The sequence below is a fragment of the Anas platyrhynchos genome, chromosome 1, assembly GCF_047663525.1.
Source record: "Anas platyrhynchos isolate ZD024472 breed Pekin duck chromosome 1, IASCAAS_PekinDuck_T2T, whole genome shotgun sequence".
In the NCBI taxonomy this organism is placed as follows: Eukaryota; Metazoa; Chordata; class Aves; order Anseriformes; family Anatidae; genus Anas; species Anas platyrhynchos.
The window spans coordinates 4030136-4174314 of record NC_092587.1 but is presented as its reverse complement, the minus strand read 5'-3'; the positions used below and the strand labels follow the sequence as shown (position 1 = coordinate 4174314).

Sequence of the window (144179 nt, the reverse complement as noted above, 5' to 3'; positions counted from 1 at the left end):
TCAGGGAATTAACATTCCAAATTGTAAACAGTAGTATGGGAAAGCTTCTCCATTTGCCTTCGCCTTTTAGTCAAACTCTGCTAAGGGCTATGTAGGTTTCTGTTCGCTTTGCAGGCCAGTCATGCAGACAGTAGAGTTCCTATATCAGCAATCCTCTTATTTTTCCATGCTATTCAGACTGTCTTGTAGGATGGAGAGAGAAGGAGGGAGGCATATTTTGAGTGGTTGCAGTAAAACAAATAAATGACACTGCAATTTTTAAGCACCAGGGAATATTTGTCTTCTTTGGTTGATGTTTAACCCAAGAAAGAATCATAAAATCAATAAGGTTGGAAAAGACCTCCAAGATCATCTGGTCTCAACCATCCCCCGACCACCAATATTACCCACTAAATCATGTCCCTAATAACATAAGAATCTGATTGTAAGGTCAATGGAGACAATGGAAATGTCTCCCTATGCTTTTAGACTTGAGATATGCTTTAGCGACATTTACTCTACACACAGCCAGTGAAACCTTACTCCATTCCTAGACTGCTTTTTCTTTTTCCCTCACAAAGTTGTATTCAAAAAATAGTTCACACACCTGTTACAACAGTGTGCTGGAGTCCTGTGTGGTTTTTTTTTTTTTTCTTTTTTTTTTTCTTCATCTTTTTTTTTTCTTTTTCTTTTTCTTTCTTTAATTTTCTTGAGTCCAGAACAGAGGCAGAAAACCACAACTGGTGATACTACAAGGTAGGACCCCAAAGTCACAATATCTCTGAAAACACCCATGTACATTCATCAGCATACATGTCCTGAGGGCAGGTGTTACCCAAATTAGTTGGGGAGAACCCAAAAAAAGTTTACAGTCAGGGTTTTTAATTCATCTAGGAATGGAAACCCACCCCCACAGGTCCCCTTACAGACTGTAGGAACAGGAGCCTCCTATTTATCTCCTCTGAAGCTGTCTCCAGTCCCACAGGTGCCAAACAGTGACAGAAGTTCAATTACACCTGAATTCAGGGCTCTACTACGGTGATCTGGGATACTCACTGATCCTCTCTTTGAAGTGCTGCAGGACAGAAAATCAAATTCCTGGGAATCTGAATGAGCCTCAACCAAAGGAATTCAAACAAGCAGCTGCCACCCCTGAAAATTCAGCTAAGTTTGTCTTCACCATGGCACCTGCTGCTCCACTGAGAGGTCTGAGTGGGGATTATTGCTCACACAGACTTGGTTTCCTCACTCAAATCAGACCAGCTGATATCCAGTGATCTGTGGTCCTTCTCCACAGTATACAGAATAATTCATGGCTGTATTGTTCTTCATTGTAGTTTCTAGCTTTTGGTTGTCATTCAACAGCCTCTATTATTAGACAATTACATTTTCATTCTGTTATTAAATACACTTGTATTTAAAAAGCTTTTCATTTAATTTCCATGGAGTCTATAACTTGCTTTCAGAAAGGAAGAAGGACTTGAAGTATATTGTTCAACCTAAAGAAACATTTCTAAGATGTTTATAGCAGGTTACTAAGTACTTAGCAGCAATTTACATAACCAGTTTATTGCAACAACTTAACTGGTAGAGGATGAAAAAAAAAATAAAATAAAATCATTTTTATATAAGAATTGATTATTCTGAGGAAGTTTTCACAAAGGTAATCTTCAATAGTTTCTATTATTATTGTTATTGTTATTGTTGTTATTATTCATTGATTATTATTTATTGCATAAAATAAATAAATAAGTAAATAAAATACCCACAACCAAAAAAACTACATCTTTGATTATTCTTCAGAACTAGCCCTATGGGATATTTAGTGCAGCTGCCTCTTTTTCTAATTCCACTCTATAGGTAACGAAGACTTGGGGGTTTGCATCTCCTTCAGCACATTAGGACCACGATTCCTGTTTTTTTCTTCTGTAACAAAACCTCATATTGTATCCCGAGGAATATTAACAAAAAAGGAAGCTTATTGAATGGGAGAAAATAATGTTCTTGTAGTTCACCCATAAAGGCCATGTTACTGTAATTAGGAACTGGTACTATTACTTGTTTGAAATAAAAATGGTATTGAACTTTTCATAGAAACGTAACCATTTCCAGCCAGGAAGGTTATTTCAGTACTTTATACCCATTTCTAATATGTATAACTTAACTTCATTGTTTCACAACTAGAACACTGCAGACTGTTAATTAGCCTTTTGTAGAGGCAGCCTTTAGAGCAAGTGGGATCAATAGGATTTACAAAGACACAAGGTGATTTTTGGCCAGAAGGCTTCCCGGATATGCAATGACAAACCCTTGGGAAGTGCCTGGGAGATTTTTGACCCTGATGCTTTTGGGTTTCTGTATGTGTTTCCCTTCTGCAAATAAATTTTCTGCCTCATGTTGAGCCTGGCTAGCCCTTGGCTGTGAACCTTTGTTTCAGGGTTTGTTGTATAAACACTGGGAAATTAAGGCTACTCTGGGGCAAGATAAAAAGGAGAATATTACACCCATTAACTAGGCCTTTCTAAATTTCTGATTATTCCATGGAGCTGCACGTGGATTCAGCTGATTTCTCCTCTTAGCATAGTTGGGAAGACGAGTTTGTTGGTGGGAGCGCGGGGGTGGGAGTCGAAGGGTAGGAGAAGTTTAATAATCTTTTCCCAAATTTGTTTTCACTAGCCAGAGGATTTTGCAGATAGGAGATGATAAATCCCTAGCAACACAAGCCCCTGACAGATGGTGTTAAATGGTTTTGAGAATATTTCAAAATCTGCCCTACTTTTTATTCCCCAAATGTTGCTCCCTCTCTGCTTTATTCTTTATACAGAATTTTCCTACACCGTCTCCCACATTCTCATTTGAGTTATAATTTATGCTTCCTTATGCTCCAAACCAGAATCCAAATCACCCGTTTAAAAGGAGAAACAACCTGCTGAATTTTAAAGCCAGTTCTTTTCCTCCCTTTGGGATGGGTATCTAATCTGAAAGGAAGCAGTGTATATCTAGCTGATCTGAATTTACTCCCCATTCTCCAGGAAGGATTGTCTGGGTACAGCACCACATACAAACCGAGTGAGAACTTGCAACCAAACTCATTCTGCAGAGAAACCAGGCAATTCTCCTTTCACATGGGGTTTGGTGAGTAAATCTGCAGCTTGTTGCTGCCATAATGTTTGGGGCAAAACAATTTTGTGCAATGAAACAGAAATACAAGAGATTAAAGAAGAAAGGGTGGTGCTTAGAGGTGTTGGAAGTATCAGGTCAGCCCCTCAAGAGGAACTTTAATGGATTCTAGGTCCTGTAGATGACAATGCCAGATTTCTCCTTTTGTTTAGGCTCAGCTGTGTCATTAAGAGAAGTCCCAGAAGCAAAATGCACTTTCAAGGGAATAAGTCCACAACATCAGAAGACGAAGTTGCAGCAGAAAAAGAAAAGTGATATAATGTCTCACCAGTGTCAGGAAGGGAAGCTCCTGCTTCACACAACCAGATTTTTCTGTTCTCCTATCTTTGGCCACAGGCTAATGTTGCATGTATTTTGCATACTCAGCAGATGATGCTGAGAGCCAGGGCAAATCCCTGACCTGGCAGAAAATGAGCTTTCACCTCTATCCCTCCTTCCTAGAGGTAACCGACTGTTTTCCTCTGGTTCAGTAAGCTGAATGGGATCAAAGCAGTCTAATGAGCAACAGCACTGATACAAAGAAGGACAGGCAGAGCAAGAGGAGAGAGGGAGAGAAGAACTGACAGCGGAAAAGAAAAAACGAGAAGTGTGTAAAAGCCAGATATTCATGTAATCACATCCAACACATGAACATTTCTTTGCTCCTGATTTTAGTTTGTGGTTTGCTCTGCTGTATCTGGAAACCAGTTTGCTGGAACAGGGAAGCTGCACTTTTAGGACCTGCATTTCTCAATATGGATCTGGAGGAAACCAAGTTTGCAGGTCCTTTCTGTGGACTTCAGGTTGTAAGGATGTCAAGACACACTTAAGTCTAAAATAATTGCCCTTTAGGAGGAAGACGCTGAATATTTATGGGTTCCCAAAGAGAAAATGTTAAAGGGCTCAAAGCTGACAGGATTTTAATAGGATGCCTGGACTAGATCCCTGCCTGTTTTCTAGCAAATGACTGGGAATGCTTGCTAATAGGCAGGAATAAAAACATAAACTTGTTTTTTATGTATGGATTATTATTCAATATCTAATTAAGAGCTAGATTTGGTGAGCATTTTCTAGATAGACCATCCCTTGACCCCAACAGGGATATAGTTAATATCCCACTGGAAATACCCACACATTGATTGTATGGCAGCCAGGGCTGGAAGCCTGAATGAGAGCTGACCTGGGCTGTTGGTGCTTCTTTTGGGTTTAGGACGAGGGAAACCAGACTTCATCTAAAGAGCTGAAGAAGTCTGTCTAAAAACACGCCATATCTCCCAGGAGACAACCAAATCATCTTGCCCAGCTGGTGGCTGCTTTGTGGACATCCCTGACCAACTCCTCCGTGTTGATACACCTGCACTGCAATTCACGCCAGTCCTCTAAAATTGACTGCAAGTGCCCAGCCCCAAAGGCCTTCTGTTTCCAATGGGATGAAAGGGTTAGTCACTTGTGTGGCCTTGCAGCTTCATTCCCAATATCTTTGTCTGCACAGCAGTCGTAAAGATGATACCGGGGATGAATGTCTGCCTGGGTATTGTTGCCCATGCCAGCATATTTTGTGTATGTCCCATGCACAAAATGGCTATGGAGAGCAAAGAAAGCCCCATATGCATTAAGATATTGTTATGGAGAGCAAAGGCAGCTCTGTATGCATCGAGATAGAGTTATTTAGTTACCTAGGCAACAATAGAAAGGATTTAGGGTGACCACTGCGTTACAGTGATCATTTTATTCAAGGACCACAAGAACTCGGTAAAGAAGGAAAGGTTCATGGAGGCTGTGCTAGAAAGTGATTTTTCCTGGTTTCAATGAACAGGATTTTGTTGTAAGGGATGAGAAATAAAGAGAAATATCATGCTGAAAAGCAAGGGCATAAAAGAAACCAGTGTGATGTAATTTGTAACACAATATTAGAGTCAGTGAAAAGCCTTTTCTATAGTTCCCAGACACTTGCCTGGAACATCATTTGCAAAAAGCAGCAGTTTTCAAGTTGCCAACTGCCAAATATACATTTTGTTCTCACTCTGTGAGGAATGATATTCCTTCCAGACTTGTATATTTGGGAAAATTTTCTTTGAAAAATAGAAATAACAACAACAACAACAAATTCTGAATCGAGCTAGATTTGCCCACTCTAAAAATCACCCAACAAATGATAGGTCCCTGACTTCTGTAATCAAGACGTGATCAGAGAAGGAAAAGCCATTGCAGAAAATGAAATAATAGGAAACTCTTGAGGAAGAAAGATGTATTTTCTGATTCACTAGTTCTGGGGACATTTCATTTCTACTCTGACCCCTCTGGTGTTTTCCAGAGACAGAGAAACTGACTGAGTTGCTCTTGTTTTAAATTTCAATTTCAGATTCATTGCAAACATATAATGAAAATACTTAGATTCTAGAATTATTAAAAATCAGAAATAAAAATAAAAATGTATCCCCCATGTTCATGTTTACCTCCAAGAAAAATTTTAAAATAAGCTCAGGGAAAGTCCTATTGGAAGTTATAGTAACAGCTGTGCAAATATGGCCCTTTGTAGCTTTAGTATTAGTCTGGGCTCACAACCAACCTACTATAGTGAGATAATACTGCTACTGGTCTAACTCCATTTGTGTTAAAGGACATTGACTGTTCTTAGGACATTGAGTGTCAATGACTTTTATTTACAGAATCATGGGGTTTAAGGCAAGTTTGAAAATATTACCCAGAGCAGTCTAGAGTGAGTCAGCCAGGTCTTTGAAAATAATTGTGTTTCCATTTATGGAAAAGAAGAAGACAACCTCAATTAGATTGTACTAAACCAAATGGAGAATTGCAATGAAAGTTATAGCAGAAATGGAGCCATGGGTATGTTTTCCTTGGCAATTAAAGGACAGTTCCTATCCACTCAAGCAGTGACGTTTCAGAGCAGTCCTCAACTGTTTTAAAGAAGGAAGTGTTATGGAAGTATTATAATGTTATAATACTGTTATGGAAGGATTATGTTTCCTGAGATAAATTGTCCTCCTATATTTTCCATCTCCTACTTCCAAGGCACAGCATGTCCCAGCCAGCCCCACGTGTAGACACAGGCATCACTGCAAAGAGATGCCTCAGTCCTCCCTCCCATTGCTGCATGAAGGTTAGTCTGTTCCTGTATAGAGTTCTCTGCCTGCCTGGGTATAAATAAATCCCAATGTTAATTTTGTATGTAAGCTCAAATATGTAATTACAAGAAGGAGAATACAGAAAGGATCTGTGGAGTGACATTCTCACTGTGTGAAAGCAGAGTCAATGCAAAGATCTTTGGGACACCATGAGAAAGTAATTTCACCTCTGCCTTGCAGTTCCTGCAGAACTGCCTATTACAACTGCAGGGTCGCATCCATCCCTTGAACCAGGTGCTCCACTGGGTCAGGCAGTGCTGTATTAGACCCTCTTGTCTCGCAGACCAGCTGCCAGGTAAATGGCAATTCTGATGCGGTAGAAAAAGGGCAGAAGAAGCTCAAGAATGTCATTGCCCTACGACACAGCTGTGTTTCTGAGAAAACAAACTGTGAGGATGTACAGTGCTGAGGGGAGGGAGAGGGGGAAAAAAATTGTTTACAAGAGCTTGGTGAGTCACATCATTTGAGTGTGCACATCATAAGTGCTCAGAGATAGACATATCTGAGCACTTATGCAAATGCCAGACATCGTGTTTGAACAAAAGGTTACTCGGTAACATAACCTGGAGCTTTTATTGCTAATGAAGCATTAACTTCCACTTCAATATGGGACTGTGAGAAATATAGTTGTCTTTTTTTTTTTTTTTTTTAATAGTTCAACATATGATTGATTGAATGATATAAAAATAACAATATTCTGTATCTCCCCTTATCTGAGACAGAGGATTTGGTTTCTCTGATTCTTGTTTTTGTTTTCTAACCTGGAATTTCTAATTGGCAGTAAACAAATCCCTCAAAATATATATTGATTTTTGTTTCTTTCTTTTCATTGTGAGATGAGACAGATAGAAAACAGCAATAATGTGAGATGTGGATTGTACTGAGTAAAAATGTTACCTAGCCCATCTCACAAAAGTGCAGAAGCTAGGACACTGGCAATGTTAGGTCTGTTTCTTGCACAGATGAGAATATTGCTTTCAAAGTGGCAGACTGAAAAGTGTATATGAGACAAAGATGGTTGGTTTCCAGAGGGCTTTCCACCGAAAGTCACTACTTCATCTCAAACTACGGTCCATGAGATCATCCTTCGTATCCTGAAGCTGTTATGCAAAATCAAATTAAACACCACAATTTGGACATTTATCAGTTTTATCACACATGAACCATGGGGAATTTACAGTTGACAGAGATCTGTGGTGGCTTAAAGGTTTGGGAGCCACTGGTGCAGGTAATGCAACCACCTCATCCAGGGCCTCCTCCTAAGACCCTGTGAGCCTGTCAGAAGGTACTGATTTGAAAGTTTTTGTTTGTTTGGTTGTTTTTTTCTTTTTGTCAGAGGTGGAAAAAAGAAATAACAAAAGCTGTCTCTATACAGATGTGACTTTTAAGTGTCTGAGCTTCAGTTTCTGACCATTGTTATTCCTCCAGAGATAGGTAGACAAGTCTTCTTGGTGGCCTCCTGCTGCAGGAGGAGAGCATATCCTAACCAAACACCCCAGGGTAACATCACTGCTTGAAAAGAGCTCTGATTGCTGAGATGCAGGGTTCTCAGGGAAAATATGTTGTCTTCAGCACCTTTTCACTGAAGATGAATATTTTTGTAGAAGAAAAAAAAAATGAAGCAATAGTTTTAAAGGGTAGATATTAACCACAAAATCTTTTGAGGTGGTAACAATGGACGGAGAAGGGAAAAGAAATGAGTTAGACCTAGCAGTCAGCTACTCATGTCAGGAGAGCTGATGAGATGTGGAGTATGATCATTTTATTTACTCCTGATCTAGACAAAAACTTGTGACATTTTTCAAATTCCAGCACAAAAGGAAGAGTTGGACTTTCATTTTAGGCAATACTTTCTCTCACCTGGAAAAATTAATACTAAATAACAAAGAATCATGCCATAAAACAGCGGGAAAACAAGATTACCTAATAAAAGATAGCTCTAAATATCATGCTAGTTTCCTAGAAGAACTTTAGCTTTTGCAAGAGTTTACTAAACAAAGGAGTTCTGGTCTTCTTTTGGAGAAGGGTACCAGTTTAATTCTGTTGCTGAGGCAGAAATGTTCATTTATACAGTGATGGGTGAAAACTGAAATCTCTCTGATTTAAAGGTCATTCTCACACTCATAATGTAAGAAAACTCACAAAGGTGAAAGGGAAACTACCAACATTACAGTAATGGTTTCCAGCTTCCTTTGAAATCACACAGAAACTGTCAGTTTCTGCATGAGATCAAGCAGGAAGGGCAAAGAAGCAGCCACATTAAATGTTTTAAATGGCCAAAACCCTACAAGAAGGCTGTATTTTAGGTGTCAGTGTGTGAAAGACACCAAGTCTGAGCAACTCCAGGACCCAGCATCAAGTAAGTGCAGGGATGTTGTATCACCTGCTCCTTGTCATGATACCCAGGTGGGACAGCATGGAAACCAGAGTGAGGACTGCAAATTTAGGGAAGGTCTGGGGTAAAAGAAGCTGATGGCATGTGCTTCAGGGTGATGAAGAGCAAAAGATATTTCCACTTTTGTCTATGGGCAAGTATATCCAAGTCTGGGGTCTGTTAGGAAGAAAGGGCTGATCTCTCAGCATAAGAAGTGTTTGGCTTTTAATTAAATAGGTGCTTTTTGTCTAGGTATGAGGGCGAGTTTTTCTCACAGTACATGTACAAGACACCCATTCTCCTTCTCAGATAATAAATCCTGCAGTCCTTGGAAGTAACCTATTTCTCTCCTAAAGTAAAGGGCAACCGAGTGACTACACACATGTAGATGTCCAAGTATGTGGCCAAAGTTGGATGGGCCCCAGCCCTAGGAGGTTAGATATAGCTAATGAAAAGGGTTTTTTTTGCCATGCCCACCCTGGGAAACCTGACAGAAATGCTGAGGTGATGACAGTACAGAGAATTTGGGGCCAGGAATGGCGTTTCCATGGTGCAGGAACAAAAATAGTAATTTGAACTGGAGATAAGTGCTATAAACCCTTCAAAAAGAGCCTGAATGAATATAAGAGCCTAAAAACTGCTCTGGAGAACCAGGCCAGCTCCATCAGTTGAGTGTTATGTCCCCAAGGAGGGAATGTGTGAGGTTATTCAGGGATAACACATAGCCCTGGCCACCTCCAGGTCGATATTCCCCTTATACCTCTGAGCATGCAGTTGAAAGAGGGTGTTAGTGGTTTCACCCATGGTGGATCTGTGGCCCATGAAAGAGTCCAGTTCTCTTTTGAATCTGCTCATCCCTCCTGCCTTCACAGCCAGCCCACTGTGGAAGCGAGCTCCAGCAGTTACTACAGCACTAAAGCACTTTTATCTCCTAATAATCTCACCGTGCAACCCCCAGTTATAGTAGTGCAGAACTGGCAAATGAAACTCCTGCATTGACCTCATCCCCCACTTTGATGATTTTGTGACTAACTAAAGACCTACTACTTTTCAAGGCTTTTACAGATTCTTTTTTGCTAGGCATTTAATGCTTACTTTGTGTGTATGTCTTTGCCTAGGGGCAGTTTTCCACAAAGAACTTTTTTCCTGAAGGTAAACATTGTGATCTTCCTCAAATCCTCAAGAACTCAAGTGTTTGCTTTGATAGCCCATGTAGAGATGTTAGACTCTGGCTCTTCTTTAAGAGCAATAATAATGGTATTGCCGTGAAAGTCCTCAAGGGAAAATTTTAGCACTTGATAAAGACTACAGCTGGTATTTATCTTCTCAGCTAAATAGAAGAAACTTGAAAATATTCAAGTAGAGATAGACCTGGGCTGGTAATTTCCCAGACTCCATTAGCAGAAATCCATGGCTTCGATCTGAGTAAAAGTACTTTGCTTTTTGATAGAAAAGTTAGACTTCCTTCAGATTTTTTTATGTCTTATTAAATATATATATATATATATATGTATGTATGTGAAGAATATGCATAGATCGTTCCTCACATAGTTCTGTATCAAGGTAACACCTTTACATGCAATGGAGTTACTCTTGATTACTGTTGAGAAGCGGAGCAATTTTGTTCACTTTGATCTTTCGAAATGATGTGTTTGATGTTGGGAGACATCATTTCTCTAGATGTGATTTATGTCTTGATGACAGTTGTAAAAGTTATAGTAAATATTAACTTTTTGTTATCAGTTAGAGCCAGGCTGTGTAATGGCAACCTACAAAGAAACAAAGAAAAGTAAACATCTTGTGCTATTAAAGCAGACACAGCTATTTGGAAAAAAAAAAAAAAAGTCACTCAAACCATGAGAAAATTATTTCAGAATGTGATTGTTGGCCACCAAAAGCAAGTGCTAAGTACCCAAGCACCTGGCACTGAGTACCTGGCATGGTAGCCAGAAGGACGATAAAACTAGAAAAAAGCAAGCCTTGAAATTCAGCCTTGAGTCTATTACATCCCAGACACCACAAGATTCTTCAATGCAAGAATGAAGAGCTTGTGTGGGAGGGGAGATGAGGAGTCCTATCTGCTCTTCAGACAGATGCAAAAGCTGAGGAGCATAAAAATAACACTGCAAGTGTCTCTTTTGGTAAGCAGTGCCACTTGTAAAGGACAAACAGCAGTGCTGCTTCCTGAGAGAAGCAGAGAGCCAGGTGTGAGCCTGCACCTTGTGAATTCTTAAAATTATCCTCATCAAGGCTGTTCTTTACTTCTGGTTTATTTCACATTTTTCTTATGCCAAGTTGTTGGAAAGAACTGTTAAGGAGTGGCCAGAAGTAAATAGAGTGGGCAGGGCTGCCAAGTCATTCCAAGCAGGTGAATCTGATCAATCCATCTCATGAGAAATTATTCTTGTGCTATAGGCTGGGGGACTCTGCTGTCTCATTTCCACTGATAGGAGCCAGCGGGTCTCCACTGCTCAGGATTTAGCTTCAGCTGAGCCTGAGCCCCCGGAACATGACATGTAAAGCTGTGTGACCGAGTTATTCTATGATACATTTCACCAACATCTTTTTTCTATTCAACTTTGATGTACTCAGGCTTCCTGGTAGCACCAGGCTATTTCTTCTTGTCTTCTCTGGCCAGCAGAGATGAAGATGGTCACCAGCAGAACAGTTCAGTTCAGTGTACCAAAATGCCATGTCATCATTTATTTTTTTCCACCTGGCAGTCTAACTCAAATTCCGGTCTATGTTCTGCCCTGTTTATGTCAGAGATTTAGTAAAGAGAAACTGGAAAGTAGTGAGATTTCCCCCACAATGATTCTCTAGAGTGCAGAGGGTTGGCCTATCCATCTATGGATGCTCCAAATTCAGTGATATTGGTCATGGATCTGGTCGAATTCTGTATAAAGGCTATCAGTGTGAGTGTGAAATCCTTTACTGTGAACCATGCTTCAGGCAAGCAATGCATAATGCCACAATAATAGCAATTTAATTTTATTATTTAATATTATTAAATAATAATAATAATAATAACACACATTATAATTATAAGGACAATTATTTATCATGCAACTCAGTAATTAGAAACTTTTTGTGTCTCTGCATAGACGAGGAGTCACTGAGAACAAGAAGACACTGCAGTCACTAAGAAATAATGTTGAGGCAATGGGATCTGTGGGACTCTGTGCCTTGCAGCATTAGGCTGTTTACATAGGCAGAAGCCGCAGTTAGAGAAAACATAGTTAGATCAAAATTTAGCCCATTCTGACAAATAGTGTCATGCTGGAACTTTTTTGTTTGTTTCTTTTATCAGGAACTTCAGTATAATCTATCTGTTACCTCCTCTTGTTATGAGTGGTGGTGCACCATGGGCATTGTCAAAGGCTCCATTTGGTCTTATGACCTACAGCACCTATAGCAAGTGTTAACCAGAAGAGTGCATTCTGATTTGAGGATTTTACAAGGCATTACAAACACATCCCTCCACAACAAAGGGAATCTGTTATGCACAGAAGTCCAATTACAAATCCTTTTAGCTCAGAAGAAATCAATCCCTAATGTTTCTATGCCTTTAATTTACACATAACCATGCAGACACACATCTTACAACTGTTTGTATTTTGATTTAGCTTTGTCCATCTTAATACACAGATGCATGTAATACATGGATTCATGCATGTGTGTCACACAGGGTCATGAAGTCATCTGTATTTTAGACTTGTAGAGACATACAGATGTATGATACATATATATTGTAGATATATGTAAGATATATATATATATATATATATATATATATATATATTTCTGTATGTACATGATTTGTAGGCAGTCCTGTAGGAATTAGGGCTTGATTCCTCTGCTTCATAATCTGATGTTGTTGATTGCCTTGGAGTTTATTTAGAAAGGAGAGACTAAGGAAATATTCAAGCACCTTTAGCAGTTTCCCAGATTTTATGCTTGTCCAACAACCCAATTTGTAGGAAGGTTTGACAGCCTTCCTACTGGAAGCACCAGAGGATGGGAACTCTTGATCATTGGGTGCAAAGCCACTGGGTGTTGACACCTAGGGAGGTTTCACTGGGTCTTGGCTTAGCCTGTCATTTCTGAGCTAGCCGAATTAAAGACAAGAGAAAATGCAAGTTGAGCACAGTAGAGGAGATATGCTTTCATGATGTTCTTTCTTCCAAAAGTTGAACGTTATGGAGACTTCTCTAAAAGAATTGTTAATAAGATTTGTTTTCTTCATGAAGTTTCTCTCTCACATAAAGGAGAATAGTTTCTCATTTGACACTATGAGAGGTTGTGTGAGGTTGACACAATAATGTTCTGCAAGCGTAGCTAGACGTGACATATCCACTTGAAGACATTATGTCAGAAAAGACACTGAAGAGTTTCTTTGCCTTAATAACTGGTTGAAAAACTTCTGCTGACACAAGCTTCTCATTCAAGTGACTCTTCTAATGTGACACCCATGGTAGCTAAATTATAGGGGCAATAAGGTCCATGACTCTTCTGAAACACATGTCCAAAAGCTGAGTTTCATCTTCTGATTTAAATAAGCCATTAGTCACCATGCAAAGTTCACTGCGGCCTAGACAGATCAAACTTCAACTTTTTGATATAATTGTAAAGCTAAAGCCAATTAAACTCAGGGAATGTAATACATGGGAAAGTTAAGGAGCAGAACTACACCACTACTGTGACACCAGACAATTTTATCATGCAGAAAACCACTCAGAAATGTGTTCTATGACATTAAAGTAAGAAAAGAATCTTAAATCTTTTGAATATAAAATAGAAATCTCACAAGGAACAGTCTCCCAAATCTACAATAATTTCACTGTCCATGGGCACTCAAGATTTGATGTACCAGAAGAACCTTATTCTTTTAAGCAGTGAATTTTAGTTGGGGTTTCGTGGGTTTATTCTGGTGTCTTGAGAATATATAAGTATCCTTCAAAGTTGATTAAGAAAAGCAAATCTAATTTTAGGTCACCAGAATTTGTCTTAGACAGGGCTCTTCAAGAGGAAAGTTACAGGAGACAATAAATTGGAGATAAAGAAAATAATAAAAAAAGAAAATCTCTGTAAATTAGACAATATATCCTGGTACTACACTGAATTTTCTCTGAGTTCAGCATTAACAAACCTACCCAATTCTGATCAGATCATAAGTTTTGGACATATTCATATACAAGAAAGAAGCAAACAGTCCTAGGGAAACATTAAAGGTCTGACCTAGAGCACAGTGAAGTAAATGGAGTTGGCATCCATCACAGCAAAGAGAGCTAATGGGGGAGTCAGTGGAAGTTGCCTGAAGCTGAGAATTTAACATGTTTTTGATAAGTTGTGTTTGTGGGTCCTTCCCAGAAGTGTAACCACACTACCCTGGTTCTTGATGAGCAACTTCCTCACAGTTTTATCAAAAAAGCTGTGCAAGAGCTCTACACAAGGAATTTGACCTCAAACACCTACAGCAGCCTCTGAAGTAGTCAAGAAATAGCCAGATTTTGAGGACTTCTATATCCATCAATTTATGCAGAGGACCTTGTAGAAATGTAAATACCTACAGTAAACTTGGAGAGAGGACATTACCATGGTGGTAATTACTTTCCTGACTTACAACAGGGAATGTTTGGTGATCATGTTTATTCTGTGTGCTGTATGTTTCAAGATCCAGAGAGGCTGGCACCAGGACCATGCCCCAGTGAAGTGTAGGAATGGAAGTTAATGATTCAAGTGTTTTCTTTCTCTCAGGTTACCATTAACAGACCCAAGTAAAGTTCACCAAAATTTAACCACTGGACCTCAGAAGGAAATATGTAACTACTACATCAGCCTTAAATAAGTGTTTAGATGTTTTTCTTGTCCTTCTTGACTTAATGATATTAGTCTCATAATTGATACTAATATTCTTACCCACCTGCCACAATGTCCAAAAGATATAAGCAGTAACACATCTCAGAAACTTGTTATCTGGAACAACTAACACTAAAATTGCATATGTCATCCTACCTTATGTGTGCCTCCTACAGTCCCCCAGCTGGTCTAATTAACACAGATTTGATACAGAAACATCAGCTCTGAAGATTTGATCTTCTTCTGCCTAGGGTAAAGGTAATGGCACCCTAAAAGAAAGACACTAGCTGCCTTGCTAGACTCAGGAAATTATTTACACTCTGACAGAAGGCAAATCCCATGTGTGTGTTACATAGATCAAAATCTGGACTCAACTTAACTCACCAAATAATTTTAAATCTACTGAAAATGAAAGGAGGATGTCTTTTTTCCCTACAGAGTTGACCTTACATGTTGCTATCCTCATGTTCAACCCAGTTAAAATGTTCCAAGGAGCAATGTTTTCCACTGACATGGGAATGTAAGAAAAATTGCTCCAATTGATAACTGGTTTTGATCTCAAGTGAGGAGACATATCCATACAGGCCTTATCCAAGCCATTTCTGGAACTGATGACAATGAAACCACCACAACAGAAGCACTAAGACCAGTGGTACGTGCCCACAGAGGACTCTGGGTAGCTCAGAGGACTACTGTGACCCCAAGTTTTCTTTGATACTGTTTCCCAAACTAGGAGATTTATCACAATGCCATTCTAACAATTGCAGGACTTGTATCATACCCTTGATTTGCAGTAAATGGATAATTTACTCTGATGATCATAAAATATTAAGTCAGAGGAGCAGTAGAGACCTCAAGATTTAATCCAATTCCACACCTTCTTTGCAACACAAAGTGAAATGTCTCATCTCACATTCATTCAGCAATGAGCTAAACCAAAACCCATTTCTGACAGATGTTTGTCTAAAGTAAAAGCTGTAGTGACACATCCCACACCCTCTCAGTTTTTCATAATATCTCACTTACTTAACCTTCCCATCATTAAAGTAGTAGTTTCCCTCTTCCTTCCTTTATGTGAACCACCTACCATGCCTCCTACCAGATTATTTATTTATTTATTTGTTTGTTTATTTATTTATGTCGTAACTCTGCTTAGATTTCTTTTCTTCCAGTTGAACATCCTTTTCTGAACTAATCACTTCCTCCAGTTTTTCCTCCTGGGCTATGTTTTCTAGATACCTGCTGGGCGCTTCTGTAGCTGGTTCACATCTTTCCTGAAATCAGATCACCCAAACTTGACAGAACACTCCAGATGACACCACAGGGAAGGAGAAGCACAGTGTCTGACACTCTGATTTGCCACAGTTAAATTAAAATCTTTAAATGTGACATTGTGTATTCAGGTGCATCACTGACCTGTGATGCTCAGGAGTGCTCTGAATGCCTTGTAAGCCTGTTGAATGTCTGAATGTCTGTAAGCCCATTGTGATCACCTTCATCCCTGAAATAATAATCCATTCTGTTCACCCACAGGGAACTTTAAAGCACTCTGCAGCAGCTAGGCAGAGTGGGAGCCCTTAGAGCATCTGGGGCTTGGAGCTGTGTTTTTCACTCATTTCAAAGAACTCCCATGAATACTATAGGACTGATAATTCTGGATTTTCTAAAACTAACATTTCTTACAAATTCAATGACTCTGGCTGCTGTGTTTCACCTAATTCTTTTCCATCCAGCAGTTACAACACTTCACTGCTGTAATCCATTGATCTTTATTTTATTATTATTATTTTTTTGTCTCATTCTTCCTAAAACAAAAGACATGTTCTGTTAATCACTTGTTGATTATGTAATCACTATTTGATATCAGAGCAATGCTGTCCTCTCTCTGTTTTTGAATGTGCTGCATTATACATTCCACCTGTTTCCAAATTCTTGTAGCTTAAATAATTATTCAGGGAGGAAACAGGGGTAGTAACCAGAGTAACTATAGTAACTACACTACTCTGATGTAGCGGACAAATGTCTTTGAATAATCCTCTGTAGAAACAAACAAAAAAAATCAAAGTGATAACAATTGCATCTGGTCTTTTCAGCTAGTAAACAAAAACAGCTTATTAAACAATAAAATAGTAATAAGTTAAAAAGGAATTAAACTACAGAGAAAAGATTTGTAAAATAAGTAAGCCTGTGTATTTATCATCCAGATGCAGCAAGGTTTTGGAAAGAGATGTTAATGGGAAGATTTTTCTGCAGGCTCAGTGAAACCCACTTCAGGAAAAAGTAGAAAACCTCCAATATTAGCATAATTTGATATTTTCTTCATACTTTGTGATGATTCTATTTTATGGTTAAATTCTTAGTATTCTTTTTTATTTTTTTTTTTTTGTTATTACTTTTTTATCCTTTACTGCTGTTACTGCTTGGTGCAGTAGAAAATATATCCATAAAGTCGGGAAGCTTTTTACATCAAGCAATACTAGAAAGCAGAGAGACAGCAAACCAAGAAATTCAATAGTCTAGACCCTATAGAGATGCTAAATGCAGTCTCTATTTTGCAGAGATTTATTACCTAGTCCAAGTGAATATACCTTTTTTTCTCTCAATTCAAAAGATACAAGTAGTGCTTACATTGGCTTGCTGAACCACCCTCTCCACTGACGTACAAGTTTCTTGTCAGGGATGACAGTTTACTCAACTGAACCTCTTGACTTCAAAGAGGAATATAAATATTCAATGGGAGAATGATCTCCAATGTTCAGCACTGAAATGGGAAAAATGGACTAACTGTTTTGGCAAATCCTGGAAACCATCAGTTTGTTCAAATTCCCTCCTCAGCCCCATTCAGGCTGGAAGTTATTAGCCATGGCACTTGTCATTATGTTGACTGAGTTCCCTGACTTTTGTTGGCATTCACATAATTAGTTATCTGCTGTTTCCAACTATCTACAGACGATGTAAATGCCTCTTTTATTGGGTATGTGTGTCTTGTAAAAGATGCACCATCAGCTGTTTCAGTTATTGTTTTTTGTCCTATATCACACTAAGATCACTTCCTCACAGGTTACATAAAGCCAGCAAGGGGTAAGAGACCAGGTCAGACTAAGTTTAACCCATGAGAAAACAGTTTTTTCAGTGATATGGATCATGGTTTTGTGGAGGAATCCTAGCTTTGCTTTGGGTTTCTCAGCAACACTTCAAAAACAAAGGGCAGCATCCCCAGGCAGGATTTTCAGGGTGCTGTGCCAAGGTTCAGCAGTGCTTGAGGAAGCCAGATTTTGCTGAAAAGAGAAATTGATCAGAGAGACATGAAAGGATGCTGCCAAGAGAAGGGACTGCATCTCTGTCAGCATTAATTTACACCGCCTGTGCTGAACTTGAACATTTTCTTGAAATTACACCTTATCTTTCTAGTAAATAAAATGGAACAGAGCCAATTTCTGTCCCTCGGGGCAAATGGCATGGCACTTGATCTCTCTTCTCCTGCTCCCCAGACAGGTTGTCCTCTTCTATGTCCTCTTCTGTGCCTGATAGACACAGCACTGGGAAGGTGATGGATGCTGGGCCAATGCTTGCAATCATATTCTTATCCTAAGACATTGTTTATACAACACCATACTCTTGTCATCTCCCTTTTCCCCTTGGATTTTCTGTGCAAACCCTAAGGTCCAGCTGAGGTCTTTCCTCTGACCTCTGCTGTTACAAAACAGACAGTTTATTCTCCCCAGTGGTAAGGACGATTCAACATTATTCTCAGCAGTAGCAGGACTGTGTATCCTGAACAAAACAAAGAAAAGCTACTCAGCTTTTCTGAGCTCTATTTAAAATAATGAGCCTGGCCCAAAGTTAAAGAGTGATTGTGCAGTAGCTTCCTTCATCCCAGACATCGCTGCTGTCTCTGGGCCAGCTCCAACAGGGATGGCTGAGTGCCAGGTACATGGAAAAATGGATATTAGCATTGCTTTATAATGAGATTTTTCTTTCATAATGAAAATTAGAGGATATTTCGCAGCTCTTGTCCAAAATATTTTGGGTGAGATCTGATCTCTGAGGTCCAGGTGGGAAACTAAACTGAAGTCAGCCTAATCCACTCCGTCTTGTTGTCCTAATTGAACAAAGTTTGCTGTGTATGACCAAACGCTTTTGCATACTGTTTGCAGGGATGAGAATGAATGGAAACAGCATGGAGCTGTTTCCATTTCTATTTCTTGTCGCTGAGGTCAGAATCAGGATCAGACCCTAACCAACCTGACCTCATCTTTATGATGGGGCGATGAGTGATGCCATAATACCTTAACTGCAGCTATAAACCGCCCATGGAAGCAGGCAGCCTGTCATTTTCTGGAAAGAACCGACAGAAGTTGCATTTTAATACCTGATTTTACACCATTGCTCCTTGTTTAATCAGATCTATACAGATCAGGCTGATCATACTGGCAAGAAAAAAATATTTAAAAAAAATAAAAAGCAACCCTGAACAAACACTCTTGTTGAAGAGAACTGAGCGTTTGGCAGATTATGTAATGTTGCAGTAAGTAACTGCATAGCTTAATGTTATGGTTTCCATGGAAACCATCAAAATGAAAGGTAAAGGAGTTCAGCGTTCTTGGCTCCGAGGAGCAAATCTCTTTGCTGAGATGTGCTCTTGGGGGAGCAGGGATTTTCTCTGTCTCACCTGGCTTTGCAAGGAAGGGAACCTTTTGGAAGCTGCAGAGGAGGTGCTGGCCTGCAAGGTGTGAGTGTTGTTCCCTGGCCGGGCTGCACAGGCACCTTGCATACGAATAGAGCCACATGAATTTTACACGTGACACCACCAGCAAGCAACCCCAGTCATACTCACATGGACTCTCAGTGTGACAGCGGGACGTTTGTTTTCCAGGGAAACTTTTTGCTAATAGAAAAACATCCACTCTCAACTCATGCAGGACAATAAAAAAGAAAAAAAAAAAAAAAGAAAAAGAAAAAGAAAAACAACAAAGCCAGCAAGGGTCACTGCAGAAGGAAAAGGTTTCTGACAATTTCTTATAGTTTTGTGAAAAATTACAGGCACTTCTGTTCTTTTGCTGTGGCTCAGCCCTGCAAAGCTCAATGGTGTTAATGCAAAGACTCCTGCTGATCTTGGAGAGTTGTGGATCTAGTGCCTTACATCCTAGGGTGTGATAGTGCAGGTCTGTGATTATATTTAATGCAAGATAGAGGCAGGTTTGAGAATGGGCTTAGGCAAGTCAAACTCATTTGCCCTCCCATAGCTTTGTCTCAAATGCTGAGATGGGCGGCCAGGCATATGGAGAGGCTGCAACACAATGATCTAACCCCTCAGTGTGGGCAAGAAGAAGGGCATCTGAGGTCCACTTCACCTCTCTCCCTCCAGAGAGCTACAGGACGTGACCTTATAGCATGACCAAAGTCTTTACAGTAGAGGCAATGGACAGGTATGGTTTTCAGAGCATGCTTGGACCTGTATTTAATTGACAATATAAATCATAGAATCACAGAATTATTAAGGTGGGAGAAGACCTCCAAGATCATCTGGTCCAACCATCATCCTACTACCCATGTCACCCACTAAACCATGTCCCTAAGCACCAGGTCATACACCTTCAGCAGGTCCATCTCTTCATTCCTATACTAGGAACAACATCACACACCCTAAGAACCATCCATTATTGTTCCAGCAACTACTGTCGGGATTGTACCAGAAGTAAGGAATAACTTTATTTCAAAAAGTTGATGCAAACAATACAAAAGCAAAGTGAGGGGAGCAACCCATAAGCAAAACTAATGAGGTTTTGTTAACAAGGAAAACAGCTCTTACCTTGTTTCTAAAGAAAACTGATTGTCATGATTACACCACACGGCTGTGCTTGGCCTTGACACAGCTAAACTTCGTGGTGGTGTTGAGTCTAGTGGTCTACAATGGTTTTCAAGTATTTCTGAAATCAAGACACTCAGATTTCAGGTCAAGATATATATCTGGTTTTAGAGATGCAAAGAAAAGCTCTAAAACATGTCATGGGTGAAACCAGAAAGCAAATAAAAGTGGTGTGAAACATTTCCCTTCTCTTTATACTCATATAATTTTGTCAGTCTCCTTATTTTTCTTGCCTTGACTCAGTGTTTTCATTTATCTGAGTTGGCAGTTTCAAACCAACAATCATCAGCAATGATAACAAAAAGGCTGAGTTTGAAATCTGCAGTCAAGACTCTTTTTTTGTGGATTTTTAAAAGATAGAGAAAATAATAATAATAAAAACAACATGGGAGAATCCAAATTAAATTACTAAACACATATATAAAGAGGTTTAAAATCTTTAAAACACTGAATGTCAGCACAGAGGTGCCTGCAGCACTAATGCTGGCCATTGCTTGTGAGCCTGGCCACAATACCTGGTGGAAGGTAGCTGAAATTTTTCTGTGATACAACTCTGGGACAGAAAATGCTGGTTAAGCAATTTTTCTTTTCTTTTTGCATTCTTCCTTTAACTGTTATGAAGCATCCAGTTCCTTTTTAGTTCACTGCTTTGATATATGTCTCTTCTTCAGCATGGGAATTAGGTGCCTGAAATCCTTTTCGTATCTGGGCTGCAAATTAATACACTTACAGTTACTATTTTAAAAGCCTAAGAAAGCAAAGTTGAAGCAGATGTGCAAGTATTTTGATCCTAATTTTCATAATCTACCCACCAACTTGCTTCAGTGTGAGTGTGATGACTGAGAAGTGCAAACATTTCATTTTGACACAGGTTTTCCTGCTCGGGGACAGTCTCAGAGATGTTCTTGCTCTGCAGCCACATCTTCCCGCATCATTCAGTGTTACTGCACTCTTGGCTTCTCTTCTGCTGCCAGTCCCATTCCTGTTATTCTGCTAAAGAAATGAAGGTATAAAATGCACAAGGGCTGTGGTTATATGATGACCTGAAATGTCAGAGAGCTGAGCATCCCTTGAAACTCTCAGCAAAGCAACCAGCCATGGCCACACGGTGTTATACTGAAACAAAGAGCAGCAGTAGTGAGCAGAGATGAACCAAATCCTACCAGGCCCTAGTAATTTCCCTCCCTGCAGCCTGCAGTCCCTAAAACTCACTTTTTGAACTTTTACCTTATGCACTAAGGCTGAATGCTGCCTGAACCCACAGCTGGGATATGGATCAGGCCTTGCTTTCACACACACACACACCAATAGTTTAAATTTAGTTTAAATCCACAAAAGTTTAAATTCCAAAATCCCCAAATTTACTTTAAATCCCAAAATTTAGTTTAAATCCACAGAAAGATTTAAGTCCCTAGGAGGAACCTGCACATATTCCAAAGGGGAGCTTCACCAGGATTTGTGATCTCTAGAGAGTTGTTCTTAAGCAGATAGCTTTCTGTGGTAATGTGCAAAACAATTTATTGAGATAATGATGGGATCCCCAAGGGACATCTCAGTTTTCTGCATGTTGAATCCCATCAGTCCTTCAGCAGGTACTTCTAGGTCTGCATTGCCTTGTAGAGGAGACCATCCCTTTATGGAGGACCACCTACAAGAAAAACACTTTCTTTGCACTTCTTTGAGTCCCCCTTGCTTGTAGAATTTATTCTGTTTTAAAAGCAGGTGTCCTTTAGAAGAAAAAATCTTTTATATCAGCAACTGTTCCTGCTTCCTCGTATGCAAGGTCAGCTGCATCGTTCTAATTGCCAAGTGCCGCTCTGCTTGAGCATAAGTGTGTTGGGGGGTTATTTTTATCACCTCATGTGTGGTTAATCGAACTTCCTCTTCCATTCCTGGTAAAACCAGCAAGTGTGGTGCTGGAAGTCAGCAGCACAACTATTTCTAGGGGCTGGGCACTGACACCCACACATCTGTGTATTGAGAACAGAAACTGCTTTCCTATTTGCATAGACGAAAACCAAGTTAACGGGAAAAGTACATCTGACATAAACCTAATGACTTTCTGTACCCATAGCAGTGCACTTTGGAGCCAACCCAAAATGAGTACCCAAAATGGGCACCCAAAATGAATCTGCCTAGAGAGCAGGATGGGTGTCAGTCAGAGATTGCCACCCGCTGGTGCTGCTGAGCAATGCCAATGCTAATGGCTTCCTGCAAACCTTGCAAGGCTGAAGCCTTCTTCAGAGCAAACTGACAGATCCCAGAGTGGGCCCAAGAGAGCAGAAATGTCCATTTCTTCTCCTAGCTTGTACCTATGCTGTGGTGCAAGTCTTTGTTGCAGGTGGATGTGGATGCCATAACTATTTATGGGTTCAAAAAGCAGCAGAAAAAAAATGTGGAAGAAAAAGGCATTGAGGGCTGTTAAATATAAAGGTGTTTACTCTGGCTTGCAATACCCTGAGCAGCAAATTGTTGGAGGAAAAAGAGTTCTCATGGAGTTTGTATCTATGAAACACTACAAAGGATTGTGCCTCGCTATTGAATCACAGAATAATTTAGGTTGGAAGAGACCTCCAAGATCACCTAGTCCAACCCATGACCTAACACTAACAAGTCCTCCACTAAACCATATCAGTAAGCTTTTGGTAGAGACAGACTGCTGAGTCAGTACAGCTTTTGGGCTGCTCTGGTAAAATCTGCCTTTTGTTATCCTGCTTCCCTTCTGGAACAGCTTTGAGATCCTCAGAGAGTGCAAAATGTCCCAGGGATAAGACGCACCTGTGTGCTGAAAGGACCAACATCTTAACCTATGTGTGCTCCTCTGCTCACTCCTGATCCCAGCTCCCTCAGCCGCTCCTCACAGGACTTGTGCTCAGGCCCTTCACCAGCTTCATAGTCCTCCTCTGAGCATGTTCCAGGGCCTCGATGTTCTTCTTGTAGTGAGGGGCCCAAAACTGAACACAGCACTCAAGGTGTGGCCTGACACTGCTGGTCCTCCTCACTTCATCAGCTAAGAATGGAATGAAGATAATGGCACTAACACAACCCCAAGGCCCTCGGAGACCTTTGTGAGATGAGACACACCTCCAAAGAGGTGCCATTTTATCTGGTCTCTCCCAACTCCAAAGATTTCATTTTAGGAAGTACCATACAGAGGCCACAGACACGAACTGTGGAGGTGAGGGTGTTTCTGTGCTTACCTAGTCTTGCTTCACCCACCAACTTGATTGTATTGATGGGAGCTGCTTATCGATGGGAGGTGTTGTTTTCCACGAAAACTTCAAAAACATGATGGATGCTTTGCCGGGGAAAATTAGATCTTATGTTCACACAATCCCCCGTGGAATACATGCTCCTGTTGTGAAACATTTGCTGCCAGATATTAATGTTGGAGACATCTTCTGTCAGTGGCTTTATTAAACAGCATGGGGAGAATTTTGCATCCAGCATCTACCTTAATATCGATGTGTTCATATGAACAGATGTCTTTGTGCTTCCTGCGCAATGTGTTATCAGATTAGAGATTTTACAGCAGCAGTTTTAATTAGAAGTGTATTATTTGTCACTACAAAAAACCTCTTTCAGAGGTGTAAATCCCCTCTAGGTTGGGATTCTGACCTGTCCCTCCACAGTGCCTTTTACTGTAAGTAAGAGACTTCTGTCTGTTTTGCTCCCCAGAAATGCATTTACTTTTATTTTCAAGATGGCACTGGGCTTTTGGTCCAATCTCAGCTTGCCCAAGGTCAGGAAAAATAAAAATAAAATCATCATATAGCAGAGCAAGGAATTCAGTTCTGTAACCCTAGGGGCTAGGAGAGATGGGAAGATAGCGAGATGGTTCTATTCCTTGTGGGGACAGCCTAGAGGAATATTTGTATCCCATAAGAGGAAATCTTGTTTTTTGAGGGTTAAAAAGCTCCTTTGTGTGTGAAGAGGAGAACAGCCTGCTGTCCTTCAGTCAGGGAGGCATTCTCCCACACGTTCACCACAAGAACCTTTTTGTGCCAACCCATAAGGACCGGGAGCAAGATCCAGTGAGGTGGCTGAGACCTCTAAGCCCAACAAATGTTCTCAGAGTCACCTCAGACATCCTGATAATGGTGGGCTGTCTGTAAGGCACAGACCCAGCTCCCACCTACTCATACTGTGACTGAAGTGGGAAGGGAAATAGTTCTCAGTTCTTCATTAACCAGAGATCAAGACTTCAAAACTTCCTGTTGAAAGCCAATAAAGAGAGCAGTGGCCAAGTTTAATATACTCACAGTAGCTGAAAACAGTCTTGTAGCTAGATGGGATTTTCTCAGGGCTGGTACCTGGATTTCACCAGCCAACATTATGACCTACGACTCTTCACAGTCTGGAGTGGACTCAGATATTTTAATAACAGAAATATTCTGGCAATCATAATGGTCATAACATCTCGGCTAAGAACAATTGCTTAACTCACACTCAGCCCTGCAGGAGCACATGGAGCTGCTTTGGATTGAAGTCCCTGTGCTGTGCTCATGCAGACCTGCTCTGGAGGTCTTCTGGATGTCGGACAGTGCTTCTGGTACCTTCATCAAGGTGCGGACAAAAGAAATATCTTTGTGTGGGTTCAGGTGAGCCGGAGGAGAACTTGTGGCGGAGCACCTCGTCTGATCCTGGGCTGAGCTGGCTTTGGAAGCACATCTGCTGCATTTGTGTGGCTCTGCTTTGAGATAATGAATCTGATGGACTAAGGTGGTCTGAGAAAACCCATCTCTGTTCTTAAGATATAGTTTATAGTTTATTTATACAACATATCTCTTGCTTGGATTATCACCTCAACCTATACTTCCTTTCCACATTGGAAAATTTCCAAAGCCTACTCTCTTTTTTGTTTCTTGAAGTGCTAGGATGTGGTACTCACTTTGGTTGAGTCCGTAGAATAATGCTCTCTCATCTCAAAGAATATCTAAGACTTGCTGATTTTTCCTTTATTTTCTTTGTCATACAAGATCATTTCTCATTCTACTCCACACCTGTAGCAACCCTGGTAGCTCCCTTACAAATGCACTGACACATTATAAGTAACTTGGAAAGAAAGCTCAGTCCTCTTATGTTTTCAGAAAAGGTTTGTTTTATTTATTTATTTTTTTGACTAATATTTAGAATGCATTCACATTTCCAAAGGCTTTGCAATTATAGATGAGTTCACAGATGCCAGAAAAACATTGGCTGTTTCAACTTCTTTCTGTCTTCTATTCTTCATTAAAAGGCTAGGACAGCATGTAGTGACCAGCATCATTTCCTGTCATCCTGAAACTAGAGCAAAACAGTACTTAGTGCATAATAGTTTCTCTCCTGGCCAGGCGTTGAGTGTCCTTTCACAAGTGTTGAATGGCTTCACCTCTCACCAAAGTCATGGCAAGGTGAAGATGCTCAGCCCCTTTGCTGGATCAGCTCCCTGGTTTCCAAGGCAACTGTTCTTCATCGAGATTTAATGAGAACATGAGGAGATCCACGAGGCCCTTTGAACAAGCAGGGGAATGGAGAGCTTACAGAAATGACTGCGCTTTTTAGGGGAAAAGGACAGGCGGCTGGAGTTAACGGACAATAAATTATTTGACATTTTAATGGGTTAACATGATATTGCAGAAAATGACCTGAATAAAATGGCTCAATTCCCATGGAGAAAAATAAAATAAATATAATAGAAAGAGGAACCATAAAAGGCTGAAATGTAGGTTTATTCAAACTGCCTGAATGGAAGTGAAAAGAAGCAAGTTACATCTCTTGTTACAGCCTCTTAACAGCAGTTGGTCTCAAAATGAACTGGAAAAAAAATGTGTCTGTGATAACCTGACATAGAAAAGCTGGTTGGGTAAGCTCCATAAAACACAGCCTTTATATCAATGCAACAAATAAGGAGCTATTTGCAGGAGATATTACAGCACAGGCAACAGGTACTTCCTGTTCTAACCTCAAGCAGCATCACCTGTTATGAGAAAATTGGAATTGTTGCTTGTACCTTAAGTGTTTCAGATCATGTCGATGCTATGCTACACTTTTTTGCACTCTAGAATTTTCAAGATTTACTGTAACATGGATAGACTTACCTTTTCACAGTAAAAAATCTATTGTAAAGGTAAAGAGCTACCTATCCTATGTGGTTGAGTAGAGTTAAGCAAATACAGACTTCTAAATATACAAAAAACACTGATAATTTAGGACTTTTCTCTTTGTAATTTAAATTAAAAAAAAAAAAAAAAGAAAATAGGTTACTTTGAGGTCTGAGCCTTTTCAATTTAGTATTAGCAAACCTCTCATTTGAAGTCAACCTTGAATTGAAATAGATCTGTCCATTGAGTCTCAAAGGGTTTGAGCAAGAAGTTTGCAAACTTCTTTTGGGGGGAAGAATGGGGTACATATTGGTCAAATTCAGGAGAAAAAATAAAACAGAAGAAGAGTAATTTTTTTTATGAATTAAAGAGAGAGATTTCAAGTCAAAACATTTTGTGTGTCTGTTGGGGTGTTTATAACACCTCTAACTCTTTTAAATGAAGTACTGACAATTTCAGACTTCTTTTTTTTATTGCTTTTATTTTTTTATTACTGAAAAGGGAGATCATTTGTTTTTGAAAATGCTGAAATGAAATGCTCTAACTGGTGCTTTGGCTTGTGAAAGAAATAAAGAAAAAAAAGTAAGGATTTTTTGACACAAATATGTTCATTTATTCCACCAAAAGTCACAAAAGATTTCAACCCTATCATCACCCTCCACTACCCCAGAATTACATTTCAGTAAATGAAGCATTCATTCATCTCTAAAATAAAGGCAAGAGCTTTGACCATGTTTCCAAAAGACATGAGACCATTGTAAGGTCAAAAACAGAGCCTGTCTGCCTAGAGTGATACAGAACCACATGCCACAGTGACCACTGCTAACTTTGTAGGGAAAGGCAAATCTGTGTAACTTTGAAGCCAACAGCAGACTTATCCACCTAGGACTCTTGTCCAAGAACCACCACGTAGGTTGAAGTCCCAGGTACTGTCAGGGGAAATAAGAGCCTGGAGAGTAAAGACAGAGAAGAATAAACAACTTTTCTACTGCTTTGGATCACTCTAGCACAGATTAGCCCAGGTGGGATGTCACCCTCTCTACATCATAATCAGAGAAGGACAGAGACCCCATATACCTGGAGGCTGATCCAGGTGTCAGTGCTCTGTCTTTCAGTTTGAAGGTCAGGTTTTATCACCTTGTTTTTAATCTGATTTTTCATCTATTTGTGTAGAAGGGCCCTTGTTTGGAGTTCCAAAAAGAGTGTTCTGCTTTAATGCAGTGGTTGTAGGGAGAGAAGTGATGGAACACTAATGTCTTCTAATGCAACATTGAAGGTCGCAATTTGAGCATCTATGAAATGTTTTGGCTTTGTCAGCAGTTTTTGCTCATGCACCTTTATGGGTGACTTTAAAACCGTGTCTCCAGCCATAAAGTTCTCCCAGTCTTTAATCATATCGACTGTTTTCTTGAATGTTATAGCCAAGATCACTTGACTAATTCAGCTTACAAAGTACTACTGGGAAAGACTATTTATGATAGTCCCAGCAAGGACAACCAAATTAGCTGTAACAAGCAGCCAGCCTGAAGAAGAAATAAAACAAGGGAGTGAGATAATTTGGAACAAAATGTAAAAGAAGCACAAATCATTTAATAAAGGTTTTCCCTGGAGGAAACTTTCCAAGCAGCTGAACATCAGGACATCTGAAGGGATTAAGGTCAATTGTGTTTAGACTCAATATGCATGTTTTATTTTTTTTTTAAATGATAATCGTTTGTCAAACTTTATGGGCCAGATTCTTTCTTCAGTTTAACTGATATTAGAATTTAACTCATTAAAATAAAATTTTGTCTTTAATAGACAGAAAGGTGGAGAGAGAGTTTCAAGGAAACTGAAACATTTTCCAAAGTGGAATGGTAATGTCTAGGGGCTGAGAAATGAAGAAGAGTATAACTACAAAGCAGAATAGACTAGATTTGTTTTACCACAAAGTATGGAAAAAAAAAAATGCACAAAATTCTTTAGCTGTGTTAGATAGCTCTTTTACATATAAGCTTAGGATCACACACTTAGTATTCTTCTAATTGCATTCATAAATCTACATACAATCAGTGTGGGAATCCAAAAGATGCAAAGCAATGGGATCAAATATTGTCCTCATTCTCAGAATACAACAGCCTTTTCCTCCCCTGCTTCATACTTCAGATTAAAACCTTATGGTCACATCTAAGTTCAAAAAGAGGTGTCCTCCACTTTCCATCAGACTTTTGCTCCCCGTCTGCAATGGAAAGGGAACATCTGATGACAAAGCCCACCCACAGCTGTAGACCTCTGTAGATCTGTTTGCATGTCCACTGATAGCCCAATGCCATGAAGAATATGAAACTTCTCAGAGAGTAGATAGGTCTTAGGTCTATGCTGCTGCTGGTGAGGTTGTCTCAACCCCTTAGCCAATTACCTCTATGTACTGGGGTCATGTTCATGCACACATACATAGGCCACACACATAGACCACTAGAAACTTGAGAAGTATATGGGATGGATGTAGGGATAGACTGTACCCCACAACTCCTGACAGAAGGGTCAGGACATGGAGAATGTAACCCAGCCTTCCCAGCAGTGACCCCTCCTTGAATGAGTAAAAACATTCAACAAAGAAGCCCTCATGTCCAAGGTTTTCAGCAGACAGAAGAAGGGCTGTGAAATGCTGAATGAACATACCAAGGTTTAGCAGTGACTCATCTGATGCAAATTTATCCTTTTTTTCTGGGCTATCAGGAATGATTGCAATTTGTTCAAGAAAGCTTAGTTGACCATAAGTCACATGGCTGTTCATTGACTTCTCCCGTCTCCTCTTGGAGTTGCATAGCTGAAGTGGCATTGGAGGTGAGTTTTTGATGATGATAAGAAGGACAAACTCCTCTCTGGCAATCTGGAGAAGGGAAGAGTTTGCAGGGAAGAAGGGAAGCAAACAGTGTCGATACAAAAGCAGATCCTCCTGTTATCCTCTTTCCCACTGCCTTGTTGAACATATTCTGTTTGTGTTTTCTGTTTGAGGCCAATTTTTATTTCATGTCACAAAGACATGTTTCTTGGAGAGAGCATGAATCCTTTGAACGTTTAATTAGTGATGAGGGGGGTACTCTCTCCTTTTCCCTCTGCCCACAGATCCTCAATTCACATCTGGGTGTGCCAGCTTCCCCTGCACTTTTGGGGAATAAAGATGCCCTTGAGACTGTGAAATGAAAGCAAAGCAATCTATGCAGCCTCAGATCTGAACCCACACCAAGTTGCTGAGAAACTGCAGTTTAGCTATGCTGATTTATTTTATTATTTTTTTTTAATTGACAAAGCCCTCCATCCTTTGATCTTTGAAGGGCATGTTTATCCAACATTGTTCTTTGCAGCTATACTGCTTCTGGTTACAAATTGTGAGAGTCATGTTCTGTTTCAATGAAACAATAGGATTTAATTATTAGCAGTCTTCAAAGACAAGCGCAGGGCTCACAGTCTTCTCTGATTACAAGGTCAGAACAGCAGATCAGTAGCTGAGAAGCAACAGAGTTGAACAATCTTGTTTACATTATTCTAGGGAAAAAATGTGTAGTTCTTAATTTTAAATTAATTTTTCTTCAAATTTTCTGTATTTGTATATTAAAAAAAAAAAAAAGCAATCAGCATATAAATCAGGAACTTGATTGGATTTCACTTGGATTTCAACCTTATTTAAGGTTGGTTGTCCTTATGAAATGCATGTATTATGTCTGAATGTTACATTCAGGAGTAGATGGATGTAATTCTATGGGTAGCTATTGTTAGGAGATCAAACAAAGTGATCAAAATTGCTCGTTCTGTGTTTAAAAGATGGAAAATCATTATCTATGTCTGTTAAGAACACAATAAATTCTGCTAGAAGAAGAAACTACTAAGACAATCTACTCAGAAGGATAACAGTACAAGATGATGGATAACAGTACAAGATGAGGCATAGAATTGTCACTCACTTGGGTGATGGATTCTCCATTACTGGGGTTTTTAAGAATAGTTAGACAAATAGCTTTCAAGAGTAGTTTTGGAAGAGACCTTGTTTCTGCTGTGAATGTGTGGACACAGATTTCTACAGCAAAACTGGACTCAAGATTGCCTAGCATAAAATGGTGTTACATGTCATCATAACCCAAGGAATATCAACTTCCACTACTAATAACTGTAGTTCCTAGTCAGTCATTTAGGCATATGTGTCACTTCAAGCTCAGCATATGTCCCAGTGAGACCATTCAATTAATGAAAAATCATCTTAGATACAAGTTCTCTGGAGAGGTCTGTGTTTTGTCTATGTCTATGTCTATGTCTGTTATACAGGTAGTCTTGACTAAAGGCTTAGCTTTTAGACAAATAAAGTGAGAAGAATCTAACACAACCTACAAATTGGTGAGCTTTTTCAACTCATTCTTACGCCTAACTTTTCACAGATAATCTGCTGATTCTCTTTCATTTCTTTTTCTCTTATCTCTTAGAGAAATGAGAGTTGGAGACAACAAATGAAGAGCATAGAATACAGTATAATACCCAAACAAAAGAACTAGAACAACAAAAGACCTTTATCTGAAAAATGGGGCTATTTTAAATCAATATTTCATTTGAATTGGAGCCATCTCTATGTAGTTATAGCTTTGATATTGAGCGACAAGTGGAAATTCCTTTAGCCATCCTGTTGCAGTAATAACACAGAGTGAGGAGACTTTAGATGATGATGGTTTATCATCCTCACAAGGCTCAGCAAGGATTTTGGCCCCTGGTTTTGAGACCTCATTCTAACCTGAATTTCGCTACTGTGTAGTACACAATGTTTCTCCTCAAAAGAAAAATGAAGAACAAGGCCAGACAAACACACATAAATGTGTGCTTTTTCCCTGGTGCAGAGCATAATACAACTAAGGGCCATAGTTTCATTGGAAAAACAAAACAAAACAATACAAAAAAAAAAAAAAAAAAAAAAAAAAGCAGACCTATGCAAATCATTTCAAAGGAGTTGCACCAAGAGCAAACATCACTCTCTGGGACTGGTGCCACCTGCCAAGGTATAAAGATCATCAAGCATCAGACAGCAGAAAGAGATAAAGCTTTGGAGCATACACAGTCAATTCAAGTGCTGGCCTTTCCAAGCTTGACTTCCCATGCGTCTACTGATGTACATGCATTTCTTCTGCACAGTGATAGAGAGATCTTGATCTACAACATTTTTGGCTTCCAGCTGAGAGCAATAGGAATTTGTAAGACTTGCTGCACATCACAGAGAGGTGTTTAGGGCAGGAAAGGTGAGTTGTGCTGATGCTGAAGGTCTCTGAAGTCAAGTAAGATGCTTCCTTATCTTTACTGGGGGCAGTATTTTGCTGGTGCTGGAATTGATGCATTGCCAGGTTTTCGGGCTGATAAGTGATTAGCAATTAGATTATTTCTAGATCATTATACTAGGCATAGGTATCTAATTTCCACTGAAATTTTCACCTTTTCCCACTTCCTTTTACACCTTTAGAAATCCTTGGACATGTTTAAAGATCCCACATAGCATACTGGTTTGTTCTGAAATTAGTCCCACTGACCTAGTGGACTAGAGGAAATTATGTTAAAGGAAATCAGGTAATTAAGACCCCAGTCTACTGAGGATTATTTACTCATTAGCTGTCCAAAGCCTAATGCAGCATTTAACATCATATTCCCTATGTCAGTTTGAGTAAACTATGCCAGAGATTTTATTTTAACATACCAACACTGTTCATGTATTCTGGCACGCCCAGGCTCCATATTTTTGTTACAGGAGGTGAACTCCCCAAATCAGAATTCATGGCTTTGGGCTGAAATTGTGTGACAAAAAGCAGGATAAAACTTTCAGATAAGCAAAATCCCCAATCATATTTGTTTCTGTGAAATCACAGCTGGACAATGTCTAGGTTTTGCTTGGTCAGGCTTTCTCTTTTCGTATGTTTTGTCTTAGTAGATTCCTGTGATATAAGACAGCCTCATTCCACACAGCATCTCTCATAATCCCAGTCCCCAAAGACATTATCGTATTAAAGATTACAGCAATAGGCAGCGTGAATATTTCATACAAATTCAGTCATTTTCCCACAATGGATTCTGACACATTTTGTTTTTGATGGGATTGCTCTGTGTTTGTAAGGATGCAAAATCTCATACAGTGAATGATTACTCTTAGTGGATTTGACCAGGATGCAGAATTATCACCACAAGTTTATTGATATGACCTTGGGTAGTTTGTTTGACTCCGTTTTTTCTTTTAAGCACAGAAATTCCCAAATATCATTGATTTCAGTGTCCCAAAGCCACAAAATAAATAAATAAATAAATAAATAAATAAATAAATCTGACTTTTGGTGGATGGATTACTCTATTTTAATTTTAAATGCTTACTTGAGAGTGTGGTTTCCTAAGATTCCTCTCTATTTCTGAAGAAAACAGCTATTTTCAGAGGGCAGAGCAAACTACTCGAGCTCGATCTTCTTGCTCTTTGGAGGTCTTTTTTACCCCAAACTTTTACCCTCAGTCTGGTGTACAAAATTAAAAGGAAATAAAATGGGTCTTTGTGCCTGGATTCATCTAGCCTATTTTTAGTTGTCTGCAATTAGGATGTATGAGAATCAGCTAGTCACCCTTGGCTCCCCTTATTGACAGTGAGGAGACTCTGGAAGGTAGCTCATCTGACCTTAGACACCTATACCAGACTCATTTTGGGCATCTGAAGGGAATTCAACTATATGGCAATTAACATTTTAATTAGAATCAGCCAAAGCAAATTTGTAGGCAAAATATATTGCTATACCTGAAAGTCTTCAGCCTGAGTGGGTATCGATACAAACATACAAAATTGCTTGTGCTAGACAGCGGGTAAAGTTACCAAGAAGCTAAAGTCAAAGCAATGAATGTAGTGGGGCAGAGAGCAGGAACGAGGCAGTGGGTGTATTTGCAGGCTAAAGAAAATTTCTTTAATTGTACTCACTTAAAAAATAATGAGAAGTGTGTCTGAGAAACACTCTCTTGCAGGCCTTTATTTTCAAAACCCAAATAATGATTTTCATATACATTTACAAGCTTCATTAGCTGGAACTACAGCATATTTTTAACACATTCTCATCTTCCCCCATCCCCAATATACTCTCCATCAGGAAACAAGGAAAGCAAACACATTTGAATAGCCTGTGTCAGCATTTTGATGAGAAGAATACAAGTGTAATTTCCCCGGAGAATGAAAAACACTGCAAAATTCACACAAACGATAGCAAACACCCTATAAAACTGAAGCAGGGAGAAGAAAGGACTATCCAGAGACAATCTGTTGGAGTGTAAACTCAGCCCAACAGGAGAAAATCTAAGACAATCTAAATGTGCCTAATTACAGTCAGTTGTATTATTATTATTGTTGTTGTTGTTGTTATTAATATTATTATTATTGTTATTATTATTATCATCATTGTTATTATTATGCCATTTAAAGAGTATGCACTCGTGATGCTGGACAGTTTACGTTATCCTAACACCATCTATTTATGGCAAAGCTTAGAGAAAGAGATGCGGTGCCAACGCTGAGTAAATGTTTGCTGCCCTCCTGTGTACGACTGCAAAAAGACACGTGCAACGATGCTAAAGCCCTGGATTTTCTGCTCAAGACTTTCGGCTCCTGGGGCTGTGGCTGGCTTGGAGTGCCTGCTATGTATTTACTCTGGATTTGAGTTGGTGAATCATCAGCGAGTTGATCCAGATTTCTGCTAATGGCTCTGGGCCCTTGTTCTCCCACCATCTGCTTGTTGTATCCATCGCTTGTCATATATTTAGATACCATTTGTTGCTCCATGTGTGCAGTGGGAAAAAGGGCTGCGGGTAGGAGGCTGTTCTTTGATCGTGCTCTACGAGAGCAGCCACAATGCTATGGGTTTGGGGCCAGCGCCGGCAGCCTCCAGGTTGGCCAGACAGTGCTGCATTGTGGCTCATTCCCTGTGTGTAATGCTTAGGGAATAGTTAGTAATTTCAAACAGGAGAGTGATACACCAAAGAAACCACCTGCCCAACGGAGTCTTGGTCTCTCCGTCACTGGAGATGCTTTTTAAAAACACCTTCAGGACATATTTTCAGGAACAGCTTAAATGGAGTTCATCCTCCCCAGGAGCAGAAGATTCACTGACTCACAACCCTATTACTCGAGGTTCTTCCATGATTTTATTTGCAACTTAGTTGAATGAAAACCAAGCATTTCCCATGTTATATTTTGACTGTGAATTATTACACAAAGTTACATGCTTACCTAAGCACAAATCAAAGGGTAGGGTTGGCATTTTTACAGTAATCATTCAGCATATTTGTCTTAGCACTGCTTGGCAGTGAAAAGATGACGGCATCCAGAAACACTATGCCAGGTAAAATGCCAAACATAACCTTATGCACACCTTTTAAACTTTATTTAATTTACAATCCATGTTCACTTTCTGTATTTTTTCATCACATTAGTTATTACATTTAAATGTCATTCTCAGTGGCTATGCAAGTTACATTTATTAAACATATCTGTTCTACATGAACATATCTGTCATATCTGTTCATGTGCTAAGGTAACATTAAAAACAAATTTCTTAATACATATACACAAAACCAAGCCAAACCAAACCAAACCAAACCAAACCAAAACAAAACAAAACAAAACAGCAACAATAATCAAAGTAGAAAAATATTGGAGCACACTAGCATAAAGTCATTATAAACTTTCCAGATAATAAATGAACTTTTCTGTATTGGTGTACTTGTAACACAATGCAAGCAAATTTCCTAAGTCTACATTTTCCATGCTTACATTCTGCCAAAATGAGAACGGAGAGTAAACACAAAAAATATGTTCCAGTATGGCATGCAAAGCAAATCTCTTCAGCCCTTGCTTTGTAGAGAACGTATCCTCCCCCTTTTGTTTACTGAACATGTGGAGAATTTATTTTATTCAAGCCAGCTCCTTTCTGCATGGTTTCAACTTTGGAAAGTGAGCAAATTTTGAACTCCTAGTTCACAAGTTCCTATATGGGGAGCATGAGCCCAAATCCTGTTCTCAACTGTGCCATCCTCCTTGGCTCCAGATTTCTGATTTCAGTAGGAAATCCAGTCATACAGGTGTAGTCAGGTGAAAAGAATAACCCAGTCCAAAGATTCAAAAGTCCCCAAGTTACCTTAACAAGGATGATTGTTAAACAATCACTGTATCTGGGGGCTGGTTTTTCCTGCTTGTTTCTGCATGGTTAAGCTCAATGTGAGTGCTTCACCACAAATGTACCTAAAATAAAAATAAAAATAGAGCCAAACCTGTATGTTCGTTTGTTTTTCCACTGGTTTCCAAAGCCCTGGGGCTGAGGGCTTTCTTTTTCAAAACAATCACTTGTATGGCAGAGCTCTGCAAAGCAGCAAAATCTGGCAGTTTGACCTGGGACTTTCCTTAGCCAAAAAAACACTCTCTGGAATTATCTCAGGACAGAGCAACATGATGTTTCACAACTGTTGTGCAGAGTTAAATAAACAGTCAGGGATCTGAACGACATTTCTCAGATTTCTAAGCTATAATGGCCCTGGCTGTTTTCACATCGGGGTTTTTATGAGTTGCTGGGTGGAGAACCCAGCTGACAAGGAGATGCTTCCAGCTCCATCACACTTCCTATTCAGCTACTTTGGCTGGGGGAGTTTGTGGGGCTGTGCTGGGGCAGAGTTATGCAGTTGACACTTTCTTGGCTGCGTGTCCCCGCAGAGGGAAATAAAAAGAGAGTAGGATTCTTATGCCAAGCCTGTCACATCGTACTGGCACCTCTGCAGAGGAGACACCGAGAGTGGCAGGGTGAACAGAGGGACCAAGGGAAGGCATGGTGATAAACTCTTCCTTCAAGACCTCCATGTCCATGCTGCAGGGTGAGGATGTGTTGTGAAAAAGCTTGGTGTGAAATATTCCCTGCCAGCTTCTCAGTTCCTCATCCCTCGATCCCAAAAGGCACAGTGTCACCATGGTGGGTTCAGGGTTTGCCTCCATCAGAGGAGCCCTTTGCCCAAGGGAACGGGCTTTAGAGAGCCTGAGGGGCTGGCCAACAAGGGAACAAACAGGAAAATCCCTACGGCTAATTTAAAGCTCCTTGGAAAATGTGTTCAGTGCGCAATTAAAGGACTAGAGGCTTCAGGGAAACTGAAGCCACAGTAACATTGTCACCATCCTGAGATTGTTCTCTGCAAGAGCAAGCCTGGAGTCCTAGAAGGCTTCTCCAAAGGACTGCCATGTCACCTGCACTCCCCTGAGGCCCAGTGCCCTTCTGCTATCAGTTTCTCCTCTTACCTTGTCACCCCCCAGACACCATGTGTGGCAGACCAGGGAGCTGGAATCTGCAAGGGTTGAAGAAGGGGGCCCAGCTTCTGCCTTCAGCCACAGCTCCATCTCCTTCTGTGCAGCCCAAAAGCTCTGCTCTGACTTGACAGCACTTCTTTGGTGCATCTGTGGTCACAAGAGTGGTCTCACATGCTTGTGGATGAGGTAACTGGAGGAACCTTTGGCTGCACAACTTTCAGCTCTCAAAATGATGCTCATCATGGTCCACCGTGGCACAGGTCTTAGTTTCAAGGTTAATAAGGTCTTAAATTAGATTTTATTTGCATGTTGGGCAACTGTCTCCATGTAAAAATCCCCTTCCTTCACTTCCTTGGAGAAGACTGAGCAATACTGCCCTGATGTGCAGCAGTTCACTGCTGGCTGCCAACCAGCCCTGTGAGCAGCATATCTTGGAAAAAGAAAATCAGCAGCAACTGCCAGCCCATGGACTGCCTTTGCTACAAGATGAACCCAGCTGGTAGTGTTGTTCCAGTCGAGCTTTTGTTTGCAGCATGGACAGAAAATGATCACAGCACAGGCGCACAAATAATGTAAATGAGCCCTTTGCTGTAGCAGCCATTGAGAGGCTGTGTGTCCTCAGAGGGCTCATTTTATTTTGGACTTGGAGTTGCCTGCAGGATGAAGGGACCTTTTTGGAGACAGTCAGCAGACAGGGAGGGGAAAGGGATGTGTCTGAGCTGCCATCTTCTCTTTATGGTCACAATTCTTCAAAAGCTGCTATTTCACAACCCTTTATCTGAATTCCCAATTCTTTGTTCTCTTATATGTCAGGGTCACAGCTCTGTTCCCACTGTTGCTGCCCACGTGGGGAATAACTTGGGATCTCCAGCCCTCATTTGGGAATCCTCATGGTGATATGTGCTCTGACAGGTGATGTCATTTGGCATAAATGCGGGTTAGTGCTGAAAAGGGCCAAGCCACCCCTTGCTGCCCCTCTTTCTGTTCCTTCCCTCATTCCATCACTGCACAAAGGCTTGGAAAATGGGAAAAGTGAGAATAAGAGAGGCGCGATTCCAGTGATTATCTGCCTGCAGCCACAGTGCACATGCAGAGATATGGATGTGATACCTTACCATTCCCTTTCTGGGTGATCTTGGGCAAGCTATGTCACTTTTTCAGACTTTCCCCCTCTCTTCTGTGGTCTCTTCATTGTACAGCCACAGAGATAGAGAGAAGTTTTCCCATGGATATTAAAATGCTGGGAGAAGAACAACTTCAGCACCCATCCCTCTTAAAGAAATCTGTGTCAGTCTGAGCAGGAAACATAAAAGAACATTTGGAGTGGTGGGAATAGTGGGAATAGTAAAAATTGAACTCGATCCCAACCATAGGGAGAACTCAAATTACAACCATGCGAGGTGCAAGCCATCCAGATGGATTTTCCGCTCGTGTCTACAAAAAAGAAATGCATCAGCAAAATTTTATTGGATGTTTCTCTCCGCTTTTACTAAGCTGTTTACATAACACTGCTCGCCATGCTTTATCCCTGCTTTGTGGAGTGCTTTCCCCGTGGCTTTTCCTCCGAGGCACCAGTGTTTCCATCCCTTTCTTCAGAGGCACTCAGCATCTTTGCACACAGCTGTAAATATCTTTCCAGCAGAAACCTGCCTGTGTTGAACAATGCAGCAGAGTGAGGCAGGCTTGAAACTTCCAATTTCTTTTTATGTGCTGCAGTGCTCAGATTGCAATTCCGCTTTGAGGGAACCTGTCCTTCTGTAGGACAACCGCTCTGTAGCGGGTATGCAGACCTGTACAAGGGAGGAATTCAAGCACTGCTTTTCTTATCTCAAGTACAATGAAACGTCAATGGGAAGTCTTAACTGGAAATATCAGCAAATGAACTCCAAGGAATAAAACGCTGTCTTCAGTGTGCCAGAGCATGCAATGGAAACCAGGGGGTTCATCAAGATGTTAGTACTGGTTAGTACTTAACCAGTACTTAACTGGTTAGTACTGGTTAGTACTTAAGCCCTGATTTCCATTTGTCATCAAATTTGGGATAACTGTGAATGGGAATGAGGGGAGTTGCATCAGGAATTTGTTAAGTGGCTCAACACTGTTGGCATAGCTACAGAAAGAAGGAAGTTAGTCGGACCTCAGAGGTATTAAATTCTTTTTCTATCCTGCCTACTCATGAAGGAAATGTTCCAGTTCTGTCTCCCTCTCTTGCATGTTCAGATGTCTCACTCTTTGCTTCTCTCTATTATCTTTGTTTTTGTTTGTTTGGTTGGTTTTGGTTTTGGTTGGTTGGTTTTGTGGGGTGTAATTTAGCACCCACTGTGTAAGGGACCTCAATCTTTTTCTTTTAAAAATGATTTTCAACTCAGACAAAGACACTCCTTAACCATTGGAAACCGTGTGGCGTTTCTCAGCAGGTAGAAGTTTACCACCTTGGTAGTGATGGAGCAAGGGATGAGCACCTCATGGAAGGAGGAAGAGGTAAAAGCAGGGATAAAAAGCCAGAACAAGCTCTAAAGAAATGGGTGATGGGCACAAGTGCTGGGGGGGAGGACACACTTCAGCAATGAACACAATGAACATGAGCCCAAAGATTCTGGCCCTGCATTCATCAGTGGCTGTTTTCCTTCTTTCTTTGCCCTATAAAAATAAAAATTAAAAAAAAAAAAAAATCAGTCCTCTCAACATGTTTTACTTCTAGTTCCCTTTAATTTTGATAGAGCTGGAAGAAGGTGTATGGGACTCTCTGACATCCACTGTTTGGATGTTTTTTTGTGTAGGCTGTAGCTGGAGGTAATTCAGACAGGGCCAGGGTCTGTAGATGGCCCAGTCACTTGGAAACAATTCTACACATATATTTTCTTAGGCTAGCTCCTGCCTTTTTTATCTCTACTCTGGGCTGAATGAGAGAAAAACAACAAAAAACAACCAAAAAACAGCTGAACAAGAGCCATAGGGGGGTGATATACACCATAACTGATGAAAAGCAATACCAGCATCTTCCCAACAAATGCTTTTTCCTACACACACAGCTCTTTCTTCCAGCAACCAGTTGCAAATAGGCTTTATTGCCCAATGGCCAGATCAAGTAGACATTTAACAGGCTTTAATTCTTCATCAAGCTTCAGATTTTCCACCCAGGAAATCTTCCGCCTTTTCACCCTCTCTCTTTTCTTTTCCTTTGTTAAAGGCAGGACATGACAGCCTGCAGGGTGATGTCTATTGTTATAAGTTGAAAGATCTAGCACACTCCGGAGTCTGAGAGCAGGAATGAATTATTAACATCCTTCCCCACTGTTCCTGGTAATGTATGCAACACTTGAAAAGGCTTTTCTTTTAGCTTAAAGAAGCATAGATATTAGTGGCTATTCAAAACAGCTTGACAGATGCTGTATTAATATTGCTTAGCCAGGGCTTGACGGAGGTGAACTTTGGATCTTCCTGGCTGAACGGGAGTAAGGATGTAGTCCGGGAACAGAGGCAGCAGCTTTACAGCAGCAACTAACCAGCTTGTCCCAAAAACCACAGTAATTTGGTTGAGGGGAGGAACACTACTCAGTTTTCAACCAGAAAGGCATGCCTTCTGCTGTCTATCTTTTTTTCATAAAACCAAAGAAGGTAACTTGTAAACAGTCGTCTTAGATAACTCTGTGGCCAAAAGGGGTTAGAAATACATCCCCAAAAGTGCTTTAAATGATTTTTCTGTAGTGCTTGCCTCATCCTCTGAGTGTACGGAGCATCACTGTCCCAGCCTTTCTCCTCCTTTGTGGCATTTCCCTGCATCATGTCCCCAGGTAGCTGCAGATGCTCTGCCCCAGCTGTGGAGTTGTCCCTTGTGGTGCTCCTCTGCAAACTGTCCCTGCCTGTGGAGATGCTGATTCTGGAGCCTGAGATGGAAATCCTTTCTGTTAGTAGTGGTGTGAAGGCTACCAAGCTCACATTCACAGAATCACAGAATCACAGAATTTCTAGGTTGGAAGAGACCTCAAGATCACCAAGTCCAACCTCTGACCTAACGCAAACAGTCCCCACTAAACCATATCCCTAAGCTCTACATTCGTATGCATTTTTCAGATAAAACTTTGGTGTCATTTTTAACAGGCTTCTCTGGACTTTTGCAAGGCTGCCACATCTCACTTGCTGGGGACAGAGATAACAGGATGGATCTTGGCCCTACTCCTTTCTGACCCCAGGCAGGTTTTACCTCTGCTCCACCTTCTCTCTGGCCTTGTGTCCAGGCATGGTCAGTGCCATACATAGCAGGAGGAATTGTCACACATTGGGATCAACAGTCACAGACCCCCAGTCCCAATCTTCAGACCAGCAGGAGAAGCTCTTAGAGCCAGTGGGACCACTTTGCACTATGGGTGAACTACATCCAACACACTAAGAACATCATCTGACTCATATTTTGTGATCATCACATGACAGCTTTCTCATATATATTTTTTTTAAAAAAAGGAAATTTAAAAGGTTGAGAAGGGATGGACAATATTTCTAATCTGTTCCTAGCTAAAGAAAGTGTCATGAGAGAAAAAAAATCCCATGGGTTCTTATTAGTTCCTGAGTTACTATGTAAACATGAAAAATAACAGAGTGGCAATCAGGATCCATTCAGGGATAATTATTCTGGTCGATGAAGTCTGATGCCTTATGATTATGTGTCATCAGCCTCCCACATGCACCCCAGCTTGCTGCCCAATCCTCTCTAAGCCTCGCGTCACAGAAGTTTTTTGCCCACCCTACTTTCAGTTTCCTCCTAAGTCACAACATCCTTGCCTTGATATCTCAACTACCTTCTCTGCATCCAGCTATGAATGTTTGTGGGTAAACTTCTGATGCTGCAATCCCAGCGTTAAGCTTCAGCTCACCTTGCTGGTGGGCTCAGATGTTAGCAGGGGAGGGTGGACAGCAGATCTGTGCCCAGGCCAGCAGGATGTGCTCTCAACCATATTTCCATCAGAAATCAGACAAATAACCAAAGGGAGTGGAATTCCTCTAATCCGTGCCTTTGCAAAAGACACTGCTAGCTGAGCTGCTGGGCCATAAGGTTTCATTCCTCAGATCTTCATCATTTCAGCTGGCTACCTGGTGGGAAAAAATTCTGCTCCCCAAGCTTTCCTTGTACATGGGAAACATTTAAACAGTTTGTCAAAAGAAGTGGCTGTGAGGAGGAAAGGAAGCAATAACAAGCTAGAAACAATTATTTTTTTTCCTGGGCAATTTTTCACGCTGAAAACCAAAGTGACTCAGCAAGGCTGGGCTCCTGCTCTCATTTCTGTACTTTCAAAAGCAGCCAGCTTCCACAGCATGGGCAGGAAAACCCTTTGCTAAAGCAGCTGAGTGTCAGCGTGCAGGTGATTTCACCTCGATTTCACCTTAAGTGTTGAATTTGTCAAGGTCCCATGAGGGCAATGCATCAGATTTCAGCTCCTGTGACAGTGGAAGGAGCATGATGCTGGACAGCTGAGCAGGGAATTTCTAGAAGGTTTTTTATTCCCACAGCTCCATACACCATAGTTTTGAAGTGCAATGCACTGACATCTCTCCCATGGCATGAATAATTTTTTATTAGTACTTTCTTTTGCCAGATGCATCCAGTGCACCTGGCTGGAGACACATGGGTCAGGGCAAGCCTTGGTGCCAGGCACAGGAGGTCACACAGGAGAGCAGTGAGGTTTCCCCAAAAAGCCAGGCAGCTGTTTGTGACTCATGCCCCATGCCTACAAAACACTTCCCATGCCTGCAGTTCATTACAGATTCCCTCAGCAGAAGAAAACGGAGCTCTCCTGGGCCAAACATGGCCAGACAGGGGATCCCAACCCAGTTATGCTTAAGCAGAGACAAAGTGACTCCTGTCCTCTTCAACGTCCACGAAACCCGTCTCCTTTGTGCTGAAGCAGAACAACACTAGGTGGCACTGACTTCATTACGTGGAAGAGCCCAAAGCCACAAAGCTGGACAGGGGCAGCCTGATAAACCCCACTTTGGGGAGTCTTCAGCCAGGGGTGGGGATTTCTCCACCCTGTGGACATTTGGATTCCCATTATCACAGTATAGTCACAGCAGTGCCAAGAGAAGCTAAGTAGACGGTAGACAGCACTGCCATAAGAAGTTACGAGCTTCCTCCTCTTTCTAAAGAGGACACAAAAAAAATGAAAAGAAATAAGATATTATGTATTTTAAACATGCTTGGCAAAGTCCCACAAATGCCCCTCCTACATCCTCTATGTCATTAAAGCTAATAACACACAAGTACTTTGTAAATCAATGCCTCGCCCTGGCTACAAAAGGAGTCAGGTTTCCTGAAGTCATAGAGTCACAGAATGATTAGGGTCGGAAGGGACCTCAAAGCCCATCTCATCCCACCCCCTGCCATGGCAGGGACACCTCCCACCAGCCCAGGCTGCCCCCAGCCCCATCCAGCCTGGCCTTGGGCACTGCCAGGGATGGGGCAGCCACAGCTCCTCTGGGCAGCCTGGGCCAGTGAAGAGTGAAGAATTTCTTCCTATTATCTAAACTAAATCTACCTTTTTTTTTTTTTTTTTTTAGTCTAAAGTCATCCCCCCCCCATCTTATAGCTACACCCCTTGACAAAGAGTCCTTCTCCAGCTTTCCTGTAGGCCCCCTTTAGGCACTGGGAGGTCTCCCCAGAGCCTTCTCTTCTCCAGGCTGAGCACCCCTCAGCCTGGCTCCATAGGAGAGATGCTCCATCCCCTTGATAATCTTTGTGGCTCTCCTCTGGACTTGCCCTAATCCTTTAGGGTTTTGCATCAGTAACTTTTGCATCAGTCTCCTAGATGCAACCTTCTTCCATAGCATCAGATGAAATGGTTGTGAAAGGGCACAGCCAGTGCCTGCTGCAGGTCAGGGTAAACCACTTGGTGGATGCCACTGCTTCAAGAGGACTCCTTCAGAGTGCAAAAGCATCACCTGCACTCCAGTGCTGTGGGTACAGACCGATTGTAATGAAGTTGCATGAAGCTGAATGAAGTCAAAGGAAAGGTCTACTTAATCAAGTCCTGTCACCAGAAATGAGTGGGATCCTGCTCCAGACAATCAAATCTAAGTGCCTGAATCTGGAGCTGAATATCTCCCAGACTGTAGAGACATCCTCACATACCTTAGGTAGTTAAGCTTGTTTTGTAGATAAGAGTGATGTAGTGATCTTCATGCAGATGCAACAAATTCCTTAGGTTATCTTATTGCTGGGGTCACTGTATTTAGGTAACTGGGTTGAGACAACACAGTCAGTGGTGACCAGCTGACAGTGCATAGGGCTACAAGTTAATTGCCTAAATGAAGTCATCTTGGGCATCTGAGATACCCTGAGTTACCCAACATGTCAGCATAGGGCTGGTAGATATAGTATAGGACCTACAAGAGACCAGTAGCCATCCAGACCAACAGCTGGAGACCAGATGGGATGTGTCTAAAATAGTACTGGCCTTGTGTGGCCTTTGTCCACACAAGGATGATGTTGAGTGGTTCTTTAGGCTCTGCTGGCTACCTGCACTAAATCTTGATGGACTGTAGTGGATGCTGAGCATCCATCAAACTGATAGGTTGTCACTGGTGCTCTAGATCACTTAAGTTGAACGCACAGTAGGGTACCAAAAAGATAGATAGGCATTGCCTTCTCTTGCCCTCGGTATTACATTTGTTTGCTTTGCCAGCCCAGGTGGTTTGATCTTATTTCAAGATATCTAAGGGGAAAAAAAAAAAAAAAAAAGAAAAAAAAAGAAAACAGTCATCCCTGAAGCAAGAGAACCTCCCTCTAAGACACAGACACATCTCAGTGCTGATGTGTGTTTTATGTCAAGCAGTAAAATTCTCATGTGTCACTGTTTACACATTAATGTGAAGTACAGGATTAGGCTATAAAATGAACGTGCTGATTTCAGTTCATTTGTCAACAGGGATAAATTACACCATATGTCAAGTAGTGGTAGAGACTCAGTGTAGAGCATTAATGGAACTATTTTTTAATAGCTAGGTACCACAGCCAAAAGAGAATAAACATTTGTTTCCTGATCGTAGTGCATGCTTCTCAAAAAGCAACAGCTGGAAATTAGCAGAATTAATAGCACTCAGAGTAAGAAATGTTAAAGGAAACCAAAGAGGCAAGATTCAGACTGAGATTTTAATGGTAATCTCAGCTAATTTTTTATTTTTATTTATATTTTTACTGTAGGAAATGCAATCCAGAACCAATCTAAGCTGGACTTGACATCAATCCTTCTCTGAGCTGGCCTTGAGCCACTGTCTCTTCTCCATAGCCATATATACACTCTAGACTAGTTCTGACACAGTTCTGATTAGGAGTGGATAAGTCCTTTTGAATACAAGAGTTTTCAACAACAGTGAGCTACAATGGGAAAAAATAAACATACTATTAAGAGAAGTGGGGTGTATTTACTAGGGTAAAATACTACCACAAATTTACTATGGATGGCCATAGGATAAAAGCATGTGCACTTATGGTTACTATGAATCAGGTTACAAGTGCTAATTTATTATTCACAGCCTCCAGCTCCTAATGGACAGAACCATGAGGCCAAATTCTCCCTTTACTGTGCACCATTGTGAATGTGACAATGCCTTCACAACTGAAAGTTTAGCACAGCTGACTTGGCTAGATTGTGGTCTCACCTTCATCAATACACAGGTCCAACATGTGGATCTGGCTCCAGCATCACTGACTTTCTGGTACAAAATTGTCCTTTTCCATCCTACTGAAACTTTAAGTCCACATCTCCAACTTATTTCCACTATCTGTTCACTGTCTAATGGCTATTTCATTTCTTCCTAGAAATCAGGGAATAATGCTGTGAACTTCAACTGTTAGGGGGTTCATCTACCCAAGTGAAAATGAAAATAATAAACTAAAGGATATAAAAGTGTATAAAAAGTGAAATAAAGTGTTCCTATTTGCTACTAGGAAAATCTGTCTTTAAAGGAAAGCAAATCACACATACTGTTAGTACATAATTAGAGAAAGAGTAAAGTTAGCATATATTTAAGAACATTAGGCAGCATTTAGAAAGAAAATGTTCTTTCGTTTTTTCTAGTCTGAAGATGTGACTTCAGATTTTGATGGTAGAATTTTTTGACTTATGAAGCACAGTGTATCAGATTTGTCATACAGCTTTCTCAACAAAGGTCTCATTACATGTGATGATCACTAATATTCCATAAAGTTGTTCATATTGTAATTAAATACATGTCAATGTCAGGGGAACAACAACTTTAAACTTATCACAGGCCTAACCTGAAGCCTATGGATCTCTAGTTCATACTTTTGCTTCTACTTATATAAGAAAACATGACAGTACACAAAGGAATTTAGCTATGCTGTCTTGCCATGATATCTGTATTGTTGTTGTTGTTATTTCTGTTATTATTATTGTTGTTATTATTATTTTCTGCAACAGTGAGTTTATGCAACAGAATTGAACAGATGGAGAAAAATCAAGGAGGTCATCTTAAGTTAAGACACAACTGTTATGGGAAACAAACTCTTCATGCCAATGCTCAAATCAGTTCCAGACTCAGTTTTGCACTCTGAACCTCTTTTATTTGGGGGAGCATCACTCAGCAACATTGAAAATACCACCATAGCCAGAGCAAAGATGATCTATGTGAGGATAAAAGGAGATGTCTTTCACTGAATGATGTTATAAAAAAATGGAATCTTCTACCTTGAAGATCACAGGTGGTGACTCAGATCATCAGCACCCCAACTGCAGACCCGGATCCTCCACAAGCCCCTTTTGTCTGAGGCTGGAGCTGCTATTCCTGTGCACACACTGCACCAAGTGATCCACATTCAACTCAAATAACAGCTGAAGCCAGGCAGCCCCTGGGGCCAGAAGTACTTCAGGTAAATCAAGTCCTGATGCTGCTTTCCTCTGCTCTTCTCTTTGTGTTCTCTCTGTAGCATCTTTAAGAATTCAAATGCTTCTATTTGACATGATCCTTTCATCTTTTAGTGGGTAAGGCCCTGCTATTACAATCCTCTGCATGTTGTATAATTATTGTAACAGCTCCCTTAGGGCTCAAGTCATTATAAATGTCATTTGATTAGCTTTTTGTCACTGGGTCTTTTAAAGAATAACTGAACCCTTCACACATAACATATGTTAATTTATTTCCGTAAACATCCAAGTGTCTCTGCTCAGCTTCACAGTGACTTGATAAGAGTTTGTTTCTTTTGCACATACTCCCTTCTAACTGACTAATGGTGACCAGATGGAAACCATGATCCCATGTCTGATCACATTTTTATTTATAATTTGGGCTTATCAGCGAATCCAACACACACATTTAACCTACACATCTTAATCAGCATTGGTTCTTCAGACATCTGTATATCATAAGGTTAACAGTTAACAATTAAAAATTCTCTAGGAAATTTTTCCTTTGGAGGACAAAGAAATTCTTCTTGCTCATTCTAAGCCACCTCAATGCCCTTTTGCAGGATGTTTGTTACATTTTCCATCAACTTCAGGAAGGCTCTAACTCCCTCAGCTGTGTCTATCAGCTCTGGTGGAGCCAGACCTGGAACATCTGTAAGTGAAGGATGTCCCATTCCCACACACAAGGCTTCCTTGTGGTGATCTTGCACTGGTCCCCAGGCTGTGGTTCCATCTGGGCTTGGTGACATGCTGACATGTCCAATGTGCTTGTACCTAACAGTTTGATATACTTCAGATGGGTCTGAGCTCAGGCTTCCAGACTCACAATGCACACACAAGGACAAGCAGAAGGAGTTTATCATTATAAGTTATATTATAAGTTATTATATAAGTTATCTTTAGCCAACTGTGGAGATTCTGCACTAGGAAAGAGGCCATAATCCAAATAACCAATAGTTTAGGGTAGTGATTTACCAAGCCATCTAGAACAGGATGTAATTTTATTACTATGAGATGCTTCTTTCACCACCCTGAAAAGAAATACCAACAGATCCCATCCTGCATTTCTGATTCCTAAAAACATCTGTGCAGAATTGTTTTTCACCAGATTCTTTTCCTCATGCGATTGACCTGTGGGAAACAATTGCCAGGTCTGGCTTCAGCAATTGCAGTCACTCAGTTTTATATAACATTTTATATTTGAACAGCTATTACTAAAGAACAATCTAGATTAGTTCTCTGATGGAAAATATTACTAATAAAAGAAACAGCACTAACATTCTCCAGTTGTCACTGCTCAGCTTTGCAGCCAACGTCCCACACCATAACTTTGTGATGATCGCAGTTTGGTAGAAAGATGATGCGAAACTAGCCAGATGTTTTGGAAGTCTTACCAAAGGTGAACAAGACTTCTCACAGCTCACAAGTGACTCAGTGATTTGGGGAGTCATAGAATCATTAAGGTTGGAAATGACCTTCAAGATCATCTGGTTCCCCCTACCACCAATGTCACCACCAAACCATGTCCCCAAGCACCACGTCCAACCTCTCCTTGAACACCCCCAGGGACGGTGACTCCACCACCTCCCTGGGCAACCTGTCCCAGTGCCTGACTGCTCTTCTGAGCAGAAATGTCTCCTCATTTCCAACCTGAACCTCCTCTGGCACAACTTGTGTCCATTCCCTCTGGTCCTATACCTAGTTATCTGTGAGAAGAGACTGACCCCCAGCTCCCTACACTTTTCTTTCAGGTAGTTGTAGAGAGCAATGAGGTCTCTGAGCTTCCTCTTCTCAGTAACTGTCCAGTCACTAAAAAGTTGGTATTTCCCTCACAAATGACCAAAATAAATATACTGCTTTGCTATGTCCCATGCTGACAATGCCAAAATGCCCAACATCACAAATACTTGTATCTCAGATGCATTTGACATCGGCTCCACTATGTAGATGCACACTGCATCAAAAAGGGGGAGATGCAACAGAGACTTACAAAATGGTCCGCGGTGAATTTTCTAGACCCCAAAGAGCTGAAGAACATAGTTCCTTTAGCTTTGCTCACCAACGCGGATAAGTGAGGTGGCAGTGGGGAGGGTTTTTGTGATCTGTTCAGCTACAGAACAAAAATTGTGGCTGTTTCCTGTAAAGGAACCATTTGCTGAGGCAAAATGTGATGATTCGTGCCCACTTCAAACATTGTGCACTCTGTCCTGCAGTTTTTGTTTCAGTGGCAACGGTAAGTCTAGCTGGAAATAATTTTTTCTGAAAGTGTCAATTTTATTCTCATTGACATATTTAGGAGCAAACCTTGTCTGTGTATTAGACGTCTCAACCAGTAACCACCCTGTGCTGTCTAAAGAAAACTTTGGGGGTAAAAACATTCCTTCCCTGTGTGTCCTGGGTCATGTAGCGCCCCAGTGATGGAAACAAGTACAAGGAATGACCTAAAAGAGGCCTTAGAAAGACAAGAAGACATGCAAAGCTATGCTTGTAGGAGTCAGTTAAATGGGTCAGGACATTTTCTCTGTCCCCATGCCCTTTGCCATAATCCGCCTGGTGTCTGAGTCAAGAAATACACACACAGACATACCAACACAAGTCTTGCGTCCTAGGTCAGCATGGAAAAGGTGCTTTCAGGACAGTGGATAGGTTTTTGAAGAGGTGGAGTTTAGGGACTCCACTGTTGTTAAAAGGATGCTTTTCTAGTCCATGTTCAGAAATAAATATGAAGAGTACCTGTGGAAAATGATTGTAGAATGAAACATATTTATTTATCAGCATAGAGCAATTGAACTTTACATACATTCATCAAAGAGTTGATTTTCACCCATGAACAAAAGAAAAAGAAATAATAAAAAAAAAGGACTGAACATTCATTATTCTTTCCTAGAGAGAGAGAGAGAGAGAGAGAGAGAGAAAGAAAGAAAGAAAGAAAGAAAGAAGCCAAAAAAAAAATAAAAAAGAAAAGGAAAAAGAAAAAGAAAAAAAAAAAGAAAAAAAGTTTAATTTTCAGCCAGTTGTTTTGGTCCTCTTGTCTATCTTTCTCCTCTGGAGCCGCAGGCCATGCTGTAAGAAAGGCTGATGCTCAGCCTCTGCTTTGCCCTGACCGAGGAGAGACCCCTGAAACCCTTGAGACAGAAAAACTTGCAAGTCTCTGTCTGCACGGAACAAAGAGCTGCATCTGGGTGTCACATTTTTCCACCTCAAACCAGTCTTTGGTGGGCCCAGCAGATAAAGCACTGCCGCAAGCTGTGATACAGCTCGTATGACAATTTGTTTCTTCCGAGGACTTGAACACAAGCGTTTGACACGTGTCTGGTTTTCTAACCACAGAGACGGTATCTTCTTCCTCTGGGCTCCATGGGGAGGCAGAGGCTGGAGGGTTTCTCACTCTTCCTTCACCTCCCCTGACTCATTCACCATCAGAGATTCGTGGGCAACAGGAAGATACATCAGAGTAGAAACCTCACCAGCAGTTAGCCTGTGGTCTCCCAGCCCAGCCCGTCTATTTCGTGGGGCTTTTTGTCCATGGGGCTCTGCAATTTTCCCAGGCACAGCTGCCCCAAGTCCCACTGAATCCACAGCTGGCCTCTAGCCACCAGTTCCCAACTTCCATCCCTTGCCTTCACCCCAGAGAAAGGAAATGCAGATCAGGGGAAGCTATTGGGGTCTGACAGGTGCTACTGAATCATCAAAAACAGGGTAAAAGAAAAACAATAAAAATATGTACGCGTACATCTATTTTTTTTTCTGACTTGCCACAGGAAATAGGCATCAAAAGGCTGTTCTGAGGCACCCAGAGTGAAAGGTGAAACAGAACTGCTCTCATAACCAACGTCCTGCGTGATTCATGATCTTTTGCTTTTCCTAGAAGGAAAATTGAACATTATGGTACCTGTTTATGAGGAAGCTAAAGAGGAACTACCCTGGTGGAGGGCTGATCAGAGGATTTCAAATCAGTGGGACACTCCATGATTCAGAGCCTCCTCGAGATCTGGGGAGATCCAAATCCATTGCTTGAGAGGTACAGGAGAGGAACTGGCCTGGTAGGCAAAATCAACATATAGGAAGAGGGTCAAGATGCCTTCCTGCCCCTGCAGTTAGACAGCAGCACAGCATCTCATCTCAAACTCTTCCATGGAAAGAAGCAGTAGCTTAAACTCCCCCTGGCTAGCAAAGCAGCCCAGAGCATTTATTGCCTGGGAGGTCTCACCAACCATTAAGCTGCTATGCCCAAATCAGCTATCACATAACCAGCTCCTGCAGACTCCTTGCAAAAAGATGTCAGATATTTAATTTGACCCAAGGGAGATATTTTAATTGCTCCCAGATATTTTCATTGTTCCCAAGGGGGTGTGCAGAATAAAAATGAGAAGTCATCATCATGGTAGGGATCCTGTCTCTGAACCCCAGACACAGGTCCTTCCAGACCTTTGCAGCCACCATCCCAGGTGGTTCAGATAAATGTGGGGTTAGGATGAGAAGTGGTGAGTAAGAGTGGATAGACGAAAGACAGAGGTACTCTGGCTGATGATCAGGAGCTTGCAAAGCAGAGAATGACAGGAGTACTCAGCGACTTGGGCAGCATTCAACAAAGAAACTCACTGAAAATAAGGAGAGAGAAAAATGTTAGGATGCTGCATTTCTGATTCCAAAATGACCCAGCGGGACTTCAAGCAGGCTGTTTCTTCTGAAAAGTGGAGCTAGCGGTGAGACTAACAAACAGGGGGTTAAACACAGGGGAAATAAAAGAAACCACTGAACCTGAGTTGGAACAAAACAATTCAGTCTGACTTAAAGTGACCTCCTTCCGGTTACTTTGTTAATTTCCAGAGAATACCCCTCGACATCTTCCTCCAAAATCTTCTCATTAGCACATTTTTATTTTCTTCTTTTCAGACACCAAGCCTAGAAAATAATGACTGCCCCAGCTCTGTCCATGCATTATCTCAGCTTGAGTTCCTGCTCCTCGCTGATGGGGAGGCAGGAGAGCAGCCGAGAGGTTGCACTTGCAACCAAGCCTCGGTTCTCAGAGAGCACAAGGGGGGAAACAGCCCCCCAGCACTTGCTTGGGTGGAGGGATGGGTGGTGGTGGTTCATGGTTTCATTTGGTGGGGCATAGGGCACAGCATCCTGCTCCTCAAGGCTGCACCACATCGCTACGAGCTGTGCGATGAGGAGATGCTTTGGAGGGTGTCAGGATGCTTCGGCGAAAGTAATGACTTTGGAAATTGATTGCTGAAATCAAAAAGAAACAAGGGACATTACAGCTTTGAGAGGTCCCTGGAAGACCTTTGTTCAGTAGTGACTCAGAGCTAAGTAATCCAGCAAAGGGCTACATACTTCAGGTCCTGGTTTCATCCTGGGTCCACCAGGCTTGTAAAAAAAAACTCTTACAAATACAGTTCAGCACGCATTCTTTTGCCAGGCCCCCACGTCTGAAATAACCACAGCAGAGCTATAACAGTAACAGCAGTCAACCTTAACAGAAAGCCAAACTCAGACAATGAGAAGTAATCACTAGCTATCAAGTTTTGGTTAAACAGTTCAGTGAGATTCCTGAGTCAGTGGCTTTTCAGATCTCCCAGGCGATAATCACGCTGTTGGTGGTGATGCTGGAAAAGAGATTAATTGCATTAGGCCATGCAGTCTTTCTCATCGTGGGATGCAGAGAATATGGAAAGGTTACTGGTATTCAAAGAAGCAACCAGATAAATTGGTGAAAGAATAATCCATGAAAGGATATTGAGTATAAGGCTACAGCTACAGGAAGTCTCCGAACAGCATGTGTTGCTCTGACCTAGTACTGGTTTGAGTTGAACTCTTGTTCTCATGCATCTTCTTGGAAGTGTTTATGGGCGTCTTAGCCCATACTTCTTGACAGGTAATACTGGACCTCTGTGATGAACCTTTCCATTTTCTGAAAGGTTTTGCAAAGGCTCTCATCTTGATTAGACGCTGCTACAGGGTGACACTCCAGTTGGTTTTTGTAGTTGTCAGATCGTGTTCATGGAGACATTCTGGATATGGCCTCAAGAATGAGACGATGGACAGCTGTTCCACAGGATTTACGTAGGCATGTGTTATAATCTTGAGATTATATACACATATTTAATACACAAGATTATTATATATAATCTTCTACGTTGTACCAGCCTGTGCAGACACCTTGAAACTGCAGGCAGGGATGGAAACATGGGTTACCACCAGAGCTGATGGTGCTAGAAACCCCTCACTACATCTTCAGCTACACATGGGGTTTAATGATGTCAAATAGTTCAGGTGCAAATTCAGTCCTAGCTGTGCTCTGAGAGAACCTTCTCCCACTTTTTGCTTAATGAATCCTAACTAGGATTAGGGTTAATTCTTAATCTGCCACTACTTTCTCTTTCTGAATTTTTAGATCATGACTACAATCACACTCTGATCTCCTATCAAGGTATCTAGCTTCCCACAAAGCAAGAATTTCTCTTCAATTTCAGATTGGTCATAAAGTCTTCTATGTTTCCAGCTTCTTTTGATAATAGCTGTTTTAAAACATCGCTCTCATACGCTTTGTCTTGATGTGGAGTTCTGTACTCCTTCCATTCCTGCTGCACACTTTCAGAGTTAACTTCCTCTGCCTGAGTTAGCTAAAAAAAACTTAAAAGCATAAAGCATTTTACAGCCAGCTGCTATCAGAAATAGCGCAACTTTCTGACTGTCTTCATTTTAGTGCCACGCTTAACGTGGTGATACAAAATGAGGCAGTGGCTCTCCTCTCTCCCTGATGTTCTGTTAGGGTTTATAACCAGGTTTGTCTCCCAGGCAGTATATTGCTACTTTTTATTAGTTCAGTTTACTCCTCATACCATGAAATGTTCATTAATCACTCCCAAGGAATGTGGCAGGGTCCTGCTTTCTTCAGGGTTTGAGTTTCAATTATTTTGCATTGTAGAACCAAGGTGCTTTCACACATGAGACATACTGTGCAGCAGAGTAGTGTGTTATCATACACTAGCTGTTCCTGAGCTTCTGTGTTTCTGTTTTTTACTTCGTGGCAGCTTGCCATGAGTGCAAAGCTCTTTGTTCCCTGTACTTAGGGGTAAGCTAACTGAAGCTACCCGATGTGTCATGCTCTTGCCTGGTGTTTTTCAGTAAATGTGATCTTGCCATGTCTCTGTGTTCATCCTAGGATACAAAGAATATTTTTCACCAAAATAATGGCTTCCATTGTTTGTGAAAAAATATATTCAGATCACTTGACATATTGATTGGCTCAATACTATTTTGAGAAATGATGTACACAACCTGATTTTTGTTCCTATCTACAATACACATGTATGTAAGATTGCCACAAAAACAATGTTTAAGCTGCCTGCCAGCCTTGTCAGTCAATAACTCAAAGCCTGAAACTTTCTAAAAAGTTTGCAAAGCTAAGGAGGAGAAGGTTTCATTCCTTAAAGCATTTTCCAGGTACTCAGTCCCTGCAAAATTAATGTTCACAAGGATTCACCTCCATCACATTGCCTCGGTGATTTGGGAAGCTTCCCTTTGGGGTGCTCAGCACAGGAATCTTAATAGAGCATCACTTTCAGGGGATGACACTCAGCCTTTTTTGAAATATTTTACTGTAAGGAACTTTTCACGAGTGCATAAAAGCCCATCAGCAGCTCCAAAGGGTTTCTGGAAGCCTTGTCCTAAGAGGACTGCTTGAATTTCCTTCTTCTTGGCTTGAATTTCTAAGGTTTGAACTCTGGTTCTCCAGATATGTTCAGCATGAATTACTTTGACTTCAAGTAAACATGTCTCTGACATTTCTTGGCTTATCTATTTCAAAGTCAATTTAAATATGACCTCAGTGTTGGCGATCATGTCTATTAAATGCTGCTATTTCCTCTTTAATGCCCACTTTTCTGAAACAGAAAAACACCCACAACATTAAGATCAAAAAGGAGAAACTCTTTCCTATCATCAGGAAGGAAACCTTATAAAGTTCAACATGCAAATCGGTAGTTTGCATGCTTAAACGGATTTTTCATGCACTGCCCCATTACACTGTTGTAAATGCACATTTTAACTAGTGTTAGGAATTTAAACTCAGAAATAACTGCTTACAAGCTAACAGCAAAGTTTTGCTAAGCTAGCCATAATTAAAACCTTTTTTTTTTCTGCAACATCCAAATGTGCAGACAGTCCTCTAATACCTTTTGTTTTCTATGGCGTTGTTTGGTCTGTGACTCAGATGCGTAATTTCCATTAAATACAATGTGGGCTGAAACCCTGCGTAGTCCACTGAAATGCACTGTGGTTCTCATCTACAGTAATCGCTCTTATTTGTGCCGTGCAAAAATATTTACAGCAAAAAAAGAAAAAAAAAGAAAAAAAAAGCTAGCTTTATAGGTGATGTAGGTCCATGTTCGGAGAAATCATAAAGTCACAGTAAAATAGGATTTCAAGAAGCCTCCTCCATGATCTGTCCTAGGGTATGATCAGCTCTACGTATTTCAGCTCTCTGTATTAGTTTGCTTAATTCCTCATTTAAAATGTTCACAACTTTTTGTACACATGTAAATTTGCCCGAGGTTCTTAAAACCCCCCATGATGGAGCCTCTGCAACACACCTGCATAAAGTTGTTCAGAGCTTCTCATTGCAGCTGATGAACCATTATCCCCAATATCTGTTCTAATTTCCCCTAGTTGTGATTTAATCCCATTATTGCCAGTCCTGTTCTTATAACAGAGCCAGCAAACACACAACACAGCAAACGCTCTTCGGAGTTTTAGGGTTATAATTGCCTAGAGTGTAAATCTTTTTTTTTTTTTTTACAAAAGAAATATTTATAATATAATAAGGCTCCACTTTTTCCCCATAAGTGCTTGTCATCAAATAGGGAATGGAAGGAGAAAGGGACACTTAAGAAGTGCCAGAACACTAAAAGAGAACAAGGTAGTTTACTATACCCTAGCCCATACTATTTTATTAATAGCTCCATCCTTCAAATACTTGAAAAAATTTATTCCAGTAAGCTTGTGGACATATAAATATTGGCAACATTCATTCACAGAAACATCTTTCTTCCTATTTAAAGATTATCAGATGTTCACGGGCTCTGGCCATGATTTATAAACCCAAACATCTGCAGCCTGAATTGGTCCTCACACTTCTGTAGAAATTCATGGTAAAGCAGCCTTTCCTTGAATTATTGCATAAAAATAGCAGAATATCTGCATTTATTCGAAAACCTGCATGAGTAATAGGTTACCAGAATGTGTCATTGTCTAGTGAATTTTAGAAATTGCATCATCACTTTTGTTTCAGCATATCATGTTGTCAAGCAATCTTTAGAAATTTCACATGTGAGATTTGCTTCAAACACCATTTCTCTTTAAGCAGTGCATTTCAGGATCCTGTCCAAGAAAACAGCATCCAATATGTTCAGGTGAAATTCAAAAGAATGTACACATAACTAGATATGTATACACTCATATACACACACACACATAAATTTTGCTGTTTGAAAGCCAGGTTAAACCATTAAAACTCTTTTTTTTTTTTTTTCTCCTCTCCATAATGGAAACGATGAGTCAATCATTAACCCAGTGCTTCGGCCTGAACGTCCCCTCCCCAAACCTGACATGATACCAGAGTAACCCCAGTGAATTATCTGGAATTACACCAGCATGAAAGTAGAGCAAATGAGAGAAGAGTAAGTCTCCGCTGTGCATGGAACTAAGAGGCTTATTTTAGTTTTATTTATTCCCAGGCTTTTCAGCTGGGAACATTATTTTTTTTAACTACATATGGTGCAACGTGAGGCTGCTATAAAAACTCCCCTATTCTTTTGAAAGTCAGGCTTCCTTCTGCTTTGTAGCATCCGTAACCCTTCACTGTCTCACAGAAAATGCATTCCTCAAAGACTTCTCACAAGGGTGATTGATTTGAGGTTGGTTTTCAACTTCATTGCATAATACGTCATGGGGAATATAAACAACATTGACCTAAACTTTTCACCTGAGGCACAAAACATCAAATAAATTAAAGTGAATGATTTTCACTTGCTGCAAGCATCCAAGATTGATTTTAAGGACTCATTAGGCCCATATCCTGCAGGATCTAGGAGTTATATCTATATGGCATATAGATATGCCATATATGGCATATAGATATAACTCAAAGCTTTTCTGGTGGGGCTGAGGAATATCTACTGGGTGGCTGTGTCGTCCATATCTAGCACCACATAGGGGTGATTCAGGGTGGAAAAGAATCATATAAATCTTTGCTGTGAACCTCTAGCACTCATATCATGTAGAATTTATTGGTGGCATGATGACTTTATCATATTTAAATCTACTGTCTATTCCCCATCACAGTCCATTAATGATCCCCATCAATCTCATCATCTCAACATATGTGGGCCAGCTGATACCAGTTGCAAAATCAAAGCAGAAAAAAAAAAAAAAAAAGCTGGGAGGTGACCTAAGCACATCCAGAACTGTAAGTCAGCTTAACTGGTGGATAAAAATCAAGCTTTGTGATTCATACATGTGGCAGTTGTGAAGCCAAAGGTTGGTGCTCCTTGGGAGCTCACTCCCAGGACAGGTGTCTGGCCTGAGCCAAGGAGATGGAGATGCTGGGACTGGCCAGCTGCAGCCCTTCTACCTCATTTCAGTTCAGACACTTACAGCAGACACAGGAAATTGCTACTTGCGAACACAAGCCAAAATATGCACTGATCTTTAGTTTCATTTTAGCCAAAAGGCACATGATTCTCATCAAAACTGTGATATCTGCAAGGCTGAAAAGATGAAGGCACCATTGCAGGAGACTGAGCTGGCAGGAGCCCTATAGTTCATCTCCTCCAAACATCTTTCACAAGGCAAGGTCAGCCCTACTCAACACCTTCTCAGTAAAAGTTTTGTATAAATTATTTTGAAAATAAAAATAAATATATGAGATTCTATTTATTCTCCATTAAAACTATTCCAACATATCACCAGTCCTATCATTATAAAGCTTTTTCAACATTCAATCTGACAATTCAAGATGAAAAGCTCAATACGTTTTCTCAGTCACAAATGCTACAGATGTTTCTCTGTAAACATGCTCACCAAAATATCATTTTTACTATCATTATTATTACCACATTGTTAGCATCATTTCACTCAGAGTGCAATCTACATATCTCAGGACAAAACCGAACCGAGACATCTGGTCAAACCATTGGTCAAAGCTGTCAATCTAACTACAGGCAAATCTGGGCTTCCTGGAATACCTTAAACAACTAAAGCAAGAGGAGACAGGGAGGCTACTGGCCCCATTTGAAAGATGGGGACTTCTTCCCTGAAGACCAATGATTCAGAGAGGTATTAGAAAGTACATCCAAATGTCTAACCCAGACAGTCCTGCAATTTCAGTCTGCATGTTCTCAGCAGACTTGGAGAAGAGATACTTTTATTTTATTTTATTTTATTTTATTTTATTTTATTTTATTTTATTTTATTTTATTTTATTTTATTTTATTTTATTTTATTTTATTTTATTTTATTTTTGTCATTATTATCGGCATATTTGAAAGCTGTTGGTGTACCCTGTTTGCTGCTTGCTTTTCTGGATCTCAACATCCCCAATTGCTTCCATCCATTGCCATAGCCACGTTATCTACACCCTGATGCTTGTTACCATCTTCTGATGTCCTCAAAAAACCTCAGAGCCCATCTGGCACACACTGATGCTGAAGAGATGACATCTAGGTGGTGAGGCCTTTCAATACAAGTTTCCCAGGCTGCACTCAAAAAGCAAACTCTCAATTTGCATGGACCCTGTGCTCAACGGGACTTGTCCATTACATCCAGTCTGGTTGTATTTTTACTGTTTAAACAACAGATGAAATTTCAGTTGAAAGTATGAAAGTATTTATTTAGTTTCCTCTTCAGTTCCTGTTCCTCTGGTTTTGTTCCTTTGCTATGGCTGTTTTGGTTTGTTTTGGTTTGTTTTAGTTTGGTTTGGTTTTTAATGTAACATCTCAGGATAATTCAGAAACTCACAGGAACCCAAGGGGACTGCAGTCACCAGGATTTATTTTCTGCAGCACCCCTGTAATAAGCACAAAGGATCAAGCTGTGTGCAGTGCTGTGTTTCAGATGTTGTTATATTTTCCTGCCTGTTTCTCTTCCCACCAGATACTCCCATTCCTGGAGCAGAGGTGGCAAAACAAATGGCCAGTCCTGTTCCTCTTCCTGTAAAATCTCTCTTCTGTACTGCTTTCAACTATTCTACGAAACTCTGTAGTGAAAGCCACTGGTCAGCTGTGGGAGGAGGTGGTAAAACCAGGAGTATTCACTTCTAAATTGTTTACAGTTCAGACACACAGGCCTAAACTTTGTCAGCATGAGGAAGCCACTATGATATTGTTGAAGGTGTGAAGTGAAATTCATAAAGCAAAGTATAAATCTTCAAATGGACACTCTTATTTTGATGCAGGTAAGTAATCTTGTAGAGCAAATTCAGAGAAACAATTTAAGGGCAAACTAAAACATATCAGCCTGTCAATGAAAGAAATGCATTTTCCCAGCAATTTGTATTGACAGGACTGTATTGAGATAATTAGCTTGGTAGTCAACAGCAATGCACATCTTTTAACCTTTCCATTGAGCTTCTCAGCTATGTTTCTTTCTCTCTTAAAAAATAGAAAAAGCAAAGCTGGGGAAAGATGTTAAATCTTGTATGACTCCAGCTAGCAGCTGGAAAATAGATTCATACTAAAAGTTCATACTTACAAAAAAACACCTTTCTCTAAAACAAACAAACCTTTTAAACTCTGCTTCTATTCCCATAACTTTTTTTTTTTTTTTTTTCTACCCTAAACCTAACCATTGCTCAAATATAAACATTACCTCTCTCTATAAACCTTGTGTTACTTATATCCTCAGGACATCAGGGCTACAGCAACTCTCTATTAAAAAGTCAGATGAATAATACATTACAAAGAATTTCTCTGTAAACATGTCTTTCATGTCTTGTGTTTACTTGTAAAAATAACATGAAAGAGAAAGCTTTGCTTTACAGCTCAAAAGAAAAGTGTAGAGAAGGATGACAGGGATGATCAAAAAGTGTGGAACAGCTACCTGAGGAGTAACAATTAAATAACCTCGGACTCATTTCCAGGCTGAAGAGGTGGCTGAGAGAGCATGAGAAAGGTTTATCACATTCTTGTCTCTCTTCAAAATGGTTTTCAGTTTTTTTGACATCAAACTGGCAGACGGCAAGGAGCATTCCCATAGTGGTTCTCCTGTCTCTGCATATGATGTAAAATGAAAGAGGGACAGGGAATAAGCTCAAAGGGTGGGCTGCTGCCTTCAGGATTCATGACACATCTTAAGGTATAAAATATTGGCCCTCAGGTTCCTGCTATGGAACATCATTCTAGCAGCCTCCTCAGCAGAATTATTTTTGTGACCTTGACCTGAAAACAAAATAATAAAGCATGCAGATAATAAAGACAATGCAGATAATGAATCTGTCTCAAGACCATGGGAAGACAAGACATGGCATGCAGAAGACCTAGGGCCAAGTGCAATGAAACGTGGACATAGCCTGGACCCATTCCCAGGTCACTTCTATTTATCAAACTTTATTCTTCTGTGTTTCTAGACACATTTGACTGAAAACACTGGCTGTGCAAACATTTCGGTGCTTCAAGAAAGGTCAGTGTGTTAGGATACGTGGAGTTTGAGCCTATTTATTTTTTGAAGGAAAACTGTCTGACTAAGGGATTCACACAACTAAAATGAAGTGAAATAAAATAAAATAAAATAAAATAAAATAAAATAAAATAAAATAAAATAAAATAAAATAAAATAAAATAAAATAAAATAAAATAAAACAAAATAAAATATATATAGCAGGAAAACAAAATAGGAAGAGGAAAAAAACAAATATTTACAGGCAGAGAACCCGATCCGTTGATGGAAACAAACACAATGACCAGGTATAGCTGTACTATTTAATGAGACAAAATGTGATAATGTTCATTCCAGTGAGGTTGCCTGAACATGGACTTCTAAATCAGGATAAGAAGAAAAAACAAAGGAGGACCAACAAGCAAAACACTGAGACACATACAAAGAAAAACTGGAGACAATGACAAGAAATAAAACTCCCAGTCACACCAGATGATGAGCTATCAAAGTACTTGTGCCACTTGTAAGAAGATCAACCTGGACTTTGCAACTGATAGGACTGTGAACCAGCAGGAGGAATGAAGGAGAGGTGTACCCAGACTGGGAAGGGTGCAGGAAAATGCAGAGCTCAGCTAACCCATGGAGGGGAGATACGCAGGGGGATGTGGGGCCAGCAGGAGGCATGAAGAGGAGCTAGGTAAAAAGGGAGTATTAAAAGGGACATGTTAAATAGGGATGGTCAGTACCCTTGTCTAGCTAAGCCCTGTGCCTGGTCCCCACATTTTGTCCTGACTCATGTTTTTTCAATAAAACTTTTCTCAACTCTCTGTGTATTAGCACTTTCTCTCCCTTGTATATGTGTTGCAAGATTGTGTGCCAGCTACTCGCAAGAGCTTTGTGTGTGTGTTTAAGTGAAACTGGTGCCAGCTACTGGAGTAAGGCAGCCCTGGTCTGTGGTGCCAGCTTCTGGACCGAGCACTGCATGGCTTCTGTGCCAGTCACTGATGAAACCTGTGTGTGTGTGAGTGTAACAGGTGCCAGCTTGGTGTCAGTCACAGAATTCCCTTGGGTCCCGTTGCTGTCCCCAGAAAGCAGAGCCCAGCACCTGCCTCTCCGCTCCCCTCGTGAGGGAGCTGCAGGCCGCCATGAGGCCTCCCCTCGGCCTGCTCTGCTCGGGGCTGAACACACCAAGGGACCTCAGCTGTTCCTCATACACCTTGCCCTCCAGACCCTGTATCATCTTTATAGCCCTCCTTTGGGCACTCTGTAATAGTTTTATGTCCTTCTTACACTGTGGTACCCAAAATCACACACGGTGCTCAAAGTGAGGCAGCACCAGCATGGAGCACAGCGGGGCAGTCACTCCCCTTGCCCAGCTGACCAAGCTGTGCCTGAGGCACCCCAGGGTGCAGTTGGCCCTCCTGGCACCCAGGGCACTCTGTTGACTTATATTGAACTTGGTGAAACCTCCAAAACCCAGAACCCTTTCTCATTCCCCAGTCTGTACACTTAGCCAGCAGGAGCGGTACTGGGCCAGAGCAGCCAGAGGAGGCAGCCATGTTCCTCACCTCGCTTAACACAATGGGCCTGCCTAGCTGATTTTTTTTTTCAGGACCAAGCACACTGTGCCCAGTGCCAAAAAGGGACCCATAACCTTGCAGCAGCGGGAAGAATTTATTCTACTAATTAGATCAGTGTTTCTTTTCTCATTGTGGTCCTACTCTGCCAGCCTCTTGGCCTAGAGGGCACCTCTGGGATTTACTGCAGTGCTGCACATTACTGAAGTCACTATCTTTGCTTTCTTCCAGTTATACAAGGCAATACTTTCCCTGGAGGACATGCTCAGAGCCATGTCTCAACCTCGCTTCACATAGCAACACTGCTTATAGAGCCATGACCCATGTCTGCTCCTTTTCCCATGCCTTTTGGACAGCTTCAGGGGGGTCAGACTTAGGGCTCTGAATTTTCACATTTCACAGAAAGAGATAGGGGAGGGAGAAAAAAGAGACCTGTCACCTACCTGCAAAGGTGGCAGTGAAAACCTTTGTTACACCTTGAAGAACTACCCAGGAGAAACCCCTTTGTTACTGCTTAAGTCCTGCAAGTGGGTGAAAGTCAGCAGTCCTCTGCAACACCTCCACGGGGAATTCATCGAATTATTTATTTTTTCTTTAAACTGGGAGCCTGGAAATAGCCCATCACAGCACTGCATTCTCCTGTGGTAAAGAGGGAAACTAAAACAGGGAATTCACTCTGTGTTGTTGAAGGGAAAAAGAGCCCAGTTTTCCTGAGCTAGGTGCTTTATCACCCATGCTGTACTACGGTTCAACAATTTAAAGACACGCAAGTGCCAGCTCTGCTTTCATGGGGCAGACAGATGCGCAGGGGTATTTAAGAGAAGGAGACCAAAAACCCACCTCAGCAGACCTTGTGTAGTCTGCCAGCATTTGGACAGCCTACAGTTTCCTCAGTCTAAAATGATTCCCCCACCAACACCAAATACTTCATTTCCTTGAGGAGGAGGAAGCCAGGCAATGTGGGGAGAAGAGGAAACCAGTGTACTTGACTGGAACGTGGGAAGTGGATAATCATGAAAAACCATGGTAGAAATCATTGTATTTAAGAGCATTTTTCGGATGGCAGAGAATGGGTCAATGAATTTTTTGCCTTCCAGGAAAATTGTTCTGCAGGATTTCAGTTTCTGTCTGAGAAAGCAATCTTATTTCTACCTGCAAGTTTAAGATTCGAAAGTGGGAGAGACATATGAACCCAAGCCATATCCTGTATTTTCAATGAGCATCAGACAGCCTTCAGTGGGGGAATTCCCTTGCTATAGCATGTCAGCTCTGAAAACTAGTGGTGAAACAGGTACCACAGACTAAAAGTGTAGAGAAACACCTGGAGATGAGCATTTCAATGAAAAACACAGTACATGTTTTTATTGCCTTATTTATTTCTGTATTTCAATGGAATGCTCCAACATCAGCCATTAATCAATTGAATTCCCATGAAAAAAAAAAAAAAAAAAGTAGGGGCTTGTTTCACTTACCTAAGCATAAATGCCTGGTGCCATCTGAGACACCCAGAGTACCTGAGACATTCAGATAAATCTGACCTTATCTGGACCCATTCCTTTCCAGACCTGTGGCTAGAGGCTGCGTGCGATAGCATGATACTCAGGTGCATCTTAAATGCCACTGGATACCCACAACAGAGCAACTGTATGGCACTCTCCCAGTCCAGGCACCCTGCTACAAAATCAGTTCAATTTTCTGCAGCAAATGTGACATTTAAGTGCAATCCAGCAAGTGATAAGCGAGTAAATGCTGAGAAAAGTTAAAGAGCAGTCTGGCACTTCACAGCCAACCAGCTAGTCCCATAATACCATATTTTACTAACTTTCATTTTAAGCTTTCCTTTAACAAATGTAGCATGTCTGAATACAAATTATCACAAAGATCAAGATGTTCAGATCTGAAAATACCTCATGACAACTGTCTGCTTTAACCTTTGCATATTTTACATATTTTTTCCTTAAAATCACATTCCACCCACTACAGGATTTCAGAAGCACTGGAAGGCAAAGCTTCTATAGGGGGTATTTGATATATTATAACATCTGCTATAAAATGTAGCTGGGAATTATTAGAAAGCATCCTGAAATAAATGTTCTTCATTAGACCTATGCTAATGCAGAGGATCGTATCATTTTGAAGCAAGAAAGTATATGCAAATAACATCTGTCTCATAAGTAGGAAATGGCCCCAAGCCTAAAGGTTTGAGTTTGGCTCTGGATCTTACATCTTGCAAAGTGTCAGGAGCTCTAGGCTTGGGATCTTGCTGAATAAAACATCAGAAACGAATCAGAAATAAGACTAAAGCAGCACAGAGAGGTCTCAGCACCCAGGGTCACTCACAAGCCCAACAGGCAAGGCAGGTGTGAAGATACAGGCACCAGCTGGGAGATCATACAATAAGTCTCTAGTAGATTCAAGAATTAAATGTGGATGTCCTGTAACCATGCACTGGGCCTTTAACAATATATAACAGGAATTTCTCTCCCAGCTGCTCTTCTACCAACCACGTTTACCAGGGACATTGGCAGTACATAGTGAGAACAACTACAGGTGGATAGCTACATCTTCACAGGAATGGATTTATCCAGAAAGTTCAAAGAACTTTAAATCCTTCTCTTTCTTTACCCTATGAGCATGCTGGCAGAACAGATGTGCTTATATCACATGGATTTGCATACCATAGATTTACACCAGCATGCATCTGTTTGTAAGAGATATTTATACTCAAAGGAAACAGCACTTTGGGGTGTAGAAATGACAGCAGTGACTGGGAGGGGAAAAAAAAAAAAAAAAAAAAAAAAAAAAAAAGGAAGAAACAAAGAAAGTAAAAAGTGAGTTACATATTTACATATTTTGTATTTGGTGTCAGCTTGGTACCTGTGGAGGATGTGGTCCACTCTGGAGCCTACTCTTCAGGAAAAGGGTGAAATAGAAAAGGGTGGAAAGAAAGACCCCAGAGGCTGAGAAACCATCTACAGGGAAACAAGGGACTGAACTGGAGTAATTTAGCATTAAGACAAGACAAACAGTGCAGACAAGTAGGTGCTCTGAGATTTACTAACAATAAATGACTAATGAAAAGCATAATAGGCCAAACATACAGCAATACTTCCTGCAATATTCCCATCCTTCACCAATTTGTATCTCCAGGGTTTCATAAGCCAGAAAGGCTCTATTGGAATGTAATAATCTTCAAGGTATTTTTATCCATGTATTTATCTAGGTGCTTTTTGAACACACCTAAGCTTTCAGTGGCTGCAACATCCTCCAGTAAGATGTTCCTTAGTTTAATTACAGGTCTTGCACTGTAAGAACTACAGTTGAAGAACTACATCCACATATTTATTTGAACCTACTTTTTTCTTTTGATTTGATGCTGCATTGTTCTTGTACTGAAAAAGACTGGGCAGTCATCTCTTACATGTTGTCTCCAGGTCACTCATGATATTATAAGACTCTGTCATATCACAGGATAAGAAATCAAGGGCTTCAGCTGCATTGTGAGGGATTTGGGTTGGACATAAAGGAAAAAAAAGATCTTTCTACTGGTAAACCCAATGAGATGTGAGATGTTGAAATAGCTTACATGTTAAGAAAAACGACAAGCTTGATTGAAGATGTGTCAGGAAGGCAGGCAATCGATGCTGTTCATGGTGCAGTTCATCCTACTCTGAAGTAGATGTCCACATTCAGTTAACTAAATTACATTTTAAACTTACTGACTATTGACTAGATCTCCAATGACAATTGTGGAGCCTCAGCAGCCTCCTTACAGGAGAGTAACTAAACTTAGAGAAGAATCCCACTCATCTGAGTCAAACAAGGCAAAGCAGAGCTTCCATCCTTAGCAAAACTCTAGTAATCATTAGCAATCAGCATATTGGTATGCTGTGGCAATGATTTTGAGCTGTTGCCTTCAAATACTTGCTTTTCCAATGCGTTCTCTGATGCTAAGCACAGATAACACCAGTTCAAGTCCTAAACAGTGTAACAAAGCTGCAAACAGTGCCTGTGCTGTGCAAGGCCATGGAATAGAAATGAAGCAAAGGCACTGCACTGTGGTGGGAAAGGAACTCAGGAGCCTCACCTGAGTTCCCCTGTGCTCAGTGGAGGCCTGTAATAGATCCTTTCCCCATCAATACTCTAATGCTGCTGCTCTGCTCACCAGGATGCTCCCTCCTACCCCAAGCTTATAAGAACTTGAAGGATCTAAAGCAGGCTTCCTCCTTGCCTTTCTGTCTGAGTATTGTCCTTCAGACCTTGTTTAGGCCCTGACCCTAAGCAAGCCCTTGTTGACCATGAAAGGCCATCTATTGACTTGGGAGCTAAAATAACTTCCATGGTGGCAATGGCTAAAAAAGGACCTTGATTTTGACAGGCATCACCAACTTAGCTAAGACACAACCATCCTCAGCACCAAGCATCTACCTGGATTCCACAGCTCACATACTCACAAGTATTCAGGCTCCTAAATCCTACTTTAGTATCCATTAAAGCAGTAGGAAGATGAACCCTCAACACAAGTTCAGTGTCCAACGTCCCCTGTGGAGGTGATTCTTCAGTCAGAGCAACCACTATGGCTAATTCCATGTCAGATAGCTAATTCACCACTTCTCCATTCCTTCCAGGTAGCTTTCATTATTCCTACCTCTAATGAGCTAGGAAAGCTAAAATAAAATTCATTGTGAATAATGGTTCCTCTTAAATGTATGTACAATAAGAATAGTGGCAATTAATTTGAACAGGCCATTTAAAAGCTATTGTATTGAGCTCAGCACAAGCCCAATTGACATGCAAAAGCCTTTTATAACTTGGTACTCTTTGCACTATAATCAATTATCTCCTAATTAAACAACAAAGTTCCTTTGCAATGCCCCAGTTAGACATCATTACTAAACATTTTGCCATCACTTACCGGATTAATGTGACTAATTAAAGAACTTGCTGTATGGAGTCAAGACCATTGCATGACACTTGAAATGAGGTGTGCAAATCTCCCTATAAATTGTTTGAAGTCAAAATCTGCTTGGATTTTATTGACGGAAGGGATTACTTTAAATGTCAATAGCATTCTTCTGGTTTATATTTTCCTTTTTTTTTTTTTTTTTTTTTTTTTTTTTTTCCTGTCCTGAGGGAATAGAAACCAAAAACTGCCTGCAAATTGCAGTGAAAAATTGCATTGGAAATGTTTGCTTTGGGTGGGTGAGGATTTCAAAACAAGCGTGTGATCAGAAATCCCTCAATAGGTTTTTCATTAGTGATTACACCTGAATCCTTCAGAGATCTGGGACGACCAGATCCATATCTACTGGGACGACCTCTCTCCATATTGGAGCCCAACTTCAGCTGTAACTGGGAACTCCTGCTGGAAATGTTCACATCCTACTATACCCAGTAGAAGGAGTTTGGCTGGGGTTAGGTGTGTGACATTCATATGAAAAAAAAAAAATCAGAAAGAGAAGTTTCTTACAGCTCACAGCACCAGGAACACATGGTTCCTAATCCACCATGAGGAGCACATCATTAATGAAGTACTAATAATCTTTAAAGAATGAGCCTCACCCAGCATGGTAAAGTATGGCTATATTCTATCTACAGCAGCTGACAGTGTGGCCTCTAGGTTTGTTCTTAAGTGTAAAAGGTCTTTTAGGGTGTTTAAGATTCCTTACTGGAGTTGCACCAGGAACAGTTTTCATGTCCCATGACCATGATGGCTTTGCAGATATTCAAATCCATGACAGCAAAAAATAAATGCAAATCACTGTTTTTCAACCCTAGGAAGTAGCAAGGCAACAACCTTTTGGTGAAAAAAATATATTAGAAAAACATGATTTGGTGGTACAGCAGTAAACAGCGCACTAGATATTTTTATGTCCTACGTGATGTTTAACAGTGTGTGCAGTGTTCAGATTTGTATCCAGATAAGACAATCACAGTGAAACTGAAACTCTCTACATGATACCTAGTTTTTACAAATGTCAAGGATGTTGCCTGAATTATTATAAAATCTGAGGAACCTAGCAGAAGCCAACATGCCCAATAACGTGTTGTCCAGTAGCACTCCAAAAACACCCATGAAAGAGTTGGCTTATGCATTGTCCACCAGGAGGCAGTCATTAAATCAGTTTTCATGTGCAAGTGAAGACCTTCGTTCTTCATTTCACCTGCCGGGCTCTGCTGAGCAGTAGTTGATCTACCCTTCTCTTTGTGTCAAACTGAACACGGAAGGATTCAAAGTGAAAACCACACACACATCCCTATGAAAATGAACCCTTTAGCTTTTCTGTCTTCTACAGTTTGATCGCTGAGCTGCCTAGAAAGACTGATTGGCACTTGTTTGGGTCTCGGGCAGTTCAGACGGAGTTATTTGCCCATTTCTGTTCTCTTTGGCATTCAGTGTGCTCACCACTCTAGGATGTCACTCACCCCAATCTAACACAGTCAGATGTCACATGAATTAGAATAAAACCTACTCATGTAAGAATGAGCACTTCCTGCCTTCTTTTCAGCCTCACATGTATCATCACCCTCTGCTTATTATAGTGCCCAGTGCCCAGCCACAAGTGATCGCTTCCCCTTTCTCCCTTTGTGCTGCTGAACATTGCACAAATGCAGAAAACCAGCCCCTGCCCAAAAAGATCACATCTGAACAAAGTGGTTGCAGAGGTTATTTGAGCAGGGGATGCAAATTGTTTTTAATGGGCTCGGCAGAGCAGCCTGTGGATTGACAGGCAAATAGATTTGTGCAATTATAGAAGTGATACCACAAAACTTAGGCAGCAAAAGAAAGGTCAAATCCAGATCATGGTTAATGAGTGTATTGGCAGTGTAAGTTAGTGGTACAACTCCTCCAGCAGATTGGTGACAGCCCTCTTCTTGGTCACCTGGGGAGCTAATGTAATCTCTGCTGGAACTTGGAGAACAAGATGGGATGTTTGGGGACACCTGGGCATGTTAGACAGGAGCATTTGTCTTGTCCACGGCCCTACAGCCCTCAGCAGGAAAACCATAAAATAAAATTATATCAGCTTTTTATAGGAGAAGCACATGATTGTGCAACATCAGCCTGGGCCAGTGCTGCAGTTCCCAAGCATCTCCCACTCCTGCTCCATTTATTCCAGTTTGTCTCCCCAAATACAGATGTGCATCTTCTGAAAGTTCACCTACACTGACTCTAGCTGTGAGTGTCTGTGACCATCTTTGCGATTTTTCTTAGTTTCTCTTGTGTCCATACGTCTCTGCTGAGAAACTGATGGTGACTCAGCACTGCACTGAGGCGCTGAAGCATGGATTAAAGGTTCAAACATGGAAGAGTCATGTCTACGTCCACACATCTTTCACAATAGAGTGGGAAAATAGTATAATGGCCCAAAACAGCTTCCCTGGCTTGGTCACATTATTGTTTTTGCAAATATGTCCCCTCTATTCTCCACAAATGCTCTTATTTCTCACACCTTCCAACATCTGGACATGTGCAGTAAGAATATTTGCAAAAAAAATGGCAAGACTGGTGGAGAATGCAAATATACTTAAATATAAATAGTCACAATGGCAGATGGGGCACAAGACTCTTCTACTACTGCAGCATATTTTTGTCATCTGGGCATCTCTTTTTATATCTCTAAGCTGCTGCCAGCTCCTGCTTGCCCTGCTGCTGCAGACAGCAAGACCCTCTTCTTGCTGTCTTCTTGTGTGATGCAGATGCACACACCTATGGATATATCCTGGGGGGTCTACAGGTTTGAATGCATGAACAGAATTGCTTTTGTTGCTCATATGCCTTCAGATTCATGCACTGCCATTTCACTTTTCAAAGTTTTCTGGCTGTTAAAAAGCACATTTTTCCTCTTAAACTAATCTCTCAGCCCGCATCTCGCATTAGACTCCTGGTAAACCCCAACACAAACCAGTTCTTCATTTAACTTCTGGTTCCCACCACTCTTTCTCCTAAAATCACACCCCTCTCCCCAGAGGCTCAGAAGTGACAAGTCATTTCACCGACACTGAACTAAAATCATAGGAGCCTTTCTATTGATCCACCTGTTTAAAATGACTGGAGGTGTGCTTACCATGGAGCTGTCACTTTGACTTTACCATCTTGACAAGTTGTCTGTGAATTGGACTGGCAGTTTTTCATTAAAGTCAAATTCTACACGAATTTCAGGAGCCAAGGGTATAAGGAGAAAGGGAATATATACTGCCTTATGATCACAGTTATTATTTAGCATTCATCTTTTACTAGCATCTTGACACGTGCCAAGGTGAAAAGATACCGTGCTAGAACTTGTCCAGACCTGTAGAAGTAACAATTACTGTCCTAAAGATCTTAAGGATTGAAATCACAAAGAACTGGGGAAAGGGAGGACACCACTAGAATGAAATTACAAAACCATCTGCATAGTCTTCAGTGCTAAGTGTATTGACATTACAAAGAGTCAGGTCCCTGTGTATTGCATCTCCTTCCAATTGCAAGGTGGAGCTGATTCCCTGTTACTGAACATGCAATGGCTTAAGAAATAACATGAATTGAGAGTTTGTGCAGTGACATTTTTAAACGTGCACTGACTTTTAGGGAAAACCCACAATGAATATTAAACAAGCGTCTGCACTTCCTATGGTTGGTGTGTAGGACCTGAATTTCCTTTCTTGGTTACGTGGGGTGACCTTTTAAGATCATTTTTGGCACTGCATAATTCCTGTGGTTCTTTAGCAATGTTCATTCTGGGACTTCAAGAGAATTAAATCACTTCTGTTGCTAATAAACGGAGACCTGGATTCCCTCATCTGGAAAAGGACTTTTGACTAATGCTACTGTGCATGAGAGAGTACTCAGCAATTATTAGAGAGTATTTGAGTACAAACTAGAGGCACAAATGAAAAAAAAAATGCAGTTTTCAATTGTTATTTTTGAGATGTTTAGTGTTATCGCACCTTGATGCCTTTCACAGCACTCAGATTAAGTCCAAATCTGCAAGGCTGTACTGAAAGACAAAACAGAAAGACTATTTATTAACTTAAATCCTACTTAAGCTTTCGGAATAGACCTCAGGTATGACTAAAGTGCTGAATTTGCCTCCTGCGTGGGACACCTTCTATGATATAGTCATTTAATTTCAGTGTATGATTGAGCTTTTTCTTATATATCCTAAAGGAAATCACAGGCCTGGCTAAACGCTTTGGATCGGACAGCAGAAAAGCATCTGTAGTTTTGTTCTTCCTTTCCATCTTTTGTTTTTACTTTCATTAGCAGACACTAGCAAGCAGGCTTCAGCTATCCAGGCTTTATAAGAATCAAATGAAGCTGTAGGTAAAAAGATTCATATACAGTCATGTCTGTCATTGTCTGGAAAGCAAAGTGCTTCAAACCCACTCCACCAGAGACAAAATAGCCCCAGCTGCTACCATGATGACCTACTTTTAATAAGAAGCAAACGCTCCAGAACTGGGTGGGTGGAATAAATGTGTAAGGCCCCTGAAGCATGACTAGAAGAAACCCTCAGGTAAAGGATGCTGGTGGATCTTTTCACCCTCCTGTTCCTCACCCCCTCAAAACAGAGGTGTGACTACGTCATGAAGTTCTACCACCGGTTTTACTGACACAAAAGCACTCCGAAGACACAGCAGCACGGGCTTTATTGCATGCCAAGGGTCCAGAGGATTTGCAGCCAGGTATTAGGTTATTATTTGGTGTTTTCACTGCTGTAGAGATAAGGACAATTTATGAAGAAGACCGTGATCTAATGTGCAGATCCTGAATTCTCAGTACGATCAATCAACCCTTCCTCCCCCACATCTGTACAGTCACAGAGCAGCTCCTTGAATTAGCTTCAAGAGCATGTTTCAAACAAGATTAGGTATTTCCGCACTGTACTGCAAGGCAGGCAGCGGCCCCGGCATCCCCAAAACCAATACAAGTGAGGCAACACCCTTTGTGTTCTTATCTACCCAAAGCCAGAGTCCTCACAGTGTGCTACCCTGAGTCACCATCACAGTGAGTGTGTGCTCTTCCTGTCCCCTCCATCTCAACCCTTTTGGCTTCCCATGTTTTGACAGGGCCCTGAAGGCCACCTACAGCACTAATTTGTCCCTGGTTTCTTTCTGTTGTTCTCCTCTGGTCTCCTAATTTGACTGTGGAGGGTTTGGTGCTTCTCTCTACCCTGCCAGACCCCTTGACCACAGCAGACACGCGGATCGCACAAAGCAGAGGCATGTTTCTGAAGGGTTAGTGGGGTGATCTTCAGCCCTTCTTAGGAAAGCCATAAAGAACAGTGAGCACACAAAAGGGATCTCCCCTTTGCTTCTTCCCTCACTGAAACCACCTTTCTGCTCCTAGCAATGCTGCAGACACTTGGCTACCTAAGTTGGTTAAAAACCACTGGATGTGGACAATTATTGAAACACAGGATCATTTCTTATGCTACTAGGGCTGTCCATGTCCCCTCCTAATGTTGCAATTGCTTAGGACATTGCTCCAAGTTTCTCCTCCTGATCCTGGCTGAGATCTTGGTAGCATCTACTTCTGAGGACCAGTTTTCCTGGCTGCCAGAATTGATACTTGGGTTTCAGAGGGAGGCCGATGTGTTCCTGCATCTGGTCTTGCTCTCTTCCATTCTGCAGAAAAGAGTCCGTCATGCCTCTTGCTGACTGTCCCTGATGTCACCGATGAAAAAGTATCCAGAACACGTAGCCTCCTCTTGTGAACAGAAACTACCATGAAAAGCCATCATTTTGAGATTTCTGTGGCCCTAATAGAAAGGATGTGACAGTGGTTCCCTTAATCAGAGCCTGACATGTTTCCATCAACTGGCTCTGATGGTAAATGCGCTCACACCAGACGTTTTCATAGCACTAAGAAGAAAAAGTTTTGACCTTTCACCTTAACCACTAAAAGAAACAAAGGCAGCAAACCCACTCCTCACCCAAAATATTCACCGCAAGGAGGTCAGGTCAGAAATGTTACTGTCAGCAGCCTCTGCTCAACCCAGCTTACGTTAACTCTGCAGTGGAGAAGACAGATTTCTGGGAAATTTAGAAGGAGCGTGCACACCACGGAACTCAACTGAATAAATAACTCATACCTAGCAAAATTTCAACACTGCCTGCTGGCCTCCTTGTTTATTTTGAATAGGTCAATTCAAAAGAATTAGCAGGTGCATTCACCAGACAGACACGGAGAATTCAGAGAAATTAAACAAAAACTTCACAGATCATCTTTGGTTCACACCGAAGTGATTGTTCTTTTGTTTGTTCGTTTGTTTGTGTTTTGTTTGTTTGTTTTATTGTTTGTCTTTTTTGTTTGTTTTTTCTTTTGCTAGCTGCTCCCAGGTAGGAGTTGATGTTGGTGCAAACCAAACACAGGAGGTAGATCAGAGCTCATTTTGCATGACCAAGAGGGTGTCAGTGTGGTCTCAGCACACAGCTGAGAGAAGAGGAGTGACAGCAGATCAAGGGGCTGCTCACGTTGTGTCTGGAGGAAGGCAGAGCAGGCTGAGTCACGCAGGATTTGGCCACCATGCCTTTGAAGCTATGTCTCAGTTTCATAGCACAATCTGCAGAATGGCTTTTCTCAAAACCTTTCTTGTTTTCCAGCACCACTGAGACTGTGAAGACCACTAATGACTATCCGCTTGTGCTTTTGGTGATGGTGCTTACGTTCCCAGCAGTGTGCACATCTGTGTGCACATCTACTGGATACCACAGCTCCTGAAGTCTTGCACCAGAAATCCCACACCAAATCAGCTCTTTCCTTGGCTGAGCCTTGAGCTGCCTCTGACATTAATTCATGCCATGCCTTGGGAAGGACTCTGCAGTGGGACAGGTCTCTGTCTTCTCTCCTACCAGGCCTGACCTATCAGTACTCACTCCGTGCCTTCCAGATGGATCCAGACACAAAACACTCCTTGAGACAAGATCTTTGGGGACTTCTAATGCTGGAATGTATCTGTATATTCTCGAGCCATTCACCTGAAAAAAGAGCTCTTAGACTAAAAGCTGATCAGAAATAGGGCTTTGCAGCTGTATCCTTGCATGAAACACAAATTCCCTAAGGACCAGCTCCCTCTTAGCCCTGAGATCAGTGCCAGTGTACCCAAGAGCCAGACATAGCCTTTCTCTGTCTCTAGGCTTCAGCCTTTTGTCTATAAAAAGGGAAAAGCTGTTCCTTTTTAGGGCACACATTAAAATCTGTGAAGTGGTAATAAATGGGATATGAGAGACTTTGATCCTGCCTAGACAACCTATTCTGGGCTTTCCTCTTCTAGACTTCCCTGCATAAAGGAGGCAATTTGCTGCTAGGAAATAGATAGTCCCTTTTGGGGGTTGTACAGCACCTAGAAGAAGAGATTTCTGTGCTGGACACACAGAACTTCTGAAATGCTAGTGATAAACTGCTTTGAGTTATTGTAGTGTATAAGCCAGAAACAAAGTTATCAGGCAAAAAGCCTCTCAGCTCCTCATCATTATGAAACAGCATTTGAGAACCAAATTTGCATTAAACTCATAGTATCTTATTGCTCTTTCTGACAAACCACTATATTTGAAAAAAAAAAATAAATAAAAAATCTGCGACTGTCTGCTGAAAGTGTGCGAGTAATGCAAGAAAAAAAAAATCTGGAAGGCTCAAGCATGTAATGAGTGCAAGATCACTAGATGAAATGCAAGAATCCTTACCAGCTGGGCTGCTGGAGCCCATTCATTTGAAGGAGGTGATTATGCCTCCAAGGAGGACATCTGCCCCCCCTTGGCAGGCATCATGCGCATCATCTAGGTATGATGCTCATTTCCCATTTCATTTATGCTGTAGTTTAAATCTTGATACAGACATCAGGCGTGGGAGGACACCACGGAGCGAGCTGTTGGCAGCAAGGCTCAAAACCCAGACATCCAGATCTGAAACTGGAAAAGTTTCCATGTTGAAAACAAAAAGCGCAGCTTTTTTGTTTTGTTAGCACAGTGACGGCAGAAGACTGATCAACTTCCCAGTGTTCTTGTCTTTAGAATACCTTCTAAGGAGGTGTAAATTTATATTGTAAAAACTGATATGATTCACAAACAAATGTGGGCACACTTGAAATCCTGCTCAGCTCTTAACCTCTGCAGCCCTTCCTGGGCAGTGAGTTCTGCTAATCCTGCTGAATTTAAATTGAAGTTCATTTAATTGGGAAAACAATACCTACAGAAGATATATAAACACATTATAAAACATGTCCAATGTAATCTGGTTGCCCAGACAGGGTGTGCAGTCGCCTGCCTCAAAGATCTTCAAAAGCTACCCAGACATGGTCCTGAGCAGCTTGCTGTGGGTGGTCCTGGAATTGGATGAGATGATCCCCAGACGTCCTTTCCAAGCTCAACCATTCCATGATTCGGTGATTTCAGAGATGGCTACTGTTGACTCTGCTTCTGATTTCGCAAGAGTTTCCAAGAGCGGTGAACAGCTAATGGCCGGAGAAGGGCATAGGGACATGTCAAGCTTCACGTTGGTTTTCAGTGATGTCCATTTCAAGGAGGCTTCCTGGTGATGGTGCAGAATTGAGTGAAGGGCTATTTTTGCAATGGGACACTGCTCTCTGGGAAAAGAGAGCAGCTTTTGTTCACAAGTGCCTTTGTGCCTTTTCTAGCAGTTTCAAAGCACCACACCTCTCCTGCAGCGTAAACTGGAGCGTGCCATCCCACACCACAAACCTTTTGGCTATTGAGCTGGCTGGGGAGGTTTTCACCCACTCCCACACCCAGCTCACCTCCACCCTGCCACACTGTGCCCTTCATGTGGCCGTGCCCTGTGAAAACAATCCCCATTCGTTGCCGTTTTACTGCTCTGGCTCAGAGCACAGCGATCGGTTGAGTCAGCAAAGCGAGGGGTGGCAGGGCGCAGACATCTGTGGCAGCCAGCAGACGAGGGCAAGCAGTGGCTTTCCCCTTTTCCCGTGCCCTTATCATGCTTCTTATGTAGCTGCTTAAATTCATTATTTCAAATGCCAGCTGGGTTGACAACCCATAGCATCCATCCCAATATGAAAGTTTACAAAATTACAACTGAGCAACCTTTATGGACAGGGACTAAAATTTGTTCAGGTGGCCCTTGGTATGAAACTAATAATTTTTGGAAACCCACACTGTAGATGATTTATTTCCCTTTACAGCTAGAAGGGGATAATGCATGGCCAAGCAAGCAAAATCAGGCCGTACCCTGTAGAAAGGTTCTCCCAGGATTACCCAATCTTTTCTGGTGAAGTGTCTGCGAGATGTGCACCATCACACAGTATTTTGCAAGTGGTTTTATTTGCTCACTGCATTTCCTGTCCTCTTCTGTGGAGACCAGGGAGATCCCGGGCTGGAAGTGTGTAATGACGGCAGGGCAGGGGCGGACGGACCTCTTAGGAACCTCCCTGGTTTGGGGAGCACTGGAACCGCCATATAGCAGAAGGGACAAAGTGACCTCCCTGCTCCTTTCCAAACCTGTTTTTGTATGACTGAGATAATAAGACTGAAATGTAAACCTCATGTTAACATGCACTGCACGCTGAGCAGAAATGGAAACCTTCAGGGAGAAAGGAAAGGGGGGAAAAAAAAAAGTGGAAAAAAAGTGCTCAGTTAAGTATTATTTTAACTTTGGAAATGAGCTAGCCTGCTATATTTTCTTCCTCTTTTTATTTTCAAGCATATTAGCTCATTAACTGAGCTTCAATAAATTCAAAGCAAAGGCAAAGAGGAATATTTTGCCTTCTTTCAGAGAAGTTATTACATGCGTCCCCTAATTATTTTTATTTTTTTTTTGCCACGCTTCTTTTAAATTAACAAAGGACTGTAAATAACCGTACTTAAAAAAAAAACAAACAACAGAGACCAAATATTTTGAGAATGAAACTCTTCAGAAAGGCCCACTGCCTGGGCAAAACGCTCAATCAGTTTAATTTTTTTAATTTTTTTTTCTTACAGAAAATGTGGGTGGTTTTCAAATACAGGAAAGAAAACACGATGGCTTGTGGTGATATTTTCCACCAGAAAGATGCAGCTTTAAGGGCTTTTGGTTTCCAAATACCTACACCCACAGGAGTGGTCTCGTCTGTTGTAAAAGGCAATGCCTGATTAGTTGTAGAAGTCAAATTAAATGACAATAATAACACACAGCAGTTGATGTGCGTTTCAGTGGAAGCTCTGCGTCATCTGGGTAATTAATACGGTAGCTACCTCCCAGACTATGGCGCTGCCATTTTTAAATATGCAAAACGCTTTTGTGAAAAAGAAGGGAAAAATCTGTTCTCCACGTCCCTGGCGGATAGGACAAGAAGTGGGCTTAAATCTCAGCACTGATAGTTTAGTTTACACATGAAGGAAATGCTCTCTGACATTGAAGGAGAGCTCCTGCCAGGGACAGGTGTGGAGGTCTGGAGGGATGAGGTGGGTGAATGCCCCATTAAAAGGGCTTATGTGGATTTTTAATTGGGGCAGGGGATAGAAGATGTCCTACTGAGGACTTTTTCCTGCTCTGAGACCTTGTCATTGCAGAGCCAAATGTTTTGCTAGGACATGATGCTAGTCTATTTGGGGGTCTTGATATCCCAATGCACTGTGCTGTGTGTGATATCCAGAAGCTAACCCTGAGCCTCCATGGTTGCAGACCTGCAGAATCTCCTAGAAGAAGCGCAATCCTTGTATAATCTACTGCTGGGACCCCTGGAGAGATCTGGTACATGTGTGTGGGCAATATCGAAGTGGTCAGGGAATGGGAGAGAGACCATGGGACTTTATCACAGCAGGGAATATGCCACAACAAAGCTTGTGCTCATCCAGTCTACATGCAGGCAGATATGATGGTCCTTCACTCCTAATGCTACTATCCAAACTGTAGCAACAGCATCAGCAACCAGTGGAGCTGCAAACTTAAGCTTGGGATGGGTTTACGTGGGATTTTAATTATCTACAGCTCACCTTCACTTAGGTGAAAGAACTTCTGCATGCTAGCAGTATCAAACCCCCCAGTATAATGCTCTCCTATGCAGACAGGAAGGATGGATATGTAAGTTAATGGCATATGAGCAATTAAGATGCAAGATCATCTGCCTCATGAAATGCCGTTTCCTCTCCCGCTGGTAACAGGGATATGTATTATACTCAGCTCAGATTGCTCCAGCGAATAGAAGAGAAATGATCTTTGAAAGCAACTCATTTATCTACATGTAGATTTCCAAAAAGCAACCTTTCTGTTTGCCTTGCCCTACCTTCCCCTTCTTTATTTTGATAGGTAGCTTACATTTTAGGAATTGCCATCAAGGGCAAAACAATCACGTCTTCCGTTTCCACAGCAATATTCAAAGAACCATCCCGGCCTTTCAAGGTGAGCACTTACAGCTCCTAAAATTTCCAAGCACTTCATTTGTATGATTTCAGAGAAAACATCTCTTTTGCAGCTCTGGCAAGTGGCACATTCTGCATGTTTAATGGGGCATTGACCTTTTAGGAACCAACATTTTGGATACTTCACCAAGATGTTGGGACTCAGAGAAGGTCTATAGCCCTATAGGGCTATATAGGTCTATATGTTAGACCTTCTTGTCTTCTATGGGTGCATTTTGCCCATGGTCAGGGGTGTGAAGGACACCCATTGGTCTCTATGACACATCTGTCATAATATTTGTTTGACCACTGCCAACAGTGACATCCACTAGTCTCAAGGCTGGTGTGTTCCTGCAGGATGGGGAGATTCCTGATGGTCTTCTCCAAAACCCTTTCATGCCCACATTTCTGGGGTTTCCTTTCTTTCTTTACACTCCTCTCCCAGCATCCCAGGCATGTTTCCCTTCTCCAGACCCACCTGCCCAGCAATCCCCAGCACCACACCTTCCAGCCCAGGAGGAGGCCACAGGAATGGTGGAGCTGAGACGGTTCCTAAAGGGATGTCCCGGTCAAAACCCATCTCTGATACCCTCAAGCCCCGAAAAAGTTGCACCAAATGGGAACCACCCATCCTTCTTTCATCTAAAAACCTGGTCCAAGGTTGGGCCTGCCTGGAAGAGACACATCTCAAGGACCAAGAATGCAAGACGGTGGGACAAAATGACAAGGAGCAAGAGCACCTCTTTTGCCACCGTGGTTCATGTGCATATTCATCTGGATACGATGCTCACTTCAATACTCACCTCAATGCTCACCTCGCAACCAGCTCCAAGCCCCTGGGGATGGGGTCCTTTGGGGGCAAGCCCGGGGGGAGGCAGGGGGAGCCGGGTGGCGCCGAGGAGAAAAAGGAGGAGGTGAAGAAGGAGGAGGAGGAGGAGGAGGAAGAGGCAGCGAGGGCAGCCCCGGGGGGGGGCGGGGGCGGCCAGCGCTGCTCTCAACCGAGCCGAGCCGAGCTTTATCGGGCCGTATCGCCGAGTCCAGTCGGGCAGAGTCCAGCCAAACCGTGCCAAGCCGAGACGGGGTGAGCCGCGCTCAAGGCGTGCCAAGCCGAGCCAAAGCAAACCGCGCCGAGCCGTGCCAAGCCGAGACAAACCAGGCTGCGCCGAGCCGTGCCAAGCTAAACCAGGCTACACCGAGCCAAGCGGAGCTTCCCTGAGCCGAGCCGAGCCGAGCCGTGCGGGCAGCAGGTACCCCCGGGCCGGGCATCCATCCGTCTCCGGGCATAGGCGGTGCGCGGTGCTTGCGCGGTGTTTGCGCGGTGTTTGCGCGCTGGATGCAGGCAGGAGGGGAAAAAAAAAAAAAAAAAAAAAAAGCTGGAGAAAGCTGGAGAGCAGAGGGCCTGGAGGAGGCTGCCCAAGCACCGGCAAAAAGAAAGTTTGGGGCGCTGTTGGTGCTGTTGGTACCCAGGATGCTGCTCAGGACACTCTGCTTCAGTGATCAGTTTTGTTTCTGGTGCAGGATTTAGAGGCTGACAACTTGAAATCTAGCCAGAGGTCTTTTTTTTTTCTTTCTTTTTTTTTTTTTATTTTCTTTCTTTTTTTTTCTTTTTTTCTTTCTATTTTCTTAAATAAGCGTTTATATTACTTTCAGGTCCTACACCTGATGCCTGTTGCAAGTGTTTGTGGTTTCATAATCACATTTTCCTCCCTTTAAAAAGTGTTGTTTTCTCCCTTGTGACTTCATGCAATACAAAGAAGAGGGGAAAATGAGAAAAACAATGAAAACTGATTATGACCAGAGTGTTATTCAACACATACACACAATAAACAAACTGGAAAAAAAAAGAGAGGGAAAATAATTTCCTCTGCTAGCATCTTTGATGTATTTGTGGTGTTTTTTGGCTACAGCAGTATGCAATAAGACAGTCATCTAGAAGTTGAGTTTTACTGCGGATGATGTATCTCACTTGCTGGGTAAATCATTTTCGGGTCAAACTTGCAATATTCAGCAAACTAGCACTGTAATAAGTTTGAAAGCAGATTTGAGCGGTAAAGAGAAAGGAGCGGTGTCTGTCCCTCCTCCGCTGCGCAGTGTTGTGAGCGACATTTCCTTCTGAAGGAGGGGACTCGAAAACCCAGCCCGGCTGCTCGGTCTCGGGACTCGGGTTATGTTCCCTCCATGCACGTTGGATGCTAATGAAGTTAAACTCTTGGGTGTAATCGGATCCTTTTTAATGAGCCCTTATCGCTGTACTGCAACTAACTTCTCAGATGTACTTTTCTTCAGTCTCCAGTAGTGTGATACTTTGCAGAAAGCAAAGCTTTGCAGAAAGGCAGAAATCTTTTTACGGGCCCTTTTTTTTAAAATTTCCACCAATGAAATGACAGTGGCAAAGAAAAGGACATGAGCAGCTGAAAGCCACTCAATTGAGTCATGCTAATAGCAGATTATTTAGTAAGGTTACCAGGGCAGGAAGAGATAAAGTTTCACTGAACTCGCTATTAAAAAAAAAAAAAAAAAAAGTGGTGGGGGGAGGGAGAAGCAGAACTGTTTGCAGCAAATAGGTCAATGTTCTGACTTTTGTATTTTTGAACAGACAAATCCTTGAGATCTTGGACCTGTCCTTTGATATTTCTTCTTTTTTTGTTTGTTATTGATTAGGGAAAAAAAAAAAAAAAAGGACCCCACATCCCAGCTGAAACCATGTGGCATTTAGGGTCTCTGGGGAATGCATGCAAGGAGCCCGGTGGAGGGACCAGCAAGGAGCAGCTGCTCCAAGGAGGTCCCTGTCCCACCTGGTTGTGGTGGAGCAGGGCTGCAAGGAGCTGGAGGTATCATAGGGGCTCCTAGGACAGTCACTTGCACGAAGCTCAGCGACCCACCGAGCTGTGCACTTAAAATCAGTTGAATCTGGATCTTAGTGGAGGCTCTGGGTACCTGCTTCTGTTTCTTGGGTGGTGTTTAGGCTGATCATGAGACTGAGCTGTGCATCCCTGAGCTGTGCTGCACTCCTTAGTTTCCTTCCATGACTTTCTGGCCAGCCCCTAGGACACCGGATGAATGAAGCATATAATGCTTCAGAGGTCTCAGAGATGGAAGACTCCCCTCTTTAAGCTGGTGGCACAGCTGCACTGGTATAGGTGATGCAAAGCTTAGCTGGGCTTTCTCCCCACTTCTACATATCCTTTGGGATTTTTTCCAAAGCCCCATCAAGGCTTCAGATCCCCCCCTCGAACCTCCACCCTGCATCTCATCACTCCCCCTCTGCTCAGGCTGTTTTTATAATCACCCCACTGCACTGGGCAAAACTTTTCACTTTTTTTTTTTTTTTTTTCACAGCAAGGAGAGCTAAGAACAGAGGGTTGTTCCTCAGCCTGGGTGGAGCTAACACTTTTTTTTTTTTTTTTCTGCCTCAAGGGTGCTTCCTTTCAAAGAAAGTCACTCAGTCGCTCTCAGAGCTTCTCACGGATGCACTGTGCGCCTCCGCATCACATCAGAGGTGGAGGGCCTCATAAGAAAAGCTTAGAGGGAGAGACAAGGAAGGATGGAGGGAAGGAGAGCCCCAGCATCTTAGTTTCCCAGCATGACAAGTTCTTGCTTTTCCTCCTTTGAAACTTTTCCAGGTTAGTCCCTCTATTATCCTCCCACTCTGGTTGTTCCGAAGGAGGTGATACGGTGAATATAACTTTTGGTGGCAACTTTTTGGTTTCTTCTCTTGTTGCCTGGGTTTAATTGCAAAGAAAAGGCAGACCTGTGGCAGCCCAGGAAGGAGGTGAAACATTAGCTGTCTTCTAGGGCTTTGTCAGAAGGGCTGCTCTCAAAGCTGGTCTTGGCTTTTGGCATATACATTTATGGATCTAAGTTTAAAAATCTGGTTGCAAATTCTGCTGTTGCTTCCCATTTCTGAGGCCGGGGTTTGTGTAAGTGGAGTGTTGTTGTTTGCATAAGCTTTGAAAAAGGGATTCTTGAAATAGAAAAGGAAGAGAAAGTCAATACAGTAGTATGAATACCCAAAACCTGTATGCACGGAAGTATTTGTAGGACTAGCCAGGACCTTGGTCCCTTTATCACAGGTATGTGCAGCTTACAAATGCATGAACAGTTCCTTTGCAGGGTTACTCACGTGCCGTCTTCTAACCCTCACACAGAAACATTCACGGGATCATGTTCTTGCTGCACATCAGACGGCAGTCTGTGAGATCCTACAAGCTCATCTGGAGTTTCTGTTCTGCTGCATTGTTTTCTGTTTGCCTGTATTGCATCCTAACCAGAGCATCTGACTCCTGCTTGTAGGCCTGGCTAGAAGGAAAGCAGTGACAATTGCAGAGTGCTTCCCGTGTCATTGCTTGTTTGTGTTCATTTTGTGATTTATTAGGCCAGGTTTTTAATTTGTCGTCACCTACCAGATCACATCCAGCAGAAGAGACAGAGTTTATTAACTATGATGTGTGAAGAACAAACAAGGATTAATTTTTAATTTATGCACAGCTGTTTTAGGAGCAGATAATTCCTCTGGTTTGTCTGGTACCTTGCAGCAACACCACTGCTTTGAGGCAGCTTGCTGGGGCAGAGTTGTGCCATCCCACTTGGGGATATTTTTAGTTCCACCTGTGTGTAAAAATACTTTCCTGTGTTCGGTCTTTCGGGGCAGAAATGCTGAATGGAAGAAGTATGTGGTGGTATAGGATGTATTCAGGATGAGATGAAAGGAAAACGGTGCAGCTTTCACAGAGCTGTACCTTGTCTCTCTCACCCCGTCAGCGTGGTGCCGTGCGGTGCGGATGTAGGGTTCAGTTATCTCTAAAATGAATTTCTTGATATTCATCTGAGCCGTAAAGAGCCCTGAGATTTACAGGTGATAAACTCTATGTAACGTTTTCATGGGTTTTGTGAATGGTCATTGCCTTACTGACCTATTTTGGGGTGCTTCTCAGTAGTGAGCTGCCTCAATTTTTATATCTTTAGATTTGTTTGACTCTTCTTCAAAAGACAAGCATCCCCTTTTCGTTATCACTGTCAAGTACAAATGCCCTGCTTATCTCCAATAGATGCAACAATAGTCAGAGCATATGCATAGGAAATATCAACCTTAAAAGACAAATATTTCAGATCGATAAATAACGGAGAACTATTAATCTTGTGACCATCTGAGCAAAGTACTCAGTGTGATTATGTTAGTCTTGTGACTCCTGTTTTATCTGCATCAGGGAAGTGCAGGGGGTCGTAATGCTGTGCCCAGTTTAGGGCATCCTCACCCTGCCAGTTCCACGGGGGGAGAAGGGCTGCTGGATACAGCTCATCATGTCAGTCCTTCATGCTGCACCCTCTGAAATGCATTTCCTGCATGACCAAGTGTTTTGCCCTACAAGCGTTTGACTCACACCATCGCTAAGCTGTTCAGGACCTGAGCTGTGTGTCAGTCTGGACCTGGCTGTAAAACAGCAGTAAAACTTTCATGCTTTGCACAAAGATTAGAGAGAAAGTAGCCCTGAACTGGCTGGGAGGTTATGTAAGCAAAGAGGGGCCTCAGCCACCAGAACAGTGTGAAAAACCTCAGCATATCTACAAAACCAGGCCATGAACTTCACTGAGCAGTATTAGTATTAGGCTGTGTGTAGACCTCAGATGAAACAGGACAGAAAAGTTCAATCTGCCCTATTCTGCCCAAGGCCAGGGAACTTTTACCCTTCCATCAGGAGATGACTCCACTTCTTCAGGAGCTCTTCTGCTATCTATTTCTAGAGAAACCGTATCTTTCAATGCACATTTTTTGATTTGTATCTCATCAGGAATGCCTGATGAATACCCGAGATTAGAAAAAGAAAAAGCCCTGCATGGTTGTGAACTAGAAAACAGAAAGCACAACTGTGTCAGGTTTTTCACGAGAAATATGTATTTTAGCAAATTGTTGCTACGTTGAAATAATCTCCTAGCATAAACAAGGCAGCTACAATGATGAAAAAATTCAGACAGTTTTCATTCAGGGTTGCCAGACAATAAAGAGTTAAAGAAAAGAAGCTAATGTGACATCAAAGAGAGGTGCCTATAGGAGATGGTTGAAACATCTTCCTCAGTGTGTAAAGGCATTCAAAGACAGCACTAACAACACTTCTCTACTTAGCACATCATAATTATCAGCAAATATGACAGTAGAAGGACTCCGTAATTACTACAGCTCTGATCAGGAGATGAGGATGAAATAGTGCAGGAAGAAAGCATTAGAAAATATCATCGTAGTCAGTTTAAAATATACGTAGGAGCAAATGTACATTATAGCAGTGGTAGCAAAACCGTTATACATATGGAAGTAGAAATCATGAGTGAAGTTGGTGGAAGGAAAAAGGAAGCTTCAGGGTTACAGACTTGGTTGGTTTTAATGGACAAGAGAAACAAATAGTAATAATAAAAATGTTTTTATTTCCAATGCACAGAAAAAATATTATTTTTTTTTTGGTTCTTTAGCGGAAATATTTTGGTCCTGAAAAAACTGTTTGGATTCTGAATGCTGTTATTGTGTGACACAGGAATTTAGTTAGGGATGGTGTGCACTCCTCTGTTCAGCTGGTCTCCTGGATGCATTGTGACTTCTTGTTATGTGGTGCAGAAAGATGCTGGCCCTGTCCCAGCACCCCTGGAAATAATGCTCATGGAAGATGTGATCCTCTGGATGAACCTTCCGGGCAGAAAGAACGAGGATATGGGAGAACCGTATCTATAGTTTCAGCCATGAGGCTGGCTGAATCAAAACATCTGATTTTGTACATGTTTCCTGGAGCAAAAGCTAACTTTTCTTCAGAAAATACTTCCTTTTTCTTTAGTTGAAAAAGTGGTTCTGTATCAAAAAAATTGACAGAATTTTCTGTGACAACAAAAACCACTGCCTCACCACCAGTTGTCTATGGAGAGTTTTATTATTTAAAAGGAAAAGGGTTGAAAAGGTCATTCGAGGCTCTGGGGGTAACATGGGAAAAGATGTGAGCCCGCCTGCAGAAGTAGATCACTGAGTGGTGGAGATAGGGTAAACCTCAGACCCAACACAACAGCGATCTGGGACAGGAAAATCCCTGTATAGACAGACTAAGAAGGAGATGGTTGTGAGATGGGTAGAAGATACTTAGGTTTATGGTGAGTGGTGATTTTGGGGCTGGAGATGGCCAATAGGTTTCTCCCTGCTGCCAGAAGATGAAGGTTTAAGCTTCTGAGTCACGTATTTAGGTCTAGCATACAATAGAAAACTACTGTTCAGTTTCTTCAGCTCCTTCCTTGGCTTCATTAGCATTATTCCCTGGCAGGAGGATTGATACCTACATACCTTACTGGAATGGCTAAGACTAAAGCACTTTTGTTCCTTGCTCCTTTTCAAAAAAGAAAGAGCTATCTCAGGCCGTCCTAGGCCCATTTTATGGAGGTAACTGCATCCTCTTAGGTGATATCCATGACAAAGTACCTTTTTACTCTTTACTTTTTTACGGAAAGGAGGCCCTGTAGCCCCAGTACCAGAGCACAGCCATTCAGACTCTGGAGTAATGCAAGCATTCCTTTTCCTCAAACGCCCAATTTGTAGGCAACATGGAGCCATCGTTTACTTTCAGAGTGCTCTCTAGAGATAAATATTAATTTAGTGGACTCAAATGTTCATCTTATATTGTCCAAAGCAAGTCCCAGTCCCAAAATAAAGCACCGATCTCTTAACATGTGTCTACAGCAACACTGCTCCTTGCTGGCGTATCTTTGGTGTTAAGCAAGGGATTAGACCTGCTGCCCACCCTTTCCTGCTGGGCCACTAGATGAGGGCAAACATGTCCAGTTCTTTATCACATCTGGATTCATTGACAATGCTAATAAAATATGAAGTTTGAGCACTATGCCCCAGTCAGTGAGAACATGTATGTGTTAACGTGGTCCCTGGTTGTGGTCTGCTTGAGCAGCACTCTGGAAGGTCTGCTTTAAGTCACAGTGTACAGGGGAGGCATCTTGGTCCACTCAGTGCAGGACATAGGTGCCCATGCACTGCTAATCCCAATGGTATCAGCTTCACTTCACATGCTCAGATTGCCCAGTTTGGGTTCAGTGGTACCTTAATGACCTGGAATGGCCAGGCTTATGGTACATGTGCCAGTCAGGACAGAAAAAAAGATACGCCCTTGCTCTCAGGAAAGGTTGTAGCCAGAAAGGGATAATGAAACTGATGAACTGCCATTGTGTGGCAAGTTTTGGACCTCAGCAGGGCAGGTAAGAACAAATGTTTCTTCCTGGTCACCAGCATGGGTCTGTTCCTCACTGCTCTGTCTGGGCCAGATGTTGTAGTCTAAAGCATGACCCTAAAAAGTCATCTATGGGGATAGGGCTGTGGACGGAATACTCTGTTTGCTTCCGTGAGGCATTTGAAAGACCCAATAAAACAGTATAACAGGCAACGCTTAATCTAAGCTGTAGCTCTAAGTCAAATACAAACATTTTTTTTCTGTCGTCACATGTAGATATCTCATTCCAGAGCAGACACCCACCCAGGCCAGGAAGTGCAATTCCCCTCCTACATGTCACCGTACCAGATGTTTTCTGGAAACAAACAAACAGAAAATAAGCACAGCCCATCCCAGAGAGTGTAAGTGCTGTTGCACCACTACAAATGCACACATTAGCTGGGAGCATGGATTTAAGGCAGTTCATCTCAGGGGTGCATGGATCAAGAGCGATATATTTTCAAAGCAGACTGGCTGTAGGGCTTTTGTTAACTAGTTGTTTTGTGGAGCTATGCTCATGTTTTGTGGGAGGAGAACCCCTCTCAAAAAAATGTATCCATAGCTTTGGACTGACGGTAAGGTGTTTTTTTGGTTTGGTAATGTGTACTTTGTCCATGTTGCCAATTAATGCAGCAGCTCAATACTTCAGACCAAATTCTGTCCTCAGCACCAAACAGACAGGAGCAGTAGCCTCACTGTGTGCTGAATGTGTGCATGTGAGAGGACAAATTTAGCCTGTAATCTAAATAAACTGCCCAAGTGTGTGGCTTTAATACTATTTTTAAGAGAGAGAGAGAGAGAGAGAGAGATGCTAATGGCAGTAGAATTATTTGCAAATACAGAAGTGTAAGTAACTTTCTGAAGCCTGCAGACTTGTTGCAGATTTGCTTTAGCACAAGTGAAGCAGTAATATAGCTTAGTCTTTTAGTGACCCCATGACTTTGTGAAGTAGCAGACAATCTTCAGGGATACCCAAGGACGCTGAAGCCAAAGACATGATGGCTGTCACAATAATGAGAAGGCCAAGCTTTAAAGTCAGCTAGTGCCAAAGTTCCCTGGGAACCTCACTCCAGACTTTTGTGAGCATTTTGGGAGCAGAAACCTAACTTCTATATTGTTTCAAAAGTAAAATAAATGTTTAATTTTTCACTTGCATTCAAGCCTTTTCAGGAGGTTTTTGATGTGGTCATTTGAATTTTCTGTGGAGTTTCTATATGTTGGTGAGCATGTAACACAAGTCAGGAATAGTTGGAGTGGGAGAAGAATCCATCTGAGTGAAAGTGGAGGCATTTTGGACTTGATATGTTGAGAACAGAAGGAACAGCTGAGGCTTACAGACATTTGTTCTGTCTTGAGAATGGGATTTAGGCACGGTTGTACCCTACTTATCCATGGAAACCAGAGAGACTAATAGTGATGAGGGAGTCACCATTATTTCTCTTGAAGCACTGTACACCCACTAAGAGCTGAATTTAGCCAGGTTTTCCCCTCCCACTGTTGCTTTCTGCAACAGAGCAGTGACAGTTGCTATTTATGTTCTGATTTATAACATGGGTAAAACAGTAAAGAACATGCATCCCCCAGCTTCCGTTTTCAGCTCTCCTGTCCCCTCCTTCCCTTCCTACAAGGGGAGGGTGTTTATCAAGGCAACCGTAGCCATTGTCACTAAAACTTTTGAGTAAATTATTTCCAATATACAAGGTATCTGAAAAACAACCCGCTTTCTCCCTGTCCCCCCCCTGCAAAGCAAGGTGATGCTCTGTAATGTGTTTTCTAGCAAGACTTGAAAGGATGGTGCATGTACCAAATCTCATCATTAGAAAACTGAGTTATACAGCTTAGCTCAGTTTTTCCAGTTTCTAGTTTCTAGCAGTGTCCTTTTCATTATTTATAGACAAGATTCAAAACCCATAGAAAGTTAAACAAAGATTTCAGTGAGTTTTGTTTCAGAGTCCACTGCACTTAGGTGAAGCTCTAGACCAGCATCATGTCCTCGGTTTGTTCATCTCTATTTGGAAAATGTGTGTTAATTCATTTGGGTCTGCATGCAGACAAATACCCCTAAGACGGTCTTTGATTTTTTTTTTTAATTGCTGACTGGTGAGACACACAGCTGGGAGCCACCTGCTTATGTCTCCAAAGCCACAGACAAACTTCTCCACCTGAACTAACTGCCTGGTCTCTGTCTGCTGTGGGGAGAAGGACATTCAAAGCCAGCAGGCATTTTGCCCGTATTAGACAGACACGTTGGAAAGAGAGGAATTGAAAACCCAGGAGTCCTCTTTCTTTCTGCTGTTCATGAAGGAAGCGTGGAAGGACTAGTCCATAAGCAGATTCATAAGGAGTAGATAGTAGTGTGAAGTTAAGTGTCAGGAATCCCAGACACATACAATCATACAATAACCTGAGTTGGAAGGAACTCACAAGGATCATTGAGTCCAATTGGCTTCACACAGGACCACCCCAAAACCAAACCCTATGTCTTAGAGTGCTGTCCAAATGCTTCTTGAACACCAGCAGGCTCGGTGCCGTGACCACATCCCTGGGCAGCCTGTCCCAGTTCCTGATCACCTCTGGGTGCAGAACCTTTCCCTAACCCGCAGCCTGACCCTCCCCTGTCCCAGCTCCATGCCGTTCCCTCAGGTCCTGTCGCTGTCCCCAGAGAGCAGAGCTCAGCGCCTGCCCCTCCGCTCCCCTCGTGAGGGAGCTGCAGGCCGCCATGAGGCCTCCCCTTGGCCTGCTCTGCTCAGGGCTGAACACACCAAGGTTCCTCAGCCGCTCCTCACACATCTTGCCCTCTAGACCCTTCATCACTTTTGTAGACTTCCTTTGGACACATTCTAATACTTTTATGTCCTTGCATTGTGGCAACCAAAACCACACACAGTGCTCAACCAGTGTAGAGAAGAGCAGGACAGTCACTCCCCTTGCCCAGCTGGCCATGCCATGCCTGAGGCACCCCAGGGTGCAGTTGGCCGCCCTGGCTGCCATGATGCTCTGTTGATTCATATTCAACTTGGTGTCAACCACAGCCCCCAGATCCCTCTGTGGGGCTGCTCTCCAGCCTCTCATCCCCCAGTCTGTACACATAGCCAGCGTTGCTCCATCCCAGGTGCAGAATCTGGCACTTGCTTTTGTTAAAATTCATGTGGCTGGTGATTGCCCAGCCCTCTAATTTGTCAAGATCTCTCTGCAAGGCCTCCCCGTCCTCGAGGGTGTTAACAGCTCCTCCCAATTTAGTGTAATTTGCAAACTTACTTATACATTCTAGTATAACAAAAGTTGCAAACTTACTTATACTTTCTAGTCCTACACCCAAGTCATTTTTGAAAGCATTGAATAGGACTCACCCTAAAACAGAGCCCTGAGAAACCCCACTCACGATTGTTTTATGGTAGGGGCAAAGAGGAGAGGCAAGGGGACCTCCAGTGTGTCAAGGTCATAAATGGACACATATTTATGTGGAAGAAGTGACCATAGGCTAGTGCCTGGGGACCATTGGCCCTCTTTGGCAGAGGACCCCACTAGTAGAAGCAACACAAGCTGCAGTTTCATCTACACTTGGGCGTATTTTTTCTAATGACACAGGGAAAGACATGGTGGTGGATGATCAGTGAGCAGAGGGAGGTGACATGATAGAGGAGCAGGACAAAGGTTTAGCTGAATGAGCTTTAGGCCATGGTACTGTACTGATCTGAACCTCAAAAATTACTCCTTTTAGTTGTAATGCCTGAGGTTCTTGCTAAAATTTCAGTGATACTGGTCAGCCTCTTCATGGTGCAGCTTCTACTTGCACAACCCCTCTGAAAGTTCTGGTTCTGTAGCTATACTTTTGACAGCAGCTTTGCTTTCACTTCAGAAGTGGGGATTATTTTACCTTTGGGACTGTGGTGAGGAAAGGTCATAACTGATTACAGCTTTTGTATTCTCTTTTTGTCAGCCTTGGAGCAAAACATCTACATGATTTCTTCGGTCAGACCTTTCTTCTTTGATCATAGTAAAAATTATCTCATTTGACTTCAAGAAACAATTGCTTTTTCTATCTTTGCAGTAACTGCTTTAGCTGTAGTAGCTGTAATTCATACCATTTTACAGAGGTGACATGGCTTTGTTCTGGATTTTGTGTATGTATCAGGGGTACCTCTGTACTGCCCCTGTATAGCCATTGTAAAAAAAAAAAAAAAAAAAGAGAGAGAAAGAAAAAAAAAATCTCAGCACTTTGGTCTAAAATAAATTTTGACTGAAATTTGTATTGCTTTCTTCTATGCACTGTGCCTCCCATATCCCCCTAGTTAGGGAGATAACTGAAGGTATAAGCACAGAAATAAACTGGTGGAGAAATGACCTCTCAAAATTGGTGTGAGCTAAATGTTAAGTGGGGTGAATAGATGCAGAGAGAAAGAGATGGAAGGTCTCTGAAGAACCCTCATGAGTCTCTGATGCTGAGGAAAGGACACCAAACTGTAAGTGTGAAGAGGGCTTTCAGCCCAGCTGGAGCCAGAGCTACTATGTTTAAATAGAAATGTAGTTTTAAACTGAGCTCTTGTATGACTGCAGAAGAGGGAATAATGTGTTTTATGAGTTTCTTTATGAAGGTGTCTGGTGTCCAGAGCCATTTGGAGTAGGAAAGGCACAGAGGTTGATCTTACTCTTGTGTCGACAAGAGAGGGCATGAGTGTGGCATCTACAGAAAGAGTCCTGAGACTGATGGCAATTAAAAACTCATAGGGGGTGATTTTGGTGAAACCTTTGTGGCAAAGATTAATGGAGCAGAGAATGAAGGCAGAAACTGCAGGTCTGCCAGGTTCCATCATGCAAAGGTATTCTGCTTTTAAGGTATTTTAGCAGAGTAAACTTGAAATGCAAGGGTGTGGAAAAAATCTGAATTATTTGAAATATCCATGGTGGTGCTCATTTTAAAGTGTGAGCTGGGCCAGGTGCTCACGGGAGTAAAGCCCAAGTTGTTGGTGTGCCTAAAATGTAGAGATTTGGCAACCAGGCATTTTCTTGTGATTCCTGTCCATTGAACCTGACAGAACATGTCCAGTGCTGGAGAGAAGCAGGGAGAAAACACTAATTTGCTTTAAAATAATAGAGCAATCTGTAGAGAAAACAGGGACAATCCTAGATCAAAATTAATTTTCTAAAATGTTTCTGAAGTCTTTTTTGTCACACATGGGTAAGGTGTGGTTATTTAACATGGATTTCAGTTACAATCTGAGGATCCTCTGTGACAAATTTGGCCACGTTTTTGAGGAATATGTGGTAACACTAAGCACACAAGCTTCGTTCCTGACAGATGGCTAGACAGATACGTCAAGGATGATGTAGACTATAGTCTGCCAGGAGGCAGAGGGATGAGCAAAATGCTCTTTCCCAGCCCAATATTTCCATGATTCTAGGTCCAAATACCTTTAGCAGATTTACAGATTAAATAAATACATGAAATACCTCTACCACTGAACAAGGTTGAACGCAGGCATGAAATTCTGCCTGCAAAAGGAAGGATGCTAATATGTTCCATTATGGCCTCGCCCTTTCCTCTGGACTTATTTTATTTTATTATAAGGGAAAGAAAGTGAAAAAAAAAGAAGTGCAGATTGGCTGGAAGGTCAGAACATTACTGGCAATTCTGGTACATGATGGTGAAGTATTTCAGGAAAACGCCACTTGTGTCATTTAAAAACACACACACAAATAATACACAGCAAGAGCTCTGTTAACCAGTATCAAAATCTTAGAAGAAATACAGGAACTGCTGGGCTAACGAATGAGAGAGCAAAGGAAAGGCGATAGTTACATAGGAAAGGAGATAGCTACATCTCGGTTCAATATATTTTATTTTCCTCATTACACCAGATAGCTCTCTGAAAGTGTTTTGTGTGCAGTGTTTGAAAAGCTAGGCACTGTCATTTCAAGTTTGGCCTGTGTTTGTTAGAAGACAGATAAAGTCTGAAAGAAAATTCAGTATTAAAAATTATAAATAAATAAAATGGGGATAGTTATTTTTTAAATGTTTCCTTGGTGTTTTTGTGGCTTAAATGTTGCAGAAATGAAGCGATGCAGGAAATTAAACTAGCCAGAGCTCTCTAGGAAAATAAGAAAGTAAAACCAGTAAGTTGCTTTTAAAAATCTGGGCCCAAAAGCAAAACCAAACAAACAAAAAGAAAAACCACACACACAAAAGAAAGGATATACAAAAGAGAGTCAACTGAACAATTGTGCTTCTTTCAGATAGGACAGGTAAGGGTGCAAGTTTGCTTTGTTTTAGGAGCATATATGACAAACATCTGCTAAAGATGCGGTTAAAAGGGTTCAGACCTAGTTTCAGTGATGGAAAGCTATTCCCAATAGAGGTTTGGCTTTCTCTTTTTGGTGGGTCTGCTCTGCTCCTCTTTCTAGTTTACAGAAATAACAAGGGCTTTAGTTTTTAAAATCTTGCCTCGAGAGAGAGAGAGAGAGAAATTCAGAGTCTCCTGGAAAACAAAAGGTGTATCTGAAAGAGACTGTCCTTCTGATGGGAGAATTTGGCTCTTTTATGTGAGAAAATTTTAGAAGTGCTGAGGAGCGTTGCTCCGGACCCTCTTTCCATTTTTAGCTTGCCTCTCAGAGCGGATGGTTTTGGCCCCAGCCAAGCAGAAAGAGTGGGGTCCCCACCCAGTTGTATTTCACTGTTCTTTCAGGCTATCACAACTGTTAGGCATTAATGCACCTGCTCCCAGATCAAGCCCGAAGGTCTGTGCCCTCTACACTAGACATCTGCAGTAGGATTTGTCTGATGTTGGGCTTCTTTGGGGTAGATGTTGTCATACTGGCTAGCAGGAAAATAGTGATTACAGGATGGGATTGGCCTAACTTATTTTAGATGTCTTCTTCAGGAGGGCATGAAGCATGCCCTACAAGTACTTATATCTCTTTAATGGGTAATCATAGAATGAGATGGGAGCTGGGGTGATGAGCTCTTCAGTTATCTGCATATATTCGTGTGGATCTACCGGCAGAGTGGCCACAATTTCCCAGTCTCTTTATCCCTACCAACACGCAGTTGCTGCATGCCTTCCCACATCAACATTTCTGCTTTGTGCAGTCCCCCATGGCTGCACAGCTGCAGGATCAGTCAGATCAAGAAACAGATACAGCTGCAAACTCAATTGAAGAGTAAGGAAAAGAAGAAGGGCTGCTTTTAGAGAAACCTGTTCCCTGGTCCCATACTGTACACCAACAGCTGACACAGTGCTGGAAGAGGTTTGAGAACCTGCGCTCTGAGATGGGGTGGAAGGCTGAACACTATCCTTGCACATAGCTGGCATTTAGGTGTGCTTAAAGCAATTGTCAAATGATAACATAAGGATAACAAAGCACAAACTTCCTGTTTTTAAGACCCACCCAGGCAAGTATCTGCTTCAAGGGTAGTAGATCCCATTCTAGGGTCCATGGATGTATGCAATAAGCACTGGTACTACCAGCATACTCTTTTCTGTGGGATGAAATACCAACCTCACACAACTGTAAATCTGTTCACCTGCTTAAACTCCACCTTAGCTAAATAACTCGTAAGAAAACACATCTAAAGCTCCTGTCTCATCTTGTGCACAATGAATGCAACAGGAAGAAACCACATGAATTCAGCAAGTCCAAACAGCTTTGTTTTAAGGCTATATATAGGAGACCGTGACCAGTTAGCAATGCACTCAGCTTGCCCTAAACATAGCATCACAAGATGGTTCGCAGACATTTAAAGGGAAATCCCCCATTCACATGCCTGCTGTGGGGGCCCCGCAAAAGTCTGGAAGCCTGACTTTCATGTGCCAGAAGAAATGCTTTGCCTGGCTCTGCCAGCCATGGGGAAGCATTCACATGGTGAGCATCACCTGTGAGTTGAAATCAAGTCATTCCAAAAAGTTTTGGGAGGCTCTTTAGTTGGATGGAGGCTGGTACAGTACCAATCCCATCAGACATGGCAGTTGGTCCTGCCTTTCCTCGTCCACTCCTTCTACTGCCTTTGTGAACCTGGCTGCAAATTGGGTAGCTACTATTGGAGAGCAGAGAAATTTAACAGCTCTATAAATTTCCCTCCCTTTCTTCATCCTCCCCTGATCCAGAACCATTGTAAAAGGAAGGTGTGAGAAACACTGAGTGTAACCCGGAGGGTGTCTGAACTTCCTCCTTTACAAACAGGCTGTTTTGATCTCCACTGAAATAACAGGCGGTACGGGCAGACAAAATGAAAGTCACTCAAGGGTGTTATATGCCTGTTCCTACTGCATGGACTATAGAAGCACAGAATCACAGAATACCCTGTGTTGGAAGGGACCCACAACTGAGTCCAACTCCTGGCTCCACACAGGACCACCCAAAACCAGACCCTATGTCTTAGAGCGTTGTCCAAAACTTTCTTGAACTCCAGCAGGCTCGGAGCCATGACCACATCCCTGGGCAGCCTGTCCCAGTGCCCAACCACCTCTGGGTGCCAGAACCTTTCCCTAATCCTCAGCCTGATCCTCCCCTGTCTCAGCTCTGTGTTGTTCCCTTGGGTCTGTACATATAGCAAGGTAGCCCTGTTCCAGGTGCAGAATCTGGATTTTGCTTTTGTTAAACTTCACGTGGCTGGTGATTGCCAAGCTTTCTAATTCATCAAGATCTCTCTGCAAGGCCTCCCCATCCTCGAGGGTGTCAACAGCTCCTCCTATGAAAGTTTTGAAGAGAGCAATGGTTATGGGATATCCAGAGTCAGGGGGCAGAGGCAGGGACCCTAGCCATCACTGTTGGCATCCAGTATCACTCTAGTGGAGTTTCCTTGAAACCTGCAAGAAGACCTTGATGTGTGTTGAGTTATGCTGATGTGCAGGTCTCCACCATCCATACAAAGTGATCTTTGCAGGGTCAGGATCTTGCTTTTTGGTTAGCAGATGTCTGTCAGGAGGTGGAGATAAGTTCATAGCCTTCAGCTGCAACTCCTGGCTCCTTTGCCTCTTGGTGATGCTGATTCTTGGATAGTGAATTAATTCTGCATGCACAGCTTTGCCTAAAAAAAAAAAAAAAAAAAAAAAAAAAGGAAAGAGTTGAAATTATTCCCTCTGTCTTCTAGAAAATGAGAGTTTGATGACATTAGGAAAACAGCATCTCAAATCCAGAAATATTTCCACTCTTCTCTCAGTTAACTCTCATTCAATAAATTGCCATCCTTCCTGCATCACGCATGCATCCATTTTCATTCAGCGTAGCACAGGAGCATCAATCCCACTAAAGGCAGCCGTCTTCACTGCAGTTCTGCTGACTTGGAGCAGAAGCTCAGTTCTTCCACTCTCTTTAACCACAATTGATTAAGGATATTAAGGAGTTTATTACTTCTTAATATCATCTGAGAAGGGTTTCCATATGTTGCATTATTCTCCAGAGTGGGCAAAACTCCCTTGTGCCAATGATGCAAGGTGCAGCATTGATGAACCCCAAGTAAGTTTCATTGGGTAGTTTATTGGAAGAGAGGTTGCAGGTGGCCCTTTATAAAAAGATGTATTTCATCCTTAATTTTCAGATACCTTACAGTATCTTTTCCACTGGGAAATTAAGCAGACACTCTCCATATCCATTGCAGCTGCTTCTAGTGTTAAATTAAACTGCTGCTATTACAGTGAGCCATTGCTGGAGCTGAGTGTGTTGTTCCTTAATTGTTTATGGCTGTGGATTTGAGCCAACTAGCAGTTCTGCAGTGGCAAACACTGGAGAGATGACCTGGAAAACAGATGTTTGGGCCAAAGCCAAGGTGGTTTCAGGAAAGACAGTGAGAGAGAAGCCAGTTATCTGTCTGATTTATTGGACAGGGTGAAGAAATTCACTACAGGGCGGAGTGCTCACACAAAGCTGCTACAACACAAAACTCTGATTCTAGACAGTTTTTGCAAGGTTTATATGGGCAGCTATTGGTTTTCTAGTGCGAGCACTAGTTGAGCCAAACCTACATGCTTTCATGGTGGCTGCAGAACATTTTGTGTGATAGAGTGGTGTATGTGAGGTCCCAGCACAAGTCTTTCAGATCTGATACAATGCAATGGCCTTTTTGAAAGCTGTACTGGCTTTAGGAACCTGATCAAAAACAGTTGGAGCAATGACATTAGTATTTCACAGGACAAGGTGCTTTCACAATCTTATCTGTGTTGCAACTACATTGACTTCATGGAAATATGATGAATACCAGGCTCAAACTCTGCTTCCAGAGACATTTTGATTTGCTTTTCCTTTTGTCTTTGGACTAAGTAAGCTTCTCATATTTTGAAAAAATGAAATGTCTATATATGTTATAAAATATATTATAATATAATATATGTTATAAAAATATATGTTATATGTATATATTATATATATAGTGTTATATATTATTATATGCATAAATACATACATTTATCAATATTTTTAATTTTTGTTAGAGAGATTTTCCTACCTAATTTGATCAGATTTCTCTGCTTCTGTCAGTACAGACAAAAATTTGAGCCTTTGTGCCATGGACCATTCATAATCCTTTCACTGTACTACTGAGCAGTGCCATAAATGCCCTTCTCCACAAAGCTAACCATGCTTAAATATCTAAATGCAAGTGGTTTTCCAGAGCAAGTTCTTCAGAAACTTGGCTAATGTCTGTCTGCAATCCCCTTCAAAGAGATCCTGCCATCACCCTGAGAAGAACATGATTGTATGAATCTCTGACATCCAGCCTCAAACAGAGCTTTGCCTTACCCTTTTTTTTTCTTCTCTTTTCAAGTACATTACCAAAGAGACTATCTGAGTCCCTGCTATTTTCCTGCAAACTCAGTCCGTTTTTTAGTTAATTTAACTCAGGAGCTCAAATGGGAAGTAGAGTCTTCCTATGTTGCTCATTGCATGGATTGGCCTTGCTTAAGGCAATAAATTTAGGGAATCTCCTGCAAAACATTGCCTACTGAAATCTCTGTGAGAATATAGTTGCAGTTTCCTGCACAGGCCACCTCTTTGCAAAAGTCTTAGAAAGCATGGCAGTGTGATTGCTCAGCACCTGTGAACATTCAGGCCAGAATAGCTGGCAGTTCAGTCCCAGTGATAACTGTAGCCTTTTCTCTTCATTTTATAACAGGAAGAAGAAGAACTCACAATATCCAAGAGGCAAGTGAATCAACTACCTGCTGAGACCTGACCATGTGCTAACAGAAAGTTGTTCTGACTTTTACTGTCACACTAGACTTTTGCACAAAAAGGGGCTGATGGAAACTCATCACTCCACACTGCTGGGTAAGAGGGGAGAAACTCAGTCAAAGGATTATGTCTTGGTTTCTCCAGTTTTCCTCTCTCTTTGATGGTCCTGTCTCCTGTTTCTTTGAACGGAGAGTCCAAGTTTTAAAGTTGGACTGGCCAGAGGAGCTCTTATCCTCATTCCTTCACTTGAGAAAATCCTTTCCATGTTGTCCGCAACTGTGATGACCAGAGAAGCCTCTCCAGCCAAAGACTGAACTTGTATATCAGGAATTACCATTTACAGGTAAGAAAATGTCATTCCCAGCAATGAACGTGGATCATCTGACATGTGAAGCTAGAGAAGCTGTCTTTAGGACTGAGCATTATATGTGTAAAAGGGAAGAAAGGCTTGTGGTGCATCCTACCCCACATGTCATTCGACTTTTTGCTTTTGTAGTTGAACAATTTATTTGACTGTTAACAGCTGGTGGTAGGACTCATGCGTTCAACCACGGTGGTCCAAGACACAAACATCTACAGATGAGTTCAAAGTGCCTCTTGCTCCCTGTCGACTAGAGGGGGAGCCAAGAATAACAAGCTCAGGAATTTACACAAAAGTTGTTTGGTAAATGCCAGTCCTTGGGTCCAGATGGCACAAAGATGGGCACCAACTACAGCGGTTAATAATTGCTGGCTTCACTAAATCTTCTCACTAGGAGCTCTGAAAGAGCCTGCAGAGAAGACCAACCCACAGGCTTTGTTGTGTTTCCTGGCATCTTGCTTTTATGTGTTTCTGTTTTCAGCTGCTTAGTATTATCCTGAGATCCATTTTTTTTTCTCCACGCCCTACACAGTGTGGTTCATACGAGCTGAATTTTCTCTTTATAGCTTCACTGATGAATATGGGTCAGCACCCAGTCAGTTGGATGCCTGAGATCATTTCCATGCTGTATATAAATAGTGTGCAGTTATTTCACGGTTTCATGTTCAGCTTGCAGTCTTCCAACAGCCTTGTATTCCCGAAACCCTTTCTATTCTCATAGCATTCAGCTTCATGAATGCGTGACTCAACATCAATTACAGCAGAGGTTGTCCCAGCCAAGAAATTCCTGATTTGGCTCCTATGTATTGTTGTTCTCATTTCTGACAGCTGGTGTCGAGTCACTAGTCCTCAGAGCTGCTACTGCGGGTCCTTCCAGCCTTGCGATGAGTTCAGCTCCGTGGTTAAGCTGACAGCTAAGTTACATTACCTTGTGCACATTAAGCAGTGCTTGGTCAGTCCATCATCTCGCTAGGCAGTGGAGGAAGTCAGAGAGTCTCCAGTTGGATGGATAACTAACGGCTGGCATACCCCTGTCTGGTGGAGATAAGAGGCTGGTTAAAACCAAGGGAATTTTTAGACTCTTCCCAAATATCGCCTGTCTTTTGTTTGACACAGGACTTGTCATGTCTCCCTTTCTGCGTATTGGTTTATCCAACTATGACAGTGGCCCTTACCTGCCATCCCAGGGGGAGGTGATTAATCCTTACTGTGCTGTGATGGTTAAAGAAGCCGTGGAGTCAGGTAAGTGGGGAGGTGTTAAACGTGCATGTGAACTTTTTTAGAAACGTGTGAGTTTTACTTTGCCGTTGCTGGTGCATAGGAAGCATGTGGTAAATCCTTATGAGGGTTTGTGAAGTGCTTTTCAAGTCTAAACAACATGCAAGTTTGGGTTCAGAACTGCCTGCAAAAAGTCTGATTTGAAGATGAAGCTTAACAAAGTCTCTGTCTTCAGTGTGAGGTTATTATCAACTGAATTACAGGTCCCAGCATATGACACAGCTGACGAGCTGAGCTATATTCAGTTTCACTTTTATATGAGCAGTTGCTGTTATGTCAGCTGGGGCTCTAGACAGATAAAGTCTGGGTGTCCTAGGAATATCCTGGAGGTGCTGTCCTTGTTTATCACATTTTTTGAGGAACATACAGGTCCAGTAACTTCCAGCCTAAACAAACAAACAAAAAATAAAAATAAATGAATAAATAAAAGCTCTCAAACATCCCCAGGCTTTGCAGAGGGAGTTAATTTCCCCACAGAACTGTTGTACTGTGTGATATATTTGGAGGTGAAGCTGTCTGTTAAGCTGTTGTTTGTTGTTGTTTCTTTTTCTTTTTTTTTTTTTTTCTGTGTCTGGATATATGGATTGTTGTACACTTTTCCTAACTGAACAGGAATGATGAATCCTCATTGGGAAAACACTTCGTATATGTCTTATGCACAAAAATAGTCTCAGTGAGAGGATGAAAAGTTTTTCAGTTCTGCTTTTCAACAGTCATTGAGATCAAGACCTTCAATGTTAGGAAATTGCTCATATTGGCTGTTATTTATCTTAAATCTTGGACAAATTCTTAACTCGAGTGTTGCGATTCTTTAAAGATTAATTTGACTCAGAAATCACTTTTTATGCCTTGAACCCCCAACTGCCACCCCCACCCCCACTCCCGAATCAAAACTTCAGGGGATGTCAAAGTAGTTTTAAAAAAAGAAATTTTAGAATTTTAAAATAATTTGGTATTTCACTGTTTTTTTTTTGGTTGGTTGGTTGGTTGGTTTGTGGTGGTGGTAGTGTTTTTCTTGTTATTTTCTTTTGTTTTTAAAGAGTCATCATTTATCACACTGAACGTCAGCTTTGTTTAAATTACACTTTCAATGATTCTGAAAGATGTGGTGATTGGTAAAGTCAGGAGGAAAGAAAATGTTGCATGACAAGATATCGCTAAGATTTCACTTTTCACTGAAAATGTGACTTATTTCAGCTCTATGCTGTGCTTGGTTGTTTGCTTTAATGAGACCTTTGAAAGAGCCATAACTCAAACTGAAGCCTCTGTCAGTTCAAAAGTGAATGAAATCAATTTGGGCAGAACAAACCTATATTTATTCATCTTACACAGAGCTGAAATTGTTTTCTGGCACCTAACAAACAAAAATGTACTAACTAGTGGCTATAATTTCTGTGTTTTGGAGAACCTTTAATAATAATAATAATAGTAAGTTGTAATAATAATACCCTAACAATGAGAAATGAAAAAATGTGTTTGGAAGAACATTTTTTCCATTAGTGAGGATCAAATACAGAAAACAAAATGATGTGTTTCTGTTAGGTGGGGTGTAATTGCAGTTTTCTGACGGTTACATATTGAAACAGCCAGAGGGACTCTTCTCTTGTGAATTTGGTCTCTGGTCCTCATCATGTCCGTGATAGCAGCAGGAACCTCACAAGACTGATTCATTGTAGACCCTTGGAAGACATTGCTCTTAGACACCCTCTGTCAGTAATTGTGTCAATGTCTAACCTCACCTAAAGGTGATTAAGCCAAGGTGGTGGGATCCATCTCCCCTATTTCCAGCTTTCTGCAAGGATATCTGAGCAAGTTGGACACCGTTGCATTACAGCCCAGGGGATCAAGCAGAGATGGTGAATTCATCTCATCTTAAGGAAGACACCTAGAATAGATCTTATGAATCACACCCTAGAAAAGCCCAGTGCTCTTCACTGACTCTGAGGGTAGGTTAGACAATCTGCTCAGAGGTACGTGCCTGATATTCAGTGAGATGAGCCTAGTGCTAAATGCCAGAAATGATCTCAACATGACCATCCACAAGGGTTGTGCTCAAACAGCCTCAGAGAAGGCAAAAGGCAACGAGAATCACAGGACGAATGTTAGTTGAGAATATCTGAAAGAGCTGCATTCTGGTTTGTGATTTTTGTTCATTATTTACTCTCCAATTCCCAGTTTTCACAGAGCACTTGTAGTGATGAAATTCAAAACATTTTTATTGCGATGCCTCGTTATGCAAATTTTGGCTGAATTGGCATGTCCAGGAAACAGAAATGTGTCTGCTGCAAAGGCTTTAAGAGATACAAAAAACCCTGACTGCCAGACTTGTGCTCTGTCTAATGCATGCCAAGTATTTCTTCACATCAAATGATGACTATACAACAGTAAGAGCTGAATCCATGATAGATCTAATCCCAATTTTCTGCATTTTTTTTTTGGAACTATTTTGGTAGATGTGTCTACTGTGGCTTTTGCAAAGTCCTTCTATGGACTGGATATACTATGTGTAGCACTAGGAAAGTAAGGGTATTGGTATTTGTTTGTTTGTTTGTTTGTTTGCAAAGGGACAAGTGATAGATGATGAGTATGTTAGGTTCCCAAAAAAAGGAGTTTGATTCATTTTGTGTTTATGCCAAAAGTTGCCTCATGTGCACCAGCCATTATAATTAAGTCACAGGGGCAGAGGACACAAGGTCGGGGAGTAATGCCCGTCATCTGTGGACACAAGGATGTCACAAAAAAGGGCACCCTAAAGAATTTCAGAAGACCAAGAAGGATCTTAATATATCTTATATGTTTTTGCCACCTACTTATGTCATAAAAAAGATCTTGGTAATTTGTGATATAATCTTAAAAAAAAATAAAAAACTTCACATAGCTAGACATGTTATAGCAATTTATTTCTGATGACAAACCATTCCAGAGATCATAGGCACCTCTGAGGTGTAAAAATATCTGTCCTTTAAAAATGGCTTCTGCTTTCCCAAGCCACCTGGCCTGGTGCCATTTTGACACCTGTCTTGGTGACATTTACTTCGTGAAAGATCCTGCTCCGTGCTTGAACTCAGCAGGCCTGCAGGAGAAGTGCTTCCAGCTACAGTGGGAGCTGCTCCCCAGGAAAGACAGATGCTATTTCATTATTCAGGAGCCAAGGGTTAGACTAATCCTTGGCAGGACTCCACAGACGTCAGTGGGGATGTGCTGGGGATGCGTGTCTGATCCCGTGCACTGGCCAGTTCATTCGCATTCTAGGGTTTGTTTGTTTGTTTGAGCTGTACATTTTGGAGTGCGATGCTAGCCAAAGCACTTGTTTTGCAAGTGGTATGGTTCACATCCTTGGAGTGGATTGCTGAGGTGGCAAGGGAATAGTGGTCCTTACTGAGATTTCTGTCCTCTGTTGCATTTTTTCTGCCTTATTTTGGTTGCTTTCGTTGAAAGAGTGGCTTAAATATATATTTGCAAGTTTGATGGGAATGAGTTATGCCTCTGAACAATGGTATTTGACTGTTTAAATCCTCATATATGAAAAGCCAGCCCTTCATCACTTAACTGATGAAGACTGAGGCGCTCTAAAATTCAAGGAAACTGAGTTTTAACCTAAGATTTAGCTGCACAAGTATTTGCCATACCAGAAAGTGATTTTCTGTTGTGGGAGTGACCTCTGCTTAGCTTTGCAATGCAATCCAATGCGATGGTCAGAGCATCCTGCAGCTCTAATCAAGTTTATGTGGATAAAACAAGCATAAAACCGTTCCATGAGAGGCAAGTGCTGGGCTGTGGAGTGAAATTTAAGCAACTTGGTATTGATTGTAGGATTGTCCATAAATCCTTGACAAGTTGCTTTCTCAAATTATAATTACCTAGTGGTGGTGGGACATTTTTGTTATGGTCTCACAGCCCTGATATTTGCTTTATCCCCAATAAATGTTCTCTCATGTCCTGAGAAGAATGTTGCACAAGTTTAATCCATCCTGTAGGTGCGGTGCAAGCCTCAAAAATCCCTGAGTTCCTCCCTGGGGAAATCAAAGCTGATTAGAGGAAAGAAACCTGAATTAGTTCTCCCATGAAGGGAAAGGCAGATAAAGATTTCCTCCACCACATGTCATGTTCCAGGCTATCGGCTGCATGTGCTTTTCCAGCTGGTGGGGTAAGGGAAAGGGCTGGGACTGTTGGAAACAGGAGCAGGGTCTTGAGGAGACAGGAGTCACAGCTCTACTGCTCACACAACTGTTTTTTATTCTCTTGTTCCATCTGCTTTGACATTTGATAGACTGAAAGTTTGCAGAGGGTAACTGTGAAGTAGAATTTCCCTTAATTTCCAAGCCTTTTACAGGGTATAAAACTGGCCATGTGAAATGAAGCAAGCTGGCTGAGAAGCTTTTAATTTGACATATCGAAGTAAAGAGATGACTGCCAGCTAATGCTAGGGCTCAGAGACACCTTAGATCATTTTAAGATGTGTCTGTTGTGAAGGAAGAGGAATGAGTGCATGAAGAGGTGCAAGAAAGGTCTGCTAGGTCAACAGCTCTACCTTGCTGTGGATATGGTTGCAGGTTTGCAAGAGAGTTATTTATTTTTAAGAGACCTGAGGTAGCTGAGAAGTAACATCGGACTCACCATGCACAGCAGCTGAGCCTAATCACAAAGTGCATCCATATTTTGGGGGCATTGAAGCAAACCCTTTCATTTCTCATTGCAGTGGGACAGGTGACACATGTAACTGGTTATCTGTGATGGGACTCGTGTAGTTAGATGTGGGTATCTTAGTGTGTCAGAATCTACATTTGAGATCTACTTAATAAAATTAATGTAATCAGGGTTGGAAATTGTGTTTCTCTAAAGTAGATGCCTATATTTGGTCAAATAAATGTACCCTAACTCCATTGATGTATATGTACTAAATTCCTTTCACTATCTCTGAAGGCAGCCGATATTCAAATAGATCAGATATTGACTTTCACATTGTAGACTCCTAAAGTTAAGTGAGATGAATCCTTTCCCAGCTTTAACTCCACACAGTAACTTCTTAAGACACTCTATCATCCATTACATACCTTCCCCAGAGAGAGACCTTAAAGTGTGTAAATAACACAAATCTGTCTCAGGGACTGTAGAGTGGCTGCCTTAATGCAGATGAGAAGAAAATCTAGCTAATCCAAACCGTTTCTTGTTGACAGAAAATGGCCAGGTGTACGTGCAGAAGAAACCCACCATGTACCCACCGTGGAACAGCACTTTCGATGCTCACATCAACAATGGCAGGGTCATGCACATCGTTGTCAAGGACAAAAGTGCCGAAATGGTCTCAGAGACCACAGTGGAACTCAAGGTGCTGGCGGAGAGGTGTAAAAAGAGCAATGGGAAGACAGAAATATGGGTGAGCTTCGTTATCTCCTCTTGCAGCATGTGATGGAAAGCTGAGGAATAATGTTTTGAGTCTGCTTGGGTTTATCTTGGAGGAAAGATCTCCATGCCTATCACAAAAAAAGGGAGCACAGCAAGTTTGTATTACCCGCTGCTGTTATATTGAAACATATGCTCTCTATTAGCAAAGATTCTGGTTCATGTGAGCTGTGCCCATGTATTAATTTTTGCTTAAGGAATCCACTGGGGACAAATGGTAATTTAAGTGGCTAAATGTGAATTATTTTATGTGCTCTAGGGAAACAGCTTTAAAAATTTAATCTAATATCAAGTAACTGATTCACAGCTACCTGACATCAGAATTATGCCTGAGGAACTCCTTTAAAATCACCGGAGTTACAGTGGAGTAAATTTGAAATATCAGTCTTCATAAGGATGCTAAATGTAAGGTTGTATTCCCTGACAGTCCAAGCAAGAAAGCTGCTGATAACAGTCTTTAACATGTAGTATTCAGGAGCAATGTCATGAATAACTAAAAAGGGGAACGGCATTTGGAGAGAAACTGATTTCCTGGAGTTGTTTTGTTTTTCCTGCCCATTATCAAGTTAAGCTACTTGAGTTAAGCAGCAAGTGGAAATGTCAAAAAGGCCTTGGCTTCTTAAAAGACTTAAGGGCATGATTTGGTAGAGAATTGCACTTTTAACACAACACTTGGAAGGAATGAAGATACTTAGGGTTGAAATTGAAAACTGGAAGGCCTTGCTCAGCATCACTCCAACTCCAACCCAAGGCTTCGAAGGTTTGGGAGGCTGTAGTGTGGTGAAGAGGAAAGGGGGGATGTAGGCAGAGTACTGCGTGTTCGTAGCAAGAGTAACTAATCTGAGATTAAACAAAGTAGGGAGACAATAGTCCTGTTTTTTCCCAGCCTGGGAGCATCTCCTAAGGTCTTCACTCACTCCCAGATACAAGCTATGACCTAAGGAGGCTGGTCCCAGATATCCCATCAATCAAAGATTAGGATGGGAATGAAAAATGTTTTTCTCACTTTTCTGTACGATGTCACTGCTTCACCCAGAGAGGTAGAGAGGTAGCCCAGCTCAGAATGTGCTGGAAATGGGTGGGGAAGACTTGTAGTTTTCAGCCTGACGAAATCCTTGAATTGCTGCTTCCTATACAAGTGGACCCAGATTTTAAAAAGGCATGTGTGGATGAAGGTTTGGATAGGTGGGTCCAGTAGGAAGACCTAAAAAAATACCCGAGAAATTTTGTACTATCACTCACATTGACTAATGAAAGTTAGAATTGCAGGTGCAAGTTTCTAAAGATTTCAGAGATTTCAGTGTTCTTTTAGCACCTGTCTGAAGTTGGCTGGATTTTTAGAGGACTTCCCCCTCGTATAATCCTCTGGGAATTACAAGTTTTCTCTATAGACATGCTGGTCCTGACCTGCTGTTTAATAACTTGCTTATAATTTCTGTTTTAGTCATTTTTATCTGTTCAGTCATGCAGCTCTGAGATTTTGATAAGAGCTGATCAATCTACAGTTGCTGCTCACTCACCATATACCCCCACATCAGTATGAAAACTCAAGTATTAGTATTCATTGGCATTCATCAGTTCCCACTGGGAAATTGAGGTAGCTTGAGCCATCTGAAATGATAGTTGTTTCTTTGAACGTCTGTTTAACGATTGCAATTTTCTTTTTCTTGTTTCTTTTTCTTTCTTTTTTTTTTTTTTTTTTTTCACTTATCACAACCAGCTAGAACTGAAACCTCAAGGGCGAATGCTGATGAATGCCAGATACTTCCTGGAAATCAGTGGCAAGTGAATTTATTTGCTAATTGATAGATGTAATTTCTGGTTATGTGGGGCAGATGTGGTGTCTTCACTGAAAGCAGAGCATACTTTATTACTGATTTATTCATAGGAACTATCATAATGTTTTGAAATGAACACCACAGAAAAGCAATTACTATCGCATGGTGGGGATGAAGACTGACTGCTCATCTGTAATTTGTAAGGCAAATTTTTGGTTGTTTTGTCATTGAAACAGTACATTTTTCTTATTATACAAGGTAAGATGGAATAGATACATAAGGAGCCCACTCCCTCTGAAATCATTGCATGTGTATATATGCATACAACATGTACCATGGTGTGCATGATAGTGCAGCCATAAAGGATGGGTTATGTTTTACAGCTGACAACACCTAAATACACGTGAGTTGCGTGCCTAAGAATAAGAGCAATCTAGGCAAAACAGGAAAAGAACCTAGAGAGTGATTCATCTGATCAGATGCAGGTGCCTGCTGCGTGGTGAGCTGAGTCATTTGCTAGGCTCCACTGCCTGCACCAGCTGGACCTCCAGGGACGTAGGGCTGGCTTAGTCACCCTGAACAGGACACACCTTTGTTTAGGTGTCTTCACTGAGAACTCGATCTTATCTGCTGAGCTCAATGTCTGTGGAAAATGTATTTGCTTTGTTGAAAGAAATGGGTTGCAATCAAAATGGTCAGTCATGATCTCCTGTCTTTGATGCCAAAGTTCTTGCAGTCTTTCAAGGATGTGGGGTAAAGCTATAGGCTGTAGATATCTGCAAGAACCTTTGTTTCCAGAATCACAGAAGTACTGAAAGCAGCTAATAGAATGTGTATATCGATATTCTCCTCATCCATTCCCAACTTTAAAATAGAATAGATTCTTGTTGCCTCCTTTCATGTTATAAAGCATCGGAGAGTCCAAAGCATAGAAAATGCAAGTTGCATTTGTATTACAAATAGCAGGATCATCATCAGATCAGTCAGGGGGGCAGTTTCCACAGAATATCTAGGTAATTTTCTGTGTAATGCATGACTTAATCAAGACAGAAATTGAGAGTTAGATATTGTGTGCAGATCAAGATTTGTAGACTTGAGCGTGTACCTAAGTGCACATGCATATATGCATGAGTAGCCAGAGTTGGTGTGTTTTCTGTTCTAAAAAGTTTAAATACGAATTCTGAATAATGACATGAACACAGGAAACAGCGAAGCAACTGTTGGCATGGAAAAATAACAACAACAACAAGAATATCATAAGAACATACATAAATGTTTACTCACAACCATAGACACGCACACATGAAAGATTCAGTTAAATGCCCACATTTCAATATCCATTTATCTATCCATCTATTTATATGCGTGTATGTGCATTTATAAATAGATATTCTTATGTAATTTATCTTTTTTATTGTTCTTTAGTGCCATATAAAGTTCAAATGTAATATTTAGCTGCAAATTACCTCTCCTTGGGAAATTTCTGGTCTATATATCAAAATAGCATTATGAATATTCAGGGGAGCTTAAAATCCTCAGTTTGAAGTCATTTTAGTGTCCCTGTAGGAATGGTAGATAAAAAAATCCAAACAAGCCTTGTGTGGATTTCAGAAAACAGTATTTCCTTAAAATATTGATTCCCATGAGTGAATCATCAGCTTCGGTCAGTTAGTATTTTTTGCAACTGCATTTTCTCAAGGTGCCTGACCAGGACAGTGTACCCTAACAAATCTTCTGCTTCCTTTCAGATGCAAAGGACCTAGCTGACTGTGAGACCGAAGGCTTTTTCTCCTTGCATCAGCGCAGGGGAGCCATCAAACAGGCCAAAATCCATAATGTCAAGTGTCACGAGTTCACAGCCACCTTCTTTCCACAACCTACCTTTTGCTCCGTCTGTCATGAGTTTGTCTGGTAAATGAAAATAGATCTGTGCACATTTTCCCCTTTCAACTTGAAGGAGCAGCTCTGCTTCTTTAGTGAATATCTGTGTTCCTGCTGTAAGCAGGAATGGAGGCTTGGCATCCTGCATGTAGGAGTTACTGCATCACTTCAAGGATGTGGTTCACAGTTGTAATTCCAGCTGTGAAAATTCCTTTCATTTTTAGCGTATTATTGTTACAAATACTTTTGTCTTTGCCAAATGCATGGTCGTTTCTAATCAGCCTAGTTTGCTGTTTAGATATTGCAAAATTCAATATGTAACTATGGACTGGAAGGGCTGTGAAAGCCAGTTTCCAGCAGTTAGAGTGAATGAAGATAGTTAAATTAGAGAAACTCTGTAAAGATGGATAAAAAGCAAGACTGTTTTATTATTTTTCTTTCATAAGTGTTGCTTTTCTTTCAAATGTAGAGGCAATTCAGAATTTTCAGAAAATTCAGAATTAACCATTTCTCTGTTTATTTCAGGGGTCTGAATAAACAAGGCTATCAGTGCAGACGTAAGTTTTTGTGTTTGTTTTTGTTCTTGTTTTGTGTTTTCTTTTTGTTCTTGTTGTTTTTTTTGTTTGTTTGTTTGTTTTGTTTTGTTTTTTGTTACTGTCATTATTTACTTTGTCTTTTCTTAAGGGATTTTTTCATGAATGCTATGACACATTTGTTCTTTCAGAGTGTAATGCTGCCATTCATAAGAAGTGCATTGATAAAGTAATAGCCAAGTGTACAGGATCAGCAGTCAATAGCAGAGAAACAATGGTATGTATTATTATTTGGTTGCTTTTAAAACACTTGAGTGTCATTCATATCTCTCCTGCATTGCTGTAAAAGAACTTCACATGAAGCAAAGCATGCTACTGAACTAAAACCTGTGTGATCTGATCTGCATCCTTTGTTTTTTGTATGCCCAGTGGTTTCATTACCTCCTACTTGTGATTTACTCAAATCTGCCACTGAATAAGCAGTCACCGAATCAGGACTGACGTTTTCCTAATGTATGAAGTATAGCTCAGAGAAAAGCCATGGACATGAGGTAGAGAATTACTAGAGGAAATTCTTCACTATCCAGTGTTAGGCAGGATGTCATACTGAATTTTCAGAGCAGTACTTTAACATCCCAGTCTATGTCATCTGAGATTTCCAAACCATTAGTGGAAGATCTAGCATCTCCAATATTTTTATTTTTTTATATCAGTTTATAATAAAATTTCTTTTTGGTGGGCAAAAATGGAGTTTATACTCCTGATACTACCTTTTTCTTAATTGTGTTCTACAGCTTATGTTTTTCTCCAGTCCCTGGTACATGTTATCGTTTTACAGTCTTTAGAAATGAGAGTCATCTCACCTGTCTTCTAACACCTCCAGTGTAAATGTATCCAGCTTTGTCATCACATTTAAGTCCCTATATACGAAAAGAAAAAAATAGGCTTTTCTAAGGAGTGATTCATGGCAATAAATGTAGACATCCATTTTCAGGATGAGATTAATCTTTTTTTGAATTACCTCTGTTTCTCCATTGAGCATTAGGGAATCTGGGTGAGTAGCTGAGATGCAGACAGCTACCTGATCAGATAAATCAAACCCAAGGATTAAATTACACAACTTCCAAAGAACTGGACAGATATTATATATTAAAATTTGTCTTTATATATCTGAATGTTAGATTTCTTTTTGATGGTCATACCCAAGAATAAAACAGCAGTAAATACCCCACCTTCTTTGGTACAAGGTTGGGGGCTGTTGATTTTTCATGCAGAGCTGCAGCAGAGAGAAGTGAATTGCCAACATGGCTTTTCTGTTACAGTTCCACAAGGAGAGGTTCAAGATTGATGTGCCTCACCGCTTCAAAGTCTACAACTACAAGAGTCCAACGTTCTGTGAGCACTGTGGCACGCTGCTCTGGGGTCTTGCACGGCAAGGACTGAAGTGTGATGGTGAGTCCCTGGTGTATGTGGCACAGTCTGAGCATGAGAGCAGGCTGCTGTCTTTAGAGAGCTCCAATCTAAAGAACCAAATCTCATTTCATGCATTTCTGTCTGAAGCCTCGATGAGATGGTGTCAGGGATGGTGAAGATGTGGTCAAGAGGACCATCCCTCAAGGAGGATCTGTAGAAGGATATGTGATCCATGAGGCTGAAGAGTGACTTCCCAGAGAGACAAAGGAATATTGCAGTGCCCGCTACTGATATTCCAAAATCACTCCTAGAATTACCTTCCACACTCTATTTTCACTATCAGACAGACCTAAGACACTTCCCCTTCATGATCCTATGCCAAAAGGGAGATCCTGTTCTGTGACCACAGTTATCTCTGAGCTGAAGTGCATTGCAGGGTTTTGGAAGTCTGTATTTGCCAAGGCTGATGGATGTAAAAATGCCCAGTAGTAACTATAAAAATCCCATCTCTGGAGACTAACCAAAAAGCAACATGAGTGCAGTCTGATCAGGGATAAATGATGCTGTGGAGCCCAGGCTTTGAGCTTTTTGTGTGGTTGGTCTTTGCCATTGGCCAACAGCAGCACCTTCCTCCCCAATCTGAAGTTAAATCCTTTACAGCCCAGCAACCTTCTGTTGTCCTGACACCTCTGTTCTTTCTTTCAGCTTGTGACATGAATGTCCATCACAAGTGCCAGACAAAAGTAGCAAACCTTTGCGGAGTTAACCAGAAACTAATGGCTGAAGCTCTAGCAATGATAGAGAGCACCCAACAGGTATGTACTTTAATCCATGAGTGACCTGCAGAGTGAACGATCAATTGTTCAATGTTTGTCTCAGTACAAGAAACAAAGGCATTGAGTGGAGCACTGTGGGTAGCTTGTTCAAAACAGAGAATGGAAAATGGGTCCCCATGGGCAGGGACACTTCCCACCAGCCCAGGCTGCCCCCAGCCCCATCCAGCCTGGCCTTGGGCACTGCCAGGGATGGGGCAGCCACAGCTCCTCTGGTCAGCCTGGGCCAAGGTCTCACCATGCTCTGAGTGAAGAATTTCCTCGTAATGCCTTGTCTAAATCTACCCTCTTTTGGTTTAAAGCCATTCCCCCCATCCTATGGCTTCACCCCCTGACACACAGTCCCTCCCCAGCTCTCCTGCAGCCCCTTCAGGCCCTGGCAGGCTGCTGGGAGGTCTCCCCGGAGCCTTCTCTTCTCCAGGCTGAACAACCCCAGCTCTCTCAGATTGTCTTCACAGAAGACAGGCTAATTAATTACGTTAATGGAAAAGCATTGTCTCTGAATCAGGAGTTCTCTGAGCTACATATCACTGGAGATAGAGAGAATCATTTGAGGAGCTGGCCTGACATGCTTATACTCTCCTTACATCTTTACAGGGTGTCTGTTTGATGCCTGTCTCAGAGAGGACATGACCTGGATGGACTCTCTGATTCAGCACAGCTGTAGTTACATTACGTTTGTAGCTTAAGTTGTGTAACAGGGTCCGAGAAACAGGGAGAGGAACTTGGTTTGGGTCCTTTGGTGTCATGACCTTGCTCTGTGGTTGTCACTCAGCAATTTCTCCTGTGTCTCTCTGACTTGTTTGTTGTGAAACTCATCAGAGCAGGCACTCTCATGAAGAGACCTGGACCTTGGAGAGAGGATCTAGATAATACTATCATGTAAATAACACTGAGAGAACACAGCAAATTGACTTAAAAGAAGGAAAAATAGTCTGTCACAAGCCCCAAGCCTCTAGAGAGGATTCTAGTTCCAAACCAGGATTGTTAGGAGATGCCTCTCAGCTCTTGAATAGCCTCAGAGGGGAACAAAATCTGTAGGTTCACAGTCCTGCATATTTAGGTTCTTCCAGTATACCAAGGCAAAATCTTCATACACACAGCAGGTGTTTTTCCATCTGTAACTTCCTGAGAGTCTACCTGCAAGGTTTAACTCTGCATACTGCTCACCTTTATTCAATAGGCGGTGTTGCCAAATCTTCAAAGAGGATTTTTTTCTGCTTTTACTTCTCCATTTCCTATCTGCTGGCTGTCTGCAGCTCCTTGAACTACATACAGGTGTCTTTGAGTCACCGTTGAAAGGTGAAGAGGGAAAACACTAGATTCTTCTACACAAATATTCTTCTTATCTCCAAAAATTTAGGCCATGGGAACTTCTTGAGCTGTAGGTGGGGTCTTAGTGTTTTAATAGCCCTCACTTGATTTCTCTTTAATGCTTTTGTCTCATTACACTTGAATCCAGATGAACTCTTATCCTCTGCAACATGCCAAGAACAGGAGTTCCTCAAAATGACATCCAGGCAGTGTGCAGAGATAAGACTGCAGTATGATCCTGCCTACAGGTTCCCCTTCAAAGAGAACTATTGGGAAGGAAAATGATAATGAAAATGTCCTTTGTGAGGATAGCCATGGACACGGACCCCTGTGCAGAACAGGGTATCTTTGCATTGGCAGTACAAACACCTAGTAACACACACAGACACATAAGAAGCCTTGCTGAAGGTTGTGGGTTCCTCAAACCCCAAAACATTGGGTACAGTTATGCTCCTTTCAAATACAAAGACCTCTTCTATGTTTTGGCTTGTGTGACAGTCACAGTCAAGAAGCAACAGTGTCCATAAGCTCAGAACATAACATTTGGCTTAAAAGTCATTTGCTGTTTTCTGTAATCCAGGCTCGATCTCAGCGTGACACAGAACAGATCTCCAGAGATGGACCTCTTGAAATCGGCCTCCCTGTACTTGTGAAGGATATAACACCTCTTCAAGCAATTCCAACATCTACAACAGGAAAAAAAGGTAGTTTCCCCTAGTGGTATGGTACAGCAGGCATTTTTTTTTTTTCTTCCTATTGTACACAGTTTGGTGGGGGTTGCAAGGGTAGAGAATGTATTAGCCAATTAATCTTTCATGCATCTTTCCTACCTAGAGCAAGACATATCCTTCCTCATCCCTGAATATCTTCAGCTCTTTCCAAGTCACTTAGGCTAGGCAGATACCCTAGATCTCAGCCTGGTTTCTTTCTTCTCTGTAAACCTGCACTATCCCTATGCCATCCCAGCCTCTAGCAACATAAGACGTCAACCACTACTCATCCAGCTAGTTCCTAAACTCTCTGATCCAGTACTTCAGCATAACTCTTACCTCCACTGGCAATAATGTGTTTATTCTTCTCCTGGGACTCACAAACCATAATGTATGAGAAATTTAAAGAGAATCCAAGCTTGGAACAGGAGGTTGGGAGACATTCTGATCACCATGGCTAATTCTCTTTCTGATTTGATTTTTGGGTAGAGGTTGACATCCAGTCCCTCTTAAAAACATTGACATCCCCACTTCATTCACCCAAGGAAAATTACAGTCCTGGGAAGATCCCTTGTTTGTCTGCTTTATGCTCAGGTCAGAGAACTCTGGATTGTAGGATCAGAAATGTCACTTTCCTTTCATAAGACCTGTGTGTCCCACATAGAAGGTCTTTTCAGGACCAGCTTCATGGTTTATGGTGCTCCTTCAAGCACCATACTGAAAGTGCATCAGACCTATGATGGTACTGACACAACGTTTTTGCAGACTCCCAAAAGCTTTAAAATATCAGAAAGGGGAGGAAAAAAAGAAAAGTACTGGTGAATCAATACTTTTTTTTTAAAAAAAAAAAAGGACTAAGACAGTAGGCCCTCAGGTCTAACCCTAAACAAAGCTCAAGATCACCATCATCATATTTCTCAATGCAAGTAAGTACTGCCCTGTGTGGAGTTAACCACTCAGAAACAGAAACTAGAGAAAAAGCCAGATGGCACTGGCTAAAGCATGTCAGAGCTACATTACAAAAGTGCTCTGTGTTTGATCCAGGCTATCGAGACTCAGAGGCTGGTTTTGGTACCATATGCTGTTAGACCCCTGAGAGAAAATTAATGATGTTCCCATCTATTCTTATTTTCTGTGGGTTGCAAGGAGAACTGACTATGTTGATGTGTATAGTAAAACCCAAATGGATTCACATCTTGTTTATGTATAAGTCTGTTTGTCTGATGAGTAGAGTTCTTTCTGGTCAGTGATTAAGGACAGTACAAGTATGTGAGTGCATGGGATGAATCCAGTAAGGGACAGGCCCTTTTAGAAGTTCACATACATCCAAGTGAATGGAGTATTGAAGAAACTCTCAGTAATTCCACTCCAGAACAGCTGGAGTATTTGATCAGAATGTCACAACCAGAGCAGGGACCCAATATGAAGATGCTGTCCCTGCCATCTGATTCACATGCTGCTTTTGCCAAGGGCCTTAGAAGAAACAATAACCCCATCATAACAGCAAGCAGCAAGAAGGAATGAAGAACACAGGCTGCCAGAAATAAAGGGTTTGTTCATGTTTTGCTGCTATGAAGAAGAAAGACAGATGAAGAAGTTTGTAAAAAGGTAGTAATGGCACTGAAGAAGGTGGAGTTATACTGGAGTAAAATTTCCTCTGGAAAGAAGGCAATGTGAGAGCAGAGACATTCTGCTCACCTGACATGGCCACCACATTTACATGTGTTTGAAAAGACCTTTTTAAAATTCTGTTCAAAATACCTTGTAAGTATTCTGGGGATTTTCTCCGTACTTCCAGGGGTTTATTTGAATGCTTTGATGTGTGTTGCAGAGCCACAGGGCATCTCCTGGGAGATTCCAGTGGAGGTCACAGGGAAAGGAGAGTCTCTAACAGAACCAGACTTGGGAGGAGAGCAGCGCCAGGTACAGCAAGAGGTCCAAGTGCAGCTAAAACTAACCATTGAAGATTTTGTCCTGCACAAGATGCTGGGGAAGGGCAGTTTTGGCAAGGTAAGCATTAAGAGACTGCAAAGCCACTGCATAGGTGTGCATATTGCTTGTTATGATACTAAATAACACGAGGTTTCAAGGCCACTTAGGGAAAAACAAACATCTCTATGCCCTCAAAGAACCCTTGTTCCAGCATGACTGAGTCTTGAACACAGTCTTCTCCTCACCCATTCCTCTGCCCCATTAGTTGCTCTCTCATGAGCACCCATGATAGGAGAGGAGAAAAATGACTCCTTCTGTGCAGGTTGTTTGGCCCTGGGCATCCACAGAGAGCTGGTGAAAAAAGTCTTTTTGCTGTCCCCCCTCATGCAGCTAATCTCACCAGTTTAACCAAGCAGCCTTGGTGGGAGGCAGAAGCACAAGCCAGAAAGGTGCCCTTCTCCAGAGCAGCAGGTCCCAGCTGGGGACGCTGATTTCTCTTTCCCTGCTCTGATCTGTGCTGGAGCATAACGCAGATTTCACAACAGCCAAGAATGTGTGCTTTTGAAACAAGAGCCACCTGTTTTCAGTACTTTCATTAATCTTGATGAATGGTGGATTGTTCCTCCTTCTTGCAGATGTCCCCTGAAAGGGGACTCATGTTATTCAGTGCCAGCTCAGAGCTGCATGAAATAATTTCAGAGGGACTCTCCATTGTGTTTTCACATACAATAAGGAGAAAAAGAATCATTATGTATCACATTGCTCAAATCCCAAACCTTTCCAAGGTGAAAGCTGCCTTAAAGAAGGCCTGCTTTTTACCTGCTGAGTTGGAGCAATTGCTGCAGCCAGTTCTTAAACTGGAGAGACATTTGCTGTGTTGGCTTTCCATACTTGAAAACACTTGGCATGTCTACATTTTGCACGTGAAGTAGAGCTGAGATGTCTGAATTAGAGCTAAGTCACAATACCCCAAATTCCACACCCTGAATTAACCTGGCCTAAAGAGCATAGATGTAATAGAAGCATTTACATTGTGAGGCAGACTTCTATAAGTCATCTAGTCCAGCCTCCTGCCCAAAACAGGTTTCCTCAGATGAGATTACTCAGTAGCTTGTCTTGTTGAGTCCTGGACATCTCCACAAAAGCAGATTCTGCAGCTTGCTTCAGACCCATGTGCTAATGTGGACTCTCCAACCTTGCAAGCATCTGTGTTTCTCTGCTATGCACCATGTGGGTGTGGAGAGGATGGGCTAGTTCGTGCCTTTCTGCAACAAACCTCACCCACAAGTTTCCTGTGTAGGTATCACTCCCGGTGCTCTGATCTATTTGGAGTGAGATTCACTTCCCCATAGAGGAGACGGGGTGTGCAGATCTCCACGCCTGAGGGATCTCTCCAGTTCTGCATGGACCTGGGGAGGTTGAGGGCTATACCCATGCGAGACGTCCCTTTGCATCAAGTCTAACATTAACTACATGTGACTTGGGAGTCAGCACGAGTCACACATGTATTGTGCTCTCCAGTTTGCTTGGGAGAGCAGAGCCCTGCCCAGAAAGTTAGTTTAAAAGGGTCCCTGCAGCATCTGCACTGTTAGCATTTCTGGTCATTCACTGCAGAGACAGAGGGAGGCTCTAGGTTCTGTCTACTGCTGCAAAGTGAAATATATCAGTAGCCAAAAAGGCAAATAAAATCTTTGTCAAGGTTAAAAAACATCTGAGCCTGCTCAGTAAATAGTGTGTCTCAGTGAATTTCAAAGGTCTCTCTGATGAATCTTAGATATTTATTCAGTCTGTGGGAAACACTGTTGACAGGCTGTTGGCATCAAGGTCAGGACTGGTACTGCCTTCCAGCAGAGCCTACCTTGCTTTGTGGTCTCAAGAAATTCCTTTCCTGCTGCTTCACCTCTCAGTTTCCCTGCCACAGAAATTATGTCTCCCCTGTGGTGTGTTTTGCTCTTCTCTGAGAAGTCCTGCAGAAGCACAGGGGGCCTGGTTTTTCTGCTCAGACTTTCTGCTAACAGGGAGGAACTACTACTGGTGGACTCCAGTTTACACCTACTGAGGATCTGGTGCAGGGTATTTGCATTTCACATGTTGACAAAGCAATATTTTATGATTTGTTATTTAAAGTCAGAAAACAGGAAATGTACCTCATGAGGATTTGCATAAAGCTGGTTTCTGTCGTCAGAAGTGCTCAGCTCTCCGACAAGTCCTGTCCACATGAGCATGCAGCCCATGCTCTTGTAATTACCAAAACCTACTCATTCTTCCCCAGAGTCCAACTCCATAAAACTGTTCTGGATATGGGAAAAAAGCACAAAGGCTACACAGTCTTAATAACTTAATCCAGACTTAAATATAAACATTTTTAAGGTCTGCCCTCATTAATCCCTCATTTACCCATGCAAAATGTTCTGTTCAGTGCTGCATTTCAACCCATCTCACTCAGCTCCCATGGCTGTGTTGCCAGCTAAGAGAGAATAATGTTGGTCTTTCTGAGCAACTGTTTCTATCCTAGGTGTTTCTTGCTGAGCTGAAGAGCACAGACCAGTATTTTGCTGTGAAAGCCCTGAAGAAGGATGTGGTGCTGATGGATGATGATGTTGAATGCACGATGGTGGAGAAGAGAGTCCTCTCCTTAGCTTGGGAGCACCCGTTCCTGACTCATGTCTTCTGTACGTTCCAGACCAAGGTAAGATGAGGATCTGTCACCTTCCTCCATGAGATGAGGATGCTTGACTGAAATAGGGAAACTTGGTAATGTGCTTCAATCTGCTAGATGTTAGGAAATAGCTTTGACGTGGTGTTAAGGGAAGGGATCTTCAGAAGGAAGAAGTGGCTCCAGAATGAAGGAGCTCAGGAAGTGGCTCCAGAAATTTTGTCTACTTTCCCCTTATTAACCTGGAGGGGAGGACTTCCGAGAATTATGGCATCCAAGGCTGATTGAGGCTGCTATACAAAGACAAACTATTAAAATCTGCATCCTGGTACCCTGGCCAAGGATGTGCAAAGGCCACATCCACAGCCAGGGTACAGATGTGCCCACACTAGTGTTATCTGAACCTCTTGGACCATGAGGCAGTACCACTATGCTGCAGTGACAAGCATGGATCAGGACTAGCTTGAGATGCTCTGTTTATAGAGAACAAACATGCTGCCACTCACTTTGGGAATCTTCTTTGACCTCAGTTTCTGTTAAATTGCATCAGACGCTTCCTAATTCATCCAGGACCACTGGTGATCAGTGAACTGCAAGGCTGCATTTCAGAGGGGCAGTACAAAGAATCTTCACCTGAAATGCCTCTTGATACTCTAAACCAAAATTGAAGTAGCATTTAAATAATGTATAAATCTGGCCCTAAATGACAATGAACCGCCAACTGATTGTCTTTCCAGAGCTTTTTCTACAGCCAATTGTCTTAGTGCTGAAGCACACACATTGGAATAGAAAGAAAAAAAAAAATGATGGAAGGAAATCTGAGAGACTGTTTGTCTGTCTAAGCTACCCAAACAACCCCTGATAGACATTTGCTATCCCAGAGCTCAAATTCAGACCAACATCACTCTCACAAGGCTGCTTTTTCAGGGTTTTGCTAGGGTGCTCCCAGCTCTCGCTCAGCCCCAGGATTTAGTGACACAAATTACTGCTGTGTGTGAGGTTAGGACCTGCTCAGCGAGCAGCTCGCTGCTTCTGCAGGGTCAGGAGAAATATAACCTCTGCCATATACCCCAGTTGCCTAAGAGATGTGGCACCTGTTTAAAGACAGATTAAATTTATAACAGGGAATGTCTGGGAAATGCCATAAGGGGTGTGACACCGAGCCCAGGCATTTGTGTTTAACCCCTCCGGGGCTGTTGGTGAAGAGGACAGCAGGTCCCAGGAATTGATCCTTGCCTGGAGAGAAAAGGAATTAATTTTTTTTTTCCCCTAGATTTTAGTGGAAAAATTAAACTGCCCAACAAAGCAAAGACAATCAAGACTTGATTAAAAATACAAAATATTCACCACTATCACAGCTTTATGAGGGAATTATATTCCAGAGAGAATTGCTTGGGCTGATGGTAACTCCAGGTGCCCAAGACGTGGCTGGCTGATACCAGTGGCTGATGCACAACCCTTGCGTGCAGTAACTGAGCCCTGTTGTCTGCCATCCGGCTTGGTGCAACCCCATTCTGGAGAACAGGTTAGGGTTTGATGTAGAATGGGCAACCTATAGCTCTGTTTTTTGTTAAGCACACCTGCAAAAGTCCATTTGACTCATGAGGCCACAGCAAGAAGATGATGACCAAATGGGATCAAGCCAGGAGCCAGGTGGGATTTTCTGACTGTTTGGGGAGGGCTGAGATGGGGCTGAGTCGAGGAAAATCTTCAGGATGGAAAAGCTTTGAGTGCCTGCAAAATTTGTGGGTGCCTTGTGATCTTTTCCCAAGTGATCTTTTCCTGCTCTTTCTCCTGGGCAGTGTCACAAAATTGCCCTCTTGACATATAGAAAGAATCTCTCATCCCGAGTCAACATTGCCACATTAAAAATATTGGATCTCTCCATTTTGCCCTCTAGTTCACAAACACAGAAGCTGGAAGGTGTCTGTCCAGGCCAAAGCTGCTCTGGGCTATGATTGATTTCTGGCTTACGTTTTTCTCCTCTGACCTTTGCAAACCAAGCAGTGCTCACTCAACACGTGAGAGTCATTCAGAGCAGGAGAGCTGTGACAAGCCATGGACTGTTTTTCATAGGTCAAAGGAGAGCATGGTTCATTCGTAATATCTTTTGGAGCAATCATTTTAGAAGCCAGGGCAATGCTGTTTAAGGCCCTTCTCTGGACTTTAATATCAAAAACTTCTTTGCTTTGGAAGGCTCCACTGGACAGATAAGTGGTTTCAAACAGAAATGCATGTGTCAGTGCCTTTCTGAACCCTCAGTGCTTTGGTTTGCAACATTTCTTAGCTGCTTTGGGTACTGAAGCCTCTGTAAAGGACAGTGAAAACAGGAAAAGTCCTACACTGAAACAAGAACCTCAGCAGTCCCTGCGTCCCCAGAGGGAGAGAAAAAAAAAAAAAAAAAAAAAGTCATATAATCTGTTGACAGTCCTCTGAGCTCTAGGTTGAGTTTCTTCCTGGCCTCAACCCAGGTAATCAGTGCATGCTCAAATATATAAAGCTTGACAGCCCTTCAGACAGGTTTTTTAGGCACCAGGCACCTAATGCCACTTTTTATTCCTAGGGAGGTTGAGTGATCAGTGCTTTCAGAACTCAAAATACTTGTTGTGTTATGTTACATTAGAATAGATTCAAACACATGTTGTTGTTTTTTGTTTTTTTTTTTTCCAATCTGTTTTTGAACTTTTTTACTTTGCTTCAGTCGTCTTTGCATCCCGATATTCAGCTGATATAATTATATGGTGTGAATTTTAACAGCAAGCTCAGAGAGTTGTTCTGTTTTATTACATTTAAAGAGACACCGTTATGTTAAAGAGAAGGAAAAGCATGTTTATAATTCTTCAATATCCTAAAACATTAGTGTCTAAACACAGTGAATAGCACTCCAGTGCTTGCAACTTATTCTTCTTTTTACATTTCACTAACACTCTGTGATAAGAATAGTCTTTCCCTTTTTGAAAGTCACTTTCATTTCTAACTGTTTCTTTACTTCATTGACCAGGCTTTTATTCACACTCTTCACCTAAATGCAAATTAAACCCATAGGTTTTTTGGCTGGTAGTACAAAATAGCAACATAAAAGACTATCTCAACCCAGAACATAAGTAATCTTTATTGTAATTTAGAAGCAAATGTTACAGAAACATTTCTATTCTGCTGTACTGGTATATTATATCTTTCCAAAATCCTAGTGGTGAGACATTTTCACATGCTCTGTTGTTTTAATATACTTCATACTGACTTTAAAATCTCTTACATTGTCAGGAGGGAGAAAAGGATTGAAAATAAAAGCGTGGTCTTAATTTACAAATTCTTAGACTTTGAAGTGTTTTACATGAGTATTTCCAGGGGGTTCTCATCAAAATGTCTCCTCAGACTAAATTATAATTCCTGCAAAATTTTCCAAGGGCAATTTTGCTTTTCTCCTCTCTTTGTCTTGTCATTAAAGAAACAGGGCTGAATTATCTGACATGAATCAAAGCATGTGGGTTTGGCCCATGTGTATATGAAACCCACTGGATGTTCATTCCCATCACCTGGCTGTGCCACAGACTCTCTGAGAAGTCCATATCACAAGATGAGATGTCCTGTGAGGTCAGACCAGATATCTTTCTAACCAGCATCTTGATTTTGTCATCAATCAGCAAGGAAGGCTGAAGAAGAGAGTACAGGGTCAGGCAGTGATTTTTCCCACGGAAAATCCATCCCCAGCTTTGGTGCTCAGCCATTTAGGAGACAAGATCTTGAAGGCTCAAGGTTTCTAAGTGTCCACATTCCTGGTCCTTTGTTGGGGAGAAATCATCTTGGAAATTTCTGATTCAGGTCTTGTAAGCCAAATTTTAGCCACTTGATGGAAAATCTGGGGAAAAACTAGGAAGTTTAGGGAGGCTTTGGGGATCTTACCTCTTGCAATCTGCAAAGCAGGCAGAAAAACTGGCAAGGTCTTGTTCGATCGTGGCCAGAATTTCAACATGGTTCAGTAGAAATAGCAGCATCTCAGCAGAGCTTTGGGATTTCAACAAGATTCTGCCAAAGTACATGTGAGCAGCTGTAATTATAACATCAAAAATCTGAAGTCTTTAAAAGACACTTCTAGGTGGTGTCTGCCTATATGGAGGGAACAGGTGGATTGTCTTGGCAAGGAAAAGAGGGGAGCAGCTCACAGACAGGGGCTTTTAAGTGATAGATGATCAATCTATTAAATATACATATTCTGATTGCCTTCCTGTTACACAGATCTGAGGTTTTCCTGGTCCCAAAAACATTCAGCTTTGACCTGGTCCCAGAAAAATTCAGCTTTGACTAAAAGCCTGCGGTGTAGCTGCTCAGTTCTTTGTCCCAAAAAAGAATCAACTTCTTAAAATAAAAATATTATTTTTTCTCCCTATTTTTCAGCTGATAAAATATTCAGGGTTTCATGAAGTTTGCTACTTTTTGCTTAGCATTAGGTCTGGAAATTTTTTTATCCCCCTAATTTTCACAGAAATTTGTATTCAGACTGAGAAAATCAGTGTCTTTCCAAGTTCCCACCCTATACTGATAGGAGAAGCCACTTTCTCTTGCAAGACAGGGCTGACAGTGACTCAGTTTACCACTGCAGGTGATGTACTCTTTTTGCTCTGAGCCATGAAGAAGGGTCCTGGCATACTAGAACTTGAGTGATAGGAGTTATTGCCAGCCATGTCTGCACCCGTATGTATACCTTTATATCTTTATATCTGTATATAAAGATATTCATATGCTTTATAGTAAGTAGATGGCCACATAAAACTAAGCATCCCAAATAGCAGTTTAGTGTGCAGTCAAAAACGCTGGCAGTGCAGAAATTAGAACAAAAAAGAAATCATGAGACGAGGGACTGGACTGAATTATCTGACAGCTAAAAGAAATGCTGCCATCTCCAGAAGACAGACTGATACTACACAGGGAGAAAAAGAAGCAAAGTCTTTAGAGCAGAGAACAAAATTAAAACTGGGGTTGCTATAATCTGTAACAATTTGGCGTTGCTTATCCGGATGATGAAAGTAGCAAGGTCAATACCTCTCTTAGTCACCTACTCGCAAGGAGTGACCCTGAATTAGCTGATCCTCATGGGAGAAGGTGCAACGGGGAGCTTGTGCATTGCTTGCTTTCCTACAGGATGGGATTCTGTGAATGAGACAGCAACAGTCACTGGGTGATGTGGTGGAGAAGGGCAGAGAGATTATCATCATTCATCCCATGAAATAAAATAGATCCAAAGCATGGATGAGCACCCAGAGGATTGAATTGTTAGGGTGCTCCTCAGCGTGGTTGTAAGCAGTGATACCTAGGAATCCAATGTGCAGGCACGGTTCATGAACAGCGTGGATTGGGGATTCAATAGGCATTTTGGATATGACTATTATGTTGCCTATTTAATTAAATCCTAGAGACTCAACCTGTGCAGGACCCGCTTTTCTGCAGCACAGCATCACAGCCTCTTCTGGTGTCCCCATCTCCCTGCAGCTTGCTGGGACGGGAGCCCAGGTCACAGCACCCCTTAGAGTCAGACATTGGGGGGGTCCCAGGGCAGGGGAGAGACCACTCAGGAGGGCTGAGCTGAGCTGATGGAAAATGTGAGACAAGAAGCAGCTGTAGGAGCTGCATCGTGACAAACCTTTCTCTTGCAAGGGCCAACCTAATTCAATGGGCATGCAGTGGAGTTAGGGCACTTAGCCTGCACTAAGGAGCCTTATCCACAGGGTAAGGGTAATGCTACGCGGTCCTGCAACATTAATTATTCCAATATCCATCCTCCTGGGAGCCCTGGGAAGAAGAATTTTGCTCTGCAGTAAATGGTGTTAAATAGTATATTTGTATGTGTGCAAGTGCTTTCAAATGCAAAGAAAACAGAATCTGAGAGTCCCCACAGAAAAGTGCTCTGGAGGGCTTCCAGCTGCTTTGAGGATTTTAAGAGCCTGTTCTAGGCTGTACCTTCAAAAGATCGATTTAAATGCTGCCTGCTTTGTACTCATTGTTTATAAAGTTGAAAGCGTTTCTGATGGTGACTATTCATTCTCACAGTTGCGTGCAGAACAGAAGCAGGTTGGTTTAACTCCTTCCCTGCCACGTCCTGGGGAGATCAGGCGGCTCCGCAGAGAGATCAGCTCAGCATGGGCACTGAGGGACTGACAGGTCAATAAATTGAATTTCTGCAGTAACCTGGTGGGATGGAGTTCACCAGGGCACTGTGTTATTTTGCATTCAGGATGTGTGCTTGTACATGTCTGTGTTGTACGGCACCATGTTATACAGTTCTGTCTGCTGTAGGAGCAGAACTTCATCCTCCCACAGAAGGGTTTGTCATGTTCCCTCTGGAGCAATGGAGAAGGTCCCTGGAAGATGACCTACTTGTAGGGAAGGATTCACACACTGATGTCCTCAAGGCAGCACCAACTATCCTGGGGCAGCACCCATTGTGGAGGAAATGTCCTTCCAGTCCACCTTGAACTCTGGGGTTATAAAGAATGGCCCCAAACTCTGCTGTAAGAGCAGGCTTGTTCTGTTCTACTGATTTTGGAACAGTGGCCAGAAGTTTAACTTGAGTATTTCTACCCAAGGATGCTCTCAAAGGGGGTCAGCAAGCTGTCTGTGGTCTGTCTGCAAGGCAGCCAACAAGGGTGAAGGGGGGACTCCCCCCAAGGCTCCTTCAGAGCTTTGTAGGTCTCATCGCTGAGGGACAGCATTCATGTTTTCTTGCTTAGCACCCCTGACCTGGGGCCATCACAGGGGATACGGGCATCTTATCTTCTTGTCAGTCTTGCCATCCCAGCTGCAACTTCAGATGTACCTTCTCAACCTACTCCCACCTGCTATAGGCCCTAGCAGACTTCAGAGCCCTGTAGAAGCAGACTCAAGAAGGAGCCATCAGAAAACTTTCCCAGGACAAGAGGAAGTGTAGGTTGCAGCCTGTCTACAAACAAGTCCTCCGTGCCATTCTAACCCTTTTTGCCCTCTAGCACACTTAATTTTTAAGTGGTTTCAAGCAAGGTTTTTTCCACTTCCTATTTTTAAGCTATTCTATGGCTCCATAGATCTCAGGCTTTGGTAGCTGTCTCTAATAGATCATTGCAGTTTGCACTGCTTAATTACATCTCTCATTACTGCGTACTTAAGGTTGATCTCAAGCAGTTTTTCCCCATAGGCCATGCCAGACAATGGACCTTTGTAAGAAACAAGGGGAACTCCCTATTTCAGGTTAAAAAAACTCAGAGTTATGCCGTCTTTCTTTTCAACAGCATTTAAGTAGCATCCCAGCACCCTATAGACCATGAACTTTAGTAGTAAGTATTCCTAAGTCAGGTTTGTAGTCTTCAGCTTCATATCTTTAGACAGTTGAGAGGCTGAGCTCCTATAATGATCTTTGGATGCCAATTAATCTGAGATGTTGTCCACTTTTTCTTTCCCATCATGGCAGAAGGATGTAATAGGAGTCCCCAGTTCAATTAAATGTGTGCATTAGATGGTTGTGCAAATCCATGAGCAAGCAGAGCATGACTCCTTGTTCTGCTAGGTGTGAACTTAATTTGTGCTTAAAGAGGAGCGATAATATGTAGCCAAAGTAATGAACCTCCCAGGAAAATACAGATTTTTTCTCCTTCCCAGTCCACTGAAGTTGAATCTGGACCATCTGAAGACCCATGAGGTTTCTCCTGTCTCAGCATCATCCATGCAGCTTTTGGTTTGTTGATAGCTAAACCTCATCATCTCACTGTGTATCTTCACAATGAATATCGGTCAAATGTTTTAACTGGGTCCTGAACTTGTGTTTCCAAGATTTGTGCGTTTCTGTACTAAATTACCCATCTTCATTTGGTCTCCTTACTTCCTTAAGCTGACTTATGTCCAAAGACCTCTACAGATGCCAAACCTTCAAACTGAAAAACCTGCACCCAGTTGTTTATTGGAAAAAAATTGTATTCTTACCCTGGGAGACCAGCTCTGGCCCTGTGCTTGTCGGATGACAGGTGGGGTTTCCAGCCAGACTTCCATTTAAACAAGAGTACTGTAATTAAAAGGAGCTGGCTAAAGAAATTGCACAAATTAGAGCAGACAGCTGTTATTTGAAAAGAACAAACGCTGTGTGTTTTGTTGTTGTTGTTTTGTTTTGTTTTAAATGGCCAGCTCTTGGCTTGCTGCCAGAGATGCTTACATCGGATTTTATGGATAAAAATCTTCCTTCAACTGTTAAAAATATACGTGAAAAGATCCCCCCCCCTCCTCCAAGTTGTTATGGGTGCTAGGCAACAAAAGGAACATTTTCATAAACTTTAGCGTAGCCTGGAGATAACTAACTTGAGATGTTTAATAAACAGAGAAAATACAGCATCCATTTTATTTTATTCATGCATTTTTGCACAGAAGCTGAGTGTACTGAAATAGAAGTTTAAACTGGGAGCATCATAGCTCTATGCACAGATACAGAGAATGGAGCTCTTCCTGCTTTATAGGTAAAGTGAGTGGTTTGAATCAAAAAAAAAAAAAATCTGATATCTCCCTGGTGGTGAAGGCAGTGAGGGGATCAATATGGCATACACCAAGGGCTGGAAGGGAGACCTAGGCGACATTTTCTGCTGTTTGTTTTCAGTTCAGAGATCCCCCCCATCCCTCTCATGTACAAGGAAGAGAGTTTTCTGCTGCCCTGGTAGAATAGCTGGTGGTTGCATGTGATTGGGAACAAGGGCTGGATATTTTCTCAGTCCTTGGCATGCAAGCACCCAACGAGCATGCAGAAGTATGAGTAATTAATGAGTATTCCCATTGGCATGTAAAATCCTGCCTTATTAATAGAGCAGCTCCCAGGCTTAAAATCAAACAGAACAGGTTGCTGCATTTGACCAGTGTCTCTGGTAACTTGAAAAGGGGCAAACCCATGTTCACCCATAAAAGATGTGTGGGAATGCAAGTTATACCAGCCTCAGTTCATTCCACTGAATGGATGATGATCAGGGCTGGGACCAGAGGATTTGCTGGGATTTGCTTCTGCCTAGTCCCCCAGTAAACCTGTCCCTCTGTCCTTCCATTAAACAAGCACTGTAGAGTCACTCGTCCCCTTTTAGGGACCGTTGAGCTCTGCTGGTAAAAAGCAATGGCACCGGCTAGTTATTAAGTGGATTCACAATGTTTGCTAATGCTGATTATACAAATTAAAGCACAGAGGGTGAGTATAGGCTTGGAGAACAAAGAACAGAAATGAGGAATTTGTAGAAGAAACTGCTTTCTCTCCAAAACCCTGGCTGTAATATTTTCCTTCCTCTTTTTCAGTGATTTCTGGGTGTTCTTTTTCAACTTTATTTCCCCTTTCCCCACCCCTAATGTTCATCTTGTCTTATTCTCTAGGAAAATCTCTTCTTTGTGATGGAGTATCTCAATGGAGGAGACCTCATGTTCCATATCCAGAATTGTCATAAGTTCGACCTTCCCAGAGCCACGTAAGATGTTATGATTACCTTTTGGCTTGCAGCTCTCACACACGGTAGAAGCAAAGGTGGCAGCTGGGGACACCAGGGCTCTTAGTTTTATTCCCTGCTCTATCACTGTCCTGTGAGGGTAACTTTGAGAACATCCCTTGACCTTTCTGTGCCTTACCTCTGTCTTCAAAGCGCTTTCAACTGGATTTTAGCATGGAAACAGAACCACTTCCAATCCCAGCTCTCTCCAAAACGAACAAAACAGACGCACAGGTCATCACCTCAACTCACTGGCTGACTTGGAGCAAGTCACTTCCTCTCCCTGTCATCTTTCCCCTCCCACAGAAGGCTTTTTAGAGCATATCCACGCAGTTCATTGCAGTCAAATGTGAACTCGCTTTGCATTCTTGGTCAACCAGGGAAGCTATTTCTGTCTGGAAACATTACAGATGCTGCTACACCCTCATCAGCATTACATTTGGCTGCAGTCTCATCCTTTAGCTTACAAAGAAGGGGCCTCCTTCCAGCATGTGAATTGGCTCCCATAGCTTGTGCTAACCTCAGAATATTCCCCCAAACACTTGCTCACAGCCAAGAGCTGGGCTGGATGGAAGCCGTGCCTTAGGCTGCTTTGCTTGCTGGATCAGTGCCTTTCACAGGGGGGCTCTTCACCTGAAATCTTACCTCTGAAAGTGCCTTGAGTGTCTATAAACAGCCCTGAGCATGCCTAAGATCTTATTTAGATGGCCCACGGATGAGGTTCATGCTAAAGCAACCTACAGGTGCCTGCTTTGAATTACAGCAGCCCTGGGGTTGCTCTACAATTGCGCTCATTGAATTCTTGCTCAGCCCAGCACCAGAGGCCCCAGAAATGACATCGTGCACCTAACCTCCACCCTGGCTTTGCCACCATCAAAGAAATCCCACAGGTGCATTTTCAGCCATCTCAACCTCTTGTTCTTTACAACACCACTTCAAATGAGGTTCACAGTCCAGTGATCAGAGGCAAAGCTCTTGTTTGTTAGAAGTAATAGAATACGTTCGTTTTTCCTTTTAAGGTTTGAGTCAAAAAAAAAAAAAAAAAAAAAAAAAAAAAAGATCAAGCTTATCAAAACTGCAAAGGTAAATTCAAATCAAAAATTAATACACCAAAAGAGAATTAAAAATGTATTTAGCTCTGTTGAAAGTAAATAGAAGAATTCAAATACATGAAAGGTGTTTTTAATCCTTCTGCGAACAAAAGGTATTTGAAAAGTCAACACTGAAACCACTATAAGAATTAATTCTTATTTGATAATTAAAAAGAAAAAAAAAATAATTTAAATCAGTGTTTAATTTGCTGGGTGTTTTCTTTTCCAAAAGCATGCGAATGTTCAGAATTAAGCCCTCAGGCCAATGCACTGAAGACTGGTGAAGCAAAGGATACAAATACCTGGGGGATATGACCTGTGGTTACATTCCCTTCTGGGCAGAGTGCTTTCATTGTGCAGTGATGCTTCAGCTTTATGCTGCCTCTGCAGCAGGACGTGTTTTTGTCCTTTAGGCAGAAACGTGTTAAGAACAAAGTTCTAAAACTCCAAAAGACTCCACAGAAAGGCCACTGATTTGCTAGCTTATCCACATCTTGAATAAAATTTCAAAAGCAAGTCATTAATCTGGGCAGTGAAGAGATCTGTGTGACCAGCTGAGGAGTTTTTTGTCCCCAAGCCCAGATGTCCTCCTGCCTGTCCCCGTGCTGGCACCACTCAACTCTTTGTGCAGCAGCCACTTAACACGGCTGTTTCCACCTGCCTTTTTGAGTTCTGAAGCATTGACTATAAGCCTGATGCAGTCTGGTACATTGCTGTAAATCACTGATTCACATGAAATATGTAAATAAGGGAGAGGCAGAAACCACCCACTCTTCCTTCCTTGCTACAGGAACCATATCTTGAAGCAAGGCAGGGTACAGAGTTGGAGCTGGGTAATGGTTTTTTTGGCTTCACTTATGACCTGGAGGCATCCTCAGGCACTTAAGGACATGTCCTCAGAAACGGTTAGACATCAGAAAATGACAGCTAGCTGTGTTTTGTTGTCTCCAAAGCCCCAAAAACTAGTAGACTTCAAATCCCTGCCATTTCCCAGAGTGGTTTCAGTACTGGATGGAGTGCTGGCTACGTGGAGTGCTTTTGGGAATTCCACATTGTCCATCAGTTACTTGTAAAATCCAGTTACTCCAAGCCTTCTGGAGACACTCCAAGCTTTCTGGGGACTTAATGAAATTTTGGCTCCTGTGAAGGCAAAGTTTCCATCTTTTTGGTGTCTAGTTGAAAGAAGCTGTTGGAAAGCAACTGTCCTAACTTTTCTTTCTGTCACTCAGGTTCTATGCTGCTGAAATTATATGTGGGCTGCAGTTCCTCCATTCAAAGGGTATAATATACAGGTAAATTTACTCCTCTTTGTCCGATATGTTAAACCTTTCTTACACTTACTGGTATCACACTTCTATGCAGATTCACTTTTGACAATGGCCTGCTGTTTTCTTTTGAAGAGATAGCTCAGAAAAAGGCAGCTTTGAGCCCTTCTTAGGAATTCAGTCCTATTTCAGTTAACATTAAAGCAAACTCTTTGATGCATTTACACCAAGTCTTTCACAGAGCACTCAGAATAAGCACACAGTTTAATCCTTCCATGGATGAAGATATATAAGGTCAAGCTAGCCATGAGAAATGTGGTATATCTGCTGTGTGGCTTACCCTGGAACAGTGGTGAAAAGGTCAGCTCAGGTAACAGCAACAGGCAGACAGCAATATGACTAAATTTTGGGGTTATCTGCACAGCCCCATGGTATCCATCTTATCATCATGACTCTGAGCTAGCCACCCAAGCCTTTCTTGTAGTAAGTGGAGTAAATAGAGAAAAATCACATTTTTTAGGTGCCAGTTCATCCAACCTGTGTTAGAGTGTCCATAAGAAGTGGACTTTCTATCAGTGGACTCTGTAGAGAGCAGATGAATAGTAGGTCAGGCACTAAAGGCAACTGCACTCAGACAGAAGAATCTTCTCCCAGATTTCCAAAACTGGGAGGAACTTACTCCATGACGCATCAGCCTGCCAAATCCTGCAGAGGAAAAGTCTTCTACTGTAAAATTGTGCATTCCGTTTTCTTCTTTACCTCCTTAAGAGCTTGGAAGTTATACATGAATGTTTTGATCTAATAAACAAAAGTTGTGCTTGAGACCTGCATGAAAGGCCAAGGGACAAGATGAAAGCAGGAGGGGCTGCAGATATCAGGAAATGGTCTGTTTTCCGATAGCTGAAAGGAGAAACTGAATTTCTGGGGAACACTCATCTAACTCATCTTCTTGGCAACCATTAGTTACTACACTGCAGCATTTTGTGAAAGAGGGAATTAAATATCTTGTCACAAGCACATGAGAAAGTTCACTAAAGCAATGTTTGCTGAAACCAAAATGAGCTTATTTCAATGTTTGTCACATAGCACGAACATTAGAAAAATGCTAAAAGTGAATAGCTTGTTTACAATTCACTCTCCCATTAAACTCAAGCTTTGATTCATATAAACTCTCATTATTCATTATTAGTGCTCATGTGAGAGCTGTTTATTGACCAGTGAGGGTGACTGCATAAACATGAGATCAATATCAATAACATTAAGCCAGGATGATCTCTGGGGTCTCAGCATTTTGTGAAGTGCCCAAACCACTTAGCAGATTCTGTTGTTCTTAGACTTCTTCGAAAAGTTGATTAAAAATATCTACAGGATGTTCTGAATTCATGATAGCACTGTTAAAAGCTGGCTTTTTGCTCGTAACTCACATTTTTATTTGAAACTGCTACACCAGTTGTGTGCCAGGTTTGGGGTCCCGTTTTCCCATGAAACAAGAGATTGTGAGAATCTGGAGCCATAGACCGTGAAGGGAAGTGGGGGCAAAATGAGATAGCTAGACATGGTGGTACAAAGAAATAGCTTAGTCCAAGGAGTCAGTGTGACTTTGATTTGGACATCAGGCTTTGCTAGGAAATATCTGACCAGTCCTACTCCTTTTTCCTTTTTCCTTTTTCCGTTTTTCTTTTTCCTTTTTCCTTTTTTTTTTTTTTTTTCCTGAAAGCAATAACCACAAGGTCACTTGAGAACTCACAGCCATCAGTATCTCAGTCAGAGCTAACTAAGCATTTAGAAAAGTGAATAGAAATCATTTCTGAAACTACATCACTTGTGATGTAGTAAGAATAACGAATCCAGCTGTTCTGTCTCATGCACCCATGTCTGGAAATGTTGGCTTAAATTTTAATGAATGAGCCGAGGCATTTTTGGCAGAAAATCCAATCCCTGGAGCCAATGAGTTTGAGACTCATCAAAATAATGAAAGCGAACTGTAGGTGATGGGTTTTTTGTTTTGCTTCAAACTACCAGATGAATAAAAGCAGTGCTGGCAGCCAGAGATTGATCTCAATGGTGTAACTAGAATAAGTCATTCCAGCTGGAAATTGTGACAACATGAGTGTCTGCCACTTGGAAAGCAAATGTCTTGGTTGTCTCTATATTTCTTTTTGATTGATGACTCCTACTTTTTATTTGGCTGTATTCTAGCAGCAACGAACTAGTGCCCCATGACAAGTTTTGTAGACACTACAAAGGAGCTTTGCAGAGGGAGGATGAAGACACACCTTTCCCACAACTGTAGGTGACTGAGGAAAATCAAATATTAGAAGTGATCTTCCCTGAGAGAGTCAAATGGTCAAGGTCATTTCTGATTATACATATATATATATATATATATGTATGTATGTATGTATCTGTAAAACTGTTGTCACCAGGAGTGTGGCTATATAATAGCCTCATAGTAAGGACTCTTGCTTGAGATGTGGAAAATGTGAATCAGCAGATGTTGGAAAAGACCAGTTGTTACCTCAGCTGTGCACAAATCCAGTTGTTTTATCTGGGTGCTCTGGGAGCCTTGAGAGGGAGCAGTGACTGAGAGTTCAGGTAGTGCAAGAACATGGGTGCTCCAAGAGCAGGTATGCAAATTCTACCTACATCCCTGGTGAGGTGGAGCATCACTGATCCAGACATCTCCCTGAATCATTGTTACAATGAAAATCAAAATGTTTAGGCAAGATGCAAAAGTCTAACACAGAAGCTATGCCAGCCTTCCTTTCTTTATGCCTTTTTCTTTATTTCTTTACATTATTTTCTATCCTTTCAGAAGTTATTCCCACATGGAGGGACCCTTTTGTTCTCTGTAAAATACCATGATTCATCAGCTCACTTGCTTTTATTTCTTTCTTTTTATATTCACTTATTATTTTTTTCTCCCTTTCTGGGATCTTTTCGTCCCACTGCAGCTCTCAGAGCATAAAGCCTCTGACAGAAGCCTGGCAGCTATGTGTGAAGGGCTTGTAAATCCCTGGGGTTCAGGCAGTACAGCCCACAAGTGAAAAGTTGCTAGATGTTCTGCTGATGTCCAAGGTTGTTCTTACCATGCAAGGCTCGCAGGTCCTTACCTCTTCCAACATTTGTACAGCTTGCACTGGGAGGCAAAGCTGGCAGTAGCTTCAGAGGCAGTATTGAAGCTCCCAGGAAAGGGGGAAGTGAGAACTAGCCAGTTCCTTCTTACTCCCCTTCTCCAGGCAGTGTTAGAGGAGAAGCATCAACCTGGACAAAGCATTTTTAGCTTCACTATTCTGCATCCTCCAAGGAGAGATGCAAATATCTTGGGTAAAGTTAGATAAAGCAAATGAGTCAGTGCTCATACAGGAGGAAGAGGAATTTTGAACTTCTAGAGAGCAGCTCATCCTCTAGCCCTCAGCCTTCTTTTGTAATTGGATCATGTAGGCAATTATTGAATTTATGAGTGTATTCTGCTAAAATCACTTGCATTGTTCTGTAACACTTTAAAAGAAGGGATTCCTTTCTCTTCCTCCACAGAGACTTGAAGCTAGACAATGTCCTCTTGGACAATGAGGGGCACATCAAAATTGCTGACTTTGGGATGTGTAAGGAGAACATGTTTGGAGATGCGAAGACAAGTACTTTCTGTGGGACTCCTGACTATATTGCTCCAGAGGTAGGTGCTGGATCCAGGGAGGTCAGCAAGCTGTTGTGGGACAGAGAGCTCATCTTCAGATGTGGCTGTTGGTCAGTGGTGGTGGGGCATGCAAAAAGCAATAACCTGCTTGTGAATGGTTTCAGGCTAGAAACCAGATTTTAGTTTGACTCCACAAGCTGCCTCCAGGTGAAGGAGACCCTAAAACTTGAGGTGATGTGGCTGTGTCAGGGTCAGGCCATGCTTGAGTTAATGAGGGCAAGGCAGAGCTCACAGCTTGAGTTAAAGGCCTGCTCTGCCCTCTTGACTCAGGATGTTTGTGCTACATGTGAAGTACTGCCCTCTGAGGCTGGGGTTTGCTTGGAGACAGTCTACAAGGTCTGTGCATTGCAGACATATCAACAGGTGCTCTTCTTCTTCCCCAGCTGATACACTTGGTGGAGAAGAGCTGAAGCTGGCCTTCATGTGTCCCTGTAATAAAGCTGGATGGTCCCAGACACCAGACTTCAGTTTTCCCACAGCAAGATCCCCTGCCCTTCCCCTTATTTTTTCAGGTTTCCCACACAGAAGTTTGTTCTTATTTTCTTTTTCTAGCAAATGTAGATTTTTTGGTCTAGATCCATTCAGAAAAGAACAAACTCCCTTAACCTGTTGAGTTCAAATAATGACAGCTCTCACTGTGGAGACACTTTGACTAATTAGATGGCAAACTGAGGCCAAAGAAGACATTATTCATCCTGGAGGAAAACTAAGAGTCATCCATGCATCATGTTCGACATCACTCCGAAATCCATTTATTTGCCTTTCAAGCTCCCATTTCATGATTTCATGATGGATATCAGTACTTTCCAAATGGCTTTTAAAGCTCTTGTTTTTTTCCCCCTCTCTATAATTCATTGATCATTTAGTGTGCACCAAAGGCCTCGATTCTGATCTAAGTTACACCACTGCTGACACAGGGGCAGGTCTCTTCAGTAATTGGATTTGTATTGCCTGAGAACAGGTGTATGTGTGCTCTGCCATCAAGTTGCAATTGTCTTTTATTCCATTTCAAAATGCTTTTATTAAATTAAAAAAAAAAAAAAAAAACATTATTTTTTCTGATCCTAAAAGAGAGCTGAGTGATAATCCATTATCTGTGATTTTACTTTATAGGTGAGAGAGTTGAAAATAGCTCAAAGGTTTTATTTCTGTGCTATCATTTATTTTAGAGATTCAACGAGTGCATATAAAACATTTTACCTCCAAATTGAAAGAACTGCTAGAGTTTATGGATCACCTCTCCTGCCAGAGGTTGAAGCCATGGACTTCTTGTCAGTATTTCAATGTGGCTGCTAGCACTGTAATTTGTTGCAGGCACAGCACCTTGGCTACAGCTGTGCAAATACAGGGATTTGGGGTCACCAGGCAAGAAATTTTTTATCTCAAAAATGTTTGCCAAAAAAAAAAAAAAAAGAGTTAAATTTCTAGAGTTCATTTTTTTTAGAGAACACAAAACTAATAATTTTTTCCTTGACTAATATAAATCATTTAATTTAGTTTTCCAGACATTTTAAACTTTGAAAAGTAAGGTCTTATAAAAGAAATGTGTCTTTTCAGGAGGAAAGGTTTAGATGATTTTGTTTATTAGCAGCCCAGAAGAAATTTATTAGGGAGACTTGCTGCTTCCCTTTTTTCACTCTAGATGAAACATATTGTTTATATTGCCTCTTCTGTTCAAATAGGGTTTTTGTTTGTTTGTTTGTTTGTTCTGCTTTATTTTGTCAACATTTTTTCTCTTTTTGAATTTTGGAGACAAATGTGTTAACCATGAACATTCTGCATCAGCTTGGACCTTCTGATATTAAGGTCCTGCTTTGCTAGATGCCACAGGTACATCAGAGGGGGATACTTTTCATATTAGGTGAGAAAATTCATCTAAAAAAGAAGTATCAAATGGCACCTTATAGCATGGTAGGAGGGCTAGCTTTGCCAGAAGCCAAGTCATCCCTTCCTACCTTAGATATGTAAGTCAGATAAATCACCATTTTTCCTCCATTGACTGTAGAAAGACTCTGGATAACTAGCTAAATAATAAGACAACTAACTTTTAGGAAATAAGATGAATCCAGACCTAAGTGGCAATCTCTGTCCTAAAGCATTTAGAAGGAATGAAGACAAGGTACAAAATCACTTTAAAATAACTCAGACAAGTCTGTAATACCTCAGAGCCATGAGTAAAGATTCTCTAACTCAAAATGTTTATCAGCAATTTAATATACACTAGTTTAGATAATTGCTTTCACTGGTGTTACGCCATGCTCATGGCTTGCTATTGATACCTACACTGTAATCATAGTATAGAGGATGGTGATGCAACCAGGCTGTGGGTGCAAAAGCAAAGATCATGGCTTAAAATAACCTATTTCAAGGTTATTTTAAGCTCTATTCCAGCTCTAAAATTGCAATAAGGATCCTAGACATCATAGTCTTCACATGTATCTTTAGACATCTGCAATGAAATTATCTATATATGAGCAAGTTGTCCAGATTCCTTAATAACTGAAGGAGATGAACAGAGGGTTGCATTTTACAGCAGGTAGATATTTAGCTGGATGTCTAAAATTTGCATAATTTTCTTATCTGCGTACCATATATCTAAAGAGAGATTAGATGAATTTAGCTCTTCCAGAGGGAAGTCTGAAAGTTTGGTGGTATCTGGCCAAGTTTGCAGGGGAAGAAAATGACAGATCTGTTCTTTGGGGAGGTCATTACCCCAACCAACCTGTCCTGGTCACCGCACACTAGATATAACCTTCATTTTATAGCTGTCACAGAAAAGCACAACTCAATGGACTGACTGAAGGCAACCTCTCATTGCTCTACCTGTAACTCAGTTCTAACATTTGATTTCTGTCTTCTTTTCCCATCCCTTTGGCCTAAATAAACACTACCTAAAGTTCCATCTCCCTGCTTAGCACATAGTTTATTCTTCATCAAACTGACAATTGCATGGTATGCTGTTTGAAATTCCTTTTGCTGAAATTGAAACCTCTTGGCAGACCTCTACTGGCAGATACTCTGGCTCAGGGATCAGGTAGAGGAGAACACCTCTGCTATCACATTCAGTACAAAGCAGCTTTTGAAGGGTCAGGGCCTGACCACCGTTCTGAAGATGAAATACTGATGACAGACATTTTGTGTCTGTCTTTTTGACTCCTCTCTTTGGGCAGATATTGCTGGGGCAGAAGTACAACACCTCCGTTGACTGGTGGTCCTTTGGTGTCCTTCTGTATGAGATGCTTATTGGCCAATCTCCTTTCCATGGCCAAGATGAAGAGGAGCTTTTCCAGTCTATCCGTATGGATAACCCATTCTATCCTCGCTGGCTTGACAAGGATGCAAAGGACATTTTGGTGAAGGTAAGAATTACCATACGTCAAATAAAAGTCTTTTTGACAGAAATGTCATCTTTGGCTTGTGTATCTCCATCTGTTTTTCAGAGAAACAGCTTTAGTATGATAGGGTCAGTGAGAGTCACTTTCTCTTTCTTGTTTGGGGACCTCAAAGCCCATCCAGACAAAAGCTTTCAAATGCAATACAGAGATTTCAGCTATGTAGTTGTATGCAACTGTTATTGATAAAGAGTAAAGTATTTCTCTTTTTTTCAAAATTTTAGCTTTTTGTCAGAGAACCTGAGAGGAGATTGGGATCAAAAGGGAACATCCGCCAGCATGCCTTTTTCCGGGAAATAAACTGGGAGGCATTAGAAGAAAGAAGGATTGAACCTCCTTTCAAACCAAGAGTGGTAAGGATGTATCTTCATTCATTTCAACCCATCTCATGCCATTCTTTCCTGAATCATTCCCTTCCCAAATATTTATACCCTCCAATACATGTTTGCAATAAACCAAAGCCAGAACCCACAATAATACTTTAAGCCACTTTAAGGATCCAAGCTCCTCAGACATGGGTCTTTAATGTCACATACCTCAAATCCCTAGTATCTTAAAGGTGGTTACATGTTGACCTCATAATGAAACTAGCAGTTTAAGGCACCAAGTTAAGGCTTTCAAAATGCCTTCAAATTTTCAGGGAGTTGTTCTAGAGTTGTTCTGCCTATCCAGTAGATGCAGGTGGTCAGCTAAGTCAGGATGGAATCAGTCCTATTAATAACAATAATAAAATTTAACTTGACAAGTGCAATTCCATTTTGCAGTCCTTCACAAACATTCTTTACCTGATGTGACCAGTCTGCCGTTTTACAATGTTGTAACATCCCTGCAAGGCAGAATTAATGGATCACAGCCTCAGTGCCTCCTGCATAAAATGTATTCCCATTACCACTTCAACAGGACAATAATAAGCATGTCATTAGCATTGGTTGCTGGATATTAAGAGTTCAGACAGACAGCAGTTCACTGCAGCTTAACAATTTACTGTGCATCGTTTGGGCTACAGCAGACAACTATTGTGGAAAAAGACTGAGAGCAAACACTTTGTGGTTTCCTTGGTTGAACCAAGCTTTCTCCCAGCTAGTTGAGCTGAGCCCATAAGAAGCAGCCTGATAAGGCTCATACTATTATAATGAAGACCTGAATATTAGTGATTTGACACTGTTTTCTTTTTCCTTTTCTTGAAGAAATCTCCAAGTGACTGTAGCAACTTCGACAAGGAATTTCTAAATGAAAAGCCTAGACTATCGTGTGCAGACAGAGCACTGATAAACAGCATGGACCAAAATATGTTCCGCAACTTCTCTTTTGTGAACCCTAAAATGGAGAAAATATTTTCCTGAGATTTGTCTTACTGAAGAAATTCTCTGTAATGGTTTGAGTAACACTTTGTCGGCTGAAGACTGTGCGTGGTTATTTTAACCAAGAATGTGCCAGAAAAACACGTCAGTGAAAATTCATACCATGCCTGGAGGCTTTCAGCTTGTTCCAGTCTGTAGCAGATGTCAGCCACGCTTCACTAATAATGAAGTCTCTTCATGGTATCTTTTGGTCTCTATTCTCTCTTTTCCCAATGTTCTTTAAGTTGAGAACATCTGAAAATGAAGAGGTGCCAAAACCTCTTCCTCTTTACTTGTACCTACAGCCAATGGGTTTCTCTATAAGAAAAAACAAACATGTTTGTTCTTCTAGTGTTGTCAGTGCCCATTTCTGCAATTCTCACTTAGGCCCACCTCCTTCTGAAGGATGAGTGGTGTGCTCAGGGCCTGAGGGCATCTGGGAAGACTTCATGGTGGGTGTCTTTGCAACCTCCATTTGTACATGTGCAGAATTGTGCCTGTGTTGAAGTTAGAAGAAGCAAATTAACTCCCCTCACACTTTAAATCTGACCCTCACATGTATTGGGATTTAATGCTGTGCCTTAGTCCACTGAGACTAAGAAAATTTGTAGGTGCATATTCCAGCATTCATATGTCTCAGCCAGAGGCCGTGAAACTAAGGCTCAACCATGAAGGAAGATCACAACAATAGCAAGTGTCAAGATCCATACAGAAACCCAGAGATTTTATCCTAATACTTGAGCAGAAAAGATGGGAATTGTAGTACAGAAGAAAGCCTTGAAAACCCCTTTTCTAAAGCTTTAACTGTCCTCAAATTCACCAGATTCAGAGCAAAATCTGCACTGGTCTTTCTGGAGTTTTATTCTAAATCTGAATCAGAAATGTGGTAAAGTTTTCCTCAAACCATTCTTTAAGCATCATAGTATTGGCCTTTCAGTCACAGTGTTGGCATATTTTACTGGAATGCCAATAACCAGTCCTTGTAAAGGCTGAAGTGCTTCCTATTGCTCTAAATGGTGCCCTGACGCCTTGAAGACATGATGGGCATTGCAGATGTGATGGGCACACTGCAGGACAGCACACCAGGAGAGGGTGGCCCTCTCCCTCCCCCCATGATATTTTGCTGCGTATTCTACCTCTTTGCAGTCTGTGGATACGTTGTTGGGTTAAAATTATTCTCATCTGTGATCCCTTCATGACAGAATCCTTTTAAATAAAGACACACCGTTTTCAGAGGTTGGAGAAACTCAGAACCTCCCAATTACTGCTTTCCACGGAGACGTTAGGTAAATACTGGGTCAAAATTAAATCAAAGCCCCAAATGAGGAATCTGTAATATATATGTAATAAATGCTAATGAATTAAGCAGTCATCCCAGCTTGTGTTAGGCTGTAACTGAAGCATGTAAATTTGGAGCTTCATTGCAAGAACTCCTCCAGCCCATTAGGAAGAGATGTTCTAGAAGGTGAGTCATCCCGAATTTGGATTATTTTTGGAGGTGCCCTTCTGGATCCACTGGAATGGGCACTTAACATGGACCCTCCGACAGGACGAACGCAGCTTTACAGGCTGTGCAGCCACTGTGGGATATTGCTGGCAGCAGCTGCAGGCACTGAATCCTGCAGGACCAACAGCAGAAGTGCCTAAAATCAATGAGAAAAGCAAATTGCCTCAAAAAAGGACTCATGCTGGTGACTTTTGTAAAATCCCTGCTTGTGCTGTATAGAGTATAATGGGGTTCTGCGCACACAGTTTGTGCAGCCAGTCATCATGTTTAATTTGAATGGTAAACATGGATTTCTAAAACGCCAGTGCAGTTTGTACAGTTTAATAAAATGTTGTGTACAATTGGAAAATGTAGAAGTGATTAAATGGGGACGAAAACCAAAGATGCTTGGAAAAGCTGTTAAAAGGCTCTGTGCTTTCTGGGAGATGTTCCCCAGTGGAATTTCAACCCATAAATACATGGGATCATCAAGCATTTCGACAACTGTAACTACTCTGTGGCTGCAGGAACAATTAAAAAAACAGATGCTACCTGCATTTTCCACTGATGCCACAAAATACACTCTAGGATCAAACTGTCCCTGGATGTGACCGTGTTTGTATCTATGTGGAGCTTGTACTTTGCATCAATGACAGGTCAAAATCTAAAGCCAGGATCTGGTGCTGTGGGAAGGTGCCCAAGAAGAGAATAAAACATCCCTTTTCACTATCAGCAGAGGAGACAGCTGGTAACTGGGGCTGCAGAACCAGATGTGAGGAGATGGGCAGTGTTAGAGGGCAATTAGGCCACCTTCCTTCAACACATAAATGAGGATGGATCATGCATCTCCTGGGAGAGCTTGACTGTCCACATGCTATGGAGCCCGGATGGCACAACCAGAGGTTGCATGTCGATGTATTTGAAGATAGTTGAGCAGCATCCCTCTCTAAATGCCTGTTTTGGGTGTTCTCTTGTAACAGCGTGGTGGTTCAAGCTTGACACCAGTGCAGGGACAGCCTAAGAACACAGCCAAGGGAGGTAAGGTGCTGAATCACCTCTCGTGCTTGCATAACAAAAGTTCATCAGTGTTTAACACCTCTCTGACCACAGACAGGGCTCTCTGCACTCCGGCTGTGGTCCTGTCCATCAAAAGCAGACAAACACGAGTGATTTGCGAGCAAGTCTGTGTTTGGTTAACTGCTAGGGCAGTTACATTGCTAGGCTTACTGCAGGGCTTTCAACACAAACCACAAGAAATGGCTGCTTCTCTCTGCAGAGCATCTTTGGTTTAAAAAAACAAAAGAGACCCAGGGAGGATGGGGGGAGGGAGGCAGGAGGGCTGGGTACAAGCCACCGCGTGTGCTGTACGTCTCACCGGGGCCACAGCCTGAGAACCCTCCCAGCTGTGCCTGTGGTGTGCGTGGGGTGACGTGGCGAGCAGCGAGCGTTTTCCTGTGGTGAGAGCGATGGAGAGATAGGAGTTGACAAGGGCTGAAAGCCAAACACTCACACGGAAATGAGCAGGAGCCCAGGCACTCGCAGAACCGTTCCTTTCCCTTGGCTAAACCTGGCACATCCATAGCTGTCTGTTCTTTTTTTCCTTTCTCCTCCTCCAAATAATGCTTTTGGTATTGTAGACAGGGCTTACCAGGTTTGGTTATTCGTTTGCTAAAAGTCCAGTCCTGTTCTGGAGCCCTGTGGGATCACAGCACTGCTGTAGGAGCATGGTGCCTGCAAACATCAGGGTCCTTCCTCCAGCACCACTTGCTTCAGCTCAGGCTTTGGGAGCTGGTCTCATTGCTTCACTTCACAACAGATGCACAAATCCCTGCAGTTGACATCCACCAAACTAAACCTCAGGCTAATCAAGCTGATTGAGAGTCACCAGCGAGCGACAGCCTTGGTTTCAGACCTTCTGCAAGGACAAAGCTGCCTGCAGAGAAGGATAGCTGGCTCTCACCTTTGTGCTTAGCACAAAGCCTGGAGGTAGGGCTGCCACCCCACAGGGAGCACCAAGCTCCATCCTTCACCCTGCCGTGCCTTTTGCTGCTCGTGAAGGCAACTTTACCTCACGGTTACCAGACACATCTTGAACTTGTATCAATGCAGCTCCAAACAGCACATGCTTCAGGTAGGTATGCTCTTCCCTTTGCTCTTGTATTTGCACCTCAGACACTTAAAACCCAAGAAGAGAGATCGCAACCGTGATCTAAACCGATCTCTCACTCCATGAGGTGCCAGCTCAGCTAGAGTATCATGTACAGCAACTGAGATCGCAATCAGCATGTGCCCAAAGTGTGCCTTGCGGTGCCATGAAGCCAGTGGAGGTCTCAGTGCAGACCACAGGAAGCTTTACTGCCATTTTTTGCTTACAAAGAAGTTTTATCTTTGCTGTATCACAGCAGCCAAGACAATGCACGCGCAGCTTGTGAAATAAGTAATTAACGTGGTTCTGGCTTTTCTGTAACTGGCGCTGCTTGCAAGCCAGTTGTCCTGGTCAGCTCAGCAGTTTTACCTGGGCGTGCTGAGGTCTGGTCTACGGCTGGGGACAGGCACATTGAAGGACAAAATGGACAAGCACTTCTACTCTGACATCTCCTTCAGAAATTAAGGTATTTCTGTCCTGAATCTGAGTTCAGATCCCAATTCAAATAAGTGAATTGAATAAGACTACAGCATAGGAATGCATTTTATCTTTGTCCTGGTTTCAGTTAGCACAGAATTAATTTTCTTCCTAGTAGCTGGTGGAATGCTGTGTTTTGGCTTAGGATGAGAAGAGTGCTGATAACACCCCGATGCTTTAATTGTTGCAGAGCAGTGCTTATACTAAGCCAAGGACATCTCAGCCTTTTGCTCTGTCCTGCCAACGGGCAGGCTGGGGGTGCAGTAAGAGCTGGGAGGGGACAGACCCAGGACAGGTGACCCAAACTAGCCAAAGGGGTATTCCATACCATCTGACGTCATGCTAAACAATATATAGGGGTGGCTAGCTGGGGGGAGGGGGCCGGACTGCTCGGGGTTAGGCTGGGCATCGGTCAGCGGGTGGTGAGCAATTGCATTGTGCATCACTTGTTTGTACATACTATTACTTTCGTATTATCACCATTGTATCATTATTATTATTATTGTTATTATTATTTTTGTTATTATTATTTTCCTGTCTTATTAAACTGTCTTTATCTCAACTCACGGGCTTCACTCTCCATTTCTCTCCCCCGTCCCAGAGAGGGAGGGGGGAGGGTGAGCGAACGGCTGCGTGGTGTTTAGCTGCCAGCCGGGTTAAACCACGACAATCTTAAGTCAGGAATCTTCACCGAGACATTCTGGGATATCGTGGAGGACATCCCAGTGACCCTCCCATGAACCAGGGTTTCTCTTACAAGTTGTGCTGTGTCCCTCATCCCTGTTACCCCAAAACAACCCAAACAGCAGCTGGACACCTCTGTAAGCAGCTGAATCAAGCCCAGTGAAGGCGGTGGAGTCCAGACAGTGACTGAGTGCACCCTACAGCAGCCTGGAGGTGTTCAAGGTTGGATATGGTACTTAGGGACATGGTTTAGTGGGTGATATCAGCAGCAGGGGGACGGTTGGACCAGATGATCTTGGACGTCTTTTCCAACCTTAATGATTCTATGGGTTGCTAAAATGCCAACTTCTTGAAAGTGAGTGAAAAGGGCTGCATGGGATGGCTCATGTCTTGAAAAGGTTCCGAAAAAAAATTGCCTTCATTATGATGCTCACCGGCCTTCCAGCCAGAGAAAACCAGTCACTGCCAACAGTGACTGGCGTGAGCCCCATGGAAGGTGGGCTGGATCTACATCCATGCAGGGGCTGTCTGGGGGGACATTTACCAGCACTGAGCTATGAACCAGGCTGACCTATAGACTGGAAATGCCATCGTGCTTTGTCACTGTCAAGGAAGAGCCTTGCAAGAAGTGACATCAAAAATGAGTCATGAGCATGTTGCCTGTGGTTACTGAAGAGACTTCAGGAAGGAAATTCTCAGTCATCATGGTACATCTTCATTAAGGGGGACCTGAGGACATTATATCCCCATTCCTATTGGGAAGCCTCTTTCCTTCTCCCACTCTCAGGCACTGATAACCAGAGAGGCACAAAGTTTGGGATTTATGGTCTTTTGGGAACAGTCTGGTTTCAATCTCTACAAGGACATTCAGTTTCATTTTGAATCTGAGAATCTGCTGAGTCAAAAATTCAAAGCAAAACACAGCCATAAATCTTTGTCCTCACCTCTGTGAAAAACTTACAGAAGCTCATTGTAACCCTTAACACCTCTTGAAATTTCCTCAGAAGGTCAAGTTGATCTCTCGGTGGGTTTAGGTTGGAGCAAAACTGTGAACTAACAATATTCAACACAACTTCGCAAAGAGGCATGACTTCGGGGAAAGAAGATCTTGCGGTTAAGGTGCTATTGAGTCTCTGTAAACTAGGTTTATTACCCAGTTCTGCTGCATGTATCTCTTGTGACATGGTGCAAATTGCCTTGCAAGGCTTTAACTTTTCCTCCTCTGAGTAGGCATAGTTCATTCCCTGTTGCTCCGAGTTGTTCAATTGTCCTGGAACAGCTGAACTAACCAGAGTTGCCTAAAAGTCTCTCATCTTTAAAGTTCATTAGGACTTATGTAGGTGCATCCAAGTTAATCATCT

General features: G+C 41.9%; 1 protein-coding gene across 1 annotated transcript; it reads left to right on the top strand.

Moving 5' to 3' along the window:
• Window positions 1-79226: 79226 nt before the first annotated feature.
• On the top strand, window positions 79227-139914 carry PRKCQ (protein kinase C theta). The gene is made up of 19 exons (XM_038187913.2): window positions 79227-79519; window positions 97620-98021; window positions 99156-99281; window positions 104495-104694; window positions 106441-106501; window positions 108247-108409; window positions 108905-108936; window positions 109104-109189; window positions 110235-110364; window positions 111031-111140; window positions 113053-113176; window positions 115014-115192; window positions 117630-117803; window positions 127131-127222; window positions 129561-129623; window positions 133134-133272; window positions 136464-136652; window positions 136910-137038; window positions 137873-139914. The coding sequence occupies exons 3-19, from the start codon at window positions 99164-99166 to the stop codon at window positions 138026-138028; spliced, it is 2145 nt and encodes a 714-aa protein (XP_038043841.1). The 5' UTR covers window positions 79227-79519; window positions 97620-98021; window positions 99156-99163; the 3' UTR covers window positions 138029-139914.
• The last annotated feature ends 4265 nt before the right edge of the window (window positions 139915-144179 follow it).

What these genes read in the sequence shown, in the direction of transcription:
- PRKCQ (XM_038187913.2), top strand. Translation starts at nt 99,164, where the DNA reads ATGTCTCCCTTTCTGCGTATTGGTTTATCCAACTATGACAGTGGCCCT. An exon ending in ATGGGAAGACAGAAATATGG is followed by an intron (nt 104,695 to 106,440) that starts GTGAGCTTCGTT and finishes TATCACAACCAG; the next exon opens with CTAGAACTGAAACCTCAAGG. An exon ending in TTCGACCTTCCCAGAGCCAC is followed by an intron (nt 127,223 to 129,560) that starts GTAAGATGTTAT and finishes TCTGTCACTCAG; the next exon opens with GTTCTATGCTGCTGAAATTA.